This window comes from Coregonus lavaretus (assembly GCF_964263955.1).
Source record: "Coregonus lavaretus genome assembly, contig: HAP1_SCAFFOLD_1504, whole genome shotgun sequence".
NCBI lineage: Eukaryota > Metazoa > Chordata > Actinopteri > Salmoniformes > Salmonidae > Coregonus > Coregonus lavaretus.
The window spans coordinates 1-107500 of NW_028160128.1; the positions used below are offsets into that span (position 1 = coordinate 1).

General features: G+C 43.6%; 4 protein-coding genes and 2 long non-coding RNA genes across 6 annotated transcripts; all 6 read right to left on the reverse strand.

The window, feature by feature from the left end:
- Positions 1 to 15865: 15865 nt before the first annotated feature.
- Positions 15866 to 80879, reverse strand: LOC311122104 (uncharacterized protein). Its single transcript, XM_084196513.1, is given in 23 exon segments — positions 15866 to 17368; positions 18689 to 18971; positions 20614 to 20643; positions 20727 to 20859; positions 21025 to 21150; positions 21310 to 21569; positions 21757 to 21971; positions 22104 to 22168; positions 22728 to 22765; positions 25235 to 25281; positions 67981 to 68533; positions 68670 to 68716; positions 69176 to 69349; positions 69801 to 69974; positions 70054 to 70227; positions 72187 to 72360; positions 72606 to 72779; positions 72863 to 73113; positions 73115 to 74664; positions 74844 to 75010; positions 75264 to 75721; positions 78760 to 78819; positions 80822 to 80879. Coding segments are annotated over 21 exon segments (5073 nt in total). The 5' UTR covers positions 75695 to 75721; positions 78760 to 78819; positions 80822 to 80879; the 3' UTR covers positions 15866 to 17361.
- On the reverse strand, positions 52960 to 60069 carry LOC311122108 (NACHT, LRR and PYD domains-containing protein 1 homolog). The gene is made up of 6 exons (XM_084196516.1): positions 59809 to 60069; positions 59065 to 59199; positions 58807 to 58939; positions 58688 to 58717; positions 54843 to 55125; positions 52960 to 54376 (listed from the first exon to the last, which is right to left on the reverse strand). The coding sequence occupies exons 1-6, from the start codon at positions 60040 to 60042 to the stop codon at positions 54370 to 54372; spliced, it is 822 nt and encodes a 273-aa protein (XP_084052642.1). The 5' UTR covers positions 60043 to 60069; the 3' UTR covers positions 52960 to 54369.
- On the reverse strand, positions 60264 to 61862 carry LOC311122109. The gene is made up of 4 exons (XR_014612386.1): positions 61794 to 61862; positions 61149 to 61186; positions 60603 to 60667; positions 60264 to 60470 (listed from the first exon to the last, which is right to left on the reverse strand). It is a non-coding gene; the product is annotated as an uncharacterized lncRNA (long non-coding RNA).
- Positions 80880 to 90293: 9414 nt separating the features above from the next.
- Positions 90294 to 92655, reverse strand: LOC311122105 (NACHT, LRR and PYD domains-containing protein 1 homolog). The gene is made up of 5 exons (XM_084196514.1): positions 92395 to 92655; positions 91653 to 91787; positions 91393 to 91525; positions 91280 to 91309; positions 90294 to 90808 (listed from the first exon to the last, which is right to left on the reverse strand). Exons 1-5 carry the CDS (start codon positions 92626 to 92628, stop codon positions 90408 to 90410), a joined length of 933 nt encoding a protein of 310 aa, XP_084052640.1. The 5' UTR covers positions 92629 to 92655; the 3' UTR covers positions 90294 to 90407.
- A 361-nt stretch (positions 92656 to 93016) lies between these two features.
- LOC311122107 lies at positions 93017 to 93980 on the reverse strand. The gene is made up of 3 exons (XR_014612385.1): positions 93819 to 93980; positions 93190 to 93254; positions 93017 to 93057 (listed from the first exon to the last, which is right to left on the reverse strand). It is a non-coding gene; the product is annotated as an uncharacterized lncRNA (long non-coding RNA).
- Positions 93981 to 96252: 2272 nt separating this feature from the next.
- Positions 96253 to 106819, reverse strand: LOC311122106 (protein NLRC3-like; the record flags this gene model as incomplete). Its single annotated transcript, XM_084196515.1, has 9 exons — positions 96253 to 96864; positions 97001 to 97047; positions 97687 to 97860; positions 98104 to 98277; positions 98357 to 98530; positions 99667 to 100650; positions 105362 to 106178; positions 106372 to 106538; positions 106794 to 106819. The coding sequence occupies 9 exons, from the start codon at positions 106817 to 106819 to the stop codon at positions 96311 to 96313; spliced, it is 3117 nt and encodes a 1038-aa protein (XP_084052641.1). The 3' UTR covers positions 96253 to 96310.
- Between the last annotated feature and the right edge of the window lie 681 nt (positions 106820 to 107500).

The following is a 107500-nucleotide window of genomic DNA, read 5'->3' on the forward strand; positions in this document are numbered from 1 at the left end:
CCTGGAGAGAGAAGTGAGAGGCAAAGAGAGAGAGAGAGAGAGGGAGGGGTAACATTACCTGGAGAGAGAAGAGAGAGGCAAAGAGAGAGAGAGAGAGGGAGGGGTAACATTACCTGGAGAGAGAAGAGAGAGGCAAAGAGAGAGAGAGAGAGAGAGAGAGAGAGGGAGGGGTAACATTACCTGGAGAGAGAAGAGAGAGGCAAAGAGAGAGAGAGAGAGAGGGAGGGGTAACATTACCTGGAGAGAGAAGAGAGAGGCAAAGAGAGAGAGAGAGAGAGAGAGAGAGAGAGAGAGGGAGGGGTAACATTACCTGGAGAGAGAAGTGAGAGGCAAAGAGAGAGAGAGAGAGAGGGAGGGGTAACATTACCTGGAGAGAGAAGAGAGAGGCAAAGAGAGAGAGAGAGAGGGAGGGGTAACATTACCTGGAGAGAGAAGAGAGAGGCAAAGAGAGAGAGAGAGAGATAGAGAGAGAGAGAGGGAGGGGTAATATTACCTGGAGAGAGAAGAGAGAGGCAAAGAGAGAGAGAGAGAGGGGTAACATTACCTGGAGAGAGAAGAGAGAGGCAAAGAGAGAGAGAGAGAGGGAGGGGTAACATTACCTGGAGAGAGAAGAGAGAGGCAAAGAGAGAGAGAGAGAGAGAGAGAGAGAGAGAGAGAGAGAGAGAGAGAGAGAGAGAGAGAGAGAGAGAGAGAGAGAGAGAGAGAGAGAGAGAGAGGGAGGGAGGGGTAACATTACCTGGAGAGAGAAGAGAGAGGCAAAGAGAGAGAGAGAGGGGTAACATTACCTGGAGAGAGAAGAGAGAGGCAAAGAGAGAGAGAGAGAGAGAGAGAGGGGTTGTCCAGACAGTGTCCACACTCTCGATCTGACCACCAGACCAAGCTTATTATAGTTTGGTGTTTTTATATTAGTCCCTTCTATTCGTATTTCGATATTTATTTGAAATTCAGTTTAGTTTCAAACTTGATTTACTCGTTTCTATTCAGTTTTAGTTTGATTAAAAACATTTTCTATTTTTGTTTTTAAATGATTTAGTTTCAGTTTCAGTGTGAGGGACAGGAAGTATCCATGTTGGAGGCTAAGAGCCATTTATGTTTTGTCTGTCGCCAAGACAAGACAGTACAGAAGAAAGGCAGAAACTGCTGCTCCAATAGAAATCCCCCATCACACTTGTAGGCGATGTCATGGCGACGGTGGCTGGCTAAGCCAACGCAGAAACACGTCATCTGGTCTAATGGTCGTCTCGCGCCAAACTGTGCATGTGCAGGCCTTCAAAATCAAAGCACTCCTTCGATATAAAGTTGTTTTTGACAAAAAATGAAAACGTATCAGTTTGTCACTTTTACGAGGCTGTAGTAACAACAGGACATTGGCTCTAATCTGTGCTGTGCCTTTGCATTTAGAGAAGATTAACAACTACTGAAGAACCTTTCACTTCTCTCATAGACTTCTCAAACCCCGGCCTGGTCTGTTTGGTCTCTTTTCTCAATGTTGCGCCTCTGGGGTTAGAAACTCTGTGCCTACAGTGTATTTGGAAAGTATTCAGACCCCTTGACTTTTTCAACATTTTGTTACGTTACAGCCTTATTATAAAATGTATTAAATAAATAAAAATCCTCATCAATCTACACACAATACCCCATAATGACAAAGTGAAACGTTTTTTTATTTTTTTGTGCAAATGTATTCAAAATAAAAAACAGAAATACCTTATTTGCATAAGTATTTAGACCCTTTGCTATGAGACTAGACATTGAGCTCAGGTGCATCCTGTTTCGATTGATCATTCTCGAGATGTTTCTATAACTTGATTGGAGTCCACCTGTGGTAAATTCAGTTGATTGGACATGATTTGGAAAGGCACACACCTGTCTATATAAGGTCCCAACAGTTGACAGTGCATATCAGAGCAAAAACCAAGCCATGAGGTCGAAGGAATTGTCCGTAGAGCTCCGAGACAGGATTGTGTCGGGGAAGGGTACCGAAAAATGTCTGAAGCATTGAAGGTCCCCAAGAACACAGTGGCCTCCATCATTCTTAAATGGAAGAAGTTTGGAACCACCCAGACTCTTCCTAGAGCTGGAGGTCCGGCCAAACTGAGCAATCGGGGGAGAAGGGCCTTGGGAGGTGACCAAGAACCCAATGGTCACTCTGACAGAGCTCCAGAGTTTCTCTGTGGAGATTGGATAACCTTCCAGAAGGACAACCATCTCTGCAGCACTCCACCAATCAGGCCTTTATGGTAGAGAGGCCAGACGGAAGCCCCTCCTCAGTAAAAGGCACATGAAAGCCCACTTGGAGTTTGCCAAAAGGCACCTAAAGGACTCTCAGACCATGAGAAACAAGAGTATCTGGTCTGTTGAAACCAAGATTGAACTCTTTGTCCTGAATGCCAAGCGTCACGTCTGGCGGAAACCTGGCACCATCCCTATGGTCAAGCATGGTGGTGGCATCATCATGCTGTGGGGATGTTTTTCAACAGCAGGGACTGGGAGACTAGTCAGGATCGACGGAAAGATGAACGGAGAAAAGTACAGAGAGATCCTTGATGAAAACCTGCTCCAGAGCGCTCAGGACCTCAGACTGGGGCGAAGGTTCACCTTCTAACAGGACAACAACCCTAAGCACACTGCCAAGACAAAGCAGGAGTGGCTTCGGGACAAGTCTCTGAATGTCCTAGAGAGACCCAGCCAGAGCCTGGACTTGAACCCGATCTACTATCTCTAGAGAGACCTGAAAATAGCTGTGCAGCGACGCTCCCCATCCAACCTGACATAGCTTGAGAGGATCTGCAGAGAAGAATGGGAGAAACTCCCCAAATACAAGTGTGCCAAGCTTGTAGCATCATACCCAAGAAGACTCAAGGCTGTAAATGTGATATTTCCGTTTGTTATTTTTTATAAAGTAGCAAACTTTTTTTTTTTTGCTTTGTCATTATGGGGTATTGTGTGTAGATTGTTGATGGGGGGGGGGGGGGACTATATAATCCATTTTAGAATAAGGCTGTAACGTAACAAAATGTGGGAAAAAAAATCAAGGGTCTGAATACTTTCCGACTGCACTGTAAATATGTTTTTGGGGGATGCCACTTCTTGCCACTGGGGGGCAGTAATACATAAGGCAATGCATCAGGCGATAGGTCAGGTTAGGTTTAATTATACATTGGTTAATGGACCAATAACAAACCTCTCTACCAATAGAGAGCAATAGTAATAGTGTATTTCTGTAGGTGCTAACTCCGCCATGGTTCATTGGACAAAGCCTATGGGGAAATGAATGGAATTGATGTAGTGTGGTTGGATAAAAGGCTGTCAATAAGGTCTGTGGTAAACACAGGCTTAGAAGATCTTATACGTTTTGTTCTATGAGATCATCTTCATCAGCTAACGCCATTTTGTGAAATTTGAAGCATTTATGTAATCAGACTTTTTTTTTTTTTTTTTTTTTAAACACAAAGGCTTCATAATTCATAAAGGTCATGTTAACTGATTTATATCTCATAGAACATGACATATCAAACTGCATTGTTGGTTAAGGGGCTTGTTAGTAAGCATTTCACTGTAAGGTCAACAACCTGATGTATTCGGCGCATGCGGCAAATAACATTTGATTTGATCTACAAAGCCTTTGTTAACCTCTGACCATATTTTCAGCGTTTATCCCAAAACCCCTATTCTTTCCCATTCATTTTCCCCATAGGGAAATATACAACTGTTGTCCCCAACGCAACCACTAGACAGAGCTGTAGGCCTGTTGTGCCTGTTGCCATAGAAATAGAGGACTCATCAGGGATATAACCAGTTTTAGCATGGACATTGCGCTTGAGGCCTTCCACCATTTTAAAGTAGTCAACTGGATGGGGATTCCTGTGAGTTGGGAGCAATCAGCCAATGAAGAAGAAGAAAATGTACTACTTTAAAATGGAGATAGCCTGAATGTCGCTGCCCATGCTGTCCCAGATGCTATAATGGCACAGATACAAAGATGAGTCCCTTTATCTCTATGGCCTGTTGTTCACACACATATCTGCCCTCTCATTGGCTAGATGGTCCCATCGGCTCTCGCATCCTCCCAACCTGCCTTCCATCTTTGAGGACATGCATTTCCGTTGTTAGAGCGGTCACTTGAGTATCTTCTCAATATAATAGACAATCTTTGCTTGAATGCAGGAACATTGGTACATTGTGGGAGGTTGTCTAGAGAGACTACTGATGAACAAGCTAGGCCTATTTGAAACATCGCCATCTCCTGGCAGCATTTACCAGACAGATTCAGAAGCTTGAAAACCCCATTAGATTTTTTCCCCAAAGTATAGAAGGAAAAAAAACTAACTGAACATAGTTTATGATTGTTTTTATTTTATTTTAGTTTTGGAGTCAATGATAATAGTTTCAGTATAATTTTAGTTTTTCAAATGGGTTTCTTAATTATTGTATTATTTTAGGTTCAGATTTGGTAACATAATTACGAGTTTTAATCAGTTAATAATTCACAAATAAAAATGTATATCAGTAAAAACACTACCTAATTGTTAGATCTACTTTTACTTGTTACGTCTGTGAACTTTCATTATCCTCCCTCCTGATGAGGAGAGAAATTAGAAAATATCTTAAATATACTGTGTGTGTTTTTGTGGTAACGGAATTACAAGGCAAAGTTTCTATTAGGGGTCTTCACTTTAACATTATTGTGTTTTGATATATTTCTAATACCTTTTTAGACTTTTTCTGGTAGATGTTTTTGAAGACCTATTACTTATGCATCATTTTTAAGATGGAAAATGGTTGAAAATGTATCTATGCCTTCTGATTTCCCCAAAACACAGACTCTTAAGCTTTCATTTGATACCCAATTTGATATTCTCCTATGAACTTCACATGTTAGTGCTCATGGGTCCTTTTACATGGAAATTACCTTATGCAGAAAAATTTCCAATGATGGAAAAGTTTGTTTGTCTGGCAAGTGCATTTGATAGTGCCGTTAGTGAACACCGTACCAAACCGTAGCAAAATGTTTCAACAACAAGACTTTCTATTGGACAAATTCTGGTAGGTCCCTCGTGGTGGGATAGGCAACTTTGATGGGGGTGGGTGCCACAAAAAAAAACAGAACTCATCATGGGGTGCCATAGTGTCTCTGCGTACCCACATCCATAATAGTTTTCATGTTCATTTCCTGCAATTCTACACATTTCGCCATGAGGGCGGAGAGAATATTTCGCAATTTTCTAACTAATTTCCTGCAATTCTACACATTTCGCCATGAGGGCGGAGAGAATATTTCGCAATTTTCTAACTCATTTCATGCAATTCTACACATTTCGCCATGAGGGCGGAGAGAAAATTTCGCAATTTTCTAACTAATTTCATGCAATTCTACACATTTTGCCAAAGAGTGGAGGCAAATGTTTGCCGTTTTTAATATGATAACTGACGATCAATGGTCCCCACCCGCGGTCTGTAATTCAGTAACCTACCAATCTAAAAACAAATGTAGCTGACATGGGCTAATTGAGTGACTGCTGAGGCACAACCACATTTCGAAATTGCACCTCGTGTGTTCTATTATTCTAACGGTCAACAGCAAGTTGAGACCCAGACTGAGTTCCAAAACAACGTCTTTTATTATTGGTCCGCGGGACTACAAAAGGTGGGTCGCGGCCCGCCAGTTGCCCATCCCTGGTTTAGTGAATACACCCATGCAGCGCTTGTGTTCCCTTGAAGTGCGATCAGTTTATCTCGCCCGGGGCACCGGGGTTTTGCATTCGGAGAAAAGGTGTGCTGCCGATTCAACCTGTGGTTAACAATGCGCGTACGTGAGCCGGTAAATTATATCGAGCGCACCTGCGCCAAACGGACCACCGCCTTTCTGATCCGTCACCAGAAAGCTTTAAACTTAAAATTTGATTTAGCCCTACATTTAAATAGTTCATATGCACACTGTTGCACGTCACTTTTACTTGACGAGACATACTATTTTATTTAGTGTACAGCTTTACATAATTCCGATGCACGTCTTCTTTCAGAAAGTGAAAGTGCGCAGTTTCCACAGTCTTTCATGCGGATAATTATCACGATAATGTGCTGTCAATCGCCAATAACAATAATACCCATAATCATAGCCCTGTAGCCTATCACATCACATTCGATCTTATCGATTAGGCTGATCACTAACACCAATGTTAATTAGCCTAAATTATCATTCACGGAAGCTGAAATCAATATTGTAATAACTTGGCGGATGTCTTACCCCCCTAAATCATCTCTCTCTTTATGATAGCATAACTTCTCAAGAAATAATAGTCTACATTAAATTGTACAAGAACGCTACAAACCTCTTAAACATGTTTCCTCGACGACAACGTCCTCTACTTCCTTATACATGTATTTCCTATTTCAAACTAGTGATGGGGTCGTCCGCGAAAGAACGGCTCTTTGTGAACGGATCTTTTTTGGTGAACGTCGGGAATCGAATTGCATCGGTGAAAGAGCCGTTAATTTGTTCTCCCTGATTTACATGCAGCCAGGAGGTGCTTTTTGAGCTCAAAACAACGATCACCAGCAGATAAGTTACACAATAATTATCTAAAGAGGGTGAATCCTTACTGCAGAAACAGTAAATAGTGGGGAGAGCGCGTCATTCTGGTCCAGGCTTATGTTTGTAGTGGGTTAAAAATAAACTTTATTTTTTAAGCAGGTGATCTAATAATTTATCCAGGTAAAAATGTATTTGAACGCGCATTTCACTATCTGACGTAAAGGTAGTCTACCGTTTGACCTTTATATTGTAGATTTGCAATTAAGCATTTTAAATGAAGAGCCATTTGGGAGCCAAATGATGGCTCTCTTATGTGAACGGAGTCAAATGAACCGGCTCACCAAAAATACTCATAGGTTTATAGCCTATTATATATTGATATTTAGGTCATGTAAAGTCTCCATACACTTAAGGCAAGTATCCAGCCGATATGTTCATATTCTATCTAGTAAAAGTCGATTTATATTTTGTATTTCTTGATTTAATGAAATTAGGGAGTGGTCGAAATGCACGCAATTGTTCACAATGGGGGAGGGTCATGATCTTTCGCTTGGTCTCAATCACATGATCCATGGCCTCTACTGTAGGCCTAAGGCTATAGGAAGAGAATGCTCGGAGAAGAACAGCGCCAAGTTCCATTTCTAAGAAAATGTACTTCCTTTTCCGAGTTTTTGCACTGCTGCTGGGATGGTGTATACAGTGTTACACAGTGCAATGGATAGGTTATCCCAATCATGAGCCCTGTCCTACCCTGCTCTTGCTGATGTAAACCCTGGTGTGCTTCCTAATCAATGGATGTGCTGTGTACCGTGGGACTTCAGGAGGCGAGTCAAAGGCTTCTAACGAAAAAATAAATTTAAAAAAAGGTTTTTAAAAAATGCAATATCTGTGTGCGCGGACTAGTCTTACTTACATTTACATTTACGTCATTTAGCAGACGCTCTTATCCAGAGGGACTTACAAATTGGTACTTCCTGTTCAGTTTGAGAGGGAGTAGTGAACATGAGAAGGAAGACAGGAGGTAAGCTCGCTACTGATGTAATTTATATGAATAAAAACAATATGTTTTGTTGCCCCATAATGAAGCTATTTATCAGAGTTATTGACCTCTCTTTACAATTTATATAAATACTACTGGTCTATGTATTAAATCCTGTAATATTCTTCTATATGCAGACTATACGGTTATGCGCCGAATGTTGACAAAGCTATGTTAGAGCTGCAATCTGATTTAGTTACATTACAGGAAGCCCTTGTTGATTTAAAACCCGTACTTATTGCCGGCAAAACTAAATATGTTGTTCTCATATTCACTGAATAAACTGTCTCAGATGGGCTACATATTCACTCATTGGGTGGCTCTGTTATGGAGCGCGTTCCCGCTTATAAATATCTGGGCATTTGGGTTGATAAAGATCTAACGTTTAAAAAAACATACTGATGAGCTAGTTAAAAAGCTAAGATTTTAAAGTGGACTTCTTTTTTATTAACAGCAGGAAGCAGATTGTGCTGTCAATTTTCCTTCCAGTTCTTGACCGCGGTGACTCCATTTACCAGAATGCAGCAGCCACTACTCTTAAACATTTGGATGCCGTCTACCATAGCGCCTTTCACTTTATCACAGGTGATAGTTTTAATAGACATCGCTGCATCCTGTATCAAAAGGTTGGCTGGTCCTCACTAAAATCCCATAGATCACTTCATTACTCCCTTCTTGTTTACAGAGCTCTTGTCCACAAGCTTCCAACATACCTCACTTCCCTGTTGAAATATAATAACATGAGATACCAAACCCGTTCGCAAGGTTGGTTAACTCTTGGGGTCCCGCTTGTCTCTACACATTTTTTGGTAAATCTGCCTTTAGTTTTAACGCACCACAGTTATGGAATACAAAACGAATCACCAATTCGATGATTCGAATCCATCTGGATTCCCAGATGCTGATAGGGCAGTTTAAAACTCTGTTGTTAAATGAGTCCCACTGAAGTGTGTAATCACCTGATGTCATGTATTTATAGCTGTCTGGTAGTTTCTCTTTGTCTTTTGTTGTTGTGTTGATGGAATTTTTGTCCTCAAGACACCATTACAAATGAGACACTGGTTTCAGTTGGGCTCCCCTGATTTAAATTCAGGTAAATAAAGAAATAAACCATAAACCAGTAATTTCCATAACTTACCCATGAAGCGGCAGCCGCGGAGATGGACAGTGCATGGGTGCTGAAAGTAGGCTAATTCAAGAAGGCTTAATTCACTTAAACAACCTTCATTTTAATGTCGCTTTAGGCTACTAACAACGAGGGATTTGTGTTGCATATAGAATATCATTGGTTTGTCTCTATGACATTCAGAGGCTGTGCTACAACTTTCTATAGCCGAGGAGACAAAAACATTGACTTTGCTTGGGAAATAATGTCTGATTCTGTCACTATCAAATTGACTTTCAACTGGCTACTAAACAACATACTAACTGTAAATCAGTCAGGAGTCAGGAACGAAAATCAATGATTATTATTATTATTATTTCAAGGCAATTTCAGAAATAAATGGTGAAGCATTTGTGACACGCTACAGGCTGGCAGGAGCGCATTTCAACAACAACACTTCAACATCATGCCTATACAGTTAGCATTTAGGCTATATAAAATTAAATCAAACAAATATCACTTAAAAATGCCTTATTAGGCTATACAGTCATTCTACACAGCCTTTGAATTCCCTTTTAGAAACATGAGTTTGGCCAGTGTTTGGTTTGAGAATCATGTGGTTAGCTAGGTTATAGCTTAGTTGAGCCTAATTTGTTAATTTAGCAGATGCTTAATGTTCCCATGCGCTAATCACAGTCAACACAAATCTATTTCGTAACAACAATATCATGGAATAAATTAGAAAATGATAGTTTCCCAAATGAAAGAAAGTTCCAAGTGCATAAAGGCCTACCTCATGATACGCGGCTGCTGTGTTAAACAACAAATTGTTTTGTTTTTTGCACATTCATTGATGATCAAATAGTTCAGTTGTAACTGGTTCTGTTGCACTTAATTTTTTACAGTTGAAATACAACTTTAGCACTGTTCCAAAACTTAGACTATCCTCTTTCTTAACAACAGCCTGAATAGAAATCAAAACGTCTCCGGTGAACAGCCTGTATAGAAATCAAAACGTCTCCGGTGAACAGCCTGTATAGAAATCAAAACGTCTCCGGTGAACAGCCTGAATAGAAATCAAAACGTCTCCGGTGAACAGCCTGTATAGAAATCAAAACGTCTCCGGTGAACAACCTGTATAGAAATCAAAACGTCTCCGGTGCTGCAGCGTGCGCTCATTCGTTGTCATGCTCTGTTGTGGTATTAAAATAGATTCTGCTTGTCTCCAGTCATGTAAAATGACAAAGAATTGCATGAAATGCCTTTTATAAAAGCTATCTTTTCTTCACCCCTACCATTGTCCGTGGTGGTCTGCGAATCCACAACCTTCTGGCTACTTTGCCATGTAATGTTTACAAAACAAAGAACAGTTTCTAAAACTCCATATCTAAAGGCTCTGGTCTGTCCTAGGAGTGAGGGTAATTTGGGGTATAGGGGAGGGTCACTTATTTTTTTCCTCATGTTTTACAAATTCACATACACAGATAGACAGACACATAGAAACATTCCATTCCTTTTAATTTAATCTATGAAATGTATTTGACAGGGATACTGCACATAAATCAACATTTCAGTAAAGGTGTCAGATTTAGCCAGCTAGCTAGTTTCCAACTGTAGTCCCTGGGAAGGTAGATACAAAATAAAATGGCCCTAGCACTAACACATCCGATACAAAAACAATCAAGGGCTTGATGATAAAGTTAATTAGTTGAATCTAAGGTGTTAGTTCTAGGACCAAAAACTAAAACATGCACCTCCTGGGGGCCCTGGAGGAGAGCTTTGAAAAAGACTGAGCCAGAATAACGTCATTCAAATGAAGTCATTATTTGTTAATGAACTAACTGACACGTTGTAGTCCTACATCAGTTGTACAACTTCAGTGTGGACTTTACAGGTCCCTATGGCTGTGTTTACACAGGCTGACCAATTCTGGGTTCTTTTCTTTCACTCATTGGCTTTTGACCAATCAGATCAGCTTATTTTGCCAATTAACAGGAAAAATATCAGAATTGGGCTGCCTGTGTAAAACGCAGGTGATCCGCCTTCTCAATGAGACAGTCTGTTATCCTCATCACATGACCATGCTAATTAAAAGGGCGCAATATGTAGCTTTGTGGGCGACCAGATCAAATTCACGTCAGTTATAGATCTGTCTTCTGGTTGAAAGCAGGTCTGATAAACGGTAGATCTGTTCTATGTGTGCTACTTCTATGCTTCCCATCCTTAAAGCACCAATCAGCAGTTGAAACAATAAGAACACGTTATATCCGCCACTGTTTCTGTTAAAATCTGAGGGATGGGGGCTGGAGAAATGGAACCACTCTTAAATTCATAGACAGAGCTACGGATGCATGGACTGACCATCCATGATATCAACATTATAGTTTTAACCATGTTGAGGCTATACAGTGTTGGTTTACATGTACTTTGTTTACAAACAAAAGTAAAACAAGCTTAGATTCTGGGTTCTGATGGGGTATGACAGTTGAACTGAGCTCATGAGGCATTTATAAGTTAGATTCTGGGTTCTGATGGGGTATGACAGTTGAACTGAGCTCATGAGGCATTTATAAGTTAGATTCTGGGTTCTGATGGAGTATGACAGTTGAACTGAGCTCATGAGGCATTTATAAGTTAGATTCTGGGTTCTGATGGGGTATGACAGTTGAACTGAGCTCATGAGGCATTTATAAGTTAGATTCTGGGTTCTGATGGGGTATGACAGTTGAACTGAGCTCATGAGGCATTTATAAGTTAGATTCTTCAAGAATCAATGGGTACACACTGTATCATTAATTTATAAGTCAAAAAATGGATTTAGCAACGCCGATTACCTCATTAAGTTTCGTTTTGGCATCTTTTGACTTTCTGTTTTGTACACCAGCTTCAAACAGTTATTTCTCAGCAGTTAAGATGGTACCATGTTTTGTCACACAAACTGAAATTAGACAAACTATCAGCATTTTTGCAACCAGGCAAATGTCTCATAAAACGTTCCAGTAATCCAGTCTACTAGTTTCCCCACTGAACCTTTTAACATTTCCAACATCCAAGACACCCAGGTAGATTGACTTCTCAATGAGATAATCTGGGATTCTCATCATCATTTGGACTGAATCTATCTCCATGAAGGCCAACATGACACACACACACACACACACACACACACACACACACACACATAGATTAAAACACTACAGGATAATAAACACAATATTTAACTTTTACTAAAAATATATTTTCATAGGGACTATGTACATGGTTGGAGTCACTTCCATTTGAATTCCAGTCCAGTCAGAAAGTTAACCAAATTCCAAATCCAAATTGTCTTCATTGAAAAGCATTGAGGAGAATTGGAATTAGAATGTCAGTCTACTTCCTGAATTGACTGACATTTTAATGGAATTGACCCCAACCCTGACTATGTATTGGTTTACCAACCTTTCTCAATATATTTTTCAATGATGAATTCTCACACACAGGGGCCATTGTGAGGCAGAACCATTCTGTGTCAGTTTTGAGCCACAGCACTTGTCAGTTGCACTGCAGAGACTGGGTTAAGATGTCAACAAACCTGTCTTGGGGTTGATGAACATGGCAGGTGGCATGTTGAGACAGACAGACAGACAGACAGACAGACAGACAGACAGACAGACAGACAGACAGACAGACAGACAGACAGACAGACAGACAGACAGACAGACAGACAGACAGACAGACAGACAGACAGACAGACAGACAGACAGACAGACAGACAGACAGACAGACAGACAGACAGACAGACAGACAGACAGACAGACAGACAGACAGACAGACAGACAGACAGACAGACAGACAGACAGACAGACAGACAGACAGACAGACAGACAGACAGACAGACAGACAGACAGACAGACAGACAGACAGACAGACAGACAGACAGACAGACAGACAGACAGACAGACAGACAGACAGACAGACAGACAGACAGACAGACAGACAGACAGACAGACAGACAGACAGACAGACAGACAGACAGACAGACAGACAGACAGACAGACAGACAGACAGACAGACAGACAGACAGACAGACAGACAGACAGACAGACAGACAGACAGACAGACAGACAGACAGACAGACGCACACAGAGACAGGTCTAAAGTAGTGCACTATAAAGGGAATAGGGTTCCAGGTCTAAAGTAGTGCACTATAAAGGGAATAGGGTTCCAGGTCTAAAGTAGTGCACTATAAAGGGAATAGGGTTCCAGGTCTAAAGTAGTGCACTATAAAGGGAATAGGGTTCCAGGTCTAAAGTAGTGCACTATAAAGGGAATAGGGTTCCAGGTCTAAAGTAGTGCACTATAAAGGGAATAGGGTTCCAGGTCTAAAGTAGTGCACTATAAAGGGAATAGGGTTCCAGGTCTAAAGTAGTGCACTATAAAGGGAATAGGGTTCCAGGTCTAAAGTAGTGCACTATAAAGGGAATAGGGTTCCAGGTCTAAAGTAGTGCACTATAAAGGGAATAGGGTTCCAGGTCTAAAGTAGTGCACTATAAAGGGAATAGGGTTCCAGGTCTAAAGTAGTGCACTATAAAGGGAATAGGGTTCCATTTGGGACAACATGTTCTACTAACTCCAGCTTAGCATGTGGTCTTCCAGAGTCAGGGGGAGGTTGTTACTACAACATCTGGAGCCCTGTCTAAAGAGAGGAGGAGGAGGAGGAGGAGGAGGAGGAGGAGGAGTCTGAGGAAGAGTCTGAGGAGGAGGGGGAGGAGTCTGAGAAGGAGGAGGAGGAGAACGAAAAGAGGTTAGTTCAATACCTGCTGGCGTCCAGAAAGAAAACAAATACTATTTCGGTAAGGTCTGGCAAACACACGTCCAAAACACACACGTATGTAAATACCAACACAGCGTGTATCCGCAAAATCATCACACACAGGCAAGTCGATTAGTATTTTGTGTAAATGGAGAATATGATGGACAAGCTTATTCATAACAATAAAAACGTTGATAACAAGATGCAATCATTTGCCATTAGAGATACAATATATTTCATTTCTTTGCATTTTAAAATAATGTATTTCCTAGGCTATTATTTATTTCGTTTCCATGATCATTGCATAATAAATTCCTCTCCTTTTCTGTGATGGTTTCATACTCACGTGGTAGCATATAGACCTACAAGGTTACCATTCGGCCCATCTCTCGTTTAATTGGACCCACTTCACAGCAGTAAATAGATCAGCTATTTCAAGTATTTTGCTCTATAATACCAGGGGTCTCATTTATAAACGTTGCCTACACACAAAATATACCACAAAACATGCATGTGCCACTTTTCACGCAAATGTTGTCATTTGTAAAAACTGAACTTGACCTGAGAATTTGCTGCAAACTTTAGACCATGCGTGCGCACAGTTTCTAGTGGTTGAAGTCTTGCATATTAATAAGGCAAAAGTAGCCTAGTAGCTTTGTGAAGATGGGGAATGTATGATGAGACTCTTATTCAGAACAAAACAACCGGTAGGCCTAGCTAAATATAATAACAAGATGCAATCATTTGCTGCTAGTGAAAATCCATTTATCTTTACATTCTAAAATAATTAGAAATAGGCATATATTTCCTGTTATTGCAGAATAAAGCCTATACTCGCCAAATATCCTATAGGCCTATAACAAGTTAGGATTGGCTACCATTCGTCCCATCTCTCATTTAATAGGACCCACTTCACAGTAGTAAATAGATCAGATACAGTATTTCCAGCAGCCTATTTTGCTCTATGCGATCCGATCCGAAGCGCAGTTTAACGTTAGAATAGACGATTCACCTTTTCCGTTGACGTTTGTAGGCGACTGAATGATGTAATGTGACATTTCTTGCGTTGACAATATTTCATTTATAAACATAATACATTATCATAATCATTGCATAATAAATTCCTCACCTTTTCTGGCCATGATGAGTTCATATTCCCGATGTAGCCATACAACAAATGACCATGCGCATTTCTCATTTAATTGGGCCTATCAGAGAGGCTATTATTTAAAGTGTTTGCTCTATGTAGATGACAGGGTGCGCGGCGCGGTTTATAACATACAGCAGAATGGAACAGGTGAACAGACAGATGATCTTTTGTATTGAAGTGTGTAGGCTACCAATAAACTCTAGTTTATTTTAATTTTTTTGAGTAGACAATATTTCAGAATTTGTGGGCAGGGAAGCATATTTAGGTTCAGGAAAAGTGAATGCAAAACATTACTTCATTCCAACGATCTGCTTACAGGTCCACAACAATTTGCAGTTGTTTTTGTCTTTCAGAAACGGTCAGATAAAACTACAGAAAATGTCACTGTAAAATAAAACATTCTGCCAACACCTCCAAAGACATTTGAAGTTCGCCATGGATATTTCCTTTAGATATACTGTCTTGGCCTAATTCCAATCCTTCCAAAGTATCCAGAAAATAAGGGCGTTATTGTCACCATAAAAGATGAATGATGGCGTATTTCTATGGAGGACTAAAAGTGCCACAATTAAATAAATAAATACACCATTAAATAATTACTTAAATGTGTCATTAATTAATTCAAATTAGAATTAAATACATAAATGTGTAATTAAATGTATCATTAATTAATTCAAATACCGATTCATTTTATGTAAAATACATATATAATTATTTCACTATTTACATTTACATTTCATGATCCTGCATTGCAGTGATTCATGAATTACTTAAAACTGTCAAACTGACCCATCAAAGTCAGTGGGCGGGGCTAACGCGAATCTAGTCTGATCCATTGCTTTGGTCTGAAGTAGAGTAGGCCAACCTGGATAGAGACAATGGAGGATCTCCGTGAACTTTCCAGGGAGTTGGTTAGAGACATTTTAAACTTAGCAGAGGATGTAGAAGCAGGACCTGCTGACATTATCCGGAATTGATTTGTCTTGGCTTGATGCAGAGGGTAACCAATCAGGCGTTAGGTTCCGCCTACCAACTTTTGATGGGTCAGTTTGACAGTTTTAAGTAATTCAGGAAGCACTCCAACGCAGGACCATGAAATGTAAATGTAAATAGTGAAATTATTATATATGTATTTTACATAAAATGAATCGGTATTTGAATTAATTAATGACACATTTAATAACACATTTATGTATTTAATTCTAATTTTAATTAATTAATGACACATTTAAGTAATTATTTAATGGTGTATTTATTTATTTAATTGTGGCACTTTTAGTCCTCCATATATTTCAGGTGGAGTTATAATGCTGGTTCATGCAGGTACCGTTTTACAACATGTCTGATTTATAACTGCAAATATGAATGCGCCAAGTTTATACATCTCAATGCTTTTGTGCATGCACATTTATCAATTTATAAATATTGTGTAGAATCTATCTTAAAATACAACATATAAATGCAATTTTGTTGGTATGCATAGAAAAAGTATGATGTATTAACCAATCCTATGACGCAAACGTAGGAGGTCGCCATTGATAAATACCAGTTGTTCTCAGCCTCAGTTCTTGTGTATTACTTTGGCTATTTAGCATTTAGAAACGCCCCTAATTAACCAGATATGGTCAAAATCATCCATTTAAAGCCCGTGGGGAATGTACAAAGCCTTACAATGAAATGAAACAACAAAAGCTAAGAAAAAACTTTTCCAAGACTGAAATAGAGGTATTAGTGTCAGATATTTAATACAATAAATGTTACGAATTTCAGTAAAAAAATAAAATAAAATCACTATCATCATTGCGGGACTTTTATTTTGAAGGAAAAATCGCCGAGGTCACGACCTTATTCTTTCTAGGTCTTGTTTATTCATACTGGCGGAACGGAGGTGAAGCGAAGTAGCGGCACCATTGATCTACAATAAGAGGTAGACCCGTTCCTCTACTTCATTATAAATGGACTTCCTATTTCAACACAGTGGGAGGATTCAACACCCATAGGTTCATGTAAAGTCTTCATCCACTTAATACAAGTATTCAGCCTATAAGTTAAGATTATATCTAGTAAAACTGCAATTACATTATTCAAAAATAATAACAGTTGGGAGTATTAATGGTATTATAATCAATTTTACATTCCTTTTCACAATGCAACTAGTTTATAATGATAATAAAACCTTTACAGGCTTTGTTACATTCACATCTATTGATAGAATTTGACCGGCAATATATTTGATGTGAAAAAAGAACAGCGACTCCGTGAATGGTGGTCCTCAAGAGCTTTGGACGGTGATTTGATGGTCTCCAGAATGGGAAAGTTTGGGAACCGCTGAGCTAGACAGTCACATCTGTGTGGTAACATGATAGGATGGAAAACCTATGATATACAATGATTCTGCTAACCCAAAACAGACTGATTATAATGTATAGTATTTGACGTTACATTGAACTAATCACAGTAATCAGAGACCAACTCACACACAGTATATACAAAGACACACACAAACACAATACATTCCTAGGTGAAGAAGTGTCTTATTCCACAGACTAGGAGACAGGCCTCAGCGTCTTCAGATTAGGTGAAGAAGTGTCTTAGTCCACAGACTAGGAGACAGGCCTCAGCGTCTTCAGATTAGGTGTCTTAGTCCACAGACTAGGAGACAGGCCTCAGCGTCTTCAGATTAGGTGAAGAAGTGTCTTAGTCCACAGAATAGGAGACAGGCCTCAGCGTCTTCAGATTAGGTTCTATAAGAAAGAGGATGGAGGAGAAGGGAAGAGAGAGATCAGAAAGTATGGAGGAGAAGGGAAGAGAGAGATCAGAAAGTATGGAGAAGGGAAGAGAGAGATCAGAAAGTAGAGAGGAGAAGGGAAGAGAGAGATCAGAAAGTAGAGAGGAGAAGGGAAGAGAGAGATCAGAAAGTAGAGAGGAGAAGGGGAGAGAGAGATCAGAAAGTAGGGAGGAGAAGGGAAGAGAGACATCAGAAAGTATGGAGGAGAAGGGAAGAGAGAGATCAGAAAGTATGGAGGAGAAGGGAAGAGAGAGATCAGAAAGTATGGAGGAGAAGGGAAGAGAGAGATCAGAAAGTATGGAGGAGAAGGGAAGAGAGAGATCAGAAAGTATGGAGGAGAAGGGAAGAGAGAGATCAGAAAGTAGAGAGGAGAAGGGAAGAGAGAGATCGGAAAGTATGGAGGAGAAGGGAAGAGAGAGATCGGAAAGTATGGAGGAGAAGGGAAGAGAGAGATCGGAAAGTATGGAGGAGAAGGGAAGAGAGAGATCAGAAAGTATGGAGGAGAAGGGAAGAGAGAGATCAGAAAGTATGGAGGAGATGGGAAGAGAGAGATCAGAAAGTATGGAGGAGAAGGGAAGAGAGAGATCAGAAAGTATGGAGGAGAAGGGAAGAGAGAGATCAGAAAGTATGGAGGAGAAGGGAAGAGAGAGATCAGAAAGTATGGAGGAGAAGGGAAGAGAGAGATCAGAAAGTATGGAGGAGAAGGGAAGAGAGAGATCAGAAAGTAGAGAGGAGAAGGGAAGAGAGAGATCAGAAAGTATGGAGGATAAGGGAAGAGAGAGATCAGAAAGTATGGAGGAGAAGGGAAGAGAGAGATCGGAAAGTATGGAGGAGAAGGGAAGAGAGAGATCAGAAAGTATGGAGGAGAAGGGAAGAGAGAGATCAGAAAGTATGGAGGAGAAGGGAAGAGAGAGACCAGAAAGTATGGAGGAGAAGGGAAGAGAGAGATCAGAAAGTATGGAGGAGAAGGGAAGAGAGAGATCAGAAAGTAGGGAGGAGAAGGGAAGAGAGAGATCAGAAAGTATGGAGGAGAAGGGAAGAGAGAGATCAGAAAGTATGGAGGAGAAGGAGGAGTTCCACCTGAGATAATGATGTGATGATGGTCCTATGATGTAACTACAATAAGATAACAGTCATTTATTACAGACAGAAACACTAAAACATGCTTCCATTCTGGAAAAACAGTTCCTCTTTGATCTGGGTAGCTGTGTTTTTATTTGACCTATATTTAATCATTACACATATTCAAGGGAGGGAGCAATGAAAACTGTCTTACCTAGATTCACTCAAGTCCCTAACAAGATGGTTTTCATGTTCAACGAGAGCTTTGAGACAAGCTCCCGTCACTTCTGGTCCTTTGGGGATGACTGCTTTCAGTAGTTTTCTCATTCGGTCCTGTTCAGTTGTTTCAGCTGTTATTCTGGAGTGCTCTTCTTCACCAATCATGTTCTTTGACCACAGATCATCTGCTATTGGCATTGAGTTTTTGGTTCGCTGAATTAGTTTAGCCCAGTGTTTCTTCAGAAACTCCTCAGCAGGAATGTCAGGGACTGTTAATGCTGAAGGGGGGGGGTCAATTAAATTAATATGGCTTTAGGGTTAACAGCAGCTGTTTCTACATCTTCCAGTCTCTCCAGTTATCATTCCTCTGATAGTCATTTCTTGTATAGAGCTGACTCCAGGGTTGTGGTCAATTCCAATTAAAGTCAGTCAATTTAAAATAACAAATTGAAATAACACATTTTCGTATTAGGTTTATTGAGAAGTCATTGAAAATAGATTATTAATGTTTTATCAACAATCTACTCAGAATCCTCTAATGTCAAAGTGGGCCTGTCCCCCATACATTCAACATCTGGAAGGTCCCTCAGTCAAGTATTGTATTTCAAGCACAGATTCAAGTATATATTTTTTGAAAGCCTCATAAAGAAGGGCAGTGATTGGTAGATGGGTAACAATAACAAATCAGACATTTATTATCTCTTTAAGAATGGTCAAGTTAATAATTATCCTGAGGCCCAGATCTGGGGAAGGGTACCGAAACAGTTCTGCAGCATTGAAGGTCTCCAAGAACACAGTGGCCTCTATCATTCTTAAATGGAAGAAGTTTGGAACCACCAAGACTCTTCCTAGAGCTGGCCGCCCGGCGAAACTGAGCAATCGGGGGAGAAGGGCCTTGGTCAGGGAGGTGACCAAGAACCTGATGGTCACTCTGAAAGAGCTCCAGAGCTCCTCTGTGGAGATGGGATAACCTTCCAGAAGGACAACCATCTCTGCAGAACTCTACCAATCAGGCCTTTATGGTAGAGTGGCCAGACGGAAGCTACTCCTCAGTAAAAGACACATTAAAGCCCGCTTGGAGTTTGCCAAAAAGCACCTAAAGGACTCTCAGACCATGAGAAACAAGATTATCTGGTCTGATGAAACCAAGATTGAACTCTTTGGCCTGAATGCCAAGCGTCACATCTGGAAGAACCCTGGCACCATCCCTACGGTGAAGCATGGTGGTGGCAGCATCATGCTGTGGGGATGTTTTTCAGCGGCAGGGACTGTGAGACTAGTCAGGATCGAGGGAAAGATGAATGGAGCAGTACAGAGAGATCCTTGATGAAAACCTGCTCCAGAGCGCTCAGGACCTCAGACTGGGGCGAAGGTTCACCTTCCAACAGGACAACTACCCTAAGCACACTGCCAAGACAATGCAGGAGTGGCTTCGGGACAAGTCACTGAATGCCCTTGAGTGGCCCAGCCAGAGCCCGGACTTGAACTCGATCTAATATCTCTAGAGAGACCTGTAAATAGCTGTGCAGCGACGCTCCCCATCCAACCTGACAGAGCTTGAGAGGATCTGCAGAGAAGAATGGGAGAAACTCCCCAAATACAGGTGTGCCAAGCTTGTAGCATCATGCCCAAGAAGAATTGATGCTGTAATCGCTGCCAAAGGTGCTTCAACAAAGTACTGAGTAAAGGGTCTGAATACTTATGTAAATGTGATATTTCAGGTTTTTTTTTATATATACATTTGCAACAATGTCTAAAAACCTGTTTTTGCTTTGTCATTATGGGGTATTTTGTGTAGATTGATGAGGGGGAAAAACGATTTTATCAATTTTATAATAAGGCTGTAACGTAACAAAATGTGGAAAAAGTCAAGGGGTCTGAATACTTTCTGAATGCACTGTAACTCTCATGTTTACTTACTTGTTGAATGGGTGGCAGTGATGTATTCATCTGAAAGAAACAAAATGAGGTTATATCACTCTAAATAGCATCTGTTACAAAAGTACAAAGTTATGATTGACATATGCTCCTACCTTGTGATACCACTTCTTTCCATGCTATCCTCTCATCATCACCGAATAACTCCATCTCAATGTCAACCCCTGTCATTTTCAAAACCGCCTTGAAAAAGCTTGGTGTGGAGTCTCTATGTATGAGATGAATCTTCTGGAGAGAGATGGAGAGAGCGAGAGAGAGATTGCTTGCAATGTAAACATATGTTTCCCATGCCAATAAAGCCATTTGAATTGAGAGCCATCGAGCGAGAGAGAGCAATGGATAGAAATGTGACTTAAATGTCAGATTCATGTTCTTAGTCTACTAAAACTGTACCTGTGGATTGATGTAGGTAGAACAGGGAATGTTCAGTCTGAAGAAACTATTCAGTTTGAAGGCCTGCTCTGGTCTTGAGATGAGAACCCTTGAAGACCCTTGAGACTTTTCCTGTTGTTCCACAGCCTGCGAAACGAGGCATGGAATACACAGCCAGACAATGTATAGTCTTATTCAAACATTATTCAGAAAACTAGCAACACACTATTATCTTCATGTTATGAGTGTCAACATAAACCGTACCACTGCTTAGTTAAGGTCACCTCTAAAAGAATGGTACCTCACCTGTATTTGGCTGGGGTTACTGGGGAACAGGTATAGGCGTGGAATTAGTGTTTGCTTTTTCACTGTCATATAGAGCATCAGCTCACAGTGGACATCTATGTTCCGCCAAAAGATATAGCTCAGTATAACAGAGATAACTGAGAACTTGGGATGGAGAATCTTAGCATGGAATCTGGTGACCTCATGCACTTCCTCAACAGACACTCCATGTTCCTCTACATGAAGAATCTTCATCTCATTCCCCAGGGAAGGGTTGGTCCCTGAACAACACAATAAAAAGGAGACAGAAAGACAAATATTGGATTATTCATCCAACTAAAACACAAAGAATATGCGGTATCAGATCACAGTAAACTCAAACTCCCAGAATATTCATTCATTCATTCAGGAAGTGAAACTCAGTTACATGGAAATGTCTTTCTGAATACTATGTCAATATGGTTTTACCTAAACAGACAAAGTGTGGCAGATGAACTTCCTCCAGTTCACCTAACTCCATAGTGATGTCCAGCAATGGACCACCTTGTCCGTACTGCATGTCTTTCAGAAGGTGACTGTAGGGATACCAGTTCCTGAAGTGATACTTCAGAATGACATCTCTGTCACACACCCAGCGGATCCCAGACACTGTGCACTCATAACGCCCTTTGGGTGTCCTGTGCCTGAGGGCAACAACAAGATATGGTAGAGAGGGTCAATCGTCAAATGGAGAGGTTGGATTAGAAGCCTATTCCCAAAGGTAATGGGGAAATACACTAGCAAGTGGCATTTAATGTTAAAAGTAGTTATTTTACCTGAACATTTTCACTCCCTGGACAGTGGAAGTCAAGGGTTCAATCTGAAGCCACTGTGTGGAGTCCTGAACAAGGACAAGCATGTCAGTTATACATATGGGGCCAGTTTCCTGGACACAGATTGAGTCTAGTGCTGGACTTAAAGCATGATCAATGGAAGTTTCAATAGAAAGTTCTTTAAGGTCCAGGACTAGGCTTAATCTGTGTCCGGGAAACTGGCCCATTAACCAAAGTAACTAATCTAATGTCTTTATTCAATGTTACATGGAATGCTGGTGATTTATCAATTAAACTGTCTAATGACAAAATATGACAACAGCTAAAATCCTGCATTCCTACAAGCAGAACACAGGACTGTCTATATCCCAGTATGAATGGTTGGTCAGTACACACCTGGCTTTCAGACTGTGTTTATATTACTAAAGCAGAACACAGTACTGTCTATATCCCAGTATGAATGGTTGGTCAGTACACACCTGGCTTTCAGACTGTGTTTATATTACTAAAGCAGAACACAGGACTGTCTATATCCCAGTATGAATGGTTGGTCAGTACACACCTGGCTTTCAGACTGTGCCTGACTCCTGAAGGTATGTAAAAGTGAGAATTGACATTATGACTTACCTCAACATGTTCACAAGTCTTACAGCTCTGAGGAATCCCTGAAGTCAAAAGTAGTAGTTATTTAAAATGGACAATCTCATGTAATAACTAATTAATAATTATTAAATAGACTTGTAATAAAAATCTATATATGTTAGCAACAGTCTCATTAGCACACATTAGTGTTATATTAATGAATGTTTGTGGAAGCAGGAAACAACATGGTTCTGGTCCATGTTTTGGAGATGTTGGGGGCCTGATTTCTGGTAGATCCCAGGATGAGAGCTTAAAGGTAGAGTCAGCTAAATGATGTTGTACGAGCAGCACCGCAGATATTGTGATGAGCAAGATGCCTGACTTCTCTCTCACACAGTATCTGCCCATGTGCACGGGTTCTCTTCACTCTCTTACAGCGTGGTAGCCACGGGACCAAAACAACTGAGAAGTTTAGCATCGCGCTCTAATGCCCTTACAGTGAGGGAAAAAAGTATTTGATCCCCTGCTGATTTTGTACGTTTGCCCACTGACAAAACATGATCAGTCTAATTTTAATGGTAGGTTTACTTGAACAGTGAGAGACAGAATAACAACAACAAAATCCAGAAAAAAGCATGTCAAAAATGTTAAATTGATTTGCATTTTAATGAGGGAAATAAGTATTTGACCCCTCTGCAAAACATGACTTGTTGGCAATCACAGAGGTCAGACGTTTCTTGTAGTTGGCCACCAGGTTTGCACACGTCTCAGGAGGGATCTTCTCCAAGTCATTAAGGTTTCGAGGCTGACGTTTGGCAACTCGAACCTTCAGCTCCCTCCACAGATTTTCTATGGGATTAAGGTCTGGAGACTGGCTAGGCCACTCCAGGACCTTAATGTGCTTCTTCTTGAGCCACTCCTTTGTTGCCTTGGCCGTGTGTTTTGGGTCATTGTCATGCTGGAATACCCATCCACGACCCATTTTCAATGCCCTGGCTGAGGGAAGGAGGTTCTCACCCAAGATTGAAAGGTACATGGCCCCGTCCTAAGTCCCTTTGATGCGGTGAAGTTGTCCTGTCCCCTTAGCAGAAAAACACCCCCAAAGCATAATGTTTCCACCTCCATGCTTGACGGTGGGGATGGTGTTCTTGGGGTCATAGGCAGCATTCCTCCTCCTCCAAACACGGCGAGTTGAGTTACTGCCAAAGAGCTCGATTTTGGTCTCATCTGACCACAACACTTTCACCCACCCATTCAGATGTTCATTGGCAAACTTCAGAGGGCCCTGTATATGTGCTTTCTTGAGCAGGGGGACCTTGCGGGCGCTGCAGGATTTCAGTCCTTCACGACGTAGTGTGTTACCAATTGTTTTCTTGGTGACTATGGTCCCAGCTGCCTTGAGATCATTGACAAAGATCCTCCCGTGTAGTTCTGGGCTGATTCCTCACCATTCTCATGATCATTGCAACTCCACGAGGTGAGATCTTGCATGGAGCCCCAGGCCGAGGGAGGTTGACAGTTCTTTTGTGTTTCTTCCATTTGCAAATAATCTAAACTGTTGTCACCTTCTCACCAAGCTGCTTGGCGATGGTCTTGTGGCGCAGTGGTCTAGTGGTCTAAGGCACTGCATCGCAGTGCTAACTGTGCCTCTAGAGATCCTGGTTCGAATCCAGGCTCTGTCGCAGACGGCCGCGACCAGGAGACTCATGGGCGGCGCACAATTGGCCCAGCGTCGTCCAGGGTAGGGGAGGGAATGGCCGACAGGGATATAGCTCAGTTGATAGAGCATGGTGTTTGCAACGCCAGGGTTGTGGGTTCGATTCCCACGGGGGGCCAGTATAAAAAAAAATATGTAATCACTAACTGTAAGTCGCTCTGGATAAGAGCGTCTGCTAAATGACGTAAATGTAAATGTAAATGTTGTAGCCCATTCCAGCTTTGTGTAGGTCTACAATCTTGTCCCTGACATCCTTGGAGAGCTATTTGGTCCTGGCCATGGTGGAGAGTTTGGAATCTGATTGATTGATTGCTTGCTTCTGTGGACAGGTGTCTTTTATACAGGTAACAAACTGAGATTAGGAGCACTCCCTTTAAGAGTGTGCTCCTAATCTCAGCTCATTACCTGTATAAAAGGCACCTGGGAGCCAGAAATCTTTCTGATTGAGAGGGGGTCAAATACTTATTTCCCTCATTAAAATGCAAATCAATTTATAACATTTTTGAAATGCATTTTTCTGGATTTTTGTTGTTGTTATTCTGTCTCTCACTGTTCAAATAAACCTACCATTAAAATTATAGACTGATCATGTCTTTGTCAGTGGGCAAACGTACAAAATCAGCAGGGGATCAAATATTTTTTCCCTCACTGTAGTTGTTGCAGAAATTGACCCACTTTGCTATTTACTTTGTGCATCTACATCATATTGCTGACTCTACATTTAAGTTTGTTTTGACCAAATAGATAATGATTGTGTTCCTTGCCTGGGACTCAAGTATAATGAACGCTTTAAAATTATTTTGATTGAAAAACAATTAAATCAGTTAACACTCACATTTCTCAGGTCCAGGCTTGATACAGCACTCTCCACCATGGTCTCTGCTGTTGGTAAAGCAGATGGATAGACTGTGATTAAACTAAATACAACTTATAAAGGCTTTATATAGCATGCATATAGTCTTCATAAGCAATACAAAGGGTGTATAAAGGGTGATAGAACCACTCCCTATGGTGGCCTAAATTTACATTTACATTTACGTCATTTAGCAGACGCTCTTATCCAGAGCGACTTACAAATAGGTGCATTCACCTTATAGCCAGTGGGATCACCACTTTACAATGTTTTAATTTAATATTTTATTTTTTTATATAATTTTTTTTTTTTTTATAATTTTTTTTTTTGGGGGGTTGGGGTTTGGGTTGGGATAAGGGGGGGGTAGAAGGATTACTTTATCCTATCCCAGGTATTCCTTAAAGAGGTGGGGTTTCAAATGTCTCCGGAAGGTGGTGAGTGACTCCGCTGTCCTGGCGTCGTGAGGGAGCTTGTTCCACCATTGGGGTGCCAGAGCAGCGAACAGTTTTGACTGGGCTGAGCGGGAACTATGCTTCCGCAGAGGTAGGGGAGCCAGCAGGCCAGAGGTGGATGAACGCAATGCCCTCGTTTGGGTGTAGGGACATATCAGAGCCTGAAGGTACGGAGGTGCCGTTCCCCTCACAGCTCCGTAGGCAAGCACCATGGTCTTGTAGCAGATGCGAGCTTCAACTGGAAGCCAGTGGAGTGTGCGGAGGAGCGGGGTGACGTGAGAGAACTTGGGAAGGTTGAACACCAGACGGGCTGCGGCATTCTGGATGAGTTGTAGGGGTTTAATGGCACAGGCAGGGAGCCCAGCCAACAGCGAGTTGCAGTAATCCAGACGGGAGATGACAAGTGCCTGGATTAGGACCTGTGCCGCTTCCTGTGTAAGGCAGGGTCGTACTCTCCGAATGTTGTAGAGCATGAACCTACAGGATCGGGTCACCGCCTTGATGTTAGCGGAGAACGGCAGGGTGTTGTCCAGGGTCACGCCAAGGCTCTTCGCACTCTGGGAGGAGGACACAACGGAGTTGTCAACCGTGATGGCGAGATCATGGAACAGGCAGTCCTTCCCCAGGAGGAAGAGCAGCTCCGTCTTGCCAAGGTTCAGCTTGAGGTGGTGATCCGTCATCCATACTGATATGTCTGCCAGACATGCAGAGATGCGATTCGCCACCTGGTTATCAGAAGGGGGAAAGGAGAAGATTAGTTGTGTGTCGTCAGCGTAGCAATGATAGGAGAGGCCATGTGAGGATATGACAGAGCCAAGTGACTTGGTGTATAGGGAGAATAGGAGAGGGCCTAGAACTGAGCCCTGGGGGACACCAGTGGTGAGAGCACGTGGTGCGGAGACAGCTTCTCGCCACGCCACTTGGTAGGAGCGACCGGTCAGGTAGGACGCAATCCAAGAGTGAGCCGCGCCAGAGATGCCCAGCTCGGAGAGGGTGGAGAGGAGGATCTGATGGTTCACAGTATCAAAAGGCAGCAGACAGGTCTAGAAGGACAAGAGCAGAGGAGAGAGAGTTAGCTTTAGCAGTGCGGAGAGCCTCCGTGACACAGAGAAGAGCAGTCTCAGTTGAATGACCAGTCTTGAAACCTGACTGGTTTGGATCAAGAAGGTCATTCTGAGAGAGATAGCAAGAGAGTTGGCTAAAGACAGCACGCTCAATAGTTTTGGAGAGAAAAGAAAGAAGGGATACTGGTCTGTAGTTGTTGACATCAGAGGGATCGAGTGTTGGTTTTTTGAGAAGGGGTGCAACTCTCGCTCTCTTGAAGATGGAAGGGACATAGCCAGCGGTCAAGGATGAGTTGATCAGCGAGGTGAGGTAAGGGAGAAGGTCACCAGAGATGTTCTGGAGGAGGGGATAGGGTCAAGCGGGCAGGTTGTTGGGCGGCCTGCCGTCACAAGTCGCAAGATTTTATCTGGAGAGAGAGGGGAGAAAGAAGTCAAAGCATAGGGTAGGGCAGTGTGAGCAGGACCAGCAGTGTCATTTGACTTAACAAACGAGGATCGGATGTCGTCAACCTTCTTTTCAAAATGGTTAACGAAGTCATCCACAGAGGGAGGAGGTGGGGGGGGGGGGGGGAGGATTCAGCAGGGAGGAGAATGTGGCAAAGAGCTTCCTAGGGTTAGAGGCAGATGCTTGGAATTTAGAGTGGTAGAAAGTGGCCTTAGCAGCAGAAACAGATGAAGAAAATGTAGAGAGGAGGGAGTGAAAAGATGCCAGGTCCGCAGGGAGTCTAGTTTTCTTCCATTTCCGCTCAGCTGCCCGGAGCTCTGTTCTGTGAGCTCGCAATGAGTCATCAAGCCACGGAGCTGGAGGGGAGGACCGAGCCGGCCGGGAGGATAGGGGACATAGAGAGTCAAAGGATGCAGAAAGGGAGGAGAGGAGGGTTGAGGAGGCAGAATCAGGAGATTGGAGGGAGAAGGATTGAGCAGAGGGAAGAGATGATAGGATGGAAGAGGAGAGAGTAGCGGGAGAGAGAGAGCGAAGGTTGCGACGGCGCATTACCATCTGTGTAGGGGCAGAGTGAGTAGTGTTGGAGGAGAGCGAGAGAGAAAAGGATACAAAGTAGTGGTCGGAGACATGGAGGGGAGTTGCAGTGAGATTAGTAGAAGAACAGCATCTAGTAAAGATGAGGTCAAGCGTATTGCCTGCCTTGTGAGTAGGGGGGGACGGTGAGAGGGTGAGGTCAAAAGAGGAGAGGAGTGGAAAGAAGGAGGCAGAGAGAAATGAGTCAAATGTAGACGTAGGGAGGTTGAAATCCCCCAGAACTGTGAGGGGTGAGCCATCCTCAGGAAAGGAATTTATCAAGGCATCAAGCTCATTGATGAACTCTCCAAGGGAACCTGGAGGGCGATAGATGACAAGGATATTAAGCTTAAATGGGCTAGTGACTGTGACAGCATGGAATTCAAATGAGGAGATAGACAGATGGGTCAGGGGAAAAATTGAGAATGTCCACTTGGGAGAGATGAGGATTCCTGTGCCACCACCCCGCTGACCAGATGCTCTCGGGGTATGCGAGAACACATGGTCAGACGAGGAGAGAGCAGTAGGAGTAGCAGTGTTTTCAGTGGTAATCCATATTTCCGTCAGCGCCAAGAAGTCGAGGGACTGGAGGGTAGCATAGGCTGAGATGAACTCTGCCTTGTTGGCAGCAGAACGGCAGTGCCAGAGGCTGCCTGAGACCTGGAACTCCACGTGGGTGGAGCGTGCAGGGACCACCAGGTTAGAGAGGCAGCAGCCACGCGGTGTGAGGCGTTTGTGTAGCCTGTGCGGAGAGGACATGTGACATAACACACTGTCAACACTGATGGTGACATTACAGGTGACATTGCTTATCTTTGGGAAAGCCTTTAGAGATGTGAAGTCACCCGGTATCATGAGTTACTGTCTGTAGGTCCAACAGAACACATTAAAACACACCACCACTACTAATCTAACTGTCTGTAGGTCCAACAGAACACATTAAAACACACCACTACTACTAATCTAACTGTCTGTAGGTCCAACAGAACACATTAAAACACACCACTACTACTAATCTAACTGTCTGTAGGTCCAACAGAACACATTAAAACACACCACTACTACTAATCTAACTGTCTGTAGGTCCAACAGAACACATTAAACCACACCACTACTACTAATCTAACTGGCTGTAGGTCCAACAGAACACATTAAAACACACCACTACTACTAATCTAACTGGCTGTAGGTCCAACAGAACACATTAAAAAAACACCACCACTACTAATCTAACTGTCTGTAGGTCCAACAGAACACATTAAAACACACCACTACTACTAATCTAACTGTCTGTAGGTCCAACAGAACACATTAAAACACACCACTACTACTAATCTAACTGTCTGTAGGTCCAACAGAACACATTAAAACACACCACTACTACTAATCTAACTGTCTGTAGGTCCAACAGAACACATTAAACCACACCACTACTACTAATCTAACTGGCTGTAGGTCCAACAGAACACATTAAAACACACCACTACTACTAATCTAACTGGCTGTAGGTCCAACAGAACACATTAAAACACACCACCACCACTAATCTAACTGTCTGTAGGTCCAACAGAACACATTAAAACACACCACTACTACTAATCTAACTGTCTGTAGGTCCAACAGAACACATTAAACCACACCACTACTACTAATCTAACTGGCTGTAGGTCCAACAGAACACATTAAAACACACCACTACTACTAATCTAACTGTCTGTAGGTCCAACAGAACACATTAAAACACACCACTACTACTAATCTAACTTTCTGTAGGTCCAACAGAACACATTAAAACACACCACTACTACTAATCTAACTGTCTGTAGGTCCAACAGAACACATTAAAACACACCACTACTACTAATCTAACTGTCTGTAGGTCCAACAGAACACATTAAAACACACCACTACTACTAATCTAACTGTCTGTAGGTCCAACAGAACACATTAAAACACACCACTACTACTAATCTAACTGTCTGTAGGTCCAACAGAACACATTAAAACACACCACTACTACTAATCTAACTGTCTGTAGGTTCAACAGAACACATTAAAACACACCACTACTACTAATCTAACTGTCTGTAGGTCCAACAGAACACATTAAAACACACCACTACTACTAATCTAACTGTCTGTAGGTCCAACAGAACACATTAAAACACACCACTACTACTAATCTAACTGTCTGTAGGTCCAACAGAACACATTAAAACACACCACTACTACTAATCTAACTGTCTGTAGGTCCAACAGAACACATTAAAACACACCACTACTACTAATCTAACTGTCTGTAGGTCCAACAGAACACATTAAAACACACCACTACTACTAATCTAACTGTCTGTAGGTCCAACAGAACACATTAAAACACACCACCACTACTAATCTAACTGTCTGTAGGTCCAACAGAACACATTAAAACACACCACCACTACTAATCTAACTGTCTGTAGGTCCAATAGAACACATTCAAACACACCACTACCACTAATCTAACTGTCTGTAGGTCCAACAGAACACATTAAAACACAACACTACTACTAATCTAACTGTCTGTAGGTCCAACAGAACACATTAAAACACACCACTACTACTAATCTAACTGTCTGTAGGTCCAACAGAACACATTAAAACACACCACCACTACTAATCTAACTGTCTGTAGGTCCAACAGAACACATTAAAACACACCACTACTACTAATCTAACTGTCTGTAGGTCCAACAGAACACATTAAAACACACCACCACTACTAATCTAACTGTCTGTAGGTCCAACAGAACACATTAAAACACACCACCACTACTAATCTAACTGTCTGTAGGTCCAACAGAACACATTAAAACACACCACCACTACTAATCTAACTGTCTGTAGGTCCAACAGAACACATTAAAACACACCACCACTACTAATCTAACTGTCTGTAGGTCCAACAGAACACATTCAAAACACATCATTACTACTAATCTAACTGTCTGTAGGTCCAACAGAACACATTCAAAACACATCATTACTACTAATCTAACTGTCTGTAGGTCCAACAGAACACATTCAAAACACATCATTACTACTAATCTAACTGTCTGTAGGTCCAACAGAACACATTAAAACACATCATTACTACTAATCTAACTGCCTGTAGGTCCAACAGAACACATTAAAACACACCACTACTACTAATCTAACTGTCTGTAGGTCCAACAGAACACATTAAAACACACCACTACTACTACTAATCTAACTGTCTGTAGGTCCAACAGAACACATTAAAACACATCATTACTACTAATCTAAGCCCATAGAAAAGCATTGAATAACTCATTCATGAATGGCAAAAAGACAGTCAAAAAATGTATCATAAAGGGATAAGGTTTGGAAATGTCTGTTCTATATCTAGTAGATATAAGACAGCTTGGGGAATGTGTTTTACACATACAGTATTTAACCCCTTTTTGGGTTTTTTTTGGGGCACAACACTACTTTCATTACATTCTTTTTTTCCAACCGGTACCGGTTATCTTGGGGGTCGTAGGTCGCAAAATGGAGGACACTATAGTGTGTGTGGGAATCTCCCCTTTCCAACGTGGGGTCAGATGAGTTTGTAGCCAAAATGGTTTGGACGCTACAAAACAGAAGTTGGCAGATCAACGGTACTGACTTCAGATGAGTCCCCTGAGACAAAACACCCTAGCTCTGCCACCGTGGATGCGGTGGATTGAAACGCAGATATATCTATCTTAAACTTATGGATGATTGATTTTACTTTTGACCCCTTTTTCTCCCCAATTTCATGATATCCAATTGGTAGTTTAAAGTCTTGTCCCCTCGCTGCAACTCCCGTACGTGTACTCTATCTTTCTTATTTTTCTTGCTTATTGTTCAGTAAACCTTGACCTTGTTAATTCCTGCGTCTGCGTCCTGCCTCTTCGTATACTCAGTACGCAGATCTCTCCGATGTCTTCTCTTCATTAAAGGCTACGTGTCTCCCTCCTCACAGGCCCTGGGACTGCGCCATTGACCTGCTGGAGGGACAACACCCCCTGAAGAGTCGCATTTACCCCCTTTCCATGGCAGAGACTGAGGCCATGGAGAAGTATGTGGCGGAAACCCTGAAACAGGGGTTCAGACGCTCTACCTCTCCTGCCTCCGCCAGCTTCTTCTTCGTGGCCAAGAAAGATGGAGGACTGAGACCATGCATTGACTACAGGGGGCTGAACGCAGTCACCATCAAGTACCGGTACCCCCTCCCTCTGGTTCCGTCGGCCATCGAGCAGCTACGAGGGGCCCGGTACTTTACCAAGTTGGACTTGAGGAGTGCCTACAACCTGATCCGAATCCGGGAAGGAGACGAGTGGAAGACTGCATTCAGCACTACCTCAGGCCACTATGAATACTGCGTCATGCCCTATGGCCTCGCAACACATCTTCTGTGTTCCTGTCCTTTGTCAATGACGTGTTCCGGGACATGCTGAGTAGACAGGTGGTGGTGTACATCGACGATATCCTGATCTACTCGGCTACGTTCGAGGAGCACGTCAGGGACATCCGAGCTGTCCTACTCCGCCTCTGAGAACACAGCCTGTTGGTGAAGGGGGAGAAATGCGAATTCCACCAACAGGCCATCTCCTTCCTGGGATACCGGATCAGTCCTCAAGGGGTGTTCATGGAAGGAGTGAAGACGGACGCCGTCAGGTCATGGCCAGTTCCCACCACCATCAAGGGCCTACAGAGCTTCCTGGGCTTCGCTAATTTCTACCGGCGTTTCATCAGGTCCTTCAGCTCCATAGCCACCCCGCTCACCTCTCTCCTGAAGGGTGGGCCTCGGAAGCTGGCCTGGAACCCTGAGGCTGACGCTGCCTTCAAGAGGCTGAAGGAGAGGTTCACCACAGCACCCATCCTAAAACACCCAGATCCATCTCGTCCTTTCATCCTGGAGGTGGACGCATCGGAGGAAGGCGTGGGTACGGTCCTCTCCCAGCGGCACAGTAAGCCAGAGAAAATGTATCCCTGTGCCTTTTTCTCTAAAAAGCTTAGCCCCGCAGAGAGGAACTATGTAGTTGGAGACAGGGAGCTGTTGGCGGTGGTCCTCGCTCTGGAGGAATGGAGACACTGGCTGGAGGGCGCAGTCCATCCATTCCGGATTCTTACTGACCACCGGAATTTGGAGCACATACGGGCAGAAAAACGGATGAACTCTCGTCAACCCAGGTGGGCCCAATTTCTCACTCGCTTCCAATTCATTCTGTCCTACCGCCCAGGATCCCAGAATGTGAAGGCCGACGCACTCTCCAGGATGCACCATACCGGAGAAAGGAAGGATCTGGGGGATCCTGCCCTCGTCTCTCATCGTTGCTCCTGTCGTTTGGGATGTGGACGAAGACATCCGCCTGGCGGCTCAGGAGGACCCAGCGCCTGCCAACGCCCCTCCGGGTCGCGTGCATGTACCCACCAGTGTCCGTGACCGCCTGCTGATCTGGGCGCACACCACCCTTACGGCAGGGCACTCTGGTATTATGCGCACCCTGCATTCTCTAGCCCAAAAATAATGGTGGCCCACCTTGGCTTCTGATGTCTCCCGCTATGTCAACTCCTGTTCCGTATGTGCCCAAACGAAGACACCTCGGAACGCCCCGGCAGGCAAACTAGTTCCTCTTCCAGTGCCTCAGCAACCTTGGTCACACCTGTCCATAGACTTTGTCACCGACCTTCCACGTTCTGACGGCTTCACCACAGTCATGGTGGTCGTAGATCGTTTCTCCAAATCATGCGTTTTTTTGCCACTAACTGGTCTTCCTTCTGCTCTCCAGGTCGCTGAGGTCCTGTTCCAACAGGTCTTCCAGCATTATGGACTTCCGGAGGACATTGTCTCAGACCGTGGCCCCCAATTCACCTCCCGAGTGTGGAAGGCTTTCCTGGAGAAGATCGGGGCCACGGCCAGCCTCACTTCCGGGTATAGGCCTCAGTCGAATGGGCAGGTGGAGCGCATGAACCAGGAGCTGGGGAGGTTTCTTCGTTGCCACTGTCAGGACCGGCAGGGTGAGTGGGCAAGGTTTCTTCCCTGGGCAGAATATGCCCAGAACTCCCTCGTTCACTCCTCCACAGGGCTCACTCCCTTCCAGTGCGTCCTGGGGTACCAGCCGGCCCTGGCCCCTTGGACACCCAGCCAGACCGACGCGCCTGCTGTCGACGAGTGGTTCCGCAGGGCTGGACAGGTCTGGGACGCCGCCCATATCCATCTCCAGAGGGCCATTCGTCGGCAGAAGGACCAAGCCGACCGCCACCGTGAGGATATATTCCTTTTATGCTGATTTTAGAATATTCACATGAAAATGTGTTGCCAATTGGATAGCAACCTAGCTTGTGATACAGATTCTTTGCTCTGGGGAAGAGGCTTCCAGGGGGGGCGGAAGAGGGCGGTTACCTTCTTTTAAAGCTACAGTTTGCAATTAGATTTTTTTCAACATTTGACTTAATGATATAGGCCTATGTGCAGGGCTATTACGGTGACCGTATTACCGCCACACCGGGGGTCATGAGTCATGACGGTAGTTGAATTCCACGTGACCATTTAGTCATGGTAATTAGGCTTCTCCAAGCTCTGATGCTGCTGATGGTCATTAGTAGCCTACCAAACTTGCTAACTGCCTGGTACTCAGCACTCTATTGTCCCTCTAATCACTCTGACATCAATGCAAATGTTATCGAAAATCTAGTCAAACACTTCATGAGAGCCCATGAACTCATGTTGCGCTAATTTCTTATAGGCTACGCAATTGCAACAGAGTTATGGCCTCTATTAAATAGAGGAGGATCCCATCAGCTTTCTATATGCTAGGCCTACAATATTTATTTATCAACTTTTCCTAATATTAAGCACATTGCTTCTCTTTACAACGGGAGTATAGCCTACCTGGCTGGCATGAAAATTAACCATGTGAAAAGCGTCCTCCATTCTATTTGATTTAAGTGCATAGATGACATGTATTTTTTTCCCCGCTGCTTTGAGACAGGTGCATGATAATGGTCCATTCTAAATCAAAACGAATTTCACACATTATTTAGTATACAGTGCATTCGGAAAAGTATTCAGACCCCTTCCCTTTTTCCACATTTTGTTATGTTACAGCATTATTCTAAAATTTATTAAATACTTCTTATTTTTCTCAATCTACACAATTCCCCATAATGACAAAGCAAAAACAGGTTATTAGAAAATGTTTGCAAATGTATTAAAAATAAAAAAACAGAAATACCTTATTTACATAACTATTCAGACCCTTTGCTATGAGACTCAAAATTGAGCTCAGGTGCATCCTGTTTCCATTGGTCATCCTTGATGTTTCTACAACTTGATTGGAGTCCACCTGTGGTAAATTAAATTGATTGGACATGATTTGGAAAGGCACACACCTGCCTATATAAGGTCCCACAGTTGACAGATCATGTCACAACAAAGACCAAGCCATGAGGTCGAAGGAATTGTCCGTAGAGCTCCGAGACAGGATTGTGTCGAGGCACAGATCTGGGGAAGGGTACCAAAACATTTCTGCAGCATTGAAGGTCTCCAAGAACACAGTGGCCTCCATCATTCTTAAATGAAAGAAGTTTGGAACCACCAAGACTCTTCATAGAGCTGGCCACCTGGCCAAAACTGAGCAATCGGGGGAAAAGGGCCTCGGTCAGGGGAGGTGACCAAGAACCCGATGGTCACTCTGACAGAGCTCCAGAGTTCCTCTGTGGAGATGGGTGAACCTTCCAGAAGGACAACCATCTTTGCAGCACTCCACCAATCAGGCTTTTATGGTAGAGTGGCCAGACGGAAGCCACTCCTCAGTAAAAGGCACATGACAGCCCGCTTGGAGTTTGCCAAAATGCACCAAAAGGACTCTCAGACCATGAGAAACAAGATTCTCTGGTCTGATGAAACCAAGATTGAACTCTTTGGCCGGATTGCCAAGCGTCACGCCTGGAGGAAACCTGGCACCATCCCTACAGTGAAGCATGGTGGTGGGAGCATCATGCTGTGGGGAAGTTTTTCAGCAGCAGGGACTGGGAGACTAGTTAGGATCGAGGGAAAGATGAACGGAGCAAAGTACAGAGAGATCTTTGATGAAAACCTGCTCCAGAGTGCTCAGGACCTCAGACTGGTTCACTTTCCAACAGGACAACTACCCTAAGCACACAGCCAAGACAATGCAGGAGTGGCTTCGGGACAAGTCTCTGAATATCCTTGAGTGGCCCAGCCAGAGCCAGGACTTGAACCCGATAGAACATCTCTGGAGAGACCTGAAAATACCTGTGCAGCGACGCTCCCCATTCAACCTGACAGAGATTGAGAGGATCTGCAGAGAAGAATGGGAGAAACTCTCCAAATACAGGTGTGCCAAGCTTCTAAAAATCCACCTTTCCAGAAATAAGTCTCTCACTGTTGCTGCTTGCTACAGACCCCCCTCAGCCCCCAGCTGTGCCCCGGACACCATATGTGAATTGATCGCCCCCCATTTATCCTCAGAGTTCGTACTGCTTGGTGACCTAAATTGGGATATGCTTAATACCCCGGCCATCCTACAATCCAAACTAGATGCCCTCAATCTCACGCAAATTATCAACGAACCTACCAGGTACAACCCTAAATCCGTAACCATGGGTACCCTCATAGATATCATCCTGACTAACTTACCCTCTAAATACACCTCCGCTGTCTTCAACCAGGATCTCAGCGATCACTGCCTTATTGCCTGCGTCCGTAACGGGTCCGCGGTCAAACGACCACCCCTCATCACTGTCAAACGCTCCCTAAAACACTTTAGCGAGCAGGCCTTCCTAATTGACCTGGGCCAGGTATCCTGGATGGATATAGATCTCATTCCGTCAGTAGAGGATGCCTGGTTGTTCTTTAAAAGTAATTTCCTCTCAATCTTAAATAAACATGCCCCATTAAAAAAATACAGAACTAAGAACAGATATAGCCCCTGGTTCTCCTCAGACTTGACTGCCCTTGACCAGCACAAAAACATCCTGTGGCGTACTGCATTAGCATCAAATAGCCCCCGCGATATGAAACTTTTCAGGGAAGTTAGGAACCAATATACACAAGCAGACAGGAAAGCAAAGGCTAACTTTTTCAAACAGAAATTTGCATCCTGTAGCACTAACTCCAAAAAGTTTTTGTACACTGTAAAGTCCATGGAGAATAAGAGCACTTCCTCCCAGCTGCCCACTGCACTGAGGCTAGGAAACACTATCACCACCGATAAATCTACAATAATCGAGAATTTCAACAAGCCTTTTGCTACGGCTGGCCAGGCTTTCCACCTGGCTACCACTACCCCGGCCACCAACTCTGCACCCTCCGCTGCAACTTGCCCATGCCCCCCCCCCCGCTTCTCCTTCACACAAATTCAGACAGCTGATGTTCTGAAAGAGCTGCAAAATCTGGACCCCTACAAATCATCTGGGCTAGACAATCTGGACCCTTTCTTTCTAAAACTAGCCGCCGAAATTGTCGCAACCCCTATTACTAGCCTGTTCAACCTCTCTTTCGTAACGTCTGAGATCCCTAGAGATTGGAAAGCTGCCGCGGTCATCCCCCTCTTCAAAAGGGGGTGACACTCTAGATCCAAACTGTTACAGACCTATATCCATCCTGCCCTGCCTTTCGAAAGTATTTGAAAGCCAAGTTAAACAGATCACCGACCATTTCGAATCCCACCGTACCTTCTCCGCTATGCAATCCGGTTTCCGAGCTGGTCATGGGTGCACTTCAGCCACGCTCAAGGTCCTAAACGATATTATAACCGCGATCGATAATAGACAGTACTGTGCAGCCGTCTTCATCGACCTGGCCAAGGCTTTCGACTCTGTCAACCACCGCATTCTTATTGGCAGACTAAATAGCCTTGGTTTCTCAAATGACTGCCTCGCCTGGTTCACCAACTACTTCTCAGATAGAGTACAGTGTGTCAAATCGGAGGGCCTGTTGTCTGGACCTATGGCAGTCTCTATGGGGGTGCCACAGGGTTCAATTCTTGGGCCGACTCTTTTCTCCGTGTATATCAATGATGTCGCTCTTGCTGCAGGTGATTCTCAGATCCACCTCTACGCAGACGACACCATTTTGTATACATCTGGCCCTTCATTGGACACTGTTAACAAACCTCCAAACGAGCTTCAATGCCATACAACACTCCTTCAGTAGCCTCCAACTGTTCTTAAACACTAGTAAAACTAAATGCATGCTCTTCAATCGAACGCTGCTGGCACCCGCCCACCCGACTAGAATCACCACTCTCGACGGGTCTGACCTAGAGTATGTGGACAACTACAAATACCTAGGTTTCTGGTTAGACTGTAAACTCTCCTTCCAGACTCACATTAAGAATCTCCAATCCAAAGTTAAATCTAGAATCGGCTTCCTATTTTGCAACAAAGCCGCCTTCACTCATGCTGCCAAACATGCCCTCGTAAAACTGACTATCCTACCGATCCTTGACTTCGGCGATGTCATTTACAAAATAGCCTCCAACACTCTACTCAGCAAATTGGATGTAGTCTATCACAGTGCTATCCGTTTTGTCTCCAAAGCCCCATACACTACCCACCACTGTGACCTGTACGCTCTTGTTGGCTGGTCCTCACTACATGTTCGTCGTCAAACCCACTGGCTCCAGGCCATCTATAAATCACTGCTAGGCAAATCCCCGCCTTATCTTAGCTCATTGGTCACCATAGCAGCACCCACCCGTAGTCTGCGCTCCAGCAGGTATATCTCACTGGTCATTCCCAAAGCCAACACCTCCTTTGGCCGCCATTCCTTCCAGTTCTCTGCTGCCAATGACTGGAACGAATTGCAAAAATCTCTGAAGCTGGAGACTCTTATCTCCCTCACTAACTTTAAGCATCAGTTGTCAGAGCACCTTACCGATCACTGCACCTGTACACAGCCCATCTGAAATTAGCCCACCCAACTACCTCATCCCTATATTGTTATTTATTTTGCTCTTTTGCACCCCAGTATCTCTATTTGCACATAATCTCTTGCACATCTAGCATTCCAGTGTTAATACTAATTGTAATTATTTTGCACTATAGCCTATTTATTGCCTTACCTCCATAACTTGCTACATTTGCACACACTGTATATATATATTTTCTGTTGTATTTATTTTTTACTTTATGTATTTTTACCCCATATGTAACTCTGTGTTGTTTTTATCGCACTACTATGCTTTATCTTGGCCAGGTCGCAGTTGTAAATGAGAACTTGTTCTCAACTGGCTTACCTGGTTAAATAAAGGTGAAATAAATAAAAAATAAATAAAAATAGTGTCATACCCAAGAAGACTCAAGGCTGTAATATATGCCAAAGGTGCTTCAACAAAGTACTGAGTAAAGGGTCTGAATATTTGTATTTTTTGTATTTTAATAAATTTGCTACAATTTCTAAAAACCTGTTTTTTTGCTTTGTCATTTTGGGGTATTGTGTGTAGATTGATGAGGGGGGAAAAACGAATTTAATCAATTTTAGAATAAGGCTGTAACGTAACAAAATGTAGAAAAAGTCAAGGGGTCTGAGGGTAGACGATTATCACACAAGTGTGTTAAAATCCATTTAATCCATTTTATTTAGAAATTCTTTAGTAAGTTACACTTCAAAGCTAAGTCTAGTTGTCTTATTTTAATTATTTAAATAAAATATGGGGGGGGGGAAATGGTGTTGAACATGTCAGCATTCATATCCGCCCTGGGGAGATTGATGTAAAGTCCCTCTTTTTAACTCACCTTTAATTTTCTTTGTTCTTTCTTTGTTGTTCCTTTTTCCAAACAATCCATTATGTACAATTATAACTAAATATGATTTGAATAATGCAAGATTTTAAATCCCAGCAGTCTTTAAAATTAAATTCAGGAGCAAAAGGTTTTCAATAGTTGTTTTTAACTCATAAAAAAAAAAAGAATTCATTGGAATATAATATTGGAATGGAATATAACTAATAACATTGGAATATAACATTTAATAACAATAACTTAACTCAGTGTAACATTGATGTGTCAACTCGCTTATGCTCTGCTATTGCACGATTTTTAATTTGTACATAGGTCACAAATAAAACTATCCGCAGTAAAATTGGAACACAACTCATGAGCCCACCGCCTTCACTGCTCACATCTAATCCAGTCCCCACCTGTGACTGAAAACAGGGGGATAGATGCCAATTGAAAAGCTCTCTCTTAAAAACGTAGCTAGCTATCTAGCTATATGACATAAAATGCTATGTAAAAATAGCTAAAAGGTTATAAAGTAACATTAATTGTAAAGCTATCAGTCCCTAGTGGAAACATTTACAATTGCAATCAAGTTACGTTTTCTTTTTAAATGTATTTTACCTCAGACGATCTGGTAGTAAGGTTGCTAGCTAGCACTCCTAGCATTTACTGCTAGTGAAGTTGCTAGCTAGCAAGTTAGCATAAACTAGCACTAACTGGGCTAGTCAATGTCTAGATGACAGGTAGAAACACATTCATAACCATAAAGGGGTAACTAGCCCCCCTGGGCGAGTTGCCCCCAACACACTTATCCAACATATTACTACTTTACTCAAAGATTATCTACATTTTTCTCTCTAAACAAGTGGATTATTTAATCTTAAGGCTTACCTACTTGTATATTTAAAAAACAAATATAGATCTAACTTCATTGGAATACATCTCCAACTTCTACCATTTAAAAAAATGTGATCAATTTACCACAAAATCGTTTTGTTGAAATATCTCCAAAAGTTGTGATGACATAGAGGACATTTTTTGTTAAGCAAAAGCAGTGGCAGCCAGGGAAAGTGTTGGAAAAATATTTTGGCGACATCCTATGGTCTTAATGTGAATTAAGGGGGGGGGGGGGGGGAGTTACCCCAGGGGGCTAGTTACCTCCTAGTACCCTGAAGTGAATAAATAGTCTAATAGCTTTTCAACATTTTAAGCTAAACGTTCTCATCTGTTGCGTCAGGCTCATTGCTTAAAACAGGTTTTTTGATGCTAGTGGTTGTATTAATTTGGGATCTATCGCATCCCACAACGATCCCAGACCGTTTTTTGGAATATTTATTTCTCGCACAGAACAGGTCAACTTTTGTACTATGGGGATAGTAGATTGACATAGGCTAGTGCTTTTGCTGTTCGTTAGGCCTACTCATCTTGTTGGCTGACGAAAATAAATTGTGGACAGTTCTTCCAATATCTTCAATATGCGCCTCGGAATTGGACATGCGCAGTTCTGTCCCCGATGTGTCGGTCTTCACTTGAGCCTGTGAGAAAGACCGGATCACATGACGGAGGGCCATGTGAGTGAGAGGTGCTTCTGCACGCAGCCGGGAGAATGGAATTATAATTATTATATTCAGCCAAGGGCACAACGGCCACTGGCCACAAAAGGCATGGATTTGTTTAGGGTGCATTACGGCCACACAATGGGGATGCAGCCAGGAAATTCGAGGAATATCAAGTGTTTGTCAAATTGTGAATGAGAGACTGATGAAGTGTGTACAGCCTGCGCAAAAAAACAGAGCAGAGCTCATGCATTTCATGATACTTTTTTTCAAATCATCATTAGAGAGTCTCATCATGCAGCCTTAGAATGTATTAAAAATCAAAACATATGGCCCAACGTTTGTATCACAACTAAAGTAGATAAATAACTCTACATTAAGCATATAGGAGTACCTGTTTCTTTGTTAACCGCTCAACACAGAATAGCCGCATGTGCGCACTCCCTCAAATCGTTTGGAGAAAATATATGTTCTATTTTATTCAGCTATGTTCAATTGTATTCTTCATACTATAAAATAATGCCATGGAATTCTAAGCAAATCTTGTCTGCTAAATGAACTAGTGTAGCCCACAGCCATATGGCATAGCCAGATCAGGGCCTAACATAAGGACAGCTCAGAGTATGCCATTCTGTTCTTCTGAAATAGACTACATTTTCTTCATATCATGTTATTTTAGACCTGTCTAAAATAAATAATGGATTTATTGTGATGGTGTAGGCTATATTACATGGATTCATTAGACTTTTTTTTATGTAGATGTTCCAAAGGTCTGCACCAGTGGCTTGTAGGCTATGTGTGGAAGCCAGGAGATGCTAAATGTGTTTATGTTAATTAACGGCCAATTACCGTGAGACCGGCAGTTATTTGCTTGACAATCACCGGCTGACAACATTTCATGACCGCCACAGCCCTACCTACCTGTTATGTAACTTGGAAACACTTCTCTTAAATTAGTTGTACATCTTTAAAATAACTGTATATATTTACAATTGATCTCTTACCTCTTAGAACTGGTGTCTTGAGGCAGACTCTTTTTAGAGGCAGTGGCCCCCTCCTCTGTTTCAGAATACTTCCTCTTAGAGGCAGTGGTCCCCTCCTCTCTCTCCCCAGAGAGACTCATTTTAGATGTAAGTCACAGCTCACTCAGCTACAATAAGAAATAACAGAACAGTCAATATTTCTAAACATTGTTGGAAGTACCATAAACAATGACAAGACTTTTACTGTCACAGAGTTCACACAACGACGTCATCTGCTAAGTGAAATGACCTTGATAACAGCATTTGTCAGTTAAAATGTAACAACCAGGGGTTGGAACTGAAATTATTTTCCAATTGTTTCGTTCTGAACAGAACCATAATTTATTTTGTTCTGTTCCACTGTTTAGAACAGCAAAATTAAGTTCTGAACCGGTTCAAACCCCCAAAAAAGTAACAGTTTCTATTGTTCCTTTCTGTTCCTTTTTTTTTTAAATCTCTGAAATCTCTCTTTTTATTTTATTTAGCTCAACATTTAAATTACTTCACCACCTGTGAAGGAACTTTGAAGGTCTTTGAACTTCAGAGAGTTGGCTTACCTAATGTTCGACCAGCGCTAGCTAGCTAGCTATTTAGCAAGTTTGTGTGTGCAGAGCAATCATTGAGGCCGTGGCTCACGATGCGCAACAGCGCACCGGCTAAGTTAAATAAAGCGCACCTGAAGTGTCGTCACTAGTTACCACAGCCACAAAGCCTCCAATCAGATGAGTGTTATGACGCGTATGCGGACCGACTTGCAGGGGTAGACGAGAGACATGCATTTCTTTTATCCAGTGATCCATCATTGATTTAATTTTATTAGCTATAATAAAACCAACCGTTCTAAATGTAAAGTGGTAATTTTTATTTTCAAAATTCACAAGTAAAAACGTGCACAGTTTCACAGAAATGTCAAGTTTTGAAATTGGCTGATTTTTGGCTGATTTAAGATTATAACTTCAACACTGTTACTTTATTTGGCACTACCTATAGCAATTTATTCATTTTACATATTTAACATCTTGAGTTGAGAAAACATGTTTTTATTAAGTTGAACTCTTTGACAAAATGTTAACATTAGGTGGAGTAAAGGTTACACTACTCAAAAAGGTCCTCAATTGGTGGAACAACCATCACACGCTATCCTCCTCCCTTCTTCCCTAGCGTCCCTGACAACAAGGTACACACATACTTTTTTGTACATACATACATACATACATACATACATACATGCACACACACAAAAGTATGTGGACACCCCTTCAAATTAGTGGATTCGGCTATTTCAGCCACACCCGTTGCTGACAGGTGTATAAAATCGAGCACACAGCCATGCAATCTCCATAGACAAACATTGGCAGTAGAATGGCCTTACTGAAGATGTATAATATAAATGATATAATAATATAAATATAATCAAAATAACTTAAACATGAATACAGTTGAAGTCGGAAGTTTACATACACCTTAGCCAAATACATTTAAACTCAGTTTTTCACAATTCCTGACATTTAATCCTAGTAAAAATTCCCTGTCTTTAGGTCAGTTAGGATCACCACTTTATTTTAAGAATGTGAAATGTCAGAATAATAGTAGAGAGAATGATTTATTTCAGCTTTTATTTCTTTCATCACATTCCCAGTGGGTCAGAAGTTTACATACACTCAATTAGTATTTGGTAGCATTGTACTCCTGAGTGGCGCAGTGGTCTAAGGCACTGCATCGCAGTGCTAACTGTGCCACTAGAGATCCTGGTTCGAATCCAGGCTCTGTCACAGCCGGCCGCGACCGGGAGACTCATGGGCGGCGCACAATTGGTCCAGGGTAGGGCAGGGAATGGCCGGCAGGGATGTAGCTCAGTTGATAGAGCATGGCGTTTGCAACGCCAGGGTTGTGGGTTCGATTCCCACGGGGGGCCAGTATAAAAAAATATGTATTCACTAACTGTAAGTCGCTCTGGATAAGAGCGTCTGCTAAATGACTAAAATGTAAATGTATTGCCTTTAAATTGTTTAACTTGGGTCAAATGTTTCCGGTAGCTTCCCACAATAAGTTGGGTGAATTTTGGCCCATTCCTCCTGACAGAGCTGGTGTAACTGAGTCAGGTTTGTAGGCCTCTTTGCTCGCACACGCTTTTTCAGTTCTGCCCACACATTTTCTATAGGATTGAGGACAGGGCTTTGTGATGGCCACTCCAATACCTTGACTTTGTTGTCCTTAAGCCATTTTGCCACAACTTTGGAAGTATGCTTGGGGTCATTGTCCATTTGGAAGACCCATTTGCGACCAAGCTTTAACTTCCTGACTTATGTCTTGAGATGTTGCTTCAATATATCCACATCATTTTCCTTCCTCATGATGCCATCTATTTTGTGAAGTGCACCAGTCCCTCCTGCAGCAAAGCACCCCCACAGCATGATGCTGCCATCCCGTGCTTCACGGTTGGGATGGTGTTCTTCGGCTTGCAAGTACCCCCTTTTTCCTCCAAACATGACGATGTTCATTATGGCCAAACAGTTCTATTTTTGTTTCATCAGACCAGAGGACATTTCTCTAGAAAGTACGATCTTTGTCCCCATGTGCAGTTGCAAACCGTAGTGTGGCTTTTTTATGGCGGTTTTGGGGCAGTGGCTTCTTCCTTGCTGAGCGGCCTTTCAGGTTATGTCTATATAGGACTTGTTTTACTGTGGACATCGATACTTTTGTACCTGTTTCCTACAGCATCTTCACAAGGTCCTTTGCTGTTATTCTCGGATTGATTTGCACTTTTCGCATCAAAATACGTTCATCTCTAAGAGACAGAACGCGTCTCCTTCCTGAGCGGTATGACGGCTGCGTGGTCCCATGGTGTTTATACTTGCGTACTTTTGTTTGTACAGATGAACGTGGTACCTTCAGGTGTTTGGAAATTGCTCCCAAGGATGAACCAGACTTGTGGAGGACTACAATTTTCTGAGGTCTTTGCTGATTTCTTTTGATTTTCCCATGATGTCAAGCAGAGGCACTGAGTTTGAAGGTAGGCCTTGAAATACATCCACAGGTACACCTCCAATTGACTAAAATGATGTCAATTAGCCTATCAGAAGCTTCTAAAGCCATTACATCATTTTCTGGAATGTTCCAAGCTGTTTAAAGGCACAGTAAACTTCTGACCCACTGGAATTGTGATACAGTGAATTATAAGTGAAATAATCTGTCTGTAAACAATTGTTGGAAAAATTACTTGTGTCATGCACAAAGTAGATGTCCTAACCGACTTGCCAAAACTACAGTTTGTTAACAAGACATTTGTGGAGTGGTTGAAAAACAAGTTTTAATAACTCCAACCTAAGTGTATGTAAACTTCCGACTTCAACTGTAGATACATACACACATACATACATACACACACATGCACACACACAAAAGTATGTGGACACGCCTTCAAATTAGTGGATTCGGCTATTTCAGCCCCACCCGTTGCTGACAGGTGTATAAAATCGAGCACACAGCCATGCAATCTCCATAGACAAACATTTTTAGTAGAATGGCCTTACTGAAGATATCAGTGACTTGGCACTGTCATGTCAACGTGGCACTGTCATGGGATGCCACCTTTCCAACAAGTCAGTTCGTCAAATTTCTGCCCTGCTAAAGCTGCGGCAGTCAACTGTGAGTGCTGTTATTGTGAAGTGGTAGGCCACACAAGCTCACAGAACGGGACCGCCGAGTGCTGAAGCGAGTAGCGCGTAAAAATCGTCTGTCCTCGGTTGCAACACTCACTATCGAGTTCCAAACTGCCTCTGGAAGCAACGTCAGCACAATAACTGTTAGTCGGGAGCTTCATGAAATGGGTTTCCATGGCCGAGCAGCTGCACACAAGCCTAAGATCACCGTGCGCAATGCCAAGTGTCGGCTGGAGTGGTGTAAAGCTCGCCGCCATTGGACTCTGGAGCAGTGGAAACATGTTCTCTGGAGTGATGAATCACGCTTCACCATCTGGCAGTCCGATGGACAAATTTGGGTTTGGCGTACTGTTTTTCATGGTTCGGGATAGGCCCCTTAGTTCCAGTGAAGGGAAATCTTAACGCTAAAGCATATAAATGACATTCTAGATGATTCTGTGCTTCCAGCTTTGTGGCAACAGTTTGGGGAAGGCCCTTTCCTGTTTCAGCATGACAGTGCCCCGTGCACAAAGCGAGGTCCATACCGAAATGGTTTGTCGAGATCGGTGTGGAAGAACTTGACTGGCCTGCACATAGCCCTGCCCTCAACCCCATCAAACACCTTTGGGATGAATTGAAACGGCGACTGCGAGCCAGGCATGATCGCCCAACATCAGTGCCCGACCTCACTAAAGCTCTTGTGGCTGAATGGAAGCAAGTCCCCACAGCAATGTTCCAACATCTAGTGTAAAGCCTTCCCAGAAGAGTGGATGCTGTCATAGAAGCAAAGGGGGGACCAACTCCATATTAATGCCCATGATTTTGGAATGAGATGTTCGACAAGGAAGTGTCCACATACTTTTGGTCATGTAGTGTATCTCATGCCACACTGTTTGGCAAACCCTTATGCTTGCTAGCTAGCTCATGTTAGATGAGAATAGCAAAAGTTAAATACTAGTTATCTAAAAAATTAAAACGTCAACTTACCCTTTTGCCCAAGACTTTAGTATTCTCCTAATGTTCTGAATTTTAGTGACGTTGCCAATTCTTGTTCCCGAATGTATTTCGTTATTTGGTCCTCAAAACTTGAACTGGAGATATGCCAGTTGGAGAATGCAGCATTGCCCGCAACCATATGATTGGTCCCGTAAGCGGGCCTTCTGACTTTGTGTCTGTGGTAACTAGTGACCACCCACCTGAAGTGAGCAAAACAGTTGACCACCTTTCTGAGCTGTGTCACCACAAATCTTTCTCACCCTAATGCTGCGTTGGGAACAACTGGGAACTCTCCGACTTTCGACTTCAGTGCAACTTGGTACTCGGGAAAAAAAAAACGTTTCAATGCCCATTGCTGCACGTCACTTTTACTTCGCCGAATTGACGAGATTGACTTTTTTTTCATAGAAACTAGTTTACCTGAAACACGTCTTTCTCCGGGAAGTGAAAGAGCGCAAATATAATAATCACGATCATGTGCAGTCAATCGCCCATACCCTACCTCATAGCCCTGTAGCCTATAATATAACATTGATTCATATTGACTAGGCTAATCAATATGAATCAGCGACAATGTAAGTAAGCCTAAAATGATCGACATTGAACGTTGAAATCAGTATTTTAATGACTTAACAATTCTGCGGATGTCTTACCCCCTAAATCACCTCTCTCTGCGATGGCCTAACTTTTACAAAACACTTTTCTACATCAAATTGTAAAAGAACGCTACAAACCTCAGAAACATTTTTCTTCGACCGATAGCGTCCATTTTTTCCTCTACTTCCTTATAAATGTACTTCCTATTTCAACACAGTGGGCGGGTTCACCACGTATAGGTTTATAGTATATATGTATGTAATGTAAAGTCTTCATACACTTAATGCAAGTAGTCAGCCCATAAATTCATATTTTATCTCGTAAAGGTGGGTTTTTATTCTTTTATTTCAGGATTTGATTTAGTGATGTTTTGCAGTGTTACCAAGGGAGGGCCCTGTGACAACACCCAGGTTTGGCAGAAGGACGCTAGACGGTCATATCTGTGTGGTAACATGATAGGATGGGTAACCAATGATATACAATGACTCTGCAAACCCCCCAAAATACCCATTGATGCAAAGAAACCCCTCTTTACCTGTTGCGCGATGGTGGAAATTGTATGTTACAGTACGTTTTGCTGATGATTGCATCCAAAACATTGGCTCATCGAGGGATGTGAGATGCCGCTGGCCGATCGGAAAGCTCCGGCTGAAAAGTGCCCTGTTGCCAAAAACCCGAGGATGGATAACACTTTGACGTGCACCCGAATGGCATGGGTTTGCCTTTCTAAAGTAGGTCTTAAATCCTCGCAAAGATCCTATAAGATTGGTTTTGGGAAACGATATCTGATGAGCCAATCTGTACTTTCTGCTAAAAAGTCCTTCTGTCTCTAAAAACGTGCTCTCTGTGAAATGCAGCGGTGCCAGATCTTCCAACAGAGCAAGATCAGCCATCTCTCATTGGATTTCCATTATCTCAGTCTTTTATAGGATTTACACAATAGTTTTCACTTTCACACGTACCTCTAATTTAACAAATGACTGTACTTTATATGGATTATTATCGTTACAAATGCACTGATGTGGTCAAATTATTTATAGCCTGTCAAGACATGTTGCATGAATTCACAATGCCAATATAATTACATAAAAAAATGTCATTATTACTCTCACAATTTCACACATTTTCAACATACAGTATATTTTGGGGCGGCAGGTCGCCTGGCGGGTAGGAGCGTTGGGCCAGTAACCGAAAGGTTGCTGGATCGAATCCCCAAACTGACCAGGTAAAAATCTGTCGTTCTGCCCCTGAACAGTTAACCCACTGTTCCCCGGGCGCCGATGACGTGGATGTCGATTAAGGCAGACCCAGCACCTCTCTGATTTAGAGGGGTTAAATACGGAACACACATTTCATTTGAATTCATTCATTCAGTTGTACAACCTACTATGCATCTCCCTTTCCCCATTCTACGCTTGATAAGCAGTTCCCTTATTCCACCACTTGGCACTGATCGTGGTCATGGGGCTGAACACTCTCAAGCTAACATTTATATTGATAAATCTCTCACTTTGCGTGGAAATGATCCCTTGCATGGTTTATGTACAGATTAGCGCCTATGTATGATGTAATGAATAGTAATAATAATCATTATTTTGAAACCAAGAATAATCTCAAAGTGCATAAAATAAACTAGAAAATAAGAGTTTAACAAACAACACATTAGTATTTTTGGGAGGTTTGTACCAGAATTGTATTTTAGAACACAACAGGACAAAAACCAAACTATGATAAGAGGGGAGAAAAATGTCAAGTAAATAAAACCATACCTGGTTTGTTGTTACTGATGGCCACCATGGATCACTTCCTCATTTACCCTAGCCACACCCCCCAATGGAGATTTACATTTACATTTTTACATTTTAGTCATTTAGCAGACGCTCTTATCCAGAGCGACTTACAGAAGCAATTAGGGTTAAGTGCCTTGCTCAAGGGCACATCGACAGATTTTTCACCTAGTCGGCTCGGGGATTAGAACCAGCGACCTTTCGGTTACTGGCACAACGCTCTTACCCACTAAGCTACCTGCCGCGATGTCTCATTGTTACAGAGTAAATATCTACATATTATTCTGCTTTATTACTGTTTCATTCACATATCACTCCCCCCCCTGCTGCTCCCCCTGTGGGCATTCCCCAACGGCCTCTTACCCTGCCCCCACCACCCAACAGACTCTTACCCTGCCCCCACCACCACCCAACGGACTCTTACCCTGCCCCCACCACCCAACAGACTCTTACCCTGCCCCCACCACCCAACAGACTCTTACCCTGCCCCCACCACCCAACAGACTCTTACCCTGCCCCCACCACCCAACAGACTCGTACCCTGCCCCCACCACCCAACAGACTCTTACCCTGCCCCCACCACCCAACAGACTCTTACCCTGCCCCCACCACCCAACAGACTCTTACCCTGCCCCCACCACCCAACAGACTCTTACGCTGCCCCCACCACCCAACAGACTCTTACCCTGCCCCCACCACCCAACAGACTCTTACCCTGCCCCCACCACCCAACAGACTCTTACCCTGCCCCCACCACCCAACGGACTCTTACCCTGCCCCCACCACCCAACGGACTCTTACCCTGCCCTCACCACCCACCACCCAACAGACTCTTACCCTGGCCCCCCCCCCACCACCCAACAGACTCTTACCCTGCCCCCCCACCACCCAACAGACTCTTACCCTGCCCCCACCACCACCCAACAGACTCTTACCCTGCCCCCCCCACCACCCAACAGACTCTTACCCTGCCCCCCCCACCACCCAACAGACTCTTACCCTGCCCCCACCACCCAAAAGACTCTTACCCTGCCCCCACCACCCAACAGACTCGTACCCTGCCACCACCACCCAACAGACTCTTACCCTGCCCCCACCACCCAACGGACTCTTACCCTGCCCCCACCACCCAACGGACTCTTACCCTGCCCCCACCACCCAACGGACTCTTACCCTGCCCCCACCACCACCCAACAGACTCTTACCCTGCCCCCACCACCACCCAACAGACTCTTACCCTGCCCCCACCACCACCCAACAGGCTCTTACCCTACCCTCACCACCCAACAGACTCTTACCCTGCCCCCACCACCCAACAGACTCTTACCCTGCCCCCACCACCCAACAGACTCTTACCCTGCCCCCACCACCCAACAGACTCTTACCCTGCCCCCACCACCCAACGGACTCTTACCCTGCCCCCACCACCCAATGGACTCTTACCCTGCCCCCACCACCCAACGGACTCTTACCCTGCCCCCACCACCCAACGGACTCTTACCCTGCCCCCACTACCCAAAGGACTCTTACTCTGCCCCCACCACCCAACAGACTCTTACCCTGCCCCCACCACCCAACGGACTCTTACCCTACCCCCACCACCCAACAGACTCTTACCCTGCCCCCACCACCCAACAGACTCTTAACCTGCCCCCACCACCCAACAGACTCGTACCCTGCCCCCACCACCCAACAGACTCTTACCCTGCCCCCACCACCCAACAGACTCTTACCCTGCCCCCACCACCCAACAGACTCTTACCCTGCCCCCACCACCCAACAGACTCTTACCCTGCCCCCACCACCCAACGGACTCTTACCCTGCCCCCACCACCCAACGGACTCTTACCCTGCCCCCACCACCCAACGGACTCTTACCCTGCCCTCACCACCCACCACCCAACAGACTCTTACCCTGCCCCCCCCCACCACCCAACAGACTCTTACCCTGCCCCCCCACCACCCAACAGACTCTTACCCTGCCCCCACCACCACCCAACAGACTCTTACCCTGCCCCCCCCACCACCCAACAGACTCTTACCCTGCCCCCACCACCCAACAGACTCTTACCCTGCCCCCACCACCCAACAGACTCTTACCCTGCCCCCACCAACCAACAGACTCTTACCCTGCCCCCACCTGCGCTGTTGGAGCCCAGAGCACAAGATTTTGCGTCCCTCTCCATGTGACTAATAAACTAATCTAATCTAATTAACGATGGGATTTTAAAGTGTTTTCTAAAATTGATTATTATAATAATATTATTATTATTATTATTAATAGTAGCATCATAAATAATGTTATTTGTATTACTGCTTTTACCATGACAACTGTCTAGTAATCATTACTTTCAATGCTGTTAAAAAATGTCAGTGCTATAATATTATTTGTGCTATAAAGGCGGTTGACTTTATTGCTTTTTTCCATATTGTTAAACAACATTCTAAGTCACAATACATTCCTTTTAATTGATATGCACAACATGTATTTGACAGGGATACAGCACATCAATCAACATTTCTGTAAATGTGCCAGATTTAGTCCCTGGGCAGGTAGATACACATAGAAAAATACAACGTTATAAAACATTTAGTAAAACATTGTGTATAGATGGGGGCTGATTGGTCCTTCAGCCACTCTCAAGTCATTGGTAAAGGGGTGAGAGGTTGAACAGCTCCTTATATGTCCTTCAGCCACTCTCAAGTCATTGGTAAAGGGGAGAGAGGTTGAACAGCTCCTTATATGTCTTTCAGCCTCTCAAGTCATTGGTAAAGGGGTGAGAGGTTGAACAGCTCCTTATATGTCCTTCAGCCACTCTCAAGTCATTGGTAAAGGGGTGAGAGGTTGAACAGCTCCTTATATGTCCTTCAGCCACTCTCAAGTCATTGGTAAAGGGGAGAGAGGTTGAATAGCTCCTTATATGTCCTTTAGCCTCTCAAGTCATTGGTAAAGGGGTGAGAGGTTGAACAGCTCCTTATGTCTGTCAATTTACATTTTACATTTTACATTTTAGTCATTTAGCAGACGCTCTTAACCAGAGCGACTTACAGGAGCAATTAGGGTTAAGTGCCTTGCTCAATGGTCAATGTGCTCTCACTGAGAAACTGCTGATAGACTGAGGTGGTTGTGTTGATATCCAGCCCCTCTCATTAACCTCTATCAGGCCAACACTGTACAATATATTCATAAAATACGTTTCTGTGGTTTTAAGTTGAATGCCAAATTCTCAGAGCCATTTTCCCGGACACATTAAAAGTGAGTATGCAAATACAGTAAGTAAATTCCAATAACATCACAATACATGCTTACAATGCGTATACAATACATGCTTACAATGCGTATACAATACATGTTTACAATGCATATACAATACATGTTTACAATGCGTATACAATACATGTTTACAATGCGTATACAATACATGTTTACAATGCGTATACAATACATGCTTACAATGCGTATACAATACATGCTTACAATGCGTATACAATACATGTTTACAATGCGTATACAATACATGTTTACAATACGTATACAATACATGTTTACAATGCGTATACAATACATGTTTACAATGCGTATACAATACATGTTTACAATGCGTATACAATACATGTTTACAATGCGTATACAATACATGTTTACAATGCGTATACAATACATGCTTACAATGCGTATACAATGACATTTAAAATCTATAGTTTAAAATACACAGACATCAGGTAGGTAGGTGTGTTGGTGTGAGAGAGAGACAGAGTTGTATCAACATGTTCTGCTAGATAGGGGTCCATACCTAGGTACCTAGTGGAGGACTAACTGACCCTCCTGCTAGATAGGGGTCCAGCTAGGTACCTAGTGGAGGACTAACTGACCCTCCTGCTAGATAGGGGTCCAGCTAGGTACCTAGTGGAGGACTAACTGACCCTCCTGCTAGATAGGGGTCCATACCTAGGTACCTAGTGGAGGACTAACTGACCCTCCTGCTAGATAGGGGTCCAGCTAGGTACCTAGTGGAGGACTAACTGACCCTCCTGCTAGATAGGGGTCCATACCTAGGTACCTAGTGGAGGACTAACTGATCCTCCTGCTAGATAGGGGTCCAGCTAGGTACCTAGTGGAGGACTAACTGACCCTCCTGCTAGATAGGGGTCCATACCTAGGTACCTAGTGGAGGACTAACTGATCCTCCTGCTAGATAGGGGTCCAGCTAGGTACCTAGTGGAGGACTAACTGACTCTCCTGCTAGATAGGGGTCCAGCTAGGTACCTAGTGAAGGACTAACTGACCCTCCTGCTAGATAGGGGTCCAGCTAGGTACATAGTGGAGGACTAACTGACCCTCCTGCTAGATAGGGGTCCAGCTAGGTACCTAGTGGAGGACTAACTGACCCTCCTGCTAGATAGGGGTCCAGCTAGGTACCTAGTGGAGGACTAACTGACCCTCCTGCTAGATAGGGGTCCAGCTAGGTACCTAGTGGAGGACTAACTGATCCTCCTGCTAGAAGATCCACACCTCCAGGAGGCTGCAGAAGGAGAGGGGCTGTGTGGCTGGACCTTTGGTTAGTTTATTACTATTATAGTGGTCATGTTTGATTGACATTTTCTGTACATTTTTAGGAGCCTGAATTAAAGCAACAGACAACAAGACCATGTTGAACCACCCTGCCTGTCTATTCTGCCTGGTCTCCCCACACCCAGGGGTTGGCTACAACTGTAGATCTGAAGCTGTGTACAAAGACAGAGGGTCCAGCTTCCCAAGAAGGTTGATCATCCTGGAACATGACTCAGTTCCTTTTCTCAACACCATGTCAATGATGTCACATGCCTTCTCTGCCCTCTCAGGTATCCCCTTTAGTGAGGCCATTTCCTCCCTTCCTTCCTTCAGACAGAGTGAGTTGCAATCCCATAAAGGATCTAAGGAAGGTCAAGATGTCAATGTCGTGGTGTGTCTTTGACTAGCCAGCTTCATGCCGTAGCACTGGCTTGACGAGGTGAAGAAGTGTCTTTGACTAGCCAGCATTATGCTGTAGCACTGGCTTGACGAGGTGAAGAAGTGTCTTTGTCTAGCCAGCTTCATGCTGTAGCACTGGCTTGACGAGGTGAAGAAGTGTAATTGTCTAGCCAGCTTCATGCTGTAGCACTGGCTTGACGAGGTGAAGAAGTGTCTTAGTCCACAGACTAGGAGACAGGCCTCAGCGTCTTCAGATTAGGTTCTACAAGAAAGAGGATGGAGGAGAAGGGAAGAGAGAGATCAGAAAGTATGGAGGAGAAGGGAAGAGAGAGATCAGAAAGTATGGAGGAGAAGGGAAGAGAGAGATCAGAAAGTATGGAGGAGAAGGGAAGAGAGAGATCAGAAAGTATGGAGGAGAAGGGAAGAGAGAGATCAGAAAGTATGGAGGAGAAGGGAAGAGAGAGATCAGAAAGTATGGAGGAGAAGGGAAGAGAGAGATCAGAAAGTATGGAGGAGAAGGAGGAGTTCCACCTGAGATAATGATGTGATGATGGTCCTATGATGTAACTACAAGAAGATAACAGTCATTTATTACAGACAGAAACACAAAAACATGCTTCCATTCTGGAAAAACAGTTCCTCTTTGATCTGGGTAGCTGTGTTTTTATTTGACCTATATTTTAATCATTACACATATTCAAGGGAGGGAGCAATGAAAACTGTCTTACCTAGATTCACTCAAGTCCTTAACAAGATGGTTTTCATGTTCAACGAGAGCTTTGAGACAAGCTCCCGTCACTTCTGGTCCTTTGGGGATGACTGCTTTCAGTAGTTTTCTCATTCGGTCCTGTTCAGTTGTTTCAGCTGTTATTCTGGAGTGCTCTTCTTCACCAATCATGTTCTTTGACCACAGATCATCTGCTATTGGCATTGAGTTTTTGGTTCGCTGAATTAGTTTAGCCCAGTGTTTCTTCAGAAACTCCTCAGCAGGAATGTCAGGGACTGTTAATGCTGAAGGGGGGGGGGGTCAATTAAATTAATATGTCTTTAGGGTTAACAGCAGCTGTTTCTACATCTACAATAGATGCCCTTATTAATGTTTTATCAACAATCTACTTAGAATAATATAATGTCAAAGTGGACATGTCCCCCATATATTCAACATCTGGAAGGTCCCTCAGTCAAGTATCGCATTTCAAGCACAGATTCAACTATATACAAAGACCAGGGATCTTTTAGAAAGCCTCATAAAGAAGGGCAGTGATTGGTAGATGGGTAACAATAACAAATCAGACATTGAATCTCTCTTTAAGCATGGTCAAGTTAATAATTATCCTGTGGGTGATGTATTAAACCACCCAGACACATCAAAGATGCAGTCGTCCTTCTGAACTGAGCTGCAGGACAGGAAGGAAACTGTTAGTGATGTCACCATGAGTTCATTGGTGATTTTAAAACAGCTACAGAGTTCAATGTCTGTGATGGGAGAAAACTGAGGATGGATCAACAACATTATAGTGGCTCCACAATAATGACTTAAAATAACACAAATATACAGAATAAAAATATTCCAAAACATGCATCTTATATGCAACAAGGTACTAAAGTAATACTGCAAAAGGAAACGGCAAAGGAATACACTTTTTGGCCTAAATGCAAAGCCTCATGTTTGGGGCAAATCCAACACAACACATCACTGAGTAACTGCCTCCTTATTTTCAAGCATGGTGGTGGCTGCATCATGTTATGGGTATACTTGACAATACTGAGGAGTTTTTCAGGATAAAAAGAAACGGGATGGAGCTAAGAACAGACTAAATCCAAGAGGAAAACCTGCTTCAGTCTACTTTTCACCAGACACTGGGAGAGGAATTCACCTTTCTGCAGGACAATAACCTACAACACAAGGCCACATCTACACTGGAGTTGCTTACCAAGAAGACAGTGGATGTTCCGGAGTGGCCAAGTTACAGTTTTGACTTAAATCTGCTTGAAAATCTATGGCAAGACTTGAAAACTGCAGTCTAACCACGATCCCCAACATCTTGACAGAGCTTGAAGAATTATGAAAAGAATAATGGGCTAATATTGTACAATCCAGGTGTGTAAAACTCTTAGAGACTTACCCAAGAAGACTCCCAGCTGTAATGGCTGCCAAGGTGTTTCTCACATGTATTGACTCAGGGAGCTATTTCATTTCTATCAATCCAAATATATATATATAAATATTCTTCCACTTTGACATTTGAGTATTTGGTGTAGATTGTTGACATAAAATGACAATTAAAATTAAATCCCCTTTAATCCCGCTTTGTAACACAATAAAATGTGATGCAGATACTTTTGCAAGGCACTGGGTTTCTGTCTGAATGTTCTGTAGCATTACACACCACTGAACATGACTCATGAAGGTCTTCATCACCCCACTGAACATGACTCATGAAGACCTTCATCACCCCACTGAACATGACTCATGAAGACCTTCATCACCCCACTGAACATGACTCATGAAGACCTTCATCACCCCACTGAACATGACTCATGAAGACCTTCATCACCCCACTGAACATGACTCATGAAGACCTTCATCGCCCCACTGAACATGACTCATGAAGGTCTTCATCACCCCACTGAACATGACTCATGAAGGTCTTCATCACACCACTGAACATGACCCATGAAGACCTTCATCACCCCACTGAACATGACTCATGAAGACCTTCATCACCCCACTGAACATGACTCATGAAGGTCTTCATCACCCCACTGAACATGACTCATGAAGGTCTTCATCACCCTACTGAACATGACTCATGAAGACCTTCATCACCCCACTGAACATGACTCATGAAGACCTTCATCACCCCACTGAACATGACTCATGAAGACCTTCATCACCCCACTGAACATGACTCATGAAGGTCTTCATCACCCCACTGAACATGACTCATGAAGACCTTCATCACCCCACTGAACATGACTCATGAAGACCTTCATCACCCCACTGAACATGACTCATGAAGGTCTTCATCACCCCACTGAACATGACTCATGAAGGTCTTCATCACCCTACTGAACATGACTCATGAAGGTCTTCATCACCCTACTGAACATGACTCATGAAGACCTTCATCACCCCACTGAACATGACTCATGAAGACCTTCATCACCCCACTGAACATGACTCATGAAGACCTTCATCACCCCACTGAACATGACTCATGAAGGTCTTCATCACCCCACTGAACATGACTCATGAAGACCTTCATCACCCCACTGAACATGACTCATGAAGGTCTTCATCACCCCACTGAACATGACTCATGAAGACCTTCATCACACCACTGAACATGACTCATGAAGACCTTCATCACCCCACTGAACATGACTCATGAAGACCTTCATCACCCCACTGATCATGACTCATGAAGGTCTTCATCACCAAACTGAACATGACTCATGAAGACCTTCATCACCCCACTGAACATGACTCATGAAGACCTTCATCACCCCACTGAACATGACTCATGAAGACCTTCATCACCCCACTGAACATGACTCATGAAGACCTTCATCACCCCACTGAACATGACTCATGAAGACCTTCATCACCCCACTGAACATGACTCATGAAGGTCTTCATCACCCCACTGAACATGACTCATGAAGACCTTCATCACACCACTGAACATGACTCATGAAGACCTTCATCACCCCACTGAACATGACTCATGAAGACCTTCATCACCCCACTGAACATGACTCATGAAGGTCTTCATCACACCACTGAACATGACTCATGAAGACCTTCATCACCCAACTGAACATGACTCATGAAGACCTTCATCACCCCACTGATCATGACTCATGAAGGTCTTCATCACCCCACTGAACATGACTCATGAAGACCTTCATCACCCCACTGAACATGACTCATGAAGACCTTCATCACCCCACTGAACATGACTCATGAAGACCTTCATCACCCCACTGAACATGACTCATGAAGACCTTCATCACCCCACTGAACATGACTCATGAAGACCTTCATCACCCCACTGAACATGACTCATGAAGGTCTTCATCACCCCACTGAACATGACTCATGAAGACCTTCATCACACCACTGAACATGACTCATGAAGACCTTCATCACCCCACTGAACATGACTCATGAAGACATTCATCACCCCACTGAACATGACTCATGAAGACCTTCATCACCCCACTGAACATGACTCATGAAGACCTTCATCACCCCACTGAACATGACTCATGAAGATCTTCATCACCCCACTGAACATGACTCATGAAGACCTTCATCACCCCACTGAACATGACTCATGAAGACCTTCATCACCCCACTGAACATGACTCATGAAGACCTTCATCACCCCACTGTACATGACTCATGAAGACCTTCATCACCCCACTGAACATGACTCATGAAGACCTTCATCACCCCACTGAACATGACTCATGAAGACCTTCATCAGTGTCCTTCATCACAACTTGAAGAGACGTTCGCTCTATAACCCGTTTTTATAAACCTCGTCCACAAAAACAAACGTACCTATTGGATGAGAGTCTTTGCTGTATTCATCTAAAAGACAAACAAGAGAAAACATCATAAAAACATTTTAATAGCATCTGTCAGAAAATAACAGAGTTATGATTGACATATTCTCCTACCTGTTGGTACCATATCTCTCCATACTGTCCTCTCATCATCCCCGATTAACTCCATCTCAATGTCAACCCCTGTGTTTCTCATAACCATCTTACAACAGCTTGGTGTGGTGTCTGCAGGTAACAGCTGAATCTTCTGTAGAAGGTCATATGGTGCAACGATTGAGACAACAGACAGAGAGAGAGAGAGAAATAGAATGATATTCCAGTTATTAATATATAATATGACAGATTCATGTCCTCAGCCTGCTAAAACTGCACCTCTGGATTGATGGAGGAGGAATGGGGATTCTTGACAGCAAACCAACTGTTCAGCTTTAAGGACCCGTTTGGACTTGACAGGACCAATTCTGAATATCCTTGGGACACCTGATGTTTCTCCCGGTCCCGAACAGCCTACAAAATGAGCAGTGTAGTAGTCAGTCTGAACAATGTAGTCTAATAATTCACACAACATGCAGCTCACTGAGCAATCCTTTTTTGTCAACATCAAAAAAATGTGTACACTATTTTTTATTTATTTTACCCTTATTTGACCAGGTAATTGACTGAGAAGAGAGTCTCTTTTACAGCAACGACCTCGGGAAGTGTTACAGGGGAAAGGGGATGAATGAGCCAATTGGAAGCTGGGGATGATTAGGTGGCCATGATGGTATGAGGGCCAGATAGTGAATTTAGCCAGGACACCGGGGTTAACACCCCTACTCTTATGATAAGTGCCATGGGATCTTTAGTGACCACAGAGAGTCAGGAAACATGTTTAACGTCCCATGCGAAAGACAGCACACTACACAGGGCAATGTCCCCTTCACTGCCCCGGGGCATTGGGTTCTCCTTCGAACAGAGAGAAGAGTGCCGTCTACTGGCTCTTCAAATGAATGAGACAGAAATAGATTTCTCACAGAGCTGCATGTTGTCTTTGTAATCTATAGATTTTCAACAAACTATCAGCTTTCCTTTAGTAAGTTTCAACATACTGTTGTCACTTCAATGATGGCGCCTCACCTCTTTCTGACTGGAGTTTCTGAGGAGCATGTACAGCCGTGAAATTACTGTTGCCTTTTTTACTGCCATATAGAGGACCACGTCACAGTGGACAGCTACGTTCCAAAAAAAGATATAGCTCAGTATAACAGCGATAGGTGAGAACTTGGGATGGAGAATCTTAGCATGGAATCTGGTGACCTCATGCACTTCCTCAACAGACACTCCATGTTCCTCTACATGAAGAATCTTCATCTCATTCCTCAGGGAAGGGTTGGTCCCTGAACAACACAATAAAAAAGGAGACAGAAAGACAAATATTGTATTATTCATCCAACTAAAACACAAAGAATATGCAGTATCAGATCACAGTAAACAAACTCCCAGAATAACTCATTCATTAATTCAGGAAGTGAAACTCAGTTACATGGAAATGTCTTTCTGAATACTATGTCTATATGGTTTTACCTAAACAGACAAAGTGTGGCAGATGAACTTCCTCCAGTTCACCTAACTCCATAGTGATGTCCAGCAATGGACCACCTTGTCCGTACTGCATGTCTATCAGAAGGTGACTGTAGGGATACCAGTTCCTGAAGTGATACTTCAGAATGACATCTCTGTCACACACCCAGCGGAGCCCAGACACTGTGCACTCATAACGCCCTTTGGGTGTCCTGTGCCTGAGGGCAACAACAAGATATGGTAGAGAGGGTCAATCGTCAAATGGAGAGGTTGGATTAGAAGCCTATTCCCAAAGGTAATGGGGAAATACACTAGCAAGTGGAATGAAATGTTAAAAGTAGTTATTTTACCTGAACATTGTCACTTCCTGGACAGTGGAAGTCAAGGGTTCAATCGGAAGCCAGTGTGTGGAGTCCTGAACAAGGACAAGCATGTCAGTTATACATATGGGGCCAGTTTCCTGGACACAGATTGAGTCTAGTGCTGGACTTAAAGCATGATCAATGGAAGTTTCAATAGAACGTTTTTTAAGGTCCAAGATTAGGCTTAATCTTTGTCCGGGAAACTGGCCCATTAAATGAACAAAGTAATTTATCTAATGTATTTATTCAATGTTACATGGAATGCTGGTGATTGATCCAATTAAACTGTCTAATGACAAAATATGACAACAGCTAAAATCCTGCATGCCTACAAGCAGAACACAGGACTGTCTATATCCCAGTATGAATGGTTGGTCAGTACACACCTGGCTTTCAGACTGTGTTTATATTACTAAAGCAGAACACAGGACTGTCTATATCCCAGTATGAATGGTTGGTCAGTACACACCTGGCTTTCAGACTGTGCCTGACTCCTGAAGGTATGTAAAAGTGAGAATTGACATTATGACTTACCTCAACATGGTCACAAGTCTTACAGCTCTGAGGAATCCCTGAAGTCAAAAGTAGTTGTTATTTAAAACGGACAATCTCATGTAATAATGAATTAATAAATATTAAACAGACTTGTAATAAAAATGAATGTAAGTGAGCAACAGTCTCAGAATGTACACTCATTATCATACCATAATCTGACATTAGTGTTATATTAATGAATGTTTGTGGAAGCAGGAAACAACATGGTTCTGGTCCATGTTTTGGAGATGTTGGGGGCCTGATTTCTGGTAGATCCCAGGATGAGAGCTTAAAGGTAGAGTCAGCTAAATGATGTTGTACGAGCAGCACCGCAGATATTGTGATGAGCAAGATGCCTGACTTCTCTCTCACACAGTATCTGCCCATGTGCACGGGTTCTCTTCACTCTCTTACAGTGTCGTAGCCACGGGACCAAAACAGAGAAGTTTAGCATCGCGCTCCAACGCCCTTAGTTGTTGTAGAAGTTTACCCACTATGATGTTTACTTTGTGCATCTACATCATATTGCTGACTCTGCCTTTAAGTTTGTTTTGACCAAATATATCATGATTGTGTTCCTTGCCTGGGACTCAAGAACGCTTTAATCGTATTTTGATTTTAAAACAATTATCAGTTAACACTCACATATCTGGTCTCTGGTGTTCTCAGGTCCAGGCTTGATACAACACTCTCCACCATGGTCTCTGCTGTTGGTAAAGCAGATGGATAGACTGTGATTAAACTAAATACAACTTATAAAGGCTTTATATAGCATACATACAGTCTTCATACGCAATACAAAGGGTGTATAAAGGGTGACAGAACAGCTCCCTATGTAGGGTGCATTGCCTAATGTGACATAACACTATGTCAACTTCCATGAAGTCAATACTGATGGTGACATTACAGGTGACATTGCTTATCTTGATGAAAGCCCCTAGAGACGTGAAGTCACCAGGTATCATTTTAACAGGTTCTGATGCCCTCTTGTGGTTAGAGTGAAACTGACACTACAGTGAGACATAGGAGAGGAAACATCTGTACATCCAACAGAACACATTAAAAACACACCACCACCACTAATCTAACTGTCTGTAGGTCCAACAGAACACATTAAAACACACCACTACTACTAATCTAACTGTCTGTAGGTCCAACAGAACACATTAAAACACACCACTACTACTAATCTAACTGTCTGTAGGTCCAACAGAACACATTAAAACACACCACTACTACTAATCTAACTGTCTGTAGGTCCAACAGAACACATTAAAACACACCACTACTACTAATCTAACTGTCTGTAGGTCCAACAGAACACATTAAAAACACACCACTACTACTAATCTAACTGTCTGTAGGTCCAACAGAACACATTAAAACACACCACTACTACTAATCTAACTGTCTGCAGGTCCAACAGAACTTTCACGGTTTCGGCCGAGGCTGCCTCTCGTCCTTGCTCGGGCAGGCTTCGGCGTTCGTCGTCTCCGGAATACTAGCTGCCACCGTTGAATGTTTCTACGTTCATTTGCTTTTGTCTGTTGTTTGCCACACCTGTTAGCGTTTTGTGTAATTAGTGTCCTATAAGTTTCTCGTTTTGTGTGTTTAGTGTTGTGGGTGATTGTTTCGTGTACTGTCGTGTTTGCTGGTCTTTTGACTATTTCGCTCGGTTGAGCTTTTTACTCCACTGCGCTGGAGCATATTACGCACCTGTTGTCGTGCGCCTTTCTTTTGGTCGCCTACGTGCGTCGTTTCGCCTTCGGGCAAGTTTTCCTGTTTGCCTTGTTGGTATTTTCAACTAAAGTCTTTTGGACTATTTACTTCAGTGTCCTGCGCTTGATTCCACCACTACACCCACCTACAGCAAACCTTGACAGAATCACCCACCTGCAAAATGGAATCAGCAGGAGCCGCAGCAACATCAGCGACGCTGGAGGACCGGGTTCGCGAACAGAGTGACCAGATCCTGCAGATGGGGACTGCACTGCAGGAGGTGATCACCACCATCCGAAGCTGGGGGACTCCTCCACCGCCATCATCTCTGCCAGCACCATCGGCAGGTCAGCCCATTCCAGCTCCGGAACCCAAAGGAGTGCGACTCTCACTCCCGAGGGCCTACGATGGGACCGCGGCCGGGTGTCAGGGATTCCTTCTCCAGGTGGAGCTTTACCTGGCCACCGTGCACCCGGCGCCCTCGGGACATGAGAGCGTGTCCGCCCTGATCTCCTGCCTTTCCGGGAAGGCGTTGGAATGGGCCAACGCAGAGTGGAGGAGGATCGACGCGAATACCATCACGTACGACGAGTTCTCCCGCCGCTTCAGGGCGGTGTTTGACCATCCCCCGGAGGGGAAAGCGGCGGGGGAGCGTCTGGTCTTCCTCCGGCAAGGGAGGAGGAGTGCTCAGGAGTTCGCCCTCGAATTCCGTACTCTAGCGGCGGATGCAGGGTGGAATGAGCGGGCTCTCATCGATCTCTACAGATGTAGTCTGCGCGAGGACGTCCGTAGGGAGCTGGCCTGTAGGGACATCAGCCTATCGTTCGACCAGTTGGTCGACATGTCCATCAGGCTGGATAACCTGCTAGCTACCCGCGGACGTTCCGAGGGGGGTCCGTCCATTTCACCCTCCAGCGCCTCCGAGCCGTGCCCCATGGAGCTCGGGGGCGCTGGCGCTAGAGAGAGGAGGGGTCGGTCTACGAGGGGGTCCATCGCCTGCACCAACTGTGGTCGGGGAGGACACACCGCGGCCAGGTGCTGGGGATGGCCTCCTAGGGGAGAGAACGACAGGTCCCGCACTGGGGATTCCTTCCAGGTGAGTAGGCGCCCCACTCACCCAGAGCCCTCTGTTGCACATTTCTGTATACCTGTGCGTTTTCCACAGGTAGCACCTCATTCCCAGCATAAGGCGCTAGTAGATTCAGGCGCGGCTGGGAACTTTGTTGATAAGAAGTTTTGTTTAGCCTTAGGGATTCCCCTTCTTCCTGTTGATGTCCCTTTCCCCGTTCATGCCTTAGATAGCCGTCCGTTGGGTGCGGGCTTGATCAGGGAGGTCACTGCGCCACTTAGGATGTGTGCGCAGGGGGGTCATCAGGAGATGATCCAGCTATTTCTGATCGACTCGCCTGCGTATCCGGTGGTGCTGGGCATGCCCTGGTTGAGTACCCATAACCCATCGATTTCGTGGCAGGAGAGGGCTCTGATGGAGTGGTCTGCCCAGTGTGTGGGTCGATGTTTAGGTGTTTCCATAGGGGCTACCTCGGTGGAGAGTCCAAACCAGGTGCCCGCACTGCACGTTCCCCCTGAGTATGGGGATTTGGCTATAGTGTTCAGTAAGTCGAGGGCGACGCAGTTGCCTCCCCATAGGCAGGGAGATTGTGCGATAGACCTCCAGGCAGGAGCTGCGCTCCCACGGAGCCATGTGTATCCTCTGTCTCAGGAGGAGAAAAAAGCTATGGAGACGTACATAGAAGAATCTCTGAGACAAGGATACATACGGCCTTCCACTTCCCCTGCGTCCTCGAGTTACTTTTTTGTGAAGAAAAAGGATGGTGGTTTACGCCCGTGCATCGATTATCGTGGTCTCAATCAGATTACGGTGAAGTATAGTTATCCACTCCCGCTGATTGCGACCATGACTGAGTCATTGCATGGGGCACGTTTCTTCACTAAATTAGATCTCAGGAGCGCGTACAATTTGGTGCGCATCAGGGAGGGCGATGAATGGAAGACAGCCTTTAGTACCACCTCGGGCCATTACGAGTATCTTGTCATACCATACGGGTTGATGAACGCTCCGTCAGTTTTCCAATCATTCGTGGATGAGATCTTCAGGGACATGCAGGGGCAGGGGGTGGTTGTGTACATAGATGACATCCTCGTGTACTCACCTACCCGTGTCGAGCATGTGGCCCTGGTGCGCAGAGTGCTGCGGAGGCTGATAGAGCACGACCTGTATGTTAAGGCAGAGAAGTGTCTGTTTTTCCAGGAGTCGGTCTCCTTTTTGGGGTATCAGTTGTCTGCGTCAGGGGTGAAGATGGAGGTAGACCGGGTGTCAGCCGTGCGTAATTGGCAAACACCAACCACTGTGAAGGAGGTGCAGCAGTTTTTGGGGTTTGCGAATTACTACCGGAGGTTTATCCGGGGTTTTGGACAGGTGGCAGCTCCCATCACGTCTCTTTTGAAGGGGGGTCCGGTGCGTCTGCAGTGGTCTGCCGAGGCGGACAGGGCATTTGGGAGGCTGAAGGACCTGTTTACCTCGGCTCCTGTGCTGGCGCATCCGGATCCCTCTTTGCCATTTCAGGTAGAGGTGGACGGGTCTGAGGCCGGTATAGGAGCCGTGCTTTCACAACGATCAGGCGCGCCACCTAAACTCCGCCCCTGTGCTTTCTTTTCAAAGAAGCTCAGTCCGGCGGAGCGAAACTATGACGTAGGGGACAGGGAGCTGTTAGCCGTGGTACAGGCCCTAAAGGTGTGGAGGCACTGGCTTGAGGGGGCTCAAAACCCTTTCCTCATTTTGACGGACCACCGTAACCTGGAGTACATCCGGGCAGCGAGGAGGCTGAACCCTCGCCAGGCAAGATGGAATATGTTCTTGACCCGGTTTACATTTAAGATCACGTACATCCCTGGGTCACAGAACGGTAAGGCAGATGCGCTGTCTCGGCGGTATGACACGGAGGAGAGGTCCGTGGAGCCCACTCCCATACTGCCGGAGTCGTGTCTGGTGGCACCGGTAGTGTGGGAGGTCGATGCTGAGCTCGAGCGGGCGGTACGCACCGACCCTAGTCCACCGCAATGCCCGGAGGGTCGGAAGTACGTTCCGCTCGAGGTTCGGGATCGATTGATCTATTGGGCTCACACGTCACCCTCCTCTGGACACCCTGGTATCGGCCGGACAGTGCACTGTCTTAGTGCCAAGTACTGGTGGCCCACGTTGGCAAGGGATGTGAGGGTTTATGTTTCCTCCTGCTCGGTGTGCGCCCAGTGTAAGGCGCCTAGACATCTGCCTAGGGGTAAGTTACTACCCCTGCCCGTTCCACAACGACCATGGTCCCACCTCTCGGTGGATTTCCTTACTGACCTTCCTCCTTCACAGGGGAATACCGGCTATACTGGTCGTTGTGGACCGGTTTTCTAAGGCCTGTCGTTTGCTCCCCATGCCGGGCCTTCCTACCGCCCTGCAAACTGCCGAGGCACTATTCACCCATGTGTTCCGGCACTATGGGGTACCCGAGGATATTGTGTCTGATCGGGGTCCCCAATTTACCTCCAGGGTCTGGAGAGCCTTTATGGAGCGGTTGGGGGTCTCGGTGAGCCTCACCTTGGGTTACCACCAGGAGAGTAATGGGCAGGTGGAACGCGTAAACCAGGATGTGGGTAGGTTACTTAGAACATACTGCCAGGACCGGCCGGAGGATTGGGCAAGGTACGTTCCCTGGGCCGAGATGGCCCAGAATTCCCTACGCCATTCCTCCACTAACCTAACCCCTTTTCAATGTGTCCTAGGTTACCAGCCGGTTCTGGCACCTTGGTAGCAGAGCCAGATCGAGGCTCCTGCGGTGGATGAGTGGGCGCGGCGCTCGGAGGAGACATGGAACGCTGCACACGTCCACCTGCAGCGGGCCCTCCGACGTCATAAGGCGAGCACCGATCTCCACCGCAGTGAGGGACCGGTGTACGCACCTGGTGATCGAGTCTGGCTCTCTACCAGAAACCTGCCCCTCCGCCTGCCCTGTCGGAAACTGGGTCGGTGGTTTGTAGGGCCATTTAAAGTCCTGAGAATGTTGAACGAGGTGTGTTACAAATTACAACTACCTGTTGAATATAAAAGTATTAACCCCTCGTTCCATGTGTCTCTTCTCAGGCCGGTGGTAGCTGGCCCACTCCAGGAAAGTGAGATCAGGGAGACTCCTCAGCCCCCATTGGACATCGAGGGGGCACCGGCGTACTCCGTGAGATCCATCTTGGATTCGAGACGTCGGATGTGGGGTCTCCAGTATTTGGTGGAGTGGGAGGGGTACGGTCCGGAGGAACGGTGCTGGGTGCCGAGGAGAGACATTTTGGACCCGTCTCTCCTGACGGAATTCCATCGTGGGCACCCGACGCGCCCTGCTCCGCGTCCTCCTGGTCGTCCCCGAGGCCGGAGTCGGCGCACGTCTGGAGCCGCGCGTCAAGGGGGGGGTACTGTCACGGTTTCGGCCGAGGCTGCCTCTCGTCCTTGCTCGGGCAGGCTTCGGCGTTCGTCGTCTCCGGAATACTAGCTGCCACCGTTGAATGTTTCTACGTTCATTTGCTTTTGTCTGTTGTTTGCCACACCTGTTAGCGTTTTGTGTAATTAGTGTCCTATAAGTTTCTCGTTGTGTGTGTTTAGTGTTGTGGGTGATTGTTTCGTGTACTGTCGTGTTTGCTGGTCTTTTGACTATTTCGCTCGGTTGAGATTTTTACTCCACTGCGCTGGAGCATTTTACGCACCTGTTGTCGTGCGCCTTTCTTTTGGTCGCCTACGTGCGTCGTTTCGCCTTCGGGCAAGTTTTCCTGTTTGCCTTGTTGGTATTTTCAACTAAAGTCTTTTGGACTATTTACTTCGGTGTCCTGCGCTTGATTCCACCACTACACCCACCTACAGCAAACCTTGACAAGAACACATTAAAACACACCACTACTACTAATCTAACTGTCTGTAGGTCCAACAGAACACATTAAAACACACCACTACTACTAATCTAACTGTCTGTAGGTCCAACAGAACACATTAAAACACACCAATACTAATCTAATTGTAGGAATGATTCCAGAGGAAAACGCATGATAAAACATTACTATGACTCACCTTTGAATGTGTTGGTCATCTATCTGACACAGGGTCACTGAGGAGGAATAAACCACAAACCCAAACCCAGGATAGAGGGGTTCAGTGAATGTGGTGTGTTCTGTGTAAAGGTGTGTCAGTGTACCAGAGGAGGACACGCTATAGAAGGACAAAGTACCAGCTGGCCAGTCCAGATACACTCCAACTCTGTTTGAAACAGGACCAGAGATGGATCTGTTGAATCCAGGATGGTGAAAGTTATATCCACTGCCATAGCAGAATAAACCCCAGGACTTCCTATTATATCCAATACAACTGTCAATCTCCTCTCCCTTCCTCTTCATTCCTTTGTACACGACACCAATGTCAGCCTCGCCACCATCCCTCTCCACCTCCCAGTAATAACGAGATCCAGATAAGCCTTCTCTGCAGAGAACTTGGGGTTGACGGTCAAATCTGTCTGGATGGTCTTCATAATGCTGCTTCTCCACCACCCATGTCACCTTCCTGTTCCCCTCAGACAGTATCAGGACTGGGTTTGCTGTATTTGGGTCCAGGGTGAGATGACAGGCATCTGTAGACAAAAGGAGAGTTTAATCAAACCACATCTTCATATAAAATGTGGTTTTGTAGGTAGAGAACAAGTATTGATTAGTTACTATGTTACTGTAGTTCTGAATATGTAGTTAATTAGGATTGAAGAGACTTACATTTCCTCAGCCCTGGTTTCAGCCTGAACTCTCCACCATGATCCACACTGTAGGAGAAACAGGTTATTGACTGACAAAGACCTAATGAAGCAGTCAACATTTAAACCATATTGTTGTGTTCTGGTGCACTATCCATGTTCATTACTAGAGAAATACAGGTATTCTAACCTACCTAATGCATACAGAACAGAATACAATTCATTACTAGATACATACAGGTATTCTATCCTACATACTGCATACAGAACAGAGTACAATTAATTACTAGAGACATACAGGTATTCTAACCTACCTACTGCATACAGAACAGAGTACAATTCCAACAGGATATCAGAGATGCAGAAGAAGAGTATTCATGTGGTGATGATGTATGCTGTGTTGGAGTGCTAAGCCTGCTGGGTAAACGTCCCCTGTATTCTACCATCATGTCCTCATGTTACTGGACCTACTACACTTCATAGGACACAACCACTGCTCACACTATTAGGACATCTATTCTGACTTACTTCAGCTTCATCAGTTTATCTGTGGGATCCACCAGAGCAGCTGAAAGCAGTCCCCCTGCAGAGTATCCTGGGTGATTGTAGCTCAGGTCCAGCTCTTTCAGGTGGGAGGGGTTTGACCTCAGAGCTGAAGACAGAGCAGCACAGCCCTCCTCTGTGACCAGACAGCCAGACAGCCTACAGAGAGACACAACAGCTGTCTAGGTTGGTGGACTGGTGTCAATCATCTTGTAGGACACCCATATATTTGTCTATGACACAAATATTGTGATGAAACATCAGATGTTCAGAGTATTTGTTTTACTAAGCTCAGTACCGACCTGACTGAAACAGCTGTACATACCCCAGTGTGTGTAGTTTACAGTCTGGATCCTCCAGTCCAGCAGAGGGCAGTGTAACTCAGCTCAGTACCGACCTGACTGAAACAGCTGTACATACCCCATTGTGTGTAGTTTACAGTCTGGATCCTCCAGTCCAGTAGAGGGCAGTGTAATTCAGCTCAATACCGACCTGACTAAAACAGCTGTATATACCCCATTGTGTGTAGTTTACAGTCTGGATCCTCCAGTCCAGCAGAGGGCAGTGTAATTCAGCTCAATACCGACCTGACTAAAACAGCTGTACTTACCCCAGTGTGTGTAGTTTACAGTCTGGATCCTCCAGTCCAGCAGACAGCAGTGTAACTCCTGAGTCCTGCAGGTCATTGTCTCTCAGCTCCAGTTGTTTCAGTTGTGAGTTGGGTGAACTCAGGACTGAGGCCAGATCTGAACAGCAACCCTCTGTCAGACCACACTGACCTAGACTAGAGGGCAGAAGAGCACATGATTAACAAATGTTTAAAACATCCACATAATAACTCATACTGTAGAAAGGTAACTCACACTAGTGTCTGTATGTTGCTGAGTGCACTGGTTAGTCCAACACAGAGCAGCTCCACTCCTCTGTCTCCCAGGTCATTGTAGCTGAGGTCCAGTTCTCTCAGGGGGGAGTTTGGTGTCTGCAGAGCTGAAGCCAGAGTCTCACAGGATTCATATGTGAGTTTACAGCCAGCCAGTCTGGATAGAGGAGATATGTTGATACACTGTTAAATATGCAAAGCTTTAAGAATAATGAGATGCATTAAGATAATAACAGAAGGACACATGATTAACCAATGTTAAAAACATACTAACTCACTCAAGATATTTACCTTAGTTTTATATATGTTATGTATGTTTCTGGATATGTCCCAAAAATGTTAAAATAATGTTAAAAACATACACATACTAACTATACTGAACAGAAATATAAACCCAACATGTAAAGTGTTGGTTCCACGTTTCATGAGCTGAAATAAAAGATCCCAGATATGTTCCATACGCACAAAAGCTTATTTCTCTCAAATGTTGTGCATACATTTGTTTAGATCCCTGTTAGTGAGCATTTCTCCTTTGTTAAGATAATCCATTTTGTTAAAATAATCCATTCACCTGACAGGTGTGGTATATCAAGAAGCTGATTAAACTGCATGATCATTACACAGGTGCACCTTGTGCTGGGGACAATAAAAGGCCACTCTAAAATGTGCAGTTTTGTCACACAACACAATGCCACAGATGTGTCAAGTTTTGAGGGAGCGTGCAATTGGCATGATGACTGCAGGAATGTCCACCAGAGCTGTTGCCAGATAATTGAATGTTAATTTCTCTACCATAAACCGCCTCCAACATCGTTTTAGAGAATTTGGCAGTACATCCAACCGGCCTCACAACTGCAGACCACATGTAACCACGCCAGTCCAGGACCTCCACATCCGGCTTCTTCACCTGCAGGATGGTCTGAGACAAGCCACTAGGACAGCTGATTTAACTGTGGGTTTTCACAACCGAATAATTTCTGCACAAACTGTCAGAAACCGTCTCAGGGATGCTCATCTGCGTACTCATCATAATAATAATAATAATAATAATATGCCATTTAGCAGACGCTTTTATCCAAAGCGACTTACAGTCATACATTTTTGTGTATGGGTGGTCCCGGGGATCGAACCCACTACCTTGGCGTTACAAGCGCCGTGCTCTACCAGCTGAGCTACAGAGGACCACATCCTCACCAGGGTCTTGACCTGACTGCAGTTCGCTGTCGTAACCAACTTCTGTGGGCAAATGCTCACCTTCGATGGCCACTGGCACACTGGAGAAGTGTGCTCTTCACGGATTAATCCCGGTTTCAACTGTACCGGGAAGATGGCAGAAAGCGTGTATGGCGTCGTGATGGCATTGTGTGGGCAAGCGGTTTGCTGATTTCAACGTTGTGAACAGAGTGCCCCATGGTGGCGGTGGGGTTATGGTATGGGCAGGCATAAGCTACGGACAATGAACACAATCGCATTTTATCGATGGCAATTTGAATGCACAGAGATACCGTGACGAGATCCTGAGGCCCATTGTCTTTCCATACATCCGCCGCCATCACCTCATGTTTCAGCATGATAATGCACGGCCCCATGTCGCAAGGATCTGTACACAATTCCTGGAAGCTGAAAATGTCCCAGTTCTTCCATGGACTGCATACTCACCAGACATGCATGTTTGGGATGCTCTGGATCGACGTGTACGACAGCGTCTTCCAGTTCCCGGCAGTTTCCAGCAACTTCGCACAGCCATTGAAGAGGAGTGGGACAACATTCCACAGGCCACAATCAACAGCCTGATCAACTCTATGTGAAGGAGATGTGTCGCGCTGCATGAGGCAAATGGTGGTCACACCATATACGGACTGGTTTTCTGATACACACCCATACTTTTTTTTTTAAGGTATCTGTGACCAACAGATGCATATCTGTATTCCCATTTATGTGAAATCCATAGATTAGGGCCTAATGAATTTATTTCAATTGACTGATTTCCTCATATGAACTGTAACTCAGTAAAACTTTTCAAATTGTTGCATGTTGCATTTATATTCTTGTTCAGTATACAGTACATACATAATATATAAACACACACAGTGGATACTGAAGATATTTAACTCACACTAGTGTCTGTATGTTGCAGAGTGGACTGGTTAGTCCAACACAGAGCAGCTCCACTCCTCTGTCTCCCAGGTCATTGTAGCTGAGGTCCAGTTCTCTCAGGGGGGAGTTTGGTGTCTGCAGAGCTGAAGCCAGAGTCTCACAGGATTCATATGTGAGGTCACAGTCAGCTAGTCTAGAGAGAGGAGATATAGTGATATACTGTTAAATATGCAAAGCTTTAAGAATAATGAGATGCATTAAGACAATAACAGGACACATGATTAACCAATGTTAAAAACATACTAACTCACTCAAGACATTTAACCTTAGTTTTATATATTTATCACATTTTATGTATGTTTCTGCATATTTACCAAGACGTTCAAATAATGTTTAAAACATACACATAATAACTCATACTGAATAAAGTTAACTCACACTAGTGTCTGTATGTTGCAGAGTGCACTGGTTAGTCCAACACAGAGCAGCTCCACTCCTCTGTCTCCCAGGTCATTGTAGCTGAGGTCCAGTTCTCTCAGGGGGGAGTTTGGTGTCTGCAGAGCTGAAGCCAGAGTCTCACAGGATTCATATGTGAGTTCACAGCCAGCCAGTCTGGAGAGAGGAGATCATCTGTTAGATATACAAATCCTTCAGAATAATGATACTGTATACATCAACTCAATAGCAGAACTTACAGTGCTCTCTTGCAGGTTTTCACTACCGGCAGCAACCTCTGATAACCTGTCCCTAATGTGGTGTATGTCTTCAGGTCAAACTCCTCCAGCACCTCCTCTGACATCAGTAACAGGTAGGCCAGGGCTGAACATTGTTGAGGTTCTAGGTCTGTTTCTGAAAGAGTTCCTGATCGCAGGGAGGTTTGCATGTCTTCAACTAGAGAGTTGGCACCAAGTTCATTCAGACAGTGGAACAAGTTGATGATCCTTTTATGGTGAGGATTCCCTTTTGATCTTGTCTAAAAGGTACCTGACTGTTCTCTCAACTGTTTCCTCATTGCTCTGTGTTGTACTTCCTGTCTGTGTCAGAAGGCCTCGCAACAGATTCTGATTGGACTCCAGTGAGAGACCCAGAAGGAAGCGGAGGAACAGGTCCAGGTGTCCATTATCACTCTTCAAGGCCTGGTCCACTGCTCTCCTGTGTAAGTCAAACAACTGGATTGACTCCTCCTCTTCATCCTCACTAGTGGTGGAAAAAACATTTTCCTTCTTGTCCAGACATGATTCTGAAGCATGCACTGCTGCTAGAAACTCCTGAATACTCAGATGCACAAAGCTGTAGACCTTGTCTTGGTTCAGCCCAGATTCTTCTTTAAAGATCTCTGTACACAATGCTGAGTACTCTGATGCCTCTGTGACATCAAGGCCACACTCTCTCAGGTCCTCCTCATAGAAGATCAGGTTGCCCTTCTGCAGCTGTTGGAAAGCCAGCTTTGCCAGTTTCAGGATCATCTCTTTGTCTGACTGAGACAGTTCCTTTGGGTTTGTCTCTGTGGCTTTGTTGTACTTCTTGTTCTTCACAATGATTTGGATGAGCGTGAAGTGTGTGAACATCTGGGTCAGAGTTTTGGGGACTTCATCCTTCTCTGCCTCTTTCAGCATCATCTCAAGGACAGTGGCTGATATCCAACAGAAGACTGGCATGTGGCACATGATGTGGAGGCTCCTTGATGTTTTTATGTGGGTGATGATTTCATTGGCCAGATTCTGATCTGTGATTTTCTTCCTGAAGTACTCCTCCTTCTGTGGATCATTGAACCCTCGTACCTCTGTCACCTGGTCAACACACTCAGGAGGGATCTGATTGGCTGCTGCAGGCCGTGAGGTTATCCAGAGAAGAGCAGAGGGAAGCAGATTCCCCTTGATGAGGTTTGTCAGCAGCATGTCCACCGAGGTTGGCTTCGTGACATCACAGCACCTCTCATTGTTTTTGAAGTCTAGAGGAAGTCGACACTCATCCAGACCATCAAAAATGAAAACAGTTTTGGTTTCACCATCTTCAATGTTGTCAATCTCTTTCAGCTCTGAGAAGTAGTGGGAAAGAAGTTGCATCAGACTGTATTGGTCCTTTTTCAGGTTCAGATCACGGAAAGGAAGAGGAAACATGAAATGAACGTCCTGATTTGCTTTTCCCTCTGCCCAGTCAAGGATGACCTTCTGCACAGAGACTGTTTTTCCAATGCCAGCGATTCCCTTTGTCAGCACAGTTCTGATAGGTTTCTCTTGTCCAGGTAAAGGCTTGAAGATGTCGTTGCATTTGATTGGTGTCTCTTGTGTGGTTTGTTTCTTGGATGCCATCTCTATCTGTCTCACCTCATGTTCATTATTGACCCCTCCACTTCCACCCTCTGTGATGTAGAGCTCTGTGTAGATGTCCTTTAACAGACTTTGGTTTCCATGGTGTCCAATTCCTTCAGATATGTGTTGATACTTGTGTTTCAGTTTAGCCTTAATGTCTTGTTGGACTGTCAGAAGAGTTTGACCTGTAGGAAAACAATGAGAGTTGGGACTCATAAGTTTGTGTGTGTGTGTGTGTGTGTGTGTGTGTGTGTGTGTGTGTGTGTGTGTGTGTGTGTGTGTGTGTGTGTGTGTGTGTGTGCGTGTGTGTGTTAGAGGGGCCTTTGTCCCGTTCTTTGTAATATTGTATGAAACACAGTCTTACTTCTTCTGTCCAGAAGGTTGTGTGTGATCTTTAATGCATCCTCACTGTCCAAACTCTCCACTTCCTTATTGTCATCTGGTAATGGTTCCTGGCTGAAAGCAGGTGGCTGATCACTCTTCATTGATAGCAGGCTGGGGGCAGGTGACTCTGCTCTGGGCTTCTGGACACTGAACAAAACAGGGAGGCAGATCACCTCATCAATATATCATCAGTACCTCATCTACATCATTTCAACAACTGTATAATTTAACTTCTAGAAGTCCTGATGTTTCTTTATAAAGCTACAGTCTGCAATTGGTAAATCGGTTTGGGGACTTTTAAATTAATGATGTAGAACTACATTTGATGTAATTTGGGAAAACTTTTCCCTTTAGTTTTATATCTTTAAGAGAACTGTATATTTTACATGTAATCTCTTACCTCTTAGAACTGGTGTCTTGAGTCGTTTTAGAGGCAGTGGTCCCCTCCTCTCTCTCCCCAGAGAGACTCATTTTAGAGGCAGTGGTCCCCTCCTCTCTCTCCCCAGAGAGACTCATTTTAGAGGCAGTGGTCCCCTCCTCTCTCTCCCCAGAGAGACTCATTTTAGAGGCAGTGGTCCCCTCCTCTCTCTCCCCAGAGAGACTAATTTTAGAGGCAGTGGTCCCCTCCTCTCTCTCCCCAGAGAGACTAATTTTAGAGGCAGTGGTCCCCTCCTCTCTCTCCCCAGAGAGACTCATTTTAGAGGCAGTGGTCCCCTCCTCTCTCTCCCCAGAGAGACACATTTTAGAGGCAGTGGTCCCCTCCTCTCTCTCCCCAGAGAGACTCATTTTAGAGGCAGTGGTCCCCTCCTCTCTCTCCCCAGAGAGACTCATTTTAGATGTAAGTCACAGCTCACTCAGCTACAATAAGAAATAACAGAACAGTCAATATTTCTGAACATTGTTGAAGAACCATTAACAATGACAACACTTTTACTGTCTGTGGTCAAAGTTCAAACAGAGACTTCATGTTGCATTTAAACATGCACAGTTAATTTGATTTGATTTGACTTGGATCCCCATTAGCTGACGCCATAACAACAGCTAGTCTACCTCGGGTAAACACAACTAAAAAGACGTTACAGCTTAGATTGACAGACATTATAAACATTTACCAAGTAGACATTACATACAGTTAAAATAGCTGACAGGTATTTATTCTATACCAAAGGAAGCCAGGCTATAATGTATCTTTCGTCTCTCTTTGCTTCATAATTGTCCTTTAATTGGCAAGAGGCTGAATGTATCTCACAGGAGAAAGCATCCGAGCGAGCTAAACAGCGCCCCTCTGTCTCTCTATGTGTAGGCCATCTATCTGATGCTGTCTGGTCCAAACGAGTATGACATTGTTGCCCGTAGCATTGAAGACAAGGGAAGCCTGTGAGCATTTGGCCTAGTGATAGACAGAGTGATAGACAGTGTACTGTATGACAGAGTGATAGACCGTGTACTGTATGACAGAGTGATAGACCGTGTACTGTATGACAGAGTGATAGACCGTGTACTGTATGACAGAGTGATAGACCGTGTACTGTATGACAGAGTGATAGACCGTGTACTGTATGACAGAGTGATAGACCGTGTACTGTATGACAGAGTGATAGACCGTGTACTGTATGACAGAGTGATAGACCGTGTACTGTATGACAGAGTGATAGACCGTGTACTGTATGACAGAGTGATAGACCGTGTACTGTATGACAGAGTGATAGACCGTTTACTGTATGACAGAGTGATAGACCGTGTACTGTATGACAGAGTGATAGACCGTGTACTGTATGACAGAGTGATAGACTGTGTACTGTATGACAGAGTGATAGACCGTGTACTGTATGACAGAGTGATAGACCGTGTACTGTATGACAGAGTGATAGACCGTGTACTGTATGACAGAGTGATAGATCATTTTGTCAACATGAAAGAGAGGAGGATGTCATTGGCGTTTCTCTACAAGTAGGGTGAGTCAACATGTTTTTTCATACTTGCACGGACACATAAATCAGGACCATGAACCATTCTTTGCAACTTGCTGTAACTCTCTGTGGTTCTAAATCAATAGTTGTTTAGTGGTCCGAAAATGTCGGAACCATTAACTTGCTTGACCATGACGTAGGTCATGTAACTGTCTGTTACATAGAATATGCATTGTGGACTTAACCGGACAGAAGTTGCTCTCTGGTTTTGTGATAAAAACAAAGGTGTGGTTGAATTTATTCTCCCACTGTGTCTTCTTATTGTCTCGACCTTTAGGCCTAAAGCCTATATCGGGGTCACAAGGCATATGAATTAACAGGTTATAGAGCAAAACAAATATTACAATACATAGATTGTATTGTATTTTTCTGTCTTCCCCATTGATTTTACGCACGCACCTCTACTGGTGTGACCTCATAATAGGCGTGGATGCAATTTGGACCCCCAAGCTTTAGGCTTCTGTAGGACTGAACCTGCCGAGTTGATGTATGAGCTTCGGAATGTTTTAATTATAGGCTGTGCCCGGGCTTTTCTCCGTTTATTTTACAAGTTGTATCATGTTAAATATCAGCCACTATCGAGAACCACCGTCAGGAAAACCCACATACATTTATAACTGTCACTTTAGTGTTCGTTTTCTTCAATTTGTAGCTTCCATTTAGCATCATTCCATTCTGATTCCCTTTCTTTCCTCTGTCACGTCAGTTGTTCCTGAGGGTCGTTAGCATTAGGCTAACGTTGTGCAAGAATTTAGGACATGTAGCCTGTTTGAATCATTATGGAACTCAGACCACACGTAGCAGGTTAAACCTGTAGCCTGCTTCACGGTTCACGACGACTGAACCGGTTTCATACAGTTCCATGATTAGTGAGAATTAGGGTAAATGTATAGGACCCCCCTATTCAACCCCTATTGTACACTTTTTTCCACCTTCCAATATTTCATGGATTGAACTTGAATATGACAACTTTCAGGATGAATCAAACCACTGTATTTTTTATTCATCCATATATTTAGTGTGTAAAGGTTCTCCAAACCAATTTTTTTGAATGATTCATACATACTTTCCTAACCCTAAAATGTGCCTAAATAATCTACAAAATCTGAGTATTTTTAAATCTACCAAGCAAGTGGGAGTGTTTTCAGCGGTTGAAATACATTTATTCAGCAGTCGCAAGGGAACCACGCCTGCAAAACCCGTTGTGCAACTTAATAAGGTCAAGTCTGAATAGAAACTATGAGCAGTGCGTAGGAAAGGCGTCATTTCATAAGTTGGAATAGTGCCCTTAGTGAATACACCCATGCACTGCTTGACTTCACATGAGGTGCCAACAGTTTATCTCGTCCGTTGCACCCGGGCTTGTATTCAGGTGTGCCGACAACGATGCGGAACATTACGCAACAGTGCGCTGGCCAAGTTATATGAAGCGTACAGCACTGAGCAAAACGGATCACAGCCTTTCTGATCGGTGTAGCCAGAAAGCATTTTCAACTTGAACTTTGATTTATCCCAACATTTAAATAGTTTCTATGCTATTTTTGCACGTCAGTTTACTTGACTGACTTGTCGAAACAGACTATTTTCTTTAGTGACAGCTTTACATAATTCTGATGCACGTCTTTCTAACGCAGTTTCGACATGTGGATAATAATCACGATAATGTGATGTCAATCGCCTTTACCAATAATACCCTACCTCATAGCCCTGTAGCCTATAACATCACATCACATTGGATTGATTAGGCTAAGCAATATGAATCAACACCAATGTACAGTAAAATTATCATTCTTGAAAGTTGAAATCAGTATTGTATTAACTTTACATTTCTGTAGATGTCTTACCCCTAAATCATCTGTCTCTCTATGATAGCCTAACTTCTCCAGAACACTTTTCTACATTAAATTGTTAAAGAAAGCTACAAACCTCCGATGTTTTTGTCTTCTACCTGTAAGGTCCATTTCTTCCTCTACTTCCTGATACTACCTATTATGGGATATGAGGTGGAGGGAGGGGAGAGGGAGAGATGGCGAGAGGGAGGGAGGGAGGAGAGAGGGAGAGGTGGGGGGAGAGAGGGAGAGGTGGAGTGAGGGTGAGGGTGAGGGTGGAGGGAGGGAGGGAGGGAGGGAGGGAAGGGGGTGGAGGGAGGGAGGAGAGGTGGAGATTGAGCATAATGCAATATCAAAAGTAGTGCACTATATAGGGAAAAGGGTGTCATTTGAGAGTACGTACTCTATACACTGTGTAGTAACATAGGACCTTAGAGCTTATTGACATAAGATCTGTCTCTCTCTCTAACACACACACACACACACACACACACACACACACACACACAGACACACACACACACACACACACACACACCTTAACAGAGGTGACTACACTGCATTTACAACTTGCGGTAACTCTCTGTGGTTCTAAATCAATAGTTGTTTAGTGATCGGAAACATTAACTTGCTTGACCATGACGTAGGTCATGTAACTGTCTGTTACATAGAATATGCTTTGTGGACTTAACCGGACAGAAGTTGCTCTCTGGTTTTGTGATAAAAACAAAGGTGTGGTTTAATTTATTCTCCCACTGTGTCTTCTTATTGTCTCGACCTTTAGGCCTAAAGCCTATATCAGGGTCGCAAGGCATATGAATTAACAGGTTATAGAGCAAAAACATTATTACAACACATAGATTGTATTGTATTTTTCTGTCTTCCCCAGTGATTTTACTCACGCACCTCTACTGGTGTGACCTCATAATAGGCGTGGATGCAATTTGGACACCCAAGCTTTAGGCTTCTGTAGGACTGAACCTGCCGAGTTGATGTATGAGCTTCGGAATGTTTTAATTATAGGCTGTGCCCAGGCTTTTCTCCGTTTATTTTACCATTTGTATCATGTTAAATATCAGCCACTATCGAGAACCACCGTCAGTAAAACCCACATACATTTATAACTGTCACTTTAGTGTTCGTTTTCTTCCATTTGTAGCTTACATTTAGCATCATTCCATTCTGTTTCCCTTTCTTTCCTCTGTCACGTCAGTTGTTCCTGAGGGTCGTTAGCATTAGGCTAACGTTGTGCAAGAATTTAGGACATGTAGCCTGTTTGAATCATTATGGAACTCAGACCACACGTAGCAGGTTAAACCTGTAGCCTGGTTCACGGTTCACGACGACTGAACCGGTTTCATACAGTTCCATGATTAGTGAGAATTAGGGTAAATGTATAGGACCCCCCTATTCAACCCCTATTGTACACTTTTTTTCCAACTTCCAATATTTCTGAATAGAATCTATGAGCAGTGCGTAGGAAAGGCGTAATTTCATAAGTTGGAATAGTGCCCTTAGTGAATACACCCATGCACTGCTTGACTTCACATGAGGTGCCAACAGTTTATCTCGTCCGTTGCACCCGGGCTTGTATTCAGGTGTGCCGACAACGATGCGGAACATTACGCAACAGTGAGCTGGCCAAGTTATATGAAGCGTACAGCACTGAGCAAAACGGACCACAGCCTTTCTGATCGGTGTCACCAGAAAGCATTTTCAACTTGAACTTTGAATTATCCCAACATTTAAATAGTTTCTATGTCTATTGTTGCACGTCATTTTTACTTGACTGACTTGTCGAAACAGACTATTTTCTTTAGTGACAGCTTTACATAATTCTGATGCACGTCTTTCTAACGCAGTTTCGACATGTGGATAATAATCACGATAATGTGATGTCAATCGCCTTTACCAATAATACCCTACCTCATAGCCCTGTAGCCTATAACATCACATCACATTGGATCATATTGATTAGGCTAAGCAATATGAATCAACACCAATGTACAGTAAAATTATCATTCTTGAAAGTTGATATCAGTATTGTATTAACTTTACATTTCTGTAGATGTCTTACCCCTAAATCATCTGTCTCTCTATGATAGCCTAACTTCTCCAGAACACTTTTCTACATTAAATTGTAAAAGAAAGCTACAAACCTCCGATGTTTTTGTCTTCTACCTGTGAAGTCAATTTCTTCCTCTACTTCCTTATACTACCTATGTTGGGACATGAGGTGGAGGGAGGGGAGAGGTAGAGGGAGGGAGGGAGGAGAGAGGGAGAGGTGGGGGGAGAGAGGGAGAGGTGGAGTGAGGGAGGAGAGGTGGAGAGAAGGAGGGGTGGAGAGAGGGAGGAGAGGTGGAGATTGAGCATAGTGCAATATCAAAAGTAGTGCACTATATAGGGAAAGGCGTGTCATTTGAGAGTACGTACTCTATACACTGTGTAGTAACATAGGACCTTAGAGCTTATTGACATAGGATCTGTCTCTCTCTCTAACACACACACACACACACACACAGACACACACACACACACACACACACACACACACACACACACACACACACACACACACACACACACACACACACACACACCTTAACAGAGGTGACTACACTGCATTTACAACTTGCGGTAACTCTCTGTGGTTCTAAATCAATAGTTGTTTAGTGATCGGAAACATTAACTTGCTTGACCATGACGTAGGTCATGTAACTGTCTGTTACATAGAATATGCTTTGTGGACTTAACCGGACAGAAGTTGCTCTCTGGTTTTGTGATAAAAACAAACGTGTGGTTGAATTTATTCTGCCACTGTGTCTTCTTATTGTCTCGACCTTTAGGCCTAAAGCCTATATCAGGGTCACAAGGCATATGAATTAACAGGTTATAGAGCAAAACAAACATTACAACACATAGATTGTATTGTATTTTTCTGTCTTCCCCAGTGATTTTACTCACGCACCTCTACTGGTGTGACCTCATAATAGGCGTGGATGCAATTTGGACACCCAAGCTTTAGGCTTCTGTAGGACTGAACCTGCCGAGTTGATGTATGAGCTTCGGAATGTTTTAATTATAGGCTATGCCCAGGCTTTTCTCCGTTTATTTTACAAGTTGTATCATGTTAAATATCAGCCACTATCGAGAGCCACCGTCAGTAAAACCCACATACATTTATAACTGTCACTTTAGTGTTCGTTTTCTTCCATTTGTAGCTTACATTTAGCATCATTCCATTATGTTTCCCTTTCTTTCCTCACTGCACATGATCATGATTATTATCTTTGCGCTCTTTCAATTACTGGAGAAAGCGGTGTATCAGGTAAACTCGTTTCTTTGAAAAAAAAGTCCATCTAGTCAATTAGGCCAAGTGAAAGTGACGTGCAGCAATGGGCATTGAAACGTTTTTTTTTCTTCCTGAGTTCCAAGTTGTTGTTTTGACGGCACTGAAGTCGAAAGTCGGAGAGTTTCCAGTTGTTTTTTGACCGCACTGAAGTCGAAAGTCGGAGAGTTTAAAGTTGTTTTTGACCGCACTGAAGTTGACTTGGAACTCGGGAAAAATAAAAAAACGTTTCAATGCCCATTGGTGCACGTCACTTTTACTTGGCCGAATTGACGAGACTGTTTTTTCATAGAAACTAGTTTACCTGATACACGTCTTTCTCCAGTAATTGAAAGAGCGCAAAGCTAATATCACGATCATGTGCAGTCAATCGCCCATACCCTACCTCATAGCCCTGTAGCCTATAATAGGGTTGGCAGGGTCTAGACAGAGTCTGACACTTCCCCGATCTACAGAGAGGGGGAGTCATCAGACTCGATCTGGTTCACCTGAGTTCTGAGCACACCTGTCAGTAATTAGAGTGTAGGATATAAGGTGTGCTCAGAAGCTCAGTCGGCGCGAGGTATTGTTCCATTGTGACTAGCCTTTTGTTCAGAGAGAGAGAGAGAGAGAGAGAGAGAGAGAGAGAGAGAGAGAGAGAGAGAGAGAGAGAGAGAGAGAGAGAGAGAGAGAGAGAGAGAGAGAGAGAGAGAGAGAGAGAGAGAGAGAGAGAGAGAGAGAGAGAGAGAGAGAGAGAGAGAGAGAGAGAGAGAGAGAGAGAGAGAGAGAGAGAGACAGAGAGAGAGAGAGAGAGAGAGAGAGAGAGAATGTAAAATATAAAAGGACATCAACAATAGAGAGTAGTAGAGGAATAAATCAACTCTAGTTGACATCATTGAATGTAGTATGGACTGTTTTGTACCATTTTGTAGTTTGTTGTTTTTGATTACCCGTGTATCCGACCTGTGCCTTGTTGTTTGACTCCCCGAATTGCTTAATCCTCTGCTTGTCTACCCCAGTGATTACCGTTCTCTGATCCTGTGCCTGTTCCCCCGACCACGACTAAGCCCGCTCCATTGGTACCTCTGCCTGTCTATGCCTGGCCCGGTTTTGACCCCAGCCCGCCCGACCACGATTAAGCTATTCCCTTGTCTGTACTCTAATAAAGCATCGCTATTCTGCGATTGGATCTTACCACTCTGTCCGAGTATTCATTACACCAGTAATTGAAAGAGCGCAAAGCTAATATCACGATCATGTGCAGTCAATCGCCCATACCCTACCTCATAGCCCTGTAGCCTATAATATAACATTGATTCATATTGACTAGGCTAATCAATATGATCCAGAGACAATGTAAGTAAGCCTAAAATGATCCATATTGAACGTTGAAATCAGTATTTGAATAAGTTAACAATTCTGCGGATGTCTTACCCCCTAAATCACCTCTCTCTGCGATGGCCTAACTTTTACAAAACACTTTTCTACATAAAATTGTAAAAGAACGCTGCAAACCTCAGAAGCATTTTTCTTCGACCGATAGTGTCCATTTCTTTCTCTATTTCCTTATAAATGTACTTCCTATTTCAACACAGTGGGCGGGTTCACCACGTATAGGTTTATAGTATGTATGTATGTAATGTAAAGTCTTCATAAACTTAATGCAAGTATTCAGCCCATAAATTCATATTTTATCTAGTAAAAGTGGATTTTTATTTCAGGATTTGATTTAGTGATGTTTTGCAGGTGTTACCAAGAGAGGGCCCTGTGACAACACCCAGGTTTGGCAGAAGGACGCTAGACGGTCATATCTGTGTGGTAACATGATAGGATGGGTAACCAATGATATACAATGATTCTGCAAACCCCCCCAAAAAAGTATTATAATGTATAGCATATGAATTTTAAAATGGACTATTTATAATGTGAAGTTACATTGAATAAATCACTCTTATCAAAGACACATTCACACACACAGATCGACCGAAACACACTCACACATAAATACATTCCATTCCTTTTAATTTCATTTATTGAAAGTGATACTGCATATCAATCAACATTTCTGTGAATGTGCCAGATTTAGCCAGCTAGTTAGTTTTCAACTGTAGTCCATTTTACATTTTAGCAGAGGATTGGTTGCATCACCGCCTGGTATGGCAACTGCTTGGCCTCTGACCGCAAGGCACTACAGAGGGTAGTGCGTACGGCCCAGTACATCACAGGGGCAAAGCTCCCTGCCATCCAGGACCTCTATACCAGGCGGTGTCAGAGGAAGGCCCTCAAAATTGTCAAAGACTCCAGTCACCCTAGTCATAGACTGTTCTCTCTGCTACCGCACGGCAAGCGGTACCGGAGTGCCAAGTCTAGGTCCAAAAGACTTCTCAACAGCTTCTACCCCCAAGCCATAAGACTCCTGAACAGCTAATCATGGCTACCCGGACTATTTGCACTGCCCCCCCACCCCATACTTTTTACGCTGCTGCTACTCTGTTAAGTATTTATGCATAGTCACTTTAACTCTACCCACATGTACATATTACCTCAACTACCTCAACTAGCCGGTGCCCCCGCACATTGACTATGCAACGGTACCCCCCTGTATATATAGCCTCCCTACTGTCACTTTATTCTATTGTATATATAGCCTCCCTACTGTCACTTTATTTTTACTTCTGCTCTTTTTTTCTCAACACTTTTTTGTTGTTTTATTCTTACTTTTTCTGTTTAAAATAAATGCACTGTTGGTTAAGGGCTGTAAGTAAGCATTTCACTGTAATGTCTGCACCTGTTGTATTCGGCGCATGTGACCAATAAAATTTGATTTGATTTGATTTGATTTATCCAGAGCGACTTACAGTTAGTGCATATGTCGTATATGATGAATGGTGGCCATTATTGCTGATGAACAAAAGAGTTCGCTATGCTGCATCGTGTTAGAGGCTTTTATTAAAATCACGATTTTACAGCATAGATACAGACTCGCGATGTCCGGAGAACGGCTCCCAGATTGCTATGGCCGTTCTGCCGTCTCATCGTTTAACCCCTATTTATAAACAATGCAAAGGGAGGGGCTACTCCCTCTTCTGGCCAATCACCAGTCTCCCCTGGGGCATCACCCTCCCAACGCTACATTTAAACTAAGATCATAAAACAACATTCTTTGTTCCTCCAAACCATTTAACAAAGGCATAATCTTCAGATACGATACATACATTATTATTTTTCATACATACATACCCCCCGTGGGAAATGAACCCACAACCCTGGCATTGCAAACGCCATGCTCTACCAACCGAGCTACATCCCTGCCGGCCATTCCCTCCCATACCCTGGACGACTTGTGCGCCGCCCCATGGGTCTCCCGATCGCGGCCAGCTACGACAGAGCCTGGATTCGAACCAGGATCTCTAGTGGCACAGCTGCAATGCAGTGCCTTAGACCACTGAGCCACTCGGGAGCCTAGTCCCTGGGCAGGTAGATAAACATTTTAATAAATACTAAATACATGTTTTTGCCCTAGCTCTAACACATCTGATTCTACTAATCAAAGGCTTGATGATAATTAGTTCATTAGTTGAATCAAGTGTGTTACTTCTAGGGCAAAAACAACTAATGTGATCCTTAGGGATCCCAGAGGAGAGGTTGGAATACACTGACCTAGAGTAATGTGATCCTTAGGGATCCCAGAGGAGAGGTTGGAATACACTGACCTAGAGTAATGTGATACAAATTAAGTCATTATTTATTCATTATCTCACCAATTCTCTCTCTCTCTCACACACACACACACACACTAAAGCATATGCACAAACACAGACACACACAGAGAGATTAAAACACTACAGGATAAAAAACACAATATTTCACTTTTACAAAAAATATCATTAAGGTCTATATTTTCATAGTGACTATGTACATTTTTATTTATTTTTATTTCACCTTTATTTAACCAGGTAAGCCAGTTGAGAACAAGTTCTCATTTACAACTGCGACCTGGCCAAGACAAAGCAAAGCAGTGCGATAAAAACAACAACACAGAGTTACATATGGGGTAAAAAACATAAAGTCAAAAATACAACAGAAAATATATATACAGTGTGTGCAAATGTAGAAAGTTATGGAGGTAAGGCAATAAATAGGCTATAGTGCAAAACAATTACAATAGTATTAACACTGGAATGCTAGATGTGCAAGAGATTATGTGCAAATAGAGATACTGGGGTGCAAAAGAGCAAAATAAATAACAATATAGGGATGAGGTAGTTGGGTGGGCTAATTTCAGATGGGCTGTGTACAGGTGCAGTGATCGGTAAGGTGCTCTGACAACTGATGCTTAAAGTTAGTGAGGGAGATAAGAGTCTCCAGCTTCAGAGATTTTTGCAATTCGTTCCAGTCATTGGCAGCAGAGAACTGGAAGGAATGGCGGCCAAAGGAGGTGTTGGCTTTGGGAATGACCAGTGAGATATACCTGCTGGAGCGCAGACTACGGGTGGGTGCTGGTTGGAGTCACTTGGTTGGAGTCACTTCCATTTGAATTCCAGTCTAGTCAGAAAGTAAACCAATTTCCAAATCCAAATTGTCTTCATTGAAAAGCATTGAGGAGAATTGGAATTAGAATGTCAGTCTACTTCCTGAATTGACTGGAACTTAAATGAAATTGACCCCAACCCTGACTATGTATTGGTTTACCAACAATTCTCTATATATTTTTCAATAATGAATTCTCACACCCAGGGGCCATTTAAATCAAATTAAATTGTATTGGTCGCATAAATATATTAAGCAGATGTTATTGTGGGTGTAGTGAAATGCTTGGGTTCCTAGCTCCAACAGTGTAGTAGTATCTAACAATACACAACAATACACACGAATCTAAAAGTAGAAGAATGGAATTAAGAAATATAGAAATATGTGAAGACACACAGACAGAAGACAGACAGACAGACAGACAGACAGACAGACAGACAGACAGACAGACAGACAGACAGACAGACAGACAGACAGACAGACTCACCTTCCCGCTAACTTTAGACCATGCGTATTCACAGTTTCTAGTGGTTGAAGTATTGCATTGCAGGAAGGCAAGTAGATTAGTATTTAGTGTAAATGTGGGATATGATGGACACGCTTATTTATAACAATAAAAAGGTTAATAACAAGATGCAATCATTTGCCGTTGGTGAAAATCCATTCTAAAATAATTAGAAATAGGCATATAATTCCTGTTATTGCAGAATAAAGCCTGTACTCGAGAAATATCCTATAGGCCTACAACAAGTTAGGATTGGCTACCATTCATTAGTTGAACTCGTTACAGTACCTTTTGCTGATGATTGCATCCAAAACATTGACTCTTCGAGGGATGTGAGATGCCGCCGCTGGCCGATCATCAAGCTCCGGCTGAAAAGTGTCCGTTGCCAAAAACCCGAGGATGGATAACACTTTGACGCGCACCCGAATGGCATGGGTTTGCCTTTCTAAAGTAGGTCTTAAATCCTCGCAAAGATCCTATAAGATTGGTTTTGGGAAAGGATATCTGATGAGCCAATCTGTACTTTCTGCTAAAAAGTCCCACCTGTCTCTAAAAACGTGCTCTCTGTGAAATGCAGCGGTGCCAGATCTTCCAACAGAGCAGATCAGCCATCTCTCATTGGATTTCCATTATCTCAGTCTTTTATAGGATTTACACAATAGTTTCACTTTCACACGTACCTCTAATTTAACAAATGACTGTACTTTATATGGATTATTATCGTTACAAATGCACCGATGTGGTCAATTATATTTAACCTGTCAAGACGTTGCATGAATTCACAATGTCAATACAATAAAATAAATAAAATAATGTCATTATTACTCTCACAATAAAACACATTTTCAACATACAGTATATTTTCCCCGTTCTACGCTTGACAAGCAGTTCCCTTATTCCACCACTTGGCACTGATCGTGGTCATGGGGCTGAACACTCTCAAGCTAACATTTATATTGATCAATCTCACAACTATCTAGTAATCATTACTTTTAATGCTGTTAACAAATGTCGATGCAATAATATTATTTGTGCTATAAAGGCGATGGACTTTATTGCTTTTTTCATATTGTTAAACAACATTCTAAGTCTGCTAACATTTCCTAATTAAATGTTACGAATTTCAGTATAAAAAAAAATCACTATCATCATTGATCTACAATAAGAGGTAGACCCGTTCCTCTACTTCATTATAAATTGACTTCCTGTTTCAACACAGTGGGAGGATTCAACACCCATAGGTTCATGTAAAGTCTTCATACACTTAATACAAGTATTCAGCCTATAAGTTAAGATTCTATCTAGTAAAACTACAATTACATTTTTGTATTTAATGATTTTATTTAATGAGGTGATGTTTTGCAGTGCTACCAGGAGAGGGCAGTGTGACACAACAACCAGGTTTGGCAGAAGGACTCCAGACCAGTGGTCCCCAACCTGTGGTCCTTGGGGGTGGTGCAGGTGGTCCTCAATTACTTTTAGATTGTAGTATTTTATTATTCAAAAATAATAACAGTTGGGAGTATTAATGGTATTATAAGCAATTTTACATTCCTTTTCACAATGCAACTAGTTTATAATGATAATAATAATAGACCTTTACAGGCTTTGTTACATTCACATCTATTGATAGAATTTGACCGGCAATATATTTGATGTGAAAAAAGAACAGTGACTCCGTGAATGGTGGTTCTCAAGAGCTTTGGACGGTGATTTGATGGTCTCCAGAATGGGAAAGATTGGGAACCGCTGAGCTAGACAGTCACATCTGTGTGGTAACATGATAGGATGGAAAACCAATGATATACAATGATTCTGCAAACCCAAAACAGACTGATTATAATGTATAGTATATGAAGTTATATTGAACTAATCACAGTAATCAGAGACCAACTCACACACACAGATAGACACACACAGTATATACAAAGACACACACACACACAAAATACATTCCTTTTAATTGACATGTACAACATGTATTTGACAGGGATACTGCACATCAATCAACATTTCTGTAAATGTGCCAGATTTAGCTGTAGTCCCTGGGCAGGTAGATACACATAGAAAAATACAACGTTATAAAACATTTAGTAAAACATTGTGTATAGATGGGGGCTGATTGGTCCTTCAGCCACTCTCAAGTCATTGGTAAAGGGGAGAGAGGTTGAACAGCTCCTTATATGTCCTTCAGCCACTCTCAAGTCATTGGTAAAGGGGAGAGACGTTGAACAGCTCCTTATATGTCCTTCAGCCACTCTCAAGTCATTGGTAAAGGGGAGAGAGGTTGAACAGCTCCTTATATGTCCTTCAGCCACTCTCAAGTCATTGGTAAAGGGGTGAGAGGTTGAACAGCTCCTTATATGTCCTTCAGCCACTCTCAAGTCATTGGTAAAGGGGTCATAGGTTGAGCAGCTCCTTATGTCTGTTAATGGTCAATGTGCTCTCACTGAGAAAACTGCTGATAGACTGAGGTGGTTGTGTTGATATCCAGCCCCTCTCATTAACCTCTATCAGGCCAACACTGTACAATATATTCATAAAATACATTTCTGTGGTTTTAAGTTGAATGCCAAATTCTCAGAGCCATTTTCCCGGACACATTCACAGTGAGTATGCAAATACAGTAAGTAAATTCCAATAACATCACAATACAGGTTTACAATGCGTATTCAATACATATTTACAATGCGTATACAATGAAATTTAAAATCTAAAGTTTAAAATACACAGACATCAGGTAGGTAGGTGTGTTGGTGTGAGAGAGAGACAGAGTTGTATCAACATGTTCTGCTAGATAGGGGTCCAGCTAGGTACCTAGTGGAGGACTAACTGACCCTCCTGCTAGATAGGGGTCCATACCTAGGTACCTAGTGGAGGACTAACTGACCCTCCTGCTAGATAGGGGTCCAGCTAGGTACCTAGTGGAGGACTAACTGACCCTCCTGCTAGATAGGGGTCCAGCTAGGTACCTAGTGGAGGACTAACTGACCCTCCTGCTAGATAGGGGTCCAGCTAGGTACCTAGTGGAGGACTAACTGACCCTCCTGCTAGATAGGGGTCCAGCTAGGTACCTAGTGGAGGACTAACTGACCCTCCTGCTAGATAGGGGTCCAGCTAGGTACCTAGTGGAGGACTAACTGACCCTCCTGCTAGATAGGGGTCCAGCTAGGTACCTAGTGGAGGACTAACTGACCCTCCTGCTAGATAGGGGTCCAGCTAGGTACCTAGTGGAGGACTAACTGACCCTCCTGCTAGAATATCCACACCTCCAGGAGGCTGCAGAAGGAGAGAGGCTGTGTGGCTGGACCTTTGGTTAGTTTATTGCTATTATAGTGGTCATGTTTGATTGACATTTTCTGTACATTTTTAGGATCCTGAATTAAAGCAACAGACAACAAGACCATGTTGAACCACCCTGCCTGTCTATTCTGCCTGGTCTCCCCACACCCAGGGGTTGGCTACAACTGTAGATCTGAAGCTGTGTACAAAGACAGGGGTCCAGTTCCCCAAGAAGGTTGATCATCCTGGAACATGACTCAGTTCCTTTTCTCAACACCATGTCGATGATGTCACGTGCCTTCTCTGCCCTCTCAGCTATCACCTTTACTGACTCCATTTCCTCCTGGTTGATGACTGTGTGTTGCAGGAGTCCGTCCAGCAGACCTTCCAGGACAGGTCCTGACACTCGTCTCACAAACTCTGTCCGTACAGAACGCAGCTGCTGCTCTGTAGAACCAGTCAGACTGCTCTCAGCCGGACGCCCTGCCCCCAACACAGCACCTGAGAGAGGCAGGTTACAAAATAACTACATTTGTTCATTCACATTTACATTTCAGACATTTAGAAACAGACTTCTTTCAGAGTGACCTACGGTAAAAGTCTTCATTGTATTGTTAATCTTTGCATTAAGAACACATTCTGTAACAATAACAACCTGCATCAATGAACACATCACACCACTACTGTTTCATTCATATTTAGGGTCGGTTTTCACAGACGTAGAAAAACAGGCTGGGGCATTCAGAACCAGGCTAATCTACATCACGTCCTGGAGGAGATGTCATTCAGAACCAGGCTAATCTACATCAAGTCCTGGAGGAGATGTCATTCAGAACCAGGCTAATCTACATCAAGTCCTGGAGGAGATGTCATTGTTCTTGAAGACAGCCTTTTATAATCAGGACTAGTCCAACAGTAAACCATGTCGACTGGCTCTCAAGCCATTGGTTTGTACCTCTCATGTTTACTTACTAGTTGAATGGGTTTCAGGGATGTATTCATCTAAAAAAAAACAAAAAGAGGTTATAATCACTAAATAGCATCTGTCAGAAGATAACAAAGTTATGATTGACATATTCTCCTACCTGTTGGTACCATATCTCTCCATACTGTCCTCTCATCATCCCCGATTAACTCCATCTCAATGTCAACCCCTGTGTTTCTCATAACCATCTTACAACAGCTTGGTGTGGTGTCTGCAGGTAACAGCTGAATCTTCTGTAGAAGGTCATATGGTGCAACGATTGAGACAACAGACCGAGAGAGAGAGAAAGAAATAGAATGATATTCCAGTTATTAATATATAATATGACAGATTCATGTCCTCAGCCTGCTAAAACTGCACCTCTGGATTGATGGAAGAGGAATGGGGATTCTTGACTGCAAACCAACTGTTCAGCTTTAAGGACCCGTTTGGACTTGACAGGACCAATTCTGAATATCCTTGGGACACCTGATATTTCTCCCGGTCCCGAACAGCCTACAAAATGAGCAGTGTAGTAGTCAGTCTGAACAATGTAGTCTAATAATTCACACAACTTGCAGCTCACTGAGCAATCCCTTTTTATCAACCCCCAAAAATTGTACACTATTCTTTATTTATTTTACCCTTATTTTACCAGGTAATTGACTGAGAAGAGAGTCTATTTTACAGCAACGACCTCGGGAAGTGTTACAGGGGAAAGGGGATGAATGAGCCACTTGGAAGCTGGGGATGATTAGGTGGCCATGATGGTATGAGGGCCAGATAGTGAATTTAGCCAGGACACCGGGGTTAACACCCCTACTCTTATGATAAGTGCCATGGGATCTTTAGTGTTCACAGTGAGTCAGGAAACCTGTTTAACGTCCCATGCGAAAGACAGCACACTACTCAGGGCAATGTCCCCTTCAATGCCCCGGGGCATTGTGTTCTCCTTCGAACAGAGAGAAGAGTGCCGTCTACTGGCTCTTCAAATGAATGAGACAGAAATAGATTTCTCACAGAGCTGCATGTTGTCTTTGTAATCTATAGATTTTCAACAAACTATCAGCTTTCCTTTAGTAAGTTTCAACATACTGTTGTCACTTCAATGATGGTGCCTCACCTCTTTCTGACTGGAGTTTCTGAGGAGCATGTACAGCCGTGAAATTACTGTTGCCTTTTTTACTGCCATATAGAGGACCACGTCACAGTGGACAGCTACGTTCCAAAAAAAGATATAGCTCAGTATAACAGAGATAGGTGAGAACTTGGGATGGAGAATCTTAGCATGGAATCTGGTGACCTCATGCACTTCCTCAACAGACACTCCATGTTCCTCTACATGAAGAATCTTCATCTCATTCCTCAGGGAAGGGTTGGTCCCTGAACAACATAATAAAAAGGAGACAGAAAGACAAATATTATATTATTCATCCAACTAAAACACAAAGAATATGCAGTATCAGATCACAGTAAACTCAAACTCCCAGAATAGTTCATTCATTAATTCAGGAAGTGAAACTCAGTTACATGGAAATGTCTTTCTGAATACTATGTCTATATGGTTTTACCTAAACAGACAAAGTGTGGCAGATGAACTTCCTCCAGTTCACCTAACTCCATAGTGATGTCCAGCAATGGACCACCTTGTCCGTACTGCATGTCTTTCAGAAGGTGACTGTAGGGTTCCCAGTTCCTGAAGTGATACTTCAGAATGACATCTCTCTCACACACCCAGCGGAGGCCAGACACTGTGCACTCATAACGCCCTTTGGGTGTCCTGTGCCTGAGGGCAACAACAAGATTTGGTAGAGAGGGTCAATCGTCAAATGGAGAGGTTGGATTAGAAGCCTATTCCCAAAGGTAATGGGGAAATACACTAGCAAGTGGAATGAAATGTTAAAAGTAGTTATTTTACCTGAACATTGTCACTCCCTGGACAGTGGAAGTCAAGGGTTCAATCTGAAGCCACTGTGTGGAGTCCTGAACAAGGACAAGCATGTCAGTTATACATATGGGGCCAGTTTCCTGGACACAGATTGAGTCTAGTGCTGGACTTAAAGCATGATCAATGGAAGTTTCAATAGAAAGTTATTTAAGGTCCAAGACTAGGCTTAATCTTTGTCCGGGAAACTGGCTCATTAAATGAACAAAGTAATTTATCTAATGTAATTATTCAATGTTACATGGAATGCTGGTGATTGATCCAATTCAACTGTCTAATGACAAAATATGACAGAAGTTAAAATCCTGCATTCCTACAAGCAGAACACAGGACTGTCTATATCCCAGTATGAATGGTTGGTCAGTACACACCTGGCTTTCAGACTGTGTTTATATTACTAAAGCAGAACACAGGACTGTCTATATCCCAGTATGAATGGTTGGTCAGTACACACCTGGCTTTCAGACTGTGTTTATATTACTAAAGCAGAACACAGGACTGTCTATATCCCAGTATGAATGGTTGGTCAGTACACACCTGGCTTTCAGACTGTGCTTGACTCCTGAAGGTATGTAAAAGTGAGAATTGACATTATGACTTACCTCAACATGGTCACAAGTCTTACAGCTCTGAGGAATCCCTGAAGTCAAAAGTAGTTGTTATTTAAAACGGACAATCTCATGTAATAATGAATTAATAAATATTAAACAGACTTGTAATAAAAATGAATGTAAGTGAGCAACAGTCTCAGAATGTACACTCATTATCATACCATAATCTGACATGAGTGTTATATTAATGAATGTTTGTGGAAGCAGGAAACAACATGGTTCTGGTCCATGTTTTGTAGATGTTGGGGGCCTGATTTCTGGTAGATCCCAGGATGAGAGCTTAAAGGTAGAGTCAGCTAAATGATGTTGTACGAGCAGCACCGCAGATATTGTGATGAGCAAGATGCCTGACTTCTCTCTCACACAGTATCTGCCCAGGTGCACGGGTTCTCTTCACTCTCTTACAGCGTGGTAGCCACGGGACCAAAACAGAGGAGTTTAGCATCGTGCTCCAACGCCCTTAGTTGTTGTAGAAGTTTACCCACTATGATGTTTACTTTGTGCATCTACATCATATTGCTGACTCTACCTTTAAGTTTGTTTTGACCAAATAGATAATGATTGTGTTCCTTGCCTGGGACTCAAGAACGCTTTAATCGTATTTTGATTTTAAAACAATTATCAGTTAACACTCACATATCTGGTCTCTGGTGTTCTCAGGTCCAGGCTTGATAAAACACTCTCCACCATGGTCTCTGGTGTTGGAGAAGCAGAAGGATAGACTGTGATTAAACTAAATACAACTTATAAAGGCTTTATATAGCATACATACAGTCTTCATAAGCAATACAAAGGGTGTATAAAGGGTGACAGAACAACTCCCTATGTAGGGTGCATTACCAAATGTGACATAACACTATGTCAACTTCCATGAAGTCAATACATTACAGGTGACATTGCTTATCTTGATGAAAGCCCCTAGAGACGTGAAGTCACCAGGTATCATTTTAACAGGTTCTGATGCCCTCTTGTGGTTAGAGTGAAACTGACACTACAGTGAGACATAGGAGAGGAAACATCTGTACATCCAACAGAACACATTAAAACACACCACTACTACTAATCTAACTGTCTGTAGGTCCAACAGAACACATAAAAAACACACCACCACCACTAATCTAACTGTCTGTAGGTCCAACAGAACACATTAAAACACACCACTACTACGAATCTAACTGCCTGTAGGTCCAACAGAACACATTAAAACACACCACTACTACTAATCTAACTGTCTGTAGGTCCAACAGAACACATAAAAACACACCACTACTACTAATCTAACTGTCTGTAGGTCCAACAGAACACATTAAAACACACCACTACTAAATCTAACTGTCTGTAGGTCCAACAGAACACATTAAAACACACCACTACTAATCTAACTGTCTGTAGGTCCAACAGAACACATTAAAACACACCACTACTACTAATCTAACTGTCTGTAGGTCCAACAGAACACATTAAAACACACCACTAACACTAATCTAACTGTCTGTAGGTCCAACAGAACACATTAAAACACACCACTACTACTAATCTAACTGTCTGTAGGTCCAACAGAACACATTAAAACACACCACTACTACTAATCTAACTTTCTGTAGGTCCAACAGAACACATGAAAACACACCACCACTACTAATCTAACTGTCTGTAGGTCCAACAGAACACATTAAAACACACCACTACTACTAATCTAACTGTCTGTAGGTCCAACAGAACACATAAAAACACACCACTACTACTAATCTAACTGTCTGTAGGTCCAACAGAACACATTAAAACACACCACTACTAAATCTAACTGTCTGTAGGTCCAACAGAACACATTAAAACACACCACTACTAATCTAACTGTCTGTAGGTCCAACAGAACACATTAAAACACACCACTACTACTAATCTAACTGTCTGTAGGTCCAACAGAACACATTAAAACACACCACTAACACTAATCTAACTGTCTGTAGGTCCAACAGAACACATTAAAACACACCACTACTACTAATCTAACTGTCTGTAGGTCCAACAGAACACATTAAAACACACCACTACTACTAATCTAACTTTCTGTAGGTCCAACAGAACACATGAAAACACACCACCACTACTAATCTAACTGTCTGTAGGTCCAACAGAACACATTAAAACACACCACTACTACTAATCTAACTGTCTGTAGGTCCAACAGAACACATTAAAACACACCACCACCAATAATCTAACTGTCTGTAGATCCAACAGAACACATTAAAACACACCACTAATACTAATCTAACTGTCTGTAGGTCCAACATAACACATTAAAACACACCACTACTACTAATCTAACTGTCTGTAGGTCCAACAGAACACATTAAAACACACCACTACTACTAATCTAACTGTCTGTAGGTCCAACAGAACACATTAAAACACACCACTACTAATCTAATTGTAGGAATGATTCCAGAGGAAAACACATGATAAAACATTGCTATGACTCACCTTTGAATGTGTTGGTCATCTATCTGACACAGGGTCACTGAGGAGGAGTAAACCCAAAACCCAGGATAGAGGGGTTCAGTGAATGTGGTGTGTTCTGTGTAAAGGTGTGTCAGTGTACCAGAGGAGGACACGCTATAGAAGGACAAAGTACCAGCTGGCCAGTCCAGATACACTCCAACTCTGTTAGAAACAGGACCAGGGATGGATCTGCTAGGGACTCCAGGATGGTTAAATAAATAGAGACTATCAGAGCAGAATAAACTCCAGGACTTCCTATTGTGTCCAATCCAACTGTCATTCTCCTTTCCCTTCCTCTTCATTCCTTTGTACGCTACACCAATGTGAGCCCAGTCACCATCCCTCTCCACCTCCCAGTAATAACGAGATCCAGATAAGCCTTCTCTGCAGAGAACTTGGTGATGACGGTCAAATCTGTCTGGATGGTCTTCATAATGCTGCTTCTCCTCCACCAATGTCACCTTCCTGTTCCCCTCAGACAGTATCAGGTCTGGGTTTGCTGTATTTGGGTCCAGGGTGAGATGACAGGCATCTGTAGACAAAAGGAGAGTTTAATCAAACCACATCTTCATATAAAATGTTGTTTTGTAGGTAGAGAACAAGTATTGATTAGTTACTATGTTACTGTAGTTCTGAATATGTAGTTAATTAGGATTGAATAGACTTACATTTCCTCAGCCCTGGTTTCAGCCTGAACTCTCCACCATGATCCACACTGTAGGAGAAACAGGTTATTGACTGACAAAGACCTAATACAGCAGTCAACATTTAAACCATATTGTTGTGTTCTGGTGCACTATCCAAGTTCATTACTAGATACATACAGGTATTCTATCCAACCTACTCCATTCAGAACAGAGTACAATTCATTACTAGAGACATACAGGTATTCTATCCTACCTACTGCATACAGAACAGAGTACAATTCATTACTAGAGACATACAGGTATTCTATCCTACCTACTGCATACAGAACAGAGTACAATTCATTACTAGAGACATACAGGTATTCTATCCTACCTACTGCATACAGAACAGAGTACAATTCATTACTAGAGACATACAGGTATTCTACCCTACCTACTGCATACAGAACAGAGTACAATTCATTACTAGAGACATACAGGTATTCTATCCTACCTACTGCATACAGAACAGAGTACAATTCCAACAGGATATCAGAGATGCAGAAGAAGAGTATTCATGTGGTGATGATGTATGCTGTGTTGGAGTGCTAAGCCTGCTGGGTAAACGTCCCCTGTATTCTACCATCATGTCCTCATGTTACTGAACCTACTACACTACATAGGACACAACCACTGCTCACACTATTAGGACATCTATTCTGACTTACTTCAGCTTCATCAGTTTATCTGTGGGATCCACCAGAGCAGCTGAAAGCAGTCCCCCTGCAGAGTCTCCTGGGTGATTGTAGCTCAGGTCCAGCTCTTTCAGGTGGGAGGGGTTTGACCTCAGAGCTGAAGACAGAGCAGCACAGCCCTCCTCTGTGACCAGACAGCCAGACAGCCTACAGAGAGACACAACAGCTGGCTAGGTTGGTGGACTGGTGTCAATCATCTTGTAGGACACCCATATATTTGTCCATGACACAAACATTTTCAGAGTATTTGTTTTACTAAGCTCAGTACCGACCTGACTGAAACAGCTGTACATTGCCCAGTGTGTGTAGTTTACAGTCTGGATCCTCCAGTCCAGCAGAGGGCAGTGTAACTCAGCTCAGTACCGACCTGACTGAAACAGCTGTACTTACCCCAGTGTGTGTAGTTTACAGTCTGGATCCTCCAGTCCAGCAGACAGCAGTGTAACTCCTGAGTCCTGCAGGTCATTGTCTCTCAGCTCCAGTTGTTTCAGTTGTGAGTTGGGTGAACTCAGGACTGAGGCCAGATCTGAACAGCAACCCTCTGTCAGACCACACTGACCTAGACTAGAGGGCAGAAGAGCACATGATTAACAAATGTTTAAAACATCCACATAATAACTCATACTGAAGATAGTTAACTCACACTAGTGTCTGTATGTTGCAGAGTGGACTGGTTAGTCCAACACAGAGCAGCTCCACTCCTCTGTCTCCCAGGTCATTGTAGCTGAGGTCCAGTTCTCTCAGGGGGGAGTTTGGTGTCTGCAGAGCTGAGGCCAGAGTCTCACAGGATTCATATGTGAGTTTACAGCCAGCCAGTCTGGAGAGAGGAGATATGTTGATACACTGTTAAATATGCAAAGCTTTAAGAATAATGAGATGCATTAAGACAATAACAGAAGGACACATGATTAACCAATGTTAAAAACATACTAACTCACTCAAGATATTTACCTTAGTTTTATATATGTTATGTATGTTTCTGGATATGTCCCAAAAATGTTAAAATAATGTTAAAAACATACACATACTAACTATACTGAACAGAAATATAAACCCAATATGTAAAGTGTTGGTCCCATGTTTCATGAGCTGAAATAAAAGATCCCAGATATGTTCCATACGCACAAAAGCTTATTTCTCTCAAATGTTGTGCATAAATTTGTTCAAATGTTAAAAACATACACATACTAACTACATACATAATATATAAACACTCACAGTGGATACTGAAGATATTTAACTCACACTAGTGTCTGTATGTTGCAGAGTGGACTGGTTAGTCCAACACAGAGCAGCTTCACTCCTCTGTCTCCCAGGTCATTGTAGCTGAGGTCCAGGTCTCTCAGGGGGGAGTTTGGTGTCTGCAGAGCTGAGGCCAGAGTCTCACAGGATTCATATGTGAGTTTACAGTCAGCCAGTCTGGAGAGAGGAGATATGTCAATACACTGATAAATATGCAAAGCTTTAAGAATAATGAGATGCATTAAGACAATAACAGAAGGACACATGATTAACCAATGTTAAAAACATACTAACTCACTCAAGACATTTAACCTTAGTTTGATATATTTATCACATTTTATGTATGTTTCTGCATATTTACCAAGACGTTCAAATAATGTTAAAAACATACACATACTAACTACATACATAATATATAAACACTCACAGGGGATATTGAAGATATTTAACTCACACTAGTGTCTGTATGTTGCAGAGTGCACTGGTTAGTCCAACACAGAGCAGCACCACTCCTCTGTCTCCCAGGTCATTGTAGCTGAGGTCCAGTTCTCTCAGGGGGGAGTTTGGTGTCTGCAGAGCTGAAGCCAGAGTCTCACAGGATTCATATGTGAGTTTACAGCGATCCAGTCTGGAGAGAGGAGATCATCTGTTAGATATACAAATCCTTCAGAATAATGATACTGTATACATCAACTCAATAGCAGAACTTACCGTGCTCTCTTGCAGGTTTTCACTACCGGCAGCAACCTCTGATAACCTTCCTGTGATGTGTTGTATGTCTTCAGGTCAAACTCCTCCAGCACCTCCTCTGACATCAGTAACATGTAGGCCAGGGCTGAACATTGTTGAGGTTCTAGCTCTGTTTCTGAAAGAGTTCCTGATCGCAGGGAGGTTTGCATGTCTTCAACTAGAGAGTTGGCACCAAGTTCATTCAGACAGTGGAACAAGTTGATGATCCTTTCTGGTGAGGATTCCCTTTTGATCTTGTCTGAAAGGTACCTGACTGTTCTCTCAACTGTTTCCTCATTGCTCTGTGTTGTACTTCCTGTCTGTGTCAGAAGGCCTCGTAACAGATTCTGATTGGACTCCAGTGAGAGACCCAGAAGGAAGCGGAGGAACAGGTCCAGGTGTCCATTCTCACTCTTCAAGGCCTGGTCCACTGCTCTCCTGTGTAAGTCAGACAACTGGATTGACTCCTCATCTTCATCCTCACTAGTGGTGGAAAAAACATTTTCCTTCTTGTCCAGACATGATTCTAAAGCATGCACTGCTGCTAGAAACTCCTGCATGCTCAGATGCACAAAGCTGTAGACCTTGTCTTGGTACAGCCCAGATTCTTCTTTAAAGATCTCTGTACACAATGCTGAGTACTCTGATGCCTCTGTGACATCAAGGCCACACTCTCTCAGGTCCTCCTCATAGAAGATCAGGTTGCCCTTCTGCAGCTGTTGGAAAGCCAGCTTTGCCAGTTTCAGGATCATCTCTTTGTCTGACTGAGACAGTTCCTTTGGGTTTGTCTCTGTGGCTTTGTTGTACTTCTTGTTCTTCACAATGATTTGGATGAGCGTGAAGTGTGTGAACATCTGGGTCAGAGTTTTGGGGACTTCATCCTTCTCTGCCTCTTTCAGCATCATCTCAAGGACAGTGGCTGATATCCAACAGAAGACTGGCATGTGGCACATGATGTGGAGGCTCCTTGAGTATAGAGATATTGTTATCCACGTCGGCACCAACGATGTTAGGATGAAACAGTCAGAGGTCACCAAGTGCAACATAGCTTCAGCGTGTAAATCAGCTAGAAAGATGTGTCGGCATCGAGTAATTGTCTCTGGCCCCCTCCCAGTTAGGGGAAGTGACGAGCTCTACAGCAGAGTCTCAGCACTTAATCGCTGGTTGAAAACTGTTTTCTGCCCCTCCCAAAAGATAACATTTGTGGATAATTGGCCCTCTTTCTGGGACTCACCCACAAACAGGATCAAGCCTGACCTGCTGAGGAGTGACGGACTCCATCCTAGCTGGAGGGGTGCTCTCCTCTTATCTACCAACATAGATAGGGCTCTAACTCCTTTAGCCCCACAGTGAAATAGGGTGCAGGCCAGGCAGCAGGCTGTTAGCCAACCTGCCAGCTTAGTGGAGTCTGCCAATAGTATAGTCAGTGTAGTCAGCTCAGCCATACCCATTGAGACTGTGTCTGTGCCTCGACCTAGGTTGGGCAAAACTAAACATGGTGGTGTCCACCCTAGCAATCTTATTAGGATAAAGACCTCCTCCATTCCTGCCATTATTGAAAGAGATCGTGATACCTCACATCTCAAAATAGGGTTACTTAATGTTAGATCCCTCACTTCAAAGGCAGTCATAGTCAATGAACTAATCACTGATCATAATCTTGATGTGATTGGCCTGACTGAAACATGGCTTAAGCCTGATGAATTTGCTGTGTTAAATGAGGCCTCACCTCCTGGTTACACTAGTGACCATATTCCCCGTGCATCCCGCAAAGGCGGAGGTGTTGCTAACATTTACGATAGCAAATTTCAATTTACAAAAAAAAAAATGACGTTTTCATCTTTCGAGCTTCTAGTCATGAAATCTATGCAGCCTACTCAATCACTTTTTATAGCTACTGTTTACAGGCCTCCTGGGCCATATACAGCGTTCCTCTCTGAGTTTCCTGAATTCCTATCAGACCTTGTAGTCATAGCAGATCATATTCTAATTTTTGGTGATTTTAATATTCACATGGAGAAGTCCACAGACCCACTCCAAAAGTCCTTCGGAGCCATTATCGACTCAGTGGGTTTTGTCCAACATGTCTCTGGACCTACTCACTGCCACAGTCATACTCTGGACCTAGTTTTGTCCCATGGAATAAATGTTGTAGATCTTAATGTTTTTCCACAAAATCCTGGACTATCGGACCACCATTTTATTACGTTTGCAATCGCAACAAATAATCTGCTCAGACCCCAACCAAGGAGCATCAAAAGTCGTGCTATAAATTCTCAGACAACACAAAAATTCATTGATGCCCTTCCAGACCCCTTCTGCCTACCCAAGGACGTCAGAGGACAAAAATCAGTTAACCACTTAACTGAGGAACTAAATTTAACCTTGCACAATACCCTAGATGCAGTTGCACCCCTAAAAACGAAAAACATTTGTCATAAGAAACTAGCTCCCTGGTATACAGAAAATACCCGAGCTTTGAAGCAAGCTTCCAGGAAATTGGAACGGAAATGGCGCCACACCAAACTGGAAGTCTTCCGACTAGCTTGGAAAGACAGTACCGTGCAGTACCGAAGAGCCCTCACTGCTGCTCGATCATCCTACTTTTCCAAATTAATCGAGGAAAATAAGAACAATCCAAAATTTCTTTTTGATACTGTTGCAAAGCTAACTAAAAAGCAGCATTCCCCAAGAGAGGATGGTTTTCACTTCAGCAGTGATAAATTCATGAACTTCTTTGAGGAAAAGATCATGACCATTAGAAAGCAAATTACGGACTCCTCTTTGAATCTGCGTATTCCTCCAGGGCTTAGCTGTCCTGGATCTGCACAGCTCTGCGAGGGCCTGGGATCGGGAGAGACACTTAAGTGTTTTAGTACTATATCTCTTGACACAATGATGAAAATAATCATGGCCTCTAAACCTTCAAGCTGCATACTGGATCCTATTCCTACTAAACTGCTGAAGGAGCTGCTTCCTGTGCTTGGCCCTCCTATGTTGAACATAATAAACAGCTCTCTATCCACCGGATGTGTACCAAACTCACTAAAAGTGGCAGTGATAAAGCCTCTCTTGAAAAAGCCAAACCTTGACCCGGAAAATATAAAAAACTATCGGCCAATATCGAATCTTCCATTCCTCTCAAAAATTTTAGAAAAAGCTGTTGCGCAGCAACTCACTGCCTTTCTGAAGACAAACAATGTATACGAAATGCTTCAGTCTGGTTTTAGACCCCATCATAGCACTGAGACTGCACTTGTGAAGGTGGTAAATGACCTTTTAATGGCGTCAGACCGAGGCTCTGCATCTGTCCTCGTGCTACTAGACCTTAGTGCTGCCTTTGACACCATCGATCACCACATTCTTTTGGAGAGACTGGAAACCCAAATTGGTCTACACGGACAAGTTCTGGCCTGGTTTAGATCCTACCTGTCGGAAAGATATCAGTTTGTCTCTGTGAATGGTCTGTCCTCCGACAAATCAACTGTACATTTCGGTGTTCCTCAAGGTTCCGTTTTAGGACCACTATTGTTTTCACTATATATTTTACCTCTTGGGGATGTTATTCGAAAACATAATGTTAACTTTCACTGCTATGCGGATGACACACAGCTGTACATTTCAATGAAGCATGGTGAAGCCCCAAAATTGCCCTCGCTAGAAGCCTGTGTTTCAGACATAAGGAAGTGGATGGCTGAAAACTTTTTACTTTTAAACTCGGACAAAACAGAGATGCTTGTTCTAGGTCCCAAGAAACAAAGAGATCTTCTGTTAAATCTGACAATTCATCTTGATGGTTGTAAAGTCGTCTCAAATAAAACTGTGAAGGACCTAGGCGTTACTCTTGACCCTGATCTCTCTTTTGACGAACATATCAAGACTGTTTCAAGGACAGCTTTTTTCCATCTACGTAACATTGCAAAAATCAGAAATTTTCTGTCCAAAAATGATGCAGAAAAATTAATCCATGCATTTGTTACTTCTAGATTAGACTACTGCAATGCTCTATTTTCCGGCTACCCGGATAAAGCACTAAATAAACTTCAGTTAGTGCTAAATACGGCTGCTAGAATCCTGACTAGAACCAAGAAATTTGATCATATTACTCCAGTGCTAGCTTCCCTACACTGGCTTCCTGTTAAGGCAAGGGCTGATTTCAAGGTTTTACTGTTAACCTATAAAGCGTTACATGGGCTTGCTCCTACCTATCTTTCCGAGTTGGTCCTGCCGTACATACCAATACGTACGCTACGGTCACAAGACGCAGGCCTCCTAATTGTCCCTAGAATTTCTAAGCAAACAGCGGGAGGCAGGGCTTTCTCCTATAGATCTCCATTTTTATGGAACAGTCTGCCTACCCATGTGAGAGACGCAGACTCGGTCTCAACCTTTAAGTCTTTACTGAAGACTTATCTCTTCAGTAGGTCATATGATTGAGTGTAGTCTGGCCCAGGAGTGTGAAGGTGAACGGAAAGGCTGGAGCAACGAACAGCCCTTGCTGTCTCTGCCAGGCCGGTTCCCCTCTCCACTGGGGTTCTCTGCCTCTAACCCTGTTGCAGGGGCTGAGTCACTGGCCTGCTGGTGCTCTTTCATGCCGTCCCTGGGAGGGGTACGTCAATTGAGTGGGTTGAGTTACTGACGTGATCTTCCTGTCTGGGTTGGCGACCCCCCCCCCCCCTTGGTTTGTGCTGTGGTGGAGACCTCTGTGGGCTATACTCGGCCTTGTCTCAGGATTGTAAGTTGGTGGTTGGGGATATCCCTCTAGTGGTGCGGGGGCTGTGCTTTGGCGGAGTGGGTGGGGTTATATCCTTCCTGTTTGGCCCTGTCCGGGGGTTTCTTCGGATGGGGCCACAGTGTCTCCGGACCGCTCCTGTCTCAGCCTCCAGTATTTATGCTGCAGTAGTTTATGTGTCGGGGGGCTGGGGTTAGTTGGTTATACCTGGAGTACTTCTCCTGTCTTATCCAGTGTCCTGTGTGAATTTAAGTATGCTCTCTCTAATTCTCTCGTTCTCTCTTTCTCTCTGAGAACCTGAGCCCTAGGACCATACGTCAGGACTACCGGGCATGATGACACCCTGCTGCCCCCAGTCCGCCTGGCCTTGCTGCTATTCCAGTTTCAACTGTTCTGCCTGCGGCTACGAAACCCCTACCTGTCCCAGACCTGCTGTTTTCAACTCTAAATGATCGGCTATGAAAAGCCAACTGAGAGACCTGAGCCCTAGGACCATACGTCGGGACTACCGGCCGTGGTGACTCCTTGCTATCCCCAGTCCGCCTGGCCTTGCTGCTATTCCAGTTTAAACTGTTCTGCCTGCGGTTATGGAACCCCTACCTGTCCCAGACCTGCTGTTTTAAACTCTAATGATCGGCTATGAAAAGCCAACTGAGATTTATTCCTGATTATTATTTGACCATGCTTGTCACTTATGAACATTTTTGAACATCTTGGCATGGTTCTGTTATAATCTCCACCCGGCACAGCCAGAAGAGGACTGGCCACCCCTCATAGCCTGGTTCCTCTCTAGGTTTCTTCCTAGGTTTTGCCTTTCTAGGGAGTTTTTCCTAGCCACCGTGCTTCTACACCTGCATTACTAGCTGTTTGGGGTTTTAGGCTGGGTTTCTGTACAGCACTTCGAGATATTAGCTGATGTAAGAAGGGCTATATAAAATAAAATTGATTGATTGATTGATGTGTTTGATGATTTCATTGGCCAGATTCTGATCTGTGATTTTCTTCCTGAAGTACTCCTCCTTCTGTGGATCATTGAACCCTCGTACCTCTGTCACCTGGTCAACACACTCAGGTGGGATCTGATTGGCTGCTGCAGGCCGTGAGGTTATCCAGAGGAGAGCAGAGGGAAGCAGATTCCCCTTGATGAGGTTTGTCAGCAGCACGTCCACTGAGGTTGGCTTCGTGACATCACAGCACTTCTCATTGTTTTTGAAGTCTAGAGGAAGTCGACACTCATCCAGACCATCAAAAATGAAAACAGTTTTGGTTTCCCCATCTTCAATGTTGTCAATCTCTTTCAGCTCTGAGAAGTAGTGGGAAAGAAGTTGCATCAGACTGTATTGGTCCTTTTTCAGGTTCAGATCACGGAAAGGAAGAGGAAACATGAAATGAACGTCCTGATTTGCTTTTCCCTCTGCCCAGTCAAGGATGACCTTCTGCACAGAGACTGTTTTTCCAATGCCAGCGATTCCTTTTGTCAGCACAGTTCTGATAGGTTTGTCTTGTCCAGCTAAAGGCTTGAAGATGTCGTTGCATTTGATTGGTGTCTCTTGTGTGATTTGTTTCTTGGATGCCATCTCTATCTGTCTCACCTCATGTTCATTATTGACCACTCCACTTCCACCCTCTGTGATGTAGAGCTCTGTGTAGATGTCCTTTAACAGATTTTGGTTTCCATGGTGTCCAATTCCTTCAGATATGTGTTGATACTTGTGTTTCAGTTTAGCCTTAATGTCTTGTTGGACTGTCAGAATAGTTTGACCTGTAGGAAAACAATGAGAGTTGGGACTCATAAGTTTGTGTGTGTGTGTGTGTGTGTGTGTGTGTGTGTGTGTGTGTGTGTGTGTGTGTGTGTGTGTGTGTGTGTGTGTGTGTGTGTGTGTGTGTGTGTGTGTGTGTATGTTAGAGGGGCCTTTGTCCCGTTCTTTGTAATATTGTATGAAACACAGTCTTACTTCTTCTGTCCAGAAGGTTGTGTGTGATCTTTAATGCATCCTCACTGTCCAAACTCTCCACTTCCTTATTGTCATCTGGTAATGGTTCCTGGCTGAAAGCAGGTGGCTGATCACTCTTCATTGATAGCAGGCTGGGGGCAGGTGACTCTGCTCTGGGCTTCTGGACACTGAACAAAACAGGGAGGCAGATCACCTCATCAATATCTCATCAGTACCTCATCTACATCATTTCAACAACTGTATAATTTAACTTCTAGAAGTCCTGATGTTTATTTTAAAGCTACAGTCTGCAATTGGTAAATCTGTTTTTGGCCTTTTAAATGAATGATATAGGCCTACATTTGATGTAATTTGTGAACACTTTTCTCTTAATTAGTTTTATATCTTTAAGAGAACTGTATATTTTACAATTAAACTCTTACCTCTTAGAACTGGTGTCTTGAGTCATTTTAGAGGCAGTGGTCTCCTCCTCTCTCTCCCCAGAGAGACTCATTGTAGAGGCAGTGGTCCCCTCCTCTCTCTCCCCAGAGAGACTCATTTTAGAGGCAGTGGTCCCCTCCTCTCTCTCCCCAGAGAGACTCATTTTAGATGCAGTGGTCCCCTCCTCTCTCTCCCCAGAGAGACTCATTTTAGAGGCAGTGGTCCCCTCCTCTCTCTCCCCAGAGAGACTCATTTTAGAGGCAGTGGTCCCCTCCTCTCTCTCCCCAGAGAGACTCATTTTAGAGGCAGTGGTCTCCTCCTCTCTCTCCCCAGAGAGACTCATTTCCGAGTCACAGCTCACTCAGCTACACTAAGAAATAACAGAACAGTCAATATTTCCGAACATTAACAATGACAACACTTTTACTGTCTGTGGTCAAAGTTCAAACAGAGACTTCATGTTGCATTTAAACATGCACAGTCCAATGTGTTATTAATTTGATTTGATTTGACTTGGATCCCCATTAGCTGACTCCATAACAACAGCTAGTCTACCTGGTTGGATCCCCATTAGCTGACTCCATAACAACAGCTAGTCTACCTGGTTGGATCCCCATTAGCTGACTCCATAACAACAGCTAGTCTACCTGGTTGGATCCCCATTAGCTGACTCCATAACAACAGCTAGTCTACCTGGTTGGATCCCCAT

Bases quoted from the DNA above. Each gene is read 5' to 3' on its own strand.
- LOC311122108 (XM_084196516.1), bottom strand. From the start codon at position 60,042: ATGAAGATTCTTCATGTAGAGGAACATGGAGTGTCTGTTGAGGAAGTG. The intron at 58,940-59,064 runs GTGCAGTTTTAG...GACCTTCTACAG, and splicing joins CCTCCTCCATCAATCCAGAG to AAGATTCAGCTGTTACCTGC. The intron at 58,718-58,806 runs GTAGGAGAATAT...TTTGTCTTTTAG, and splicing joins GAGAGATATGGTACCAACAG to ATGAATACAGCAAAGACTCT.
- LOC311122105 (XM_084196514.1), bottom strand. From the start codon at position 92,628: ATGAAGATTCTTCATGTAGAGGAACATGGAGTGTCTGTTGAGGAAGTG. The intron at 91,788-92,394 runs GTGAGGCACCAT...CTCATTTTGTAG, and splicing joins GAAACTCCAGTCAGAAAGAG to GCTGTTCGGGACCGGGAGAA. The intron at 91,526-91,652 runs GTGCAGTTTTAG...GACCTTCTACAG, and splicing joins CCTCTTCCATCAATCCAGAG to AAGATTCAGCTGTTACCTGC.